General features: G+C 47.9%; 1 protein-coding gene across 1 annotated transcript; it reads left to right on the top strand.

Moving 5' to 3' along the window:
* Positions 1–61,508: 61,508 nt before the first annotated feature.
* Positions 61,509–119,001, top strand: TIMP4 (TIMP metallopeptidase inhibitor 4). Its single transcript, XM_068254998.1, has 5 exons — positions 61,509–61,900; positions 105,853–105,938; positions 109,920–110,034; positions 117,161–117,288; positions 117,904–119,001. Exons 1-5 carry the CDS (start codon positions 61,780–61,782, stop codon positions 118,084–118,086), a joined length of 633 nt encoding a protein of 210 aa, XP_068111099.1. The 5' UTR covers positions 61,509–61,779; the 3' UTR covers positions 118,087–119,001.
* Positions 119,002–144,179: the final 25,178 nt, after the last annotated feature.

The following is a 144,179-nucleotide window of genomic DNA, read 5'->3' as shown; positions in this document are numbered from 1 at the left end:
TGAGATTTGTTTTTTTCTACCTACATAATTTGGCACAACTGCCATCTTTGTGTTTGCTATTTCCTTGCATCAGTGTTTTACTTCAGCTTACATCTGGTAATATTCCTGAAGAAGGGGACTAGATCCCAGAAAGCTGGTGCTAACATCTGGTAATATGCCTGAAGAAGGGGACTAGATCCCAGAAAGCTGGTGCTAACATCTGGGAATATGCCTGAAGAAGGGGACTAGATCCCAGAAAGCTGGTGCTAACATCTGGTAATATGCCTGAAGAAGGGGACTAGATCCCAGAAAGCTGGTGCTAACATCTGGTAATATGCCTGAAGAAGGGGACTAGATCCCCGAAAGCTGGTGCTAACATCTGGAAATATGCCTGAAGAAGGGGACTAGATCCCAGAAAGCTGGTGCTAACATCTGGAAATATGCCTGAAGAAGGGGACTAGATCCCAGAAAGCTGGTGCTAACATCTGGGAATATGCCTGAAGAAGGGGACTAGATCCCAGAAAGCTTGTGCTAACATCTGGAAATATGCCTGAAGAAGGGGACTAGATCCCAGAAAGCTTGCATCATTTAACTTTATCAGTTAGACATTAAAAGGTATTACTTTTACAAGACTTTGTTTTTTTCTACCTACATAATTTGTTTGGCTAACACGGTACATAAGCATTTTTAATACTATTTTACTATAACTGTTTTTGGACTGTGGAACAAATCACCTGGGTTTCCATTAATTCTTATGGGGAAATTCGCTTTGATATAAGAGCTTTGGATGACAAGATTGTTTCTGGAACAAATTATGCTCGCAAACCAAGGTTCCATTGTATTCAAATCTAATGCAGTAACTCAGTAATACGAGATGGTGATTTCTGGTAATTGTTGTATAAAGACATTATTATCTTGGATAATTCATAGGTAATCATTAGTAGTGGACCGTTATGTATTTTATACCAGATATACGATATTATGCAAAACGTTTCGGCTGGTGTGAAAACTCTGTAAAGTAACAATACTTTCTTAAATAAACATATTCACAATGAAAAATGAATAAACAGTAACAAAATCATCTAAATCAAATAAGTATTTAGTGTTGAAAACAGCCCCAGCTCTTCTAGGTACGCCAGCAGCACACAGATTGTCAGGAAAGTTGGCAGGTAGGTTGTTCAAAACATCTTGGAAAACTAGCCACAGATCTACAGATCTAATCCTTCTGTCTCTTCATGTTCTCCCAGGCAAACATTAGGATTTTAAGATTATTACTAATTTTTAATTTAGATTATATGGCACAAACATCTTCTGTAGCGCTGTAAATAGTACAAAAATAAATAAATAAACAGTGGGGAGTATGGATACGTGAGCAGTTCTGCATTCTGTACAATCAGGACTCCCAGCAATACAAGTACAAATACATACTGTACATAGCTGATGTGTGATTTCAGACATCACCAATACTGGTACATGTTCATATGATGATAGCAGAATCAGAAGCACTAGATGGAGCTCAGGGCTCTGTGTGGACCATACCATCTCTTCCAGGAGTCCTTGATAACCTTTAGAGATCCTAGCACTGTATGGGCCATACCATCACTTCCAGGTGTCCTTGATAATTTTTAGAGATCCTAGCACTGTATGGGCCATATCATCACTTCCAGGTGTCCTTGTTCATCTTTAGAGATCCTAGCACTGTATGGGCCATACCATCACTTCCAGGACACCTTGGTAATCTTTAGAGATCCTAGCACTGTATGGGCCATACCATCACTTCCAGGAGTCCTTGATAACCTTTAGAGATCAGAGCTATGTATGGGCCATACCATCACTTCCAGGATTCTTTGTTCACCTTTAGAGATATTGGCTCTGCTTGGAACCAACCATCACTTCCTGGACTTCTTGTTCATCTTTAGAGATCAGAGCTCTGTAAGGCCATATCATCACTTCTAGTAGTCCGTGTTCATCTTTAAAGATCATTGCTCTGTATGGGCCATACCATCACTTCCAGGACACCTTGTTCATCTTTAGAGATCCTAGCACTGTATGGGCCATACCATCAGTTCCAGGACACCTTGTTCATCTTTAGAGATCCTAGCACTGTATGGGCCATACCATCACTTTCAGGACACCTTGGTAATCTTTAGAGATCAGAGCTCTGTATGGGCCATACCATCACTTCCAGGACACCTTGTTCATCTTTAGAGATCCTAGCACTCTATGGGCCATACCATCACTTCCAGGACTCCTTGGTAATCTTTAGAGATCAGAGCTCTATATGGGCCATACCATCACTTCCATGACACCTTGTTAATCTTTAGAGATCCTAGCACTGTATGGGCCATACCATCACTTCCAGGACACCTTGGTAATCTTTAGAGATCCTAGCACTGTATGGGCCATACCATCACTTCCAGGACTCCTTGGTAATCTTTAGAGATCCTAGCACTGTATGGGCCATACCATCACTTCCAGGACTCCTTGGTAATCTTTAGAGATCCTAGCACTGTATGGGCCATACCATCACTTCCAGGACACCTTGGTAATCTTTAGAGATCCTAGCACTGTATGGGCCATACCATCACTGCCAGGACTCCTTGGTAATCTTTAGAGATCCTAGCACTGTATGGGCCATACCATCACTTCCAGGACACCTTGTTTATGTTGAAGATAGTTCCTAATGATATTGGCTGTATGTCTGTAGTTGTGGACTCATCAAGAATAGCACAAGGAAATTAGGATGTGGCTATACTGTTGATGCAAATTTACTGGTTTTAGAGATTTAATGTTGTGGCCAGTTAAATTTGGGTGCAATACATCTGTATAGGAGATGTACCAACAAAACGGCGACTATGTGGCAGCGATACTTGGTTATAGCAGCTGCATTGTCTTAATTCCAGCTATTTTGCTCACTACTTCTTTATAGTGATTGGACCATCCACTACAGTGAATTCATTAATGGCATTTTGGCCGATATTTCTGTATAGTGGCTGTACATATAAATAGTGGCTAATGTGCCGCAAAAGTTCGATAATGTAAATTCACGGTGGGGACAATCGTTGTGGCGGTGTTAGTATTATGTGCGGACGGTGGTGGTGGGGTTTAGAATTAGGCATAGGTAGGGGGGGCTATTGTTAGGCAAAGGTAGAGGATAAGTTAGTGTTAGGTGTAGATGGTAAGGTTACTGTGGGAACTGCATATAGGAATAGTAGAATATCTGTAAAAGTATTTTTTTTTTCTATCCAGAATGGCCACTACCAGAATATTGATTAGATTACCAATATACTACTATCGACAATACTCATAAGCAAATTTCCTTGCAGCTTTATTATATGTACGCCTGTACACAACATTATTGATTAAGGTTAATCAGATGCCTCCCTGATGGATAAATATTTGCTTGTCAGCATTGAGGGGTCCACTAATCCCGGACAAACCCCCAACTCCGCAGATATGCTGCCTAAACTTGTAAGGATCTTCCGCCACGCTTGACTATTGCCTGCAGAGACTGGTTATTGCCCCGCTTCACAGCTCTTCAGTCATCAAATAGTTTTGACTCATCAGTCTGGAACACCTGCTGCCATCTTTCTGAACCCCAGATCTCATGTTTTGTGCATAGATGACAACTTTGGCTTTGTTTCTGTGTCAGAGGTAGGACGTCTTCTGGCCAAACTTCTCCAATAGATGGGTATACCCAGGTTCCACAGGTTTCTGCCAATGCTGAGCTGATGGCTCTGCTGGAGATCTTCTGATTTCAAAGGGAAGTAAGCATGATGTGTCTGTGGTCACTGTCAGTACACTACGCTTTCTTGGCAAGCGCTGTGTCTATGGTCCTCATTGTTTACCAATTCTTTGTGCTTTTCAAAAGAGCTTTAACAGCACATCCATGAACCCCGGTCTGCTTTGACACCTCTGCCTGGGAGAGATCTTGCTGGTGCAGTATAACTACCGTGTCTTGTTGCTGTGCTTAGTCTTGCCATATTACGTGACCTGAGATATGAAACTGTCCTCCATAACCTCACCTGGGTAGCAGAACTTGGCTGTTCCTCTCGCCCCCTTTGAAGCTTATTACACAACTGCTTTTTCTTCAGTTAACAACTGTGTTTGCACCTACATATAAATATGATTATCACTAGCACCTGTTTGGTATAATTTGTTAGTCACACACCTGACTATAAACCTAAACAAATCCCTGACTTTATGTAGCTGCATCTACATTCATGCTGTTTTGAAGTCAAAAGGTGGTCACTCTGAATACTTCATTTAATTTAGAATTTTCCTCCTTCGGTATAATTAGAATTTATATTTATTATCAAAACATTCTTTACAGCGTTTTTTACACCTTACTGCAGGCTATTGCAGTGCATACTGCCAGTATTGGTACATTGCAATGGAAGTGACATAAGTGTGGAGTGTCAGTGATGTCGGTGTGAACTCAGAAGAAACTGTATCGGTTAAGATTACTGGGACATATGCAATTTCCATAGCGAGTTACACAAATGGCAGCGCTGGCTGTAGACTGGCATCACTTGTGTCACTCAGTGGAAGTGCTGCGTGTATAACGTGCGTTGTGCAGTTTGGGTAACTTTCTATATAAATTGGATATATCGCTGTAATCTTACCATGCAATGTCTGTGCATGTGAGGATTACGGTTCCTTTGTGACTTCCTCCCCATTGAGTAATAAAAGATTGTTGCACCCACCCTATGTAGCTTTCATATAAGATTGCTCTTTATTCCGGGGCATATTGTTCCTGGACGTGAGTTCACACCCAGCCTTGTGATGCTGCAAACTGACCATCAGAGACATCTTTCTATGTAGCAGGGATTGGGTATAAATGTCTCACTGAGATTGTTTAGAGGGAACTTACACCTTTCTCCAGAGGCAGCAGAGGTGCTCACTGGATTCCAAAACAACTGTGGGGGACAGGAAGTGAGCAGAGACTGTGATAAAGTCCTGTGACAGCTGACAGGAAGTGAGCAGAGACAGTGATAAAGTCCTGTGATGGCTGACAGGAAGTGAGCATACACAGAAGCAAAGTCCTGTGACAGCTTACAGGAAGTGAGCATAGACAGACGTAAAGACCTGTGACAGCTGCCCACACCACTGCACTGACCAGGACTGGCACGTACTTCTTGGTAAGCACACTGACCAGGACTGGCACGTACGTGGGAGCAGCTAAACAGAGGCATTTAGGAAGTTAACTTTGTAGAGTGACAGATTTATCAAAAACAGCGCACAGAGCATTGCAGCACTACTGGCATAAAAGTAGAGATGCAAAAGTGGAGAAAATGCTCACAATGGCCAATCAAGATGCCCCCAGCAACCAATCAAGATGCTCACAGCGGCTGACCAATCAGAACCCTCCATGTTGGCATCTGCTCCAGATCTTGTTCTTTGCGCTGGGTGTGATGAACGTGTCGCCTGTTGAGTGTCAGTGCGTCTCCCGGTCTGGGATTTATTATAAGTGACTGGTTAAGGTGTGTTGTTTGAGTTATTTGGTGTCTTTCTCTTTGATCAGTACAGAAACCATACACTGCAAGCTGATAGTATTTCCTTTATTGCACATTAAGCTGTACAAGATATTTCACATGAATAACTGCAGTCACATCCATCCTGTGTCACACAACTGGCTTTGTACAAAAGAAACCTCACAAACAGGAACAAAAAATTGTTTTTACAAAAAAAGAAAAAAAAGGAAAGAAAAGTACATGATAAAACATATTTTAAGACAACAGTCCTGCTTCCCACAACACGGCACTGAAACATGCTCACATGCCAAAAATATCTTCTGGAAACGCTCCCAGCGGCGGTCCCGGAGTTTAAATAGCTTATAAAATAACACCTTTCCGAGGGGAAGAGTAAGAGTTCCCGATCTTGGCTTGACTTCATAGACCAGCCACATTGCGTACATAGAACGACAACAGAGCGCCCATACATCTCACACGTGACAGCATGCATACATCTACACCATGGTGGGATGGAGTTATGGCCACAGCAATGGTTCCTTAATAACAAGAGGGTGTAAACCCAAAACTGCCACAAGATGACCAATGGGATCAGTTGTCTCTTGTAAATCTCGAAAATCCCAGAAACCCACCAGTGTCTTTGTCACTGCTCGTCTCCCATGCCTGGAACATCAAGCACAGGGCAGAGCTCCCCCTACTGGTATCTCCAGATGAAAAAAGGAGAACTCTACGTAGAGCATGGACATTGGTGGATACCTTATGGCTGTTCCTCCAGAGTTACAAGATGACAGCAACTAGGCACACTGCATCTTCTGAAAGATATGCAATAGACTAACCCTGCAGTGATAAAATCTATTCCACTTAAATCTCAGGTGCCCTGACCACAGAGGATGTTTTGTTGTACAGTGAGCGCTGACAATTGTATTCCTCAACAGTAGCTCATCCTGCCCAACTGTTAGCATTCAGGTAGCGGTGGAAGGGAGTGCTCCTAGCAGACGTGTCATGAATTCTACCACTGGTCAGTGATATCAGCCCTTAGATGATGCTGTTTTAATGACACAAGCCAGTGCAGGGGACAGCAGCAGGGGACTGAATGATGGCAAGCAAAGGTGAAGGTGACCAGAATCATCATGGCACATGGACACAGATGAGCGCAGCTGAGACCCACAAATACCGATACATCACGAATGTCAAACATACAACCAAAAATAATAACTGCCTTAAGGTATCAATAGTCTGAATTAGCCACTTGGTTGCTGGAAAACCTTTTGGCAGAATTCAAAACAGTGGTCTGAGCTTCTGACACCTCCCAACATGGCCACAACAAAGGTGTTACCTTCTTGCCACTGGGCTCTCCAACAACAGAGAGATCTTGTTGTACATTGATGTAACTCAGACTGGTGGGAAAGGTTCCATACTGTGCAGCCTGGTCACCTCAGAGGTCCTCTCCAACACCACTAAGCTTCAACAAGTTCTTAAGGCTGAAGATACCAGATCTGACCTCTCAGCCCATCTGCCCTTCTGGTCTGACGTGGTCAGGAGATGGAATAGACCCGGGAGAGAAAGGATATGAGCATGGAAATTATAAAGAAGATGGGACATTTATGTTAGGAAGTTGAGGCCTGCTTAGGCTTAGGATAGACCTGTTAGTGAGGGCAGACTTGTGAGGTGGTAAAGATACACATTAGTATGCTTTCTGAATTACATCGATCTTCTACAGGAAGCTATACAGATACCTTCAGGAGAGCGTGATCACATGATCTGGCTTTCTAAGGGTTTCGGCAGTTGGGAAGCACTTGCAGAACTAGAGGGGGTGGTTCACCACCGAAGCCCAAAAGACAAAAAACTGCTGAAAGCCATCACTTTGGAAACAGCAAATACCAAGGTTCAAGTGAAGGTGGCTTATAAATATATAGCAATGTAATAATGATGTAAGTGGTTGGCTGCCTTTAGTAAAATGCTGTTAGCAGCCTAATTAGGTAGAGCAAGCCACGTTTTTCCACTAGGCAGGAAGGCCACTTTTTTTATAAATTCATTCCACTTGTAGCCATCTACTACAGAGAATGGCAAGGTGAGACATGATGTCCTTGCTATTAGCTATGTCCACCATCTCCATCTTCTCTGTATGTGGACAATGTGTGTGGACAATGGACTTCGCATACACAGGCAGGAAGAGGCACAGCTAATCACTCTACTTCCCTTGACACAACTTCCTGTATGGAGAATGGGGTCGTAGGAGGAAGTGGAAGGAGGTGGCACAATGTATCGTGTCTCATGCAACTCTGGAACCCTTATGGTCATGGAAACGTGCCTGAATGTGATGCCATCATGCATAGACCTACAGCTTGGCCAACATTAATGCACCAGACTTATTGCTGTCCTTAACAGATGACACTCGATAGACCCCAATCAACAGACATCTCAGCCAGTATGCCCATCTACCATGGCTTGGCCAGGAGACCACTTCCAGCATCTCAGACATCACATCCTGACATTCAAGCAGTTAACAATCTTTACAACATCAGCTGACAAACACTTTGCACAAACCTCACAGCAACAGTGAAAATGTAACATTCAAAATCTCACCAAATAAATCAATAAATACATGGAAAACATGCAGTGTGATGCCTCGAGCACAATCTATGTGTTCCTGGACAAACTCTATCTAATAGTGTGTTCTCCTGAATCTTAATCTGTACTTACATGTAGCTGACCTGATCTACCAGGCTATATGGTCTTTGGATCAACGTAAGACGGAAAGGCAATATCAGCTGCAGCCATAAAATTCCTTTGGAACCTTATGATTGGCTATTGCCTCTTTGGGTAGTGCTAAGCTAGAAACCTATGTGAGTTACATCACACTTTATGGCTATTGAGAGATACATGTACAGAGAAGTCGTATAACACAGACGACTCTGTCCTATTTACAGTTCAGTGTGACACCATGAAAAAGAAGGAAGCCAATACTCGGAGCAAGAACGTGGAATGGGCGACTCACAGTCTATAGGAATGTTTGGTCACTTGCTCAGTACTCAAGCCACACAAGCCGCAACAAAAATATGGACTACCAAGAAACATTGCACGCTTGTTCACAAATATTGCACCAGTGGCCTATCCGTGCAAACCACACACAAGATCACTAAAAAAGAGATACAGCGAATGCCCACCCAAACGTCCACCATGGCTTATGGAGTCACACATCGGACATGTTTACTATGTCTAATCATGCCTACAAGTACGATGACAGCAAGTTATAGAAAATTAAAAAATAATCCAATCAGGGGAGCCTCAACGTAAAGAGGACTCGTCTTTCTAACCTTGTCATGCAAATGAGACAGTCAGGTGTTCTCACACGCACCCACGCTCAAGGGACAGCCCCAAAGTGGAGTCAGGTATTATTCCTCACAAAACATTAAAAAAAATCATAGTAAACAGTCAGTTGGACTTAAAAGAGGCACAAATTCTGTGGATACCATCACTAACGTTAGCCTGGAATCACGAGGAACGGAGAGCCAGCGTCACAGGAGCAGACATGAGGAGAGGACAAACCAGACAGAAAGAGGGGACACTGCATAGAAAAACACAGTCCAGATCAGCACTGAACAGGGCAGGAACTGCACAAAAAATAGGGGTTTGGATTATTATGATTATTCTTTTGTTTGGCTACAATCCCTCTTCAACACCCCCTCACACAGCCTGGGCTTGCTTTGGTCCTACAGCAACGCCATTACAGTCGAGAATGTACTGCAAACAACCTTGTGGTGGAGGCCGCTGGCCGGCGATCTGGCTGATCTCCAGGTCTTTCGTCATTCCGCTCTGTGGGATAAAAAGGAAACACAGGTATTATATAGTGATAAGTTCTGAACCAACAAATGTCCAAAGATATAAGAGTTCTGACCCCACATATAGCCACCAATATGATTTCTAAATCCACATACTATATACCCACCAACATAAGAGTTCTAAACCCACATATAGCCACCAATATGATTTCTAAATCCACATACTGTATATACACCAACATAAGAGTTCTAAACCCACATATAGCCACCAACATATGAGTTCTAAACCCAAGTACATCTACCAACATAAGAGTTCTAAACCCAAGTATATCTACCAACATAAGAGTTCTAAACCCACGTATATCTATCAACATATGAGTTCTAAACCCACGTATATCTACCAACATAAGAGTTCTAAACCCAAGTATATCTACCAACATAAGAGTTCTAAACCCACGTATATCCACCAACATAAGAGTTCTAAACCCAAGTATATCTACCAACATAAGAGTTCTAAACCCAAGTATATCTACCAACATAAGAGTTCTAAACCCACGTATATCCACCAACATAAGAGTTCTAAACCCAAGTATATCTACCAACATAAGAGTTCTAAACCCACGTATATCTACCAACATAAGAGTTCTAAACCCACGTATATCCACCAACATAAGAGTTCTAAACCCAAGTATATCTACCAACATAAGAGTTCTAAACCCACGTATATCCACCAACATAAGAGTTCTAAACCCACGTATATCCACCAACATAAGAGTTCTAAACCCACGTATATCCACCAACATAAGAGTTCTAAACCCACGTATATCCACCAACATAAGAGTTCTAAACCCACGTATATCCACCAACATAAGAGTTCTAAACCCAAGTATATCTACCAACATAAGAGTTCTAAACCCACGTATATCCACCAACATAAGAGTTCTAAACCCACATATAGCAACCAACATAAGAGTTCTAAACCCACATATATCCACCAACATAAGAATTCTAAACCCACGTATAGCTACCAACATAAGAGTTCTAAACCCACGTATATCTACCAACATAAGAGTTCTAAACCCACATATATCCACCAACATAAGAGTTCTAAACCCACATATAGCAACCAACATAAGAGTTCTAAACCCACGTATAGCTACCAACATAAGAGTTCTAAACCCACATATAGCCACCAACATATGAGTTCTAAACCCAAGTATATCCACCAACATATGAGTTCTAAACCCACGTATATCTACCAACATAAGAGTTCTAAACCCAAGTATATCTACCAACATAAGAGTTCTAAACCCAAGTATATCCACCAACATAAGAGTTCTAAACCCAAGTATATCTACCAACATAAGAGTTCTAAACCCAAGTATATCCACCAACATAAGAGTTCTAAACCCAAGTATATCTACCAACATAAGAGTTCTAAACCCACGTATATCTACCAACATAAGAGTTCTAAACCCACGTATATCCACCAACATAAGAGTTCTAAACCCAAGTATATCTACCAACATAAGAGTTCTAAACCCACTTATATCCACCAACATAAGAGTTCTAAACCCAAGTATATCTACCAACATAAGAGTTCTAAACCCACGTATATCCACCAACATAAGAGTTCTAAACCCACGTATATCCACCAACATAAGAGTTCTAAACCCACGTATATCCACCAACATAAGAGTTCTAAACCCACGTATATCCACCAACATAAGAGTTCTAAACCCAAGTATATCTACCAACATAAGAGTTCTAAACCCACGTATATCCACCAACATAAGAGTTCTAAACCCACATATAGCAACCAACATAAGAGTTCTAAACCCACATATATCCACCAACATAAGAATTCTAAACCCACGTATAGCTACCAACATAAGAGTTCTAAACCCACGTATATCTACTGTCACGGACGATTGCGGGGACGCAGGCGCGTCCTGGAACCGCCCGTGAAGAAAAGAACGATCGCACTCGATTCCTGCGTCGATTGCGCTTCAAATCGGTACAATCTGGATTTATTGTGTAGGAGGTCTGCAGTCCTTTTCTTAGCAAAGAGAGCACCATTCCAAATGCTGGTTGGCCCTTTTGATATGCTAATGAGCCTGGGCCCAGAGAGTCCCTGGCTTCAAGCTGTGCTGATGGCCCATCCATCAGGTATAAGGTGACAAGCAGCTGGCAGGAAGACTGGCCCTGTGACTGCTGATCAAGCCAGAGGTGTAAACTCAGAGTTGTCTAAGCAGATTTCACATTCAGATGTTAATTGAAGGAGCCAACAGGGCCTTCATAGACAAGAAGCAGACACAGCTGGACTCCAGTCAGGCTGACTCCAGCCTTAGCAGGAAGAAATGAATGTGCAATATAATCTTTTGCCCATTTACAGAATACAATAAATAGGGTGGTTATGAGAGCGGTATCATTGGATCCGTAGGGTCATGCTGGATCTCTTGATACCAGTCGAGAGGGGCCCGGGGCCCCTACCACCCAGGTATGAATCTACTCAGGACCCTGATCTGATGCACTAGCCATGTCAGGTATCATATTAATCTGTATTTTCCTCCAAGTATGAAGCTGTTACCCCCCTAAATGTAACGTGTATGGTTCAGGAGTTACAGCAATTCATAAGTTTAGCTCTAAAATCTCTGAGAGGGAATGAACTGTCATTTGCTGGTAGTTCAGAGGGGGCCGGCATTGCCACACCCCCAAACCAGCTTCATCAAAAGCACAGAGCCAGCAGGCGGGCGTTTGTCCTCCACACTGAACCATCTTGCAGTCATCAGATGCCAGCTTGAGGATATGCTGGTATCCACCTGGTCTGAACTCTGGACTTTGAAACCAAGGACTTTATGATTCTTCCCACAATAAGGACATCTTTCCAGGAACTAAGTAATTTTCTCCCTTCTTTTATTTTTCATACTGGCTATTGCTGTTTTCATAATTGTTGATTTTCATAATTGTCTGTATATATTAATTATTTATATTGCGTGAATAAACGACTTTCTCCAAGTCATTCACTTTCCGCTACCCTGCTTATCAGCACACACAGAAATGATCCCGGGTCTCTGAAGATACGCTACTGTTTGTTTGTTGTTGGCTAGACAGAATATCGTGTGTTTAACCGTTTTATTCGCAGGATTAGTCAGTCAGTTAGTGGGCCCCACGGTCCCATAGTAACCGCGGTGGTGGCAGTTTACTCTGAACCAGTAGGTGACGTTGTAATCACCCGTGTCTCACAGGCTCCCTTCTGAGTTGTCTGCGGCTAATTCTTAACGGTTCCTGCGCATTGACTGCGACCAGAGTTCGCACGATCTGTGCGCTGGCACCGTTTAGAAGGCTAAGTGCGGTCAGCCACGAGGGCTCTTGTGACAGTGGTGGCAGTGGTGGGATCCTGGACCAACTGCCGGTCCCTGTTTTGCTGGGGACCGACTTGGGCACGCTGGTGTCGTACTATGAACCTGCACCAAGCCCTGTGGAATGCCAGGACAGAGACGGACTCTCTGCCCACACCCAGGTACTTTGCACCCAGGGGCAAGAACAGGGGGGAGGTGGGTTGAACGTGCCTAGTTCACGGGTACCTGTGTTTGATGTACCAACTGTCTGTGATGAAAATGTTCCTGTTACTGTTATTAATGCTTGTGACAATGATGTAGGTAATGCCAATATGTGCCATTCTGAAGGGATACCTGTGCTAGCGGTAACACGCAGCCATACTGCTCAGACCCTGAGCTCAGAACAGGTAGAGGAGGTCCCGGCCTCCTCCCCCTCCTCTGACCACAGGGATGGTACCCTTCAGCCACTAACCTCATACGCCACGGGCCAGCTGGCTGAGAGTGAGAGTGCTGCATTTGTGCAAGCGCTCCAGACTGACCCTAGCCTCGAGGCCCTCAGAAAACAGGCTTCTGAGCCCCTCACAGACGAGGCTACATTCAAGGTATACTGGGAAGGTGGGAAGTTGTACAGTGAGCCTGTACACCCCACCGAAGGTGAAATGGGGATGGGTACCAAGTTGCTTGTGGTACCTAGTGCCTTCCGGGGGCATGTGCTGAAGTCCGCACATGACATTCCCCTGGCCGGGCACTTGGGGATCCACAGGACACTTGATCGTATCCGGGGACATTTCTACTGGCCTCGAATGCGGATAGATGTGACGAACTACTGCCGCTCATGTACCATTTGCCAAAAGGTAAAAAGGGCTGGGAATCCCCGCAAAGCTCCCTTGTGTCCACTGCCAATCATAGGTGAGCCCTTTCACAGAGTGGCAGTCGACATAATTGGACCATTGCCCACTCCCAGCAGCAGTGGCAAGAGGTACATCCTGACGGTGGTGGATTACGCCACCCGCTATCCTGAGGCCATGGCACTTTCCTCCCTGAGAGCGGACAAGGTAGCCGACGCGCTACTTAACATTTTCTCCCGAGTCGGGTTCCCTGCGGAGATGCTCTCCGATCAGGGAACCCAGTTTATGTCCGGACTCATGGAGGCCCTGTGCAAAAAGATACAGATGACGCACATTGTCTCCAGTCCCTACCACCCGCAGACCAATGGACTGTGTGAAAGGTTCAACGGGTCGCTGAAGCAAATGCTGACCACGTTTGTTGAGTCGCAAGGTGGCGACTGGGAACGATACCTGCCTCATCTGTTGTTTGCATACCGGGAGGTGCCGCAGGAATCTACCGGGTTCTCCCCGTTCGAGCTCCTGTATGGTAGGAATGTCCGAGGACCACTACAATTGATGCGGGAGACGTGGGAGGGCAAGGGGGACCCCACAGATGTCGCTGTAGTTGATTATGTTCTCAGGTTCAGGGACAAGATGGAGTCCCTCACGGAAATGGTAACGGAAAACATGGCCCAGGCTCAGGCCAAACAAAAACTCTGGTATGACCGCACTGCTGGAGAGAGGTCATTTGAGGTAGGTGACAAAGTGTATGCCCTTCTTCCAGTGAGGCAGAACAAGCTGCAAGCGGCCTGGGAGGGACCCTACACTATAGTGCAACGGTTAAACCCTCTGACATACCTGGTGAACATGGGAGGCAGGAAACAGAAAAGCTTTCATGTCAACATGCTGAAGGCCCACCATGACAGGACCAAGTATGTGCTGCCAGTGTGCAGCCGGTTAGAGCAGGGAGAGGCAGACCCCCTATTAGACCTGCTGGCTGACATACGAGATGTGGACAGCGACCTAAGCGTCAACCCACAACTCTCCTCGTCCCAGCAAGAGCAGTTGCAGGAGGTGCTGGGTCCGTACCAGCACACCTTCTCCGGTGTCCCGGGGCGGACCAGTCTGGCAGTGCATAGGGTAGATACGGGCACCCATCCCCCCATCAGGCAATCCGCTTACCGCGTCTCCCCAGAGGTGCAAGCGGACATGCAGAAAGAGGTGAGGGAGATGCTGGAGCTAGGGGTGGTTCAAAAGTCCTGTAGTGCCTGGGCAGCCCCTGTTGTCCTGGTCCCCAAGAAGGACCAGACAACTCGGTTCTGCGTGGACTACAGGAAGTTGAACGCCATCACCACTACAGACGCCTACCCCATGCCTCGCATCGATGAGTTGTTGGATACGCTGGCGTCCGCCAGGTACCTATCAATCATGGATCTGAGCCGGGGGTACTGGCAAATACCACTTGCACCTGACGCGAGGCAGAAGTCGGCCTTCATCACCCCTTTTGGCCTCTTCGAGTTCACGATGATGCCCTTTGGGATGAAGAACGCTCCTGCCACGTTTCAGCGGGCCGTAAACGACCTGCTGGAGGGGCTGCAAGGGTTCGCTGTAGCGTACTTGGATGACATTGCGGTGTTCAGCCCCACCTGGGAGGAACACCTCAAACACCTGTCCCAGGTACTAGAGAGGCTGGCCGCAGCCAATCTGACAGTTAAGCCGAGTAAGTGTCAGATTGGTATGACCGAGGTGCAGTACTTAGGTCACCGGGTGGGGGGTAACACCCTGAAACCTGACACGGGAAAGGTTGACGCCATCCTGGCATGGCCTCGGCCTATCACGAAAAAGCAGGTCCAGGCATTCCTGGGGACCGCCGGCTACTATAGGAAATTTGTTCCAGCCTATAGTACCCTGGCGAAGCCCCTGACCGATGCCACTAGCAAGAAACACCCCAAGGTTGTTAGCTGGACCCCCGCTTGCGAGAACGCCTTCCAAGCGTTGAAGCAGGCACTCGCGAGTGCCCCTGTGCTTCAGGCCCCGGACTTTAGTCGTCGGTTTGTTGTGCAAACCGATGCCTCTGACTACGGTCTCGGCGCAGTCCTCAGCCAGGTGGATGGAAAAGGAGATGAACACCCTATCCTCTACCTGAGCCGGAAGCTCCTGCCCCGAGAGGTAGCCTACTCCACAACTGAAAAGGAGTGCCTAGCGATCGTGTGGGCCCTACAGAAACTACAATCGTATCTGTACGGCCGCTCCTTCACGATCATTACCGACCATAATCCCCTGAGTTGGCTGAACCGCACTGCTGGGACCAATGGCAAGCTCTTACGTTGGAGCCTGTCATTACAGCAGTATGACTTCACGATTCAACACAAGGCAGGCAGCCGACACCAGAACGCCGACGGGCTATCCCGTTGCAACGGGGAACTAGATCAGATATCGCAGGTTAGCGGCAACGACACACATCTTGCTGATGCATGTCTATCTGCCTTCTCCCCAGGGGGGGCTGTCACGGACGATTGCGGGGACGCAGGCGCGTCCTGGAACCGCCCGTGAAGAAAAGAACGATTGCACTCGATTCCTGCGTCGATTGCGCTTCAAATCGGTACAATCTGGATTTATTGTGTAGGAGGTCTGCAGTCCTTTTCTTAGCAAAGAGAGCACCATTCCAAATGCTGGTTGGCCCTTTTGATATGCTAATGAGCCTGGGCCCAGAGAGTCCCTGGCTTCAAGCTGTGCTGATGGCCCATCCATCAGGTATAAGGTGACAAGCAGCTGGCAGGAAGACTGGCCCTGTGACTGCTGATCAAGCCAGAGGTGTAAACTCAGAGTTGTCTAAGCAGATTTCACATTCAGATGTTAATTGAAGGAGCCAACAGGGCCTTCATAGACAAGAAGCAGACACAGCTGGACTCCAGTCAGGCTGACTCCAGCCTTAGCAGGAAGAAATGAATGTACAATATAATCTTTTGCCCATTTACAGAATACAATAAATAGGGTGGTTATGAGAGCGGTATCATTGGATCCGTAGGGTCATGCTGGATCTCTTGATACCAGTCGAGAGGGGCCCGGGGCCCCTACCACCCAGGTATGAATCTACTCAGGACCCTGATCTGATGCACTAGCCATGTCAGGTATCATATTAATCTGTATTTTCCTCCAAGTATGAAGCTGTTACCCCCCTAAATGTAACGTGTATGGTTCAGGAGTTACAGCAATTCATAAGTTTAGCTCTAAAATCTCTGAGAGGGAATGAACTGTCATTTGCTGGTAGTTCAGAGGGGGCCGGCATTGCCACACCCCCAAACCAGCTTCATCAAAAGCACAGAGCCAGCAGGCGGGCGTTTGTCCTCCACACTGAACCATCTTGCAGTCATCAGATGCCAGCTTGAGGATATGCTGGTATCCACCTGGTCTGAACTCTGGACTTTGAAACCAAGGACTTTATGATTCTTCCCACAATAAGGACATCTTTCCAGGAACTAAGTAATTTTCTCCCTTCTTTTATTTTTCATACTGGCTATTGCTGTTTTCATAATTGTTGATTTTCATAATTGTCTGTATATATTAATTATTTATATTGCGTGAATAAACGACTTTCTCCAAGTCATTCACTTTCCGCTACCCTGCTTATCAGCACACACAGAAATGATCCCGGGTCTCTGAAGATACGCTACTGTTTGTTTGTTGTTGGCTAGACAGAATATCGTGTGTTTAACCGTTTTATTCGCAGGATTAGTCAGTCAGTTAGTGGGCCCCACGGTCCCATAGTAACCGCGGTGGTGGCAGTTTACTCTGAACCAGTAGGTGACGTTGTAATCACCCGTGTCTCACAGGCTCCCTTCTGAGTTGTCTGCGGCTAATTCTTAACGGTTCCTGCGCATTGACTGCGACCAGAGTTCGCACGATCTGTGCGCTGGCACCGTTTAGAAGGCTAAGTGCGGTCAGCCACGAGGGCTCTTGTGACATCTACCAACATAAGAGTTCTAAACCCACATATATCTACCAACATAAGAGTTCTAAACCCACGTATATCTACCAACATAAGAGTTCTAAACCCACGTATATCTACCAACATAAGAGTTCTAAACCCACATATAGCCACCAACATATGAGTTCTAAACCCAAGTATATCCACCAACATATGAGTTCTAAACCCACATATATCTACCAACATAAGAGTTCTAAACCCACATACATCTACCAACATAAGAGTTCGAAACCCACGTATATCTACCAACATATGAGTTCTAAACCCAAGTATATCCACCAACATATGAGTTCTAAACCCACGTATATCTACCAACATAAAAGTTCTAAACCCACATATATCTACCAACATAAGAGTTCTAAACCCACGTATATCCACCAACATAAGAGTTCTAAACCCAAGTATATCTACCAACATAAGAGTTCTAAACCCACGTATATCCACCAACATAAGAGTTCTAAACCCAAGTATATCTACCAACATAAGAGTTCTAAACCCACGTATATCCACCAACATAAGAGTTCTAAACCCAAGTATATCTACCAACATAAGAGTTCTAAACCCACGTATATCCACCAACATAAGAGTTCTAAACCCAAGTATATCTACCAACATAAGAGTTCTAAACCCACGTATATCTACCAACATAAGAGTTCTAAACCCACGTATATCTACCAACATAAGAGTTCTAAACCCAAGTATATCTACCAACATAAGAGTTCTAAACCCACGTATATCCACCAACATAGGAGTTCTAAACCCACGTATATCTACCAACATAAGAGTTCTAAACCCACGTATATCACCAACATAAGAGTTCTAAACCCACGGATATCCACGAACATAAGAGTTCTAAACCCACATATATCCACCAACATAAGAGTTCTAAACCCAAGTATATCACCAACATAAGAGTTCTAAACCCACGTATATCCACCAACATAAGAGTTCTAAACCCACGTATATCCACCAACATAAGAGTTCTAAACCCACGTATATCCACCAACATAAGAGTTCTAAACCCAAGTATATCTACCAACATAAGAGTTCTAAACCCACGTATATCCACCAACATAAGAGTTCTAAACCCACGTATATCCACCAACATAAGAGTTCTAAACCCAAGTATATCCACCAACATAAGAGTTCTAAACCCACGTATATCCACCAACATAAGAATTCTAAACCCACGTATAGCTACCAACATAAGAGTTCTAAACCCACATATATCCACCAACATAAGAATTCTAAACCCACGTATAGCTACCAACATAAGAGTTCTAAACCCACGTATATCTACCAACATAAGAGTTCTAAACCCACGTATATCTACCAACATAAAAGTTCTAAACCCACATATATCTACCAACATAAGAGTTCTAAACCCACATATATCTACCAACATAAGAGTTCTAAACCCACATATATCTACCAACATAAGAGTTCTAAACCCAAGTATATCCACCAACATATGAGTTCTAAACCCACGTATATCTACCAACATAAGAGTTCTAAACCCACGTATATCCACCAACATATGAGTTCTAAACCCACGTATATCTACCAACATAAGAGTTCTAAACCCAAGTATATCTACCAACATAAGAGTTCTAAACCCACGTATATCCACCAACATAAGAGTTCTAAACCCAAGTATATCTACCAACATAAGAGTTCTAAACCCAAGTATATCTACCAACATAAGAGTTCTAAACCCACGTATATCCACCAACATAAGAGTTCTAAACCCAAGTATATCCACCAACATATGAGTTCTAAACCCACGTATATCCACCAACATAAGAGTTGTAACCTACGTATTTCCACAAATATAAGGGTGGCGGTGTATTGGAGAACAATGAACCCCACAAGTGCCCCCCAGCGAGTCTTCCCTCGATTAGGTGACAAAGATGTGTAACTCTTACCACCAAGTTTGAAACTTACTTTAATCTAAATTACTGAGGGATTCACTGTCTTTTTATTCTTCTTTTCCTGAGCTTGTGAAATAACTATTCTACCCAATGACAAAATCTCCCCAATTTCTCAATAGCAAGAAATCATAAAAAAAAAAAGTACATTTCTTATTCCACGTGAAGCAAATGACTGGAACGGAAAAAGACACGGTGATGTTTAAAACTTCTTTTGCACTCTTTGAATTTCAGGAGGATAAGAAAAACAACAGCTTGTTCATGTCTTTATTAAGGAAAATCATCCAGCGTTACATATATGTGCGTGGCAGCAGCGTGGTCACCTCCAGGATCACCAGCTCATAGTCAGGTTCTCATTCCAGGAGACAGTCACTTCCAGGATCACCAGCTCATAGTCAGGTTCTCATTCCAGGAGACAGTCACTTCCAGGATCACCAGCTCATAGTCAGGTTCTCATTCCAGGAGACAGTCACTTCCAGGATCACCAGCTCATAGTCAGGTTCTCATTCCAGGAGACAGTCACCTCCAGGATCACCAGCTCATAGTCAGGTTCTCATTCCAGGAGACAGTCACCTCCAGGATCACCAGCTCATAGTCAGGTTCTCATTCCAGGAGACAGTCACCTCCAGGTTCATCAGCTCATAGTCAGGTTCTCATTCCAGGAGACAGTCACCTCCAGGATCACCAGCTCATAGTCAGGTTCTCATTCCAGGAGACAGTCACCTCCAGGATCACCAGCTCATAGTCAGGTTCTCATTCCAGGAGACAGTCACCTCCAGGATCACCAGCTCATAGTCAGGTTCTCATTCCAGGAGACAGTCACCTCCAGGATCACCAGCTCATAGTCAGGTTCTCATTCCAGGAGAGAGTCACCTCCAGGATCACCAGCGCATAGTCAGGTTCTCATTCCAGGAGACAGTCACCTCCAGGATCACCAGCTCATACTCAGGTTCTCATTCCCGGAGACAGTCACCTCCAGGATCACCAGCTCATACTCAGGTTCTCATTCCAGGAGACAGTCACCTCCAGGATTACCAGCTCATAGTCAGGTTCTCATTCCAGGAGTCAGACACCTCCAGGATCACCAGCTCATAGTCAGGTTCTCATTCCAGGAGACAGTCACCTCCAGGATCACCAGCTCATAGTCAGGTTCTCATTCCAGGAGACAGTCACCTCCAGGATCACCAGCTCATAGTCAGGTTCTCATTCCAGGAGACAGTCACCTCCAGGTTCACCAGCTCATAGTCAGGTTCTCATTCCAGGAGACAGTCACCTCCAGGTTCACCAGCTCATAGTCAGGTTCTCATTCCAGGAGACAGTCACCTCCAGGATCACCAACTCATAGTCAGGTTCTCATTCCAGGAGACAGTCGCCTCCAGGATCACCAGCTCATAGTCAGGTTCTCATTCCAGGAGACAGTCGCCTCCAGGTTCACCAGCTCATAGTCAGGTTCTCATTCCAGGAGACAGTCACCTCCAGGTTCACCAGCTCATAGTCAGGTTCTCATTCCAGGAGACAGTCGCCTCCAGGATCACCAGCTCATAGTCAGGTTCTCATTCCAGGAGACAGTCGCCTCCAGGATCACCAGCTCATAGTCAGGTTCTCATTCCAGGAGACAGTCGCCTCCAGGATCACCAGCTCATAGTCAGGTTCTCATTCCAGGAGACAGTCGCCTCCAGGATCACCAGCTCATAGTCAGGTTCTCAATCCAGGAGACAGTCGCCTCCAGGATCACCAGCTCATAGTCAGGTTCTCATTCCAGAAGACAGTCGCCTCCAGGATCACCAGCTCATAGTCAGGTTCTCATTCCAGGAGACAGTCGCCTCCAGGATCACCAGCTCATAGTCAGGTTCTCATTCCAGGAGACAGTCGCCTCCAGGATCACCAGCTCAAAGTCAGGTTCTCATTCCAGGAGACAGTGATCTCCAGGATCACCAGCTCATAGTCAGGTTCTCATTCCAGGAGACAGTCATCTCCAGGATCATCAGCTCATAGTCAGGTTCTCATTCCAGGAGACAGTCACCTCCAGGATCACCAGCTCATAGTCAGGTTCTCAATCCAGGAGACAGTCACCTCCAGGATCACCAGCTCATAGTCAGGTTCTCATTCCAGGAGACAGTCACCTCCAGGATCACCAGCTCATAGTCAGGTTCTCATTCCAGGAGACAGTCCCCTCCAGGATCACCAGCTTATAGTCAGGTTCTCATTCCAGGAGACAGTCATCTCCAGGATCACCAGCTCATAGTCAGCTCTTCCAACGAGTGAGATCAAGTGTGAGGGTGGGAGGCCAAATTTAAAGAGCATACATTTGTGTCTGTACTATCCATGTCCGATCTTCACAATACATGCCTGCAGAGGCGTGTCGTGGGTCCAACAAAGGGCTGGCATGAAGAAATCCAAAAAATGGTTATCGATCCTCACTAGATGTGAAAAGGCTACAAAATAATTTCTTAAGTGTCAGGACTCCGGTCCATTGTCAGCGCATAGTGTACCGTGGTGTACAGATAGAGGCAATTCATCTCTCTACTCCCAGAAGTGGTCACCAACAGAAGGACAGTTTATTTGATAGTTATTCTTTAAGCAGCCATGCACAGCGCCTGAGAAGTCGCAATACACATTATAGATGCGTTTCCACTGAAAGTATGCCTCACTTCAAGGGTTACTGTGCCACCACAAATGCAACTGTTAGGCTGGGTACACACTATGAGATTTTATGGTCGATTTACTGTCAGATCGATTATTTCCAACATGTCCGATTTGCTTTCCGATCGATTTCTGAGCATTTCCGATCAATTTCCTATTGAAGTTAATGGAGATCGATCGGAAAATGCTCGGAAGTCGATCGGAAAGCAAATTGGACATGTTAGAAATAATCGATCTGACAGTAAATCGACCATAAAATCTCATAGTGTGTACCCAGCATTAGCTAACGCTAACTATGAATAGGGATGGCCCTGCTTAGGAGAAGTCATGGAGAAGCATGTGATCAGTGTGGTCAGGTGATAGATATGTAAGTCTCTGATTAGTGATGGTCATGTCTAGGAGAAGTCATGGAGAAGCATGTGATCAGTGTGGTCAGGTGATGGATATGTAAGTCTCTGATTAGTGATGGTCATGTCTAGGAGAAGTCACGGAGAAGCATGTGATCAGTGTGGTCAGGTGATAGATATGTAAGTCACTGATTAGTGATGGTCGTGTCTAGGAGGAGTCATGGAGAAGCATGTGATCAGTGTAGTCAGGTGATAGATATGTAAGTCTCTGATTAGTGATGGTCATGTCCAGGAGAAGTCATGGAGAAGCATGTGATCAGTGTGGTCAGGTGATAGATATGTAAGTCTCTGATTAGTGATGGCCATGTCTAGGAGAAGTCATGGAGAAGCATGTGATCAGTGTGGTCAGGTGATAAATATGTAAGTCTCTGATTAGTGATGATTGTGTCTAGGAGAAGTCATGGAGAAGCATGTGATCAGTGTGGTCAGGTGATAGATATGTAAGTCTCTGATTAGTGATGGTCATGTCTAGGAGAAGTCATGGAGAAGCATGTGATCAGTGTGGTCAGGTGATAGATATGTAAGTCTCTGATTAGTGATGGTCATGTCTAGGAGAAGTCATGAAGAAGCATGTGATCATTCTGGTCAGGTGATAGATATGTAAGTCTCTGATTAGTGATGGTCGTGTCTAGGAGGAGTCATGGAGAAGCATGTGATCAGTGTGGTCAGGTGATAGATATGTAAGTCTCTGATTAGTGATGGTCATGTCTAGGAGAAGTCATGGAGAAGCATGTGATCAGTGTGGTCAGGTGATAGATATGTAAGTCTCTGATTAGTGATGGCCATGTCTAGGAGAAGTCATGGAGAAGCATGTGATCAGTGTGGTCAGGTGATAGATATGTAAGTCTCTGATTAGTGATGGTCATGTCTAGGAGAAGTCATGGAGAAGCATGTGATCAGTCTGGTCAGGTGATAGATATGTAAGTCTCTGATTAGTGATGGTCATGTCTAGGAGCAGTCATGGAGAAGCATGTGATCAGTGTGGTCAGGTGATAGATAGGTAAGTCTCTGATTAGTGATGGGCGTGTCTAGGAGAAGTCATGGAGAAGCATGTGATCAGTGTGGTCAGGTGATAGATATGTAAGTCTCTGATTAGTGATGGTTGTGTCTAGGAGAAGTCATGGAGAAGCATGTGCTCAGTGTGGTCAGGTGATAGATATGTAAGTCTCTGATCAGTGATGGTCATGTCTAGGAGAAGTCATGGAGAAGCATGTGATCAGTCTGGTCAGGTGATAGAGATGTAAGTCTCTGATTAGTGATGATCATGTCTAGGAGAAGTCATGGAGAAGCATGTGATCAGTGTGGTCAGGTGACAGATATGTAAGTCTCTGATTAGTGATGGGCGTGTCTAGGAGAATTCATGGAGAAGCATGTGATCAGTCTGGTCAGGTGATAGATATGTAAGCCTCTGATTAGTGGTGGTCATGTCTAGGAGAAGTCATGGAGAAGCATGTGGTCAGTCTGGTCAGGTGATAGATATGTAAGTCTCTGATTAGTGATGGCCATGTCTAGGAGAAGTCATGGAGAAGCATGTGATCAGTCTGGTCAGGTGATAGATATGTAAGCCTCTGATTAGTGGTGGTCATGTCTAGGAGAAGTCATGGAGGAGCATGTGATCAGTCTGGTCAGGTGATAGTTATGTAAGTCTCTGATTAGTGATGGTCGTGTCTCGGAGAACTCATGGAGAAGCATGTGGTCAGTTTGGTCAGCTGATAGATTTGTAAGGTCCTGATTTGCTGTGATGACTTCCTGGTTTATCACATGATCATGGCCAGCAAATCAGAGCCTTACAAATCTATCAGCTGATCAAACTGATCACATGCTTCTCCATGAGTTCTCCTGAGCAGGGTCATCCCTAACTATGAACGCAGCAGTGTGAGGTGTTGTGGCATCGCAGCAGTGGCATTTGTGGTGGTGCGGTAACACCGGAAGTGAGGCACTCTTTCAACGGAAGTGCAGCAATTATGAGCGTTGCGACTTCTCGGGCGCGGCGCCATTGTCAATAATTGCACCACAACAACTCTAGAAGGTGCCTGAAGGAGCCTTAGATGCTTTCCTTGTACTGAAGGACATCCACGGCTATAATTACGAGTTAATTCCCAGCAAAGTTGATGCAGAGATTTTATCGCCATCTGGAGTCGGGAAGGAATTTTTCCCTTTTTATGATGAGTACACATGATTCAGTTTCCTGTCCAATCGATGGGTAATCTTACGGGAAGCTGTATCGTGTATACATGTCCAAACTGCTCCCGATCGATAAAGCGATTGAGTTTCTGAAGATAACTTCGTAAAATCAATCCCTTTAACGATCAGAAACACACCAGATATGTTGGAAATAATCGTCCCATTCCCGTCAATTGGACGGGAAACTGAATGGTGCGTAGCTGGCATAAAGGCATAATTGGACCGGGCTTGTAGGGGTTCTGCCTTCCTCTGGATCAGCTGAGATGAGGGAGCAGGCTGGTGTTGTGCCTTAGGGCCTGTTTCCACTGTACGCGGTGCACTGCAGCTGCACTGTAATGCATGACAATGGAACCGTTTCTATTGCGTGCGGAGCGCTCTGAGAATCAGCATACTGCAGATTCCCGCACAGCCGCATCCACGCCGCTCCCTCCATACACTTCTGTATAGAGAGATGCGGAAGTGACGTGATGGGAGCGGAAGTGATGCGTAGCCGCATGGCCTCCCATTCGCACATGGAAACGGCCCTCATGGACGTCTGTCTTTTTTCCCTCTAAATAACTCTATATCAGATCTGCTCTCAGGATTTAGTGACTCCAGGTTTGGGTTTAATTATTACTGGCTTTATCCCTGTTGTTTGGGGTCAGGTATTGTGGACTGTGCAGACTTTGGCTGTTACTCTTTGGTGTGAGGAGAGTGGCGGCGGCAACTCATTAGGTAACATTAGCCAATCATTGCAGAGGAGGATCGGGGAGGACAGACGTGACGCTATCAGAGCCAAACTCGCCCCAGATCACACAAATAACCAGACCGGGGATATGGAGGCGGCCATATTTATTTCCTGCTAAACAATACCAGTTCCCTGGCTGTCCTGCTGATCTCTTTGGCTGCAGTAGGGGCTGAATCACAATATTGCAACAAGCTTGCAGCCGATCAGGTGCTCTGAAGTGTGACTGAATTAGCTGCATGCTTGTTCAGGGGCTATGGCTGAACGTATTACAGGCAGAGAATCAGCAGGGCTGCCAGGAAACTGGCATTGTTTAATAGGAAATAAATATGGGAGCCTCCATATCCCTCTCACTGCAGGTTCTCTTTAATATAATTGTATTTTCCTGGTAGTGAGGATCCTGGCAGGTTCACCGTTCACTATTACCACCAGTACTAGTGTAGGCTGGGGCTATTGTGGGGGGTGCAATTACCAGGTGTGGAGCTGGACCCCAGGACTTGTATTTGGAGTGCTGGTCGCAGTGTCAGTTAGCAGTGATGACACCGTGCCTGTTATTTGGCTTCCTGTATTATTGGTCGCAGACTCAGTGTCAGTTGGCAGTGATCGCATATTATCGGTCTCAGGGAATGGAGCGTTGAGCGATCTCTGCGGGGGAACTGAGGTGTAGATGTATTAGTGGTCGCAGTGTCAGTGTGCAGTGCTGGTCGCAGTGTCAGTGTGCAGTGCTGGTCTCAGTGTCAGTGTGCAGTGCTGGTCTCAGTGTCAGTGTGCAGTGCTGGTCGCAGTGTCAGTGTGCAGTGCTGGTCGCAGTGTCAGTGTGCAGTGCTGGTCGCAGTGTCAGTGTGCAGTGCTGGTCGCAGTGTCAGTGTGCAGTGCTGGTCGCAGTGTCAGTTAGCAGTGACTGTATATTATCGGTCTCAGGGAATGGCATCCGGCTGGTATACAGCACATTGAGCGATCTCTGAGGTGTAGATGATTCCGGATGGACTTTAGCACGGCAGGAGTGGTCTGATCACCTGTTTACACGCCGCCGCTGTCACGAGACGCCCGTCATACACGTGTGACCGCATTCCGCCGCACATACGGACCAGCGAGAACAGTAGCTCCACACTAAGGCAAATATTCGGCTATTTATTAACCACATGACATGTATTGTGTGAAATATAAATCTTTTTACGACATTTGGTAAATGCATCACTCCTGCTCCGCGGATAATCCAGCAGCCCCGCCAGTCAATGAGTGGCCAGCATGTGCCTCTGCCGGTGATCATAGGGGGGGTATAGGCGGTCCCCCATCTCTGTTACTGCCTAGCAATGCTACATGTGCATAATCATACCAGGAACAAGCATGCAGCAAGCGGATTCACTGCCCTGGAACAAGCATGCAGCCAGTGCAGTCACAGCCCTGGAACAAGCATGCAGCCAGTGGACTCCCAGCCCTGGAACAAGCATGCAGCCAGTGGACTCCCAGCCCTGGAACAAGCATGCAGCCAGTGGAGTCACAGCCCTGCAACAAGCATGCAGCTAGTGGAGTCACAGCCCTGGAACAAGCATGCAGCCAGTGGAGTCACAGCCCTGGAACAAGCATGCAGCCAGTGGAGTCACAGCCCTGCAACAAGCATGCAGCCAGTGGACTCCCAGCCCTGGAACAAGCATGCAGCCAGTGGAGTCACATAGTTACATAGTTATTTTGGTTGAAAAAAGACATACGTCCATCAAGTTCAAGCAGTACAAAGTACAACTCCAGCCTGCTCCCTCACATATCCCTGTTGGATGTTGATCCAGAGGAAGGCGAAAAAACCCTTACAAGGCATGGTCCAATTAGCCCCAAGAGGGAAAAATTCCTTCCCGAATCCAGATGGCAATCAGATAAAATCCCTGGATCAACATCATTAGGCATTACCTAGTAATTGTAGCCATGGATGTCTTTCAACGCAAGGAAAGCATCTAAGCCCCCTTTAAATGCAGGTATAGAGTTTGCCATAACGACTTCCTGTGGCAATGCATTCCACATCTTAATCACTCTTACTGTAAAGAACCCTTTCCTAAATAAATGGCTAAAAAGTTTTTCCTCCATGCGCAGATCATGTCCTCTAGTCCTTTGAGAAGGCCTAGGGACAAAAAGCTCATCCGCCAAGGTATTATATTGCCCTCTGATGTATTTATACATGTTAATTAGATCTCCTCTAAGGCGTCTTTTCTCTAGACTAAATAAACCCAGTTTATCTAACCTTTCTCGATAAGTGAGACCTTCCATCCCACGCATCAATTTTGTTGCTCGTCTCTGCACCTGCTCTAACACTGCAATATCTTTCCTGTAATGTGGTGCCCAGAACTGAATTCCATATTCCAGATGTGGCCTTGGTACAAGCATGCAGCCAGCGGAGTCACAGCCCTGGAACAAGCATGCAGCCAGTGGAGTCACAGCCCTGGAACAAGCATGCAGCCAGTGGAGTCCCAGCCCTGGAAGAATCATGTAGCCAGTTGTCACACCTGGAACAAGCATGCAGCCAGTGGAGTCACAGCCCTGGAACAAGCATGTAGCCAGCGGAGTCACAGCCCTGGAAGAATCATGTAGCCAGTTGTCACACCTGGAACAAGCATGCAGCCGGTGGAGTCACAGCCCTGGAACAAGCATGGAGCCAGTGGAGTCACACCTGGAACAAGCATGCAGCCAGCGGAGTCACAGTTCTGGAACAAGCATGCAGCCAGTGGAGTCACACCTGGTACAAGCATGCAGCCAGCGGAGTCACAGCCCTGGAACAAGCATGCAGCCAGTGGAGTCACACCTGGAACAAGCATGCAGCCAGTGGAGTCACAGCTCTGGAACAAGCATGCAGCCAGTGGAGTCACACCTGGAACAAGCATGCAGCCAGTGGAGTCACAGTCCTGGAACAAGCATGCAGCCAGCGGAGTCACATCTGGAACAAGCATGCAGCCAGCAGAGTCACAGCCCTGGAAGAAGCATGTAGCGAGTTGTCACACCTGGAACAAGCATGCAGCCAGTGGAGTCACAGCCCTGGAACAAGCATGCAGCCAGTGGAGTCACAGCCCTGCAACAAGCATGCAGCCAGAGTAGTCACAGCCCTGTAACAAGCATGCAGCCAGTGGAGTCACAGCCCTGTAACAAGCATGCAGCCAGTGGAGTCACAGCCCTGTAACAAGCATGCAGCCAGTGGAGTCAAACCTGTAACAAGCATGCAGCCAGTGGAGTCACACCTGGAACAAGCATGCAGCCAGTGGAGTCACAGCCCTGGAACAAGCATGCAGCCCGCGGAGTCACAGCCCTGGAACAAGCATGCAGCCCGCGGAGTCACAGCCCTGGAGCAAGCATGCAGCTAGCAGATTCACATATAGAACAGGCATGCAGCTATCAGTGGAAATGATGCCAAAGAGATCCAAGGCTTCAGCCATCATCTGATGAGTGGGAAAAGGGTATTTGTGAGGCCTTTATGCCTATCTTTACCCAGCGCATAATATCAGGACATCGCTATATCTCATCAATGAAACACTGCTTTGACATGAGGAGTGCATTTAATCATAGGCTAAACCTCCTGGTCATTCCAGGGTGGCGCAGGCACAGGGCAACTGCAGGGGGAACGGAGGATCGTTCCAAGATGGCGCGGGCACAGGGCAACTGCAGGGGGATCGGAGGATCGTTCCAGGAGGGCGCAGGCACAGGGCGGCTGCAGGGGGACCGGAGGATCGTTCCAGGATGGCACAGGCACAGGGCGGGTGCAGGGGGACCGGAGGATCGTTCCAAGATGGCGCGGGCACAGGACGGGTGTAGGGGGACCGGAGGATCGTTCCAGGATGGCACAGGCACAGGGCGGGTGCAGGGGGACCGGAGGATCGTTCCAGGATGGCACAGGCACAGGGTGGCTGCAGGGGGACCGGAGGATCGTTCCAGGATGGCACAGGCACAGGGAGGCTGCAGGGGGACCGGAGGATCGTTCCAGGATGGCACAGGCACAGGGCAACTGCAGGGGGACCGGAGGATCGTTCCAGGATGGCACAGGCGCAGGGCGGCTGCAGGGGGACCGGAGGATCGTTCCAGGATGGCACAGGCACAGGGCAACTGCAGGGGGATCGGAGGATCGTTCCAGGATGGCACAGGCGCAGGGCGGCTGCAGGGGGACCGGAGGATCGTTCCAGGATGGCACAGGCACAGGGCGGCTGCAGGGGGACCGGAGGATCGTTCCAGGATGGCACAGGCGCAGGGCGCTAGCAGGGGGACCGGAGGACTGTTCCAGGACGGCGCAGGCACAGGGCGGCTGCAGGGAGACCGGAGGATCGTTCCAGGACGGCGCAGGCACAGGGTGGCTGCAGGGGGACTGCAGGATTGTTCCAGGAAAGCACAGGGCGGCTGCAGGGGGACCGGAGGATCGTTCCAGGACTGCGCAGGCACAGGGCAGCTGCAGGGGGACTGGAGGATCGTTCCAGGACAGCACAGGGCGGCTGCAGGGGGGCTGGAGGATCGTTCCAGGACAGCACAGGGCGGCTGCAGGGGGGCCGGAGGATCGTTCCAGGAAGGCGCAGGCACAGGGCGGCTGCAGGGGGACTGGAGGATCGTTCCAGGACAGCACAGGGCGGCTGCAGGGGGGCTGGAGGATCGTTCCAGGACAGCACAGGGCGGCGTGGGCACAGGGCGGCTGCAGGGGGCTGGCAGAAGCCCCAAGTAAGTGAAACTCTATTTTAAAAAAAATAATTTCACTCTATTTAAAAAAAAAATAATTTCAGGTTTTCTTTAAATCCAGTAGAACTTCAATAGCAGATAAGAACAATGCTATATTTTCAGTAAAACAGGAATATCTATCACTTGACTTAGTTCGCCACCTGCTGGAATATACACAAATATTTATTACTTGTCTTAGGGCGCCACCTGCTGGAACATCTGCAAATATTTGTACTCAAGATTGCTGTCATCTTACTAGTGATGAGTGCATTGCTTTAACTAAGCCAGAATTGGCTCGCAGCTACTTTGACTTACAGAAAATGCACTGACCACCATTCCTGTAATCAGCTGATAAACTTAGTGAACTTGTAAGGGGTACAAGAGGGCTGGGACACAGGAGCGGCTGCAGGGGGGCCGCAGGATCGTTCCAGGGTGGTGCGGGCTGTATGAGTGTATGGATGCATACGTGTATATGGTAATGGGCGTACCTGTGGTTGTGTGGTTGCCGTTGGTCTCTGTGGGAGAGGGGAGTTCTGGACAACACTCTATATATGCTGGATGTATGAGTGTATATGGTAATGGAGGTACCGGTGGTTGTGTGGTTGCCGTTGGTCTCTGCGGGGGAGGGAGTTCTGGACAAAGCTCTCTATATATGCTGGATGTATGGGTGTATATGGTAATGGAGGTACCTGTGGTTGTGTGGTTGCCGTTGGTCTCTGCGGGGGAGGGAGTTCTGGACAAGGCTCTCTATATATGCTGGATGTATGGGTGTATACGGTAATGGGCGTACCTGTGGTTGTGTGGTTGCCGTTGGTCTCTGTGGGAGAGGGGAGTTCTGGACAACACTCTATATATGCTGGATGTATGGGTGTATCAGTAATGGAGGTACCTGTGGTTGTGTGGTTGCCATTGGTCTCTGCGGGGAAGGGAGTTCTGGACAAGGCTCTCTATGCATGCTGGATGTATGGGTGTATATGGTAATGGAGGTACCTGTGGTTGTGAGGTTGCCATTGGTCTCTGTGGGAGAGGGGAGTTCTGGACAAGACTCTCTATATATGCTGGATGTATGGGTGTATACGGTAATGGAGGTACCTGTGGTTGTGTGGTTGCCGTTGGTCTCTGTGGGAGAGGGGAGTTCTGGACAAGATTCTCTATGCATGCTGCATGTATGGGTGTATATGGCAATGGTGCCACCTGTGGTTGTGTGGTTGCCGTTGGTCTCTGCGGGGGAGGGATGGGAGTTCTGGACTATATTTCTCTATATATGCTGGATGTATGGGTGTATATGGTATTGGACGTACCTGTGGTTGTGTGGTTGCCATTGGTCTCTGCGGGGAAGGGAGTTCTGGACAAGACTCTCTATGCATGCTGGATGTATGGGTGTATATGGTAATGGGCGTACCTGTGGTTGTGTGGTTGCCGTTGCTCTCTGCGGGGGAGGGGAGTTCTGGACAAGGCTCTCTATGCATGCTGCATGTATGGGTGTATATGGCAATGGTGCCACCTGTGGTTGTGTGGTTGCCGTTGGTCCCTGCGGGGGAGGGAGTTCTGGACAAGGCTCTCTATGCATGCTGCATGTATGGGTGTATATGGCAATGGTGCCACCTGTGGTTGTGTGGTTGCCGTTGGTCTCTGCGGGGGAGGGATGGGAGTTCTGGACTATATTTCTCTATATATGCTGGATGTATGGGTGTATATGGTATTGGACGTACCTGTGGTTGTGTGGTTGCCGTTGGTCTCTGCGGGGAAGGGAGTTCTGGACAAGACTCTCTATGCATGCTGCATGTATGGGTGTATATGGCAATGGTGCCACCTGTGGTTGTGTGGTTGCCATTGGTCTCTGCGGGGGAGGGATGGGAGTTCTGGACTATATTTCTCTATATATGCTGGATGTATGGGTGTATATGGTATTGGACGTACCTGTGGTTGTGTGGTTGCCGTTGGTCTCTGTGGGAGAGGGGAGTTCTGGACAAGATTCTCTATGCATGCTGGATGTATGGGTGTATACGGTAATGGACGTACCTGTGGTTGTGTGGTTGCCGTTGGTCTCTGCGGGGGAGGGGAGTTCTGGACAAGGCTCTCTATGCATGCTGCATGTATGGGTGTATATGGCAATGGTGCCACCTGTGGTTGTGTAGTTGCCGTCGGTCTCTGCGGGGGAGGGGGAGGGAGTTCTGGACAAGATTCTCTATATATGCTGGATGTATGGGTGTATACGGTAATGGAGGTACCTGTGGTTGTGTGGTTGCCGTTGGTCTCTGCGGGGGAGGGGAGTTCTGGACAAGATTCTCTATGCATGCTGGATGTATGGGTGTATATGGCAATGGTGCCACCTGTGGTTGTGTGGTTGCCGTTGGTCTCTGCGGTGGAGGGAGGGGAGTTCTGGACTATATTTCTCTATATATGCTGGATGTATGGGTGTATATGGTAATGGACGTACCTGTGGTTGTGTGGTTGCCGTTGGTCTCTGCGGGGGAGGGGAGTTCTGGACAAGGCTCTCTATGCATGCTGGATGTATGGGTGTATATGGCAATGGACGTACCTGTGGTTGTGTGGTTGCCGTTGGTCTCTGCGGGGGAGGGGGAGGGAGTTCTGGACAAGGCTCTCTATATATGCTGGATGTATGGGTGTACAGTATATGGTAATGGAGGTACCTGTGGTTGTGTGGTTGCCGTTGGTCTCTGTGGGAGAGGGGAGTTCTGGACAAGACTCTCTATATATGCTGGATGTATGGGTGTATACGGTAATGGAGGTACCTGTGGTTGTGTGGTTGCCGTTGGTCTCTGTGGGAGACGGGAGTTCTGGACAAGATTCTCTATGCATGCTGCATGTATGGGTGTATATGGCAATGGTGCCACCTGTGGTTGTGTGGTTGCCGTTGGTCTCTGCGGGGGAGGGATGGGAGTTCTGGACTATATTTCTCTATATATGCTGGATGTATGGGTGTATATGGTATTGGACGTACCTGTGGTTGTGTGGTTGCCATTGGTCTCTGCGGGGAAGGGAGTTCTGGACAAGACTCTCTATGCATGCTGGATGTATGGGTGTATACGGTAATGGAGGTACCTGTGGTTGTGTGGTTGCCGTTGCTCTCTGCGGGGGAGGGGAGTTCTGGACAAGGCTCTCTATGCATGCTGCATGTATGGGTGTATATGGCAATGGTGCCACCTGTGGTTGTGTGGTTGCCGTTGGTCTCTGCGGGGGAGGGATGGGAGTTCTGGACTATATTTCTCTATATATGCTGGATGTATGGGTGTATATGGTATTGGACGTACCTGTGGTTGTGTGGTTGCCGTTGGTCTCTGTGGGAGAGGGGAGTTCTGGACAAGATTCTCTATGCATGCTGGATGTATAGGTGTATATGGCAATGGTGCCACCTGTGGTTGTGTGGTTGCCGTTGGTCTCTGCGGGGGAGGGAGTTCTGAACAAGACTCTCTATATATGCTGGATGTATGGGTGTATCCAGTAATGGAGGTACCTGTGGTTGTGTGGTTGCCGTTGGTCTCTGCGGGGGAGGGAGTTCTGGACAAGACTCTCTATGCATGCTGGATGTATGGGTGTATACGGTAATGGACGTACCTGTGGTTGTGTGGTTGCCATTGGTCTCTGCGGGGGAGGGGAGTTCTGGACAAGGCTCTCTATGCATGCTGCATGTATGGGTGTATATGGCAATGGTGCCACCTGTGGTTGTGTAGTTGCCGTCGGTCTCTGCGGGGGAGGGGGAGGGAGTTCTGGACAAGATTATCTATATATGCTGGATGTATGGGTGTATACGGTAATGGAGGTACCTGTGGTTGTGTGGTTGCCGTTGGTCTCTGCGGGGGAGGGGAGTTCTGGACAAGATTCTCTATGCATGCTGGATGTATGGGTGTATATGGCAATGGTGCCACCTGTGGTTGTGTGGTTGCCGTTGGTCTCTGCGGTGGAGGGATGGGAGTTCTGGACTATATTTCTCTATATATGCTGGATGTATGGGTGTATATGGTATTGGACGTACCTGTGGTTGTGTGGTTGCCGTTGGTCTCTGTGGGAGAGGGGAGTTCTGGACAAGATTCTCTATATATGCTGCATGTATGGGTGCCACCTGTGGTTGTGTGGTTGCCGTTGGTCTCTGCGGGGGAGGGGAGTTCTGGACAAGGCTCTCTATGCATGCTGGATGTATGGGTGTATATGGCAATGGATGTACCTGTGGTTGTGTGGTTGCCGTTGGTCTCTGCGGGGGAGGGAGGGGAGTTCTGGACAAGGCTCTATATATGCTGGATGTATGAGTGTATATGGCAATGGAGGTACCTGTGGTTGTGTGGTTGCCGTTGGTCTCTGCGGGGAAGGGATGGGAGTTCTGGACAAGGCCTGGTTCATCTTATTCACAACTAACTCAGCGATGAGCTGCCGATCTTCTGCTTGATGTTCCCCGATCACTGGCATGGTACAGTCCATCACCTGCAGTGGAAGAAGAGGAGGAGTCAATGCCTTCACTCTACAGGAAGCCACACCTCTCGGACTGACAAACTTCCTCCAGGGAACACAAATATTGCAAGAAAAAACACAGGAAACTATAAAGGTATTTGGTTAATTTTACCTCTTTGGAAAATGTAACTGGTTCCTGCTCACTGTGACACCTTTCCTCTCCCTGATCTACATCTTAAATTAATCACAGGAGGCAACATGTTTACTGCTGGCAGGAGAATCACCGTGGAATGCATGGAGTTTTTTTAGCGTTCCGAAGGCAGCAGAAACAACAACTGGGCTCCCAGAGTGCACTGGGAGGAGAAGGTTGCATAACTAAATAGCCTAGGTTGAACATCACTGGGAGGGCGAGAGTTATGTAAAAATATATATATATATATAGGAAAAGTTTATGATGCTGAGATCCAGAAAATTAACCTAAGTGACCTGCAGAAGCCCAGTTGAAGGTGTTAATGACATGCTCAGTGGGAGGAGCTTGTGCTGCTTGTCCCAGTGTCATAAGGATGTCCAGCCTTCGTGAGGGCGGAGCACAGAGACTGTACATATTTCACAAAGCATTCTGGGATATCCAATACGGAAGGTAAATGTCTAGCTCGTGTCTCCTGGCCGGTCTGAACATGGTTCTATGGGAGCGCCAGAGGCAGTTATATCACTTTAGTGTCTGAATGTGTAAAAAGCCACTCAGGGATATCAGCATTCCAAGTAATGTCATTTGAAGGCTTTACAGAAAGCAAGATGGCCGCCCCATGATGTGGACACAGCACATTCTGCCGCTCTGGCCAGCCAAGGTGGGGATAGCAGGCCCTGATAATTTTTATTGAAATTACTACCGTCTGTCCCCAACCACATTGATCTATGGTCAATTTTGGAGTGAGTGTATTGCCCTTTAAATTGGATCCGAGATAAACTTTTACTCATTGCACAATTGTGTTCCTTTCCTATTGTTTATAGGGCATTCCTCAAGCCAAATACTTTTTTGTTTTAATACTCTAATTCCCTATAACCTAAACAGGCCTTGCCCACAGCTCCTTTTGTGCCTTGGCACTGTAGCAAGGGCTTATGGGAGCTCAGTCTGGGCAGGAGGAGGAGGTTACTAGCCACTGATTTCAGAGGCAGAGGGGAGGGGGGAGTGAATTTACACACAGGCAAGCTGATAGCATCTCCAGCCCCCAGCCTGTGACAATGTGACAAACAGAACATGGCTGCCCTCATTGTATCACAGGAATAAATAATCATATACTGTTGAAGCTGTGTGCAGCTAGATATTCTGTGTAAACTTTCTAAACTATAGATAAGATATATAGACAAGTTACTTGTTATACTTAGTTTTTTATCTCGGATCTGCTGTAAGAACAAGTGGGAAATGAGCACCCTCTGTAAATATGAGACCGAAGTAGCAATAATCTGTGTGGAACGCAGGCACTGAGGTTATACCCTTTAGATTATAGAAAATGGACGGATGCTAATGCTGTTGATGCAATAATCTAAGGACGTTTGTAAGAATGAATGTATCCATACTATTATATCATATATCTCCCAAGAATGACAAATAGTATTGCAGCCTTGATAAAAATGTAAAGAAGGGCATTGTGCCAGCAACCAACATGGTGCCTACACTTTGAGTCAGCTGATTGCTTCACAACAGAGGTGGATCAGTAACTCCCTTTCCTGAAATAAGCTTATGGGCAGTGTTTCCAGAAACAAAGATGGCACTCACAAGTAAGTCAGGTGATCGCCATTTGGACTATATAAGTGGACCATGGCCTCCCCACCACGCACCATACAAAATAAATGGGATACAGCTGGGGACATCAAACTTGGAGAAGGACTTAGGAGTACTCATCGACAACAAGTTAAATAATCGTACTCAATGCCAAGCAGCTAAAGCTAAAGCTAACAAAATTTTGAGATGCATTAAAAGGGAAATAAAAACTCGAGATGCTAGCATAATATTGCCCCTGTTTAACTCTCTAGTAAGGCCACATCTGGAATATGGAATTCAGTTCTGGGCACCACATTACAGGAAAGATATTGCAGTGTTAGAGCAGGTGCAGAGACGAGCAACAAAATTGATACGTGGGATGGAAGGTCTCGCTTACCAAGAAAGGTTAGATAAACTGGGTTTATTTAGTCTAGAGAAAAGACGCCTTACAGGGGATCTAATTAACATGTATAAATACATCAGAGGGCAATATAATAGCTTGGCGGATGAGCTTTTTGTCCCTAGGCCTTTCTTAAAGGACTAGAGGACATGATCTGCGCATGGAAGAAAAACGTTTTAGCCATTTATTTAGGAAAGGGTTCTTTACAGTAAGAGTGATTAAGATGTGGAATGCATTGCCACAGGAAGTTGTTATGGCAAATTCTATACCTGCATTTAAAGGGGACTTAGATGCTTTCCTTGCGTTGAAAGACATCCATGGCTACAATTACTAGGTAATGCCTAATGATGTTGATCCAGGGATTTTATCTGATTGCCATCTGGAGTCGGGAAGGAATTTTTTCCCTTTTGGGGCTAATTGGACCATGCCTTGTAAGGATTTTTCGCCTTCCTCTGGATCAGCAGAGATATGTGAGGGAGCAGGCTGGTGATGTACCTTCCTCTGGATCAGCAGGGATATGTGAGGGAGCAGGCTGGTGTTGTGCCTTCCTCTGGATCAGCAGGGATATGTGAGGGAGCAGGCTGGTGGTGTGCCTTCCTCTGGATCAGCAGGGATATGTAAGTGTGCAGGCTGGTGTTGTGCCTTCCTCTGGATCAGCAGGGATATGTGAAGTTGCAGGCTGGTGTTGTGCCTTCCTTTGGATCAGCAGGGATATGTGAAGTTGCAGGCTGGTGTTGTGCCTTCCTTTGGATCAGCAGGGATATGTGAGGGAGCAGGCTGGTGTTGTGCCTTCCTCTGGATCTGCAGGGATATGTGAGGGAGCAGGCTGGTGTTGTGCCCTCCTCTGGATCAGCAGGGATATGTGAGGGAGCAGGCTGGTGTTGTGCCTTCCTCTGGATCAGCAGGGATATGTGAGGGGGCAGGCTGGTGTTGTGCCTTCCTCTGGATCAGCAGGAATATGTGAGGGTGCAGGCTGGTGTTGTGCCTTCCTCTGGATCAGCAGGGATATGTGAGGGTGCAGGCCGGTGTTGTGCCTTCCTCTGGATCAGCAGGGATATGTGAGGGGGCAGGCTGGTGTACCATTCTCTGGATCAGCAGGGATATGTGAGGGGGCAGGCTGGTGTTGTGCCTTCCTCTGGATCAGCAGGAATATGTGAAGTTGCAGGCTGGTGTTGTGCCTTCCTTTGGATCAGCAGGGATATGTGAGGGAGCAGGCTGGTGTTGTGCCTTCCTCTGGATCAGCAGGGATATGTGAGGGAGCAGGCTGGTGTTGTGCCTTCCTCTGGATCAGCAGGGATATGTGAGGGTGCAGGCTGGTGTTGTACCTTCCTCTGGATCAGCAGGGATATGTGAGGGGGCAGGCTGGTGTACCATCCTCTGGATCAGCAGGGATATGTGAGGGGGCAGGCTGGTGTTGTGCCTTCCTCTGGATCAGCAGGGATATGTGAGGGTGCAGGCTGGTGTTGTACCTTCCTCTGGATCAGCAGGGATATGTGAGGGGGCAGGCTGGTGTACCATCCTCTGGATCAGCAGGGATATGTGAGGGTGCAGGCTGGTGTTGTGCCTTCCTCTGGATCAGCAGGGATATGTGAGGGTGCAGGCTGGTGTTGTACCTTCCTCTGGATCAGCAGGGATATGTGAGGGAGCAGGCTGGTGTTGTGCCTTCCTCTTTATCAGCAGGGATACATATGTGCGGGAGCAGGCTGGTGTTGTGCCTTCCTCTGGATCAGCAGGAATATGTGAAGTTGCAGGCTGGTGTTGTGCCTTCCTTTGGATCAGCAGGGATATGTGAGGGAGCAGGCTGGTGTGGTGCCTTCCTCTGGATGAGCAGGGATATGTGATGGTGCAGGCTGGTGTTGTGCCTTCCTCTGGATCAGCAGGGATATGTGAGGGAGAAGGCTGGTGTTGTGCCTTCCTCTGGATGAGCAGGGATATGTGAGGGTGCAGGCTGGTGTTGTGCCTTCCTCTGGATCAGCAGGGATATGTGAGGGAGCAGACTGGTGTTGTGCCTTCCTCTGGATCAGCAGGGATATGTGAGGATGCAGGCTGGTGTTGTGCCTTCCTCTGGATCAGCAGGGATATGTGAGGGTGCAGGCTGGTGTTGTGCCTTCCTCTGGATCAGCAGGGATATGTGAGGGGGCAGGCTGGTGTTATGCCTTCCTCTGGATCAGCAGGGATATGTGAGGGAGCAGGCTGGTGTTGTGCTTTCCTCTGGATCAGCAGGGATATGTGAGGGGGCAGGCTGGTGTTGTGCCTTCCTCTGGATCAGCAGGGATATGTGAGGGAGCAGGCTGGTGTTGTGCTTTCCTCTGGATCAGCAGGGATATGTGAGGAGGCAGGCTGGTGTTGTGCCTTCCTCTGGATCAGCAGGGATATGTGAGGGAGTAGGCTGGTGTTGTACCTTCCTCTGGATCAGCAGGGATATGTGAGGGTGCAGGCTGGTGGTGTACCTTCCTCTGGATCAGCAGGGATATGTGAGGGAGCACGCTGGTGTTGTGCCTTCCTCTGGATCAGCAGGGATATGTGAGGGAGCAGGCTGGTGTTGTGCCTTCCTCTGGATCAGCAGGGATATGTGAGGGAGCAGGCTGGTGGTGTGCCTTCCTCTGGATCAGCAGGGATATGTGAGGGTGCAGGCTGGTGTTGTACCTTCCTCTGGATCAGCAGGGATATGTGAGGGAGCAGGCTGGTGTTGTGCCTTCCTCTCGGTCAGCAGGGATATGTGAGGGAGCAGGCTGGTGTTGTGCCTTCCTCTGGATCAGCAGGGATATGTGAGGGAGCAGGCTGGTGTTGTGCCTTCCTCTGGATCAGCAGGGATATGTGAGGGAGCAGGCTGGTGGTGTGCCTTCCTCTGGATCAGCAGGGATATGTAAGGGGGCAGGCTGGTGTTGTACCTTCCTTTGGATCAGCAGGGATATGTGAGGGTGCAGGCTGGTGTTGTGCCTTCCTCTGGATCAGCAGGGATATGTGAGGGAGCAGGCTGGTGTTGTGCCTTCCTCTGGATCAGCAGGGATATGTGAGGGAGCAGGCTGGTGTTGTGCCTTCCTCTGGATCAGCAGGGATATGTGAGGGTGCAGGCTGGTGTTGTGCCTTCCTCTGGATCAGCAGGGATATGTGAGGGTGCTGGCTGGTGTTGTGCCTTCCTCTGGATCAGCAGGGATATGTGAGGGAGCAGGCTGGTGTTGTGCCTTCCTCTGGATCAGCAGGGATATGTGAGGGAGCAGGCTGGTGTTGTGCCTTCCTCTGGATCAACAGGGATATGTGAGGGTGCAGGCTGGTGTTGTGCCTTCCTCTGGATCAGCAGGGATATGTGAGGGTGCTGGCTGGTGTTGTGCCTTCCTCTGGATCAGCAGGGATATGTGAGGGAGCAGGCTGGTGTTGTGCCCTCCTCTGGATCAGCAGGGATATGTGAGGGAGCAGGCTGATGTTGTACCTTCCTCTGGATCAGCAGGGATATGTGAAGGTGCAGGCTGGTGTTGTGCCTTCCTCTGGATCAGCAGGGATATGTGAGGGAGCAGGCTGGTGCTGTCCCTTCCTCTGGATCAGCAGGGATATGTGAGGGAGCAGGCTGGTGTTGTACCTTCCTCTGGATCAGCAGGGATATGTGCGGGAGCAGGCTGGTGTTGTGCCTTCCTCTGGATCAGCAGGGATATGTGAGGGTGCAGGCTGGTGTTGTGACTTCCTCTGGATCAGCAGGGATATGTGAGGGAGCAGGCTGGTGTTGTGCCTTCCTCTGGATCAGCAGGGATATGTGAGGGAGCAGGCTGGCGTTGTACCTTCCTCTGGACCAGCAGGGATATGTGAGGGTGCAGGCTGGTGTTGTACCTTCCTCTGGACCAGCAGGGATATGTGAGGGAGCAGGCTGGTGTTGTGCCTTCCTCTGGATCAGCAGGGACATATGTGAGAGAGCAGGTTGGTGTTGTGCCTTCCTCTGGATCAGCAGGGATATGTGAGGGAGCAGGCTGGTGTTGTGCCCTCCTCTGGATCAGCAGGGATATGTGAGGGTGCAGGCTGGTGTTGTGCCTTCCTCTGGATCAGCAGGGATATGTGGTGCTGTACCTTCCTCTGGATCAGCAGGGATATGTGAGGGAGCAGGCTGGTGTTGTACCTTCCTCTGGATCAGCAGGGATATGTGAGGGTGCAGGCTGGTGTTGTGCCTTCCTCTGGATCAGCAGGGATATGTGAGGGAGCAGGCTGGTGTTGTGCCTTCCTCTGGATCAGCAGGGATATGTGAGGGAGCAGGCTGGTGGTGTGCCTTCCTCTGGATCAGCAGGGATATGTGAGGGTGCAGGCTGGTGTTGTACCTTCCTCTGGATCAGCAGGGATATGTGAGGGAGCAGGCTGGTGTTGTGCCTTCCTCTCGGTCAGCAGGGATATGTGAGGGAGCAGGCTGGTGTTGTGCCTTCCTCTGGATCAGCAGGGATATGTGAGGGAGCAGGCTGGTGTTGTGCCTTCCTCTGGATCAGCAGGGATATGTGAGGGAGCAGGCTGGTGGTGTGCCTTCCTCTGGATCAGCAGGGATATGTAAGGGGGCAGGCTGGTGTTGTACCTTCCTTTGGATCAGCAGGGATATGTGAGGGTGCAGGCTGGTGTTGTGCCTTCCTCTGGATCAGCAGGGATATGTGAGGGAGCAGGCTGGTGTTGTGCCTTCCTCTGGATCAGCAGGGATATGTGAGGGAGCAGGCTGGTGTTGTGCCTTCCTCTGGATCAACAGGGATATGTGAGGGTGCAGGCTGGTGTTGTGCCTTCCTCTGGATCAGCAGGGATATGTGAGGGTGCTGGCTGGTGTTGTGCCTTCCTCTGGATCAGCAGGGATATGTGAGGGAGCAGGCTGGTGTTGTGCCTTCCTCTGGATCAGCAGGGATATGTGAGGGAGCAGGCTGATGTTGTACCTTCCTCTGGATCAGCAGGGATATGTGAAGGTGCAGGCTGGTGTTGTGCCTTCCTCTGGATCAGCAGGGATATGTGAGGGAGCAGGCTGGTGCTGTCCCTTCCTCTGGATCAGCAGGGATATGTGAGGGAGCAGGCTGGTGTTGTACCTTCCTCTGGATCAGCAGGGATATGTGCGGGAGCAGGCTGGTGTTGTGCCTTCCTCTGGATCAGCAGGGATATGTGAGGGTGCAGGCTGGTGTTGTGACTTCCTCTGGATCAGCAGGGATATGTGAGGGAGCAGGCTGGTGTTGTGCCTTCCTCTGGATCAGCAGGGATATGTGAGGGAGCAGGCTGGCGTTGTACCTTCCTCTGGACCAGCAGGGATATGTGAGGGTGCAGGCTGGTGTTGTACCTTCCTCTGGACCAGCAGGGATATGTGAGGGAGCAGGCTGGTGTTGTGCCTTCCTCTGGATCAGCAGGGACATATGTGAGAGAGCAGGTTGGTGTTGTGCCTTCCTCTGGATCAGCAGGGATATGTGAGGGAGCAGGCTGGTGTTGTGCCCTCCTCTGGATCAGCAGGGATATGTGAGGGTGCAGGCTGGTGTTGTGCCTTCCTCTGGATCAGCAGGGATATGTGGTGCTGTACCTTCCTCTGGATCAGCAGGGATATGTGAGGGAGCAGGCTGGTGTTGTACCTTCCTCTGGATCAGCAGGGATATGTGAGGGTGCAGGCTGGTGTTGTGCCTTCCTCTGGATCAGCAGGGATATGTGAGGGAGCAGGCTGGTGTTGTGCCTTCCTCTGGATCAGCAGGGATATGTGAGGGAGCAGGCTGGTGGTGTGCCTTCCTCTGGATCAGCAGGGATATGTGAGGGTGCAGGCTGGTGTTGTACCTTCCTCTGGATCAGCAGGGATATGTGAGGGAGCAGGCTGGTGTTGTGCCTTCCTCTCGGTCAGCAGGGATATGTGAGGGAGCAGGCTGGTGTTGTGCCTTCCTCTGGATCAGCAGGGATATGTGAGGGAGCAGGCTGGTGTTGTGCCTTCCTCTGGATCAGCAGGGATATGTGAGGGAGCAGGCTGGTGGTGTGCCTTCCTCTGGATCAGCAGGGATATGTAAGGGGGCAGGCTGGTGTTGTACCTTCCTTTGGATCAGCAGGGATATGTGAGGGTGCAGGCTGGTGTTGTGCCTTCCTCTGGATCAGCAGGGATATGTGAGGGAGCAGGCTGGTGTTGTGCCTTCCTCTGGATCAGCAGGGATATGTGAGGGAGCAGGCTGGTGTTGTGCCTTCCTCTGGATCAGCAGGGATATGTGAGGGTGCAGGCTGGTGTTGTGCCTTCCTCTGGATCAGCAGGGATATGTGAGGGTGCTGGCTGGTGTTGTGCCTTCCTCTGGATCAGCAGGGATATGTGAGGGAGCAGGCTGGTGTTGTGCCTTCCTCTGGATCAGCAGGGATATGTGAGGGAGCAGGCTGGTGTTGTGCCTTCCTCTGGATCAACAGGGATATGTGAGGGTGCAGGCTGGTGTTGTGCCTTCCTCTGGATCAGCAGGGATATGTGAGGGTGCTGGCTGGTGTTGTGCCTTCCTCTGGATCAGCAGGGATATGTGAGGGAGCAGGCTGGTGTTGTGCCCTCCTCTGGATCAGCAGGGATATGTGAGGGAGCAGGCTGATGTTGTACCTTCCTCTGGATCAGCAGGGATATGTGAAGGTGCAGGCTGGTGTTGTGCCTTCCTCTGGATCAGCAGGGATATGTGAGGGTGCTGGCTGGTGTTGTGCCTTCCTCTGGATCAGCAGGGATATGTGAGGGAGCAGGCTGGTGTTGTGCCTTCCTCTGGATCAGCAGGGATATGTGAGGGAGCAGGCTGGTGTTGTGCCTTCCTCTGGATCAACAGGGATATGTGAGGGTGCAGGCTGGTGTTGTGCCTTCCTCTGGATCAGCAGGGATATGTGAGGGTGCTGGCTGGTGTTGTGCCTTCCTCTGGATCAGCAGGGATATGTGAGGGAGCAGGCTGGTGTTGTGCCCTCCTCTGGATCAGCAGGGATATGTGAGGGAGCAGGCTGATGTTGTACCTTCCTCTGGATCAGCAGGGATATGTGAAGGTGCAGGCTGGTGTTGTGCCTTCCTCTGGATCAGCAGGGATATGTGAGGGAGCAGGCTGGTGCTGTCCCTTCCTCTGGATCAGCAGGGATATGTGAGGGAGCAGGCTGGTGTTGTACCTTCCTCTGGATCAGCAGGGATATGTGAGGGAGCAGGCTGGTGTTGTGCCTTCCTCTGGATCAGCAGGGATATGTGAGGGAGCAGGCTGGTGTTGTACCTTCCTCTGGATCAGCAGGGATATGTGAGGGAGCAGGCTGGTGATGTGCCTTCCTCTGGATCAGCAGGGATATGTGAGGGAGCAGGCTGGTGTTGTACCTTCCTCTGGATCATCAGGGATATGTGAGGGTGCAGGCTGGTGTTGTACCTTCCTCTGGATCAGCTGGGATATGTGAGGGAGCAGGCTGGTGCTGTGCCTTCCTCTGGATCAGCTGGGATATGAGAGGGAGCAGGCTGGTGTTGTACCTTCCTCTGGATCAGCAGGGATATGTGAGGGTGCAGGCTGGTGTTGTACCTTCCTCTGGATCAGCAGGGATATGTGAGGGAGCAGGCTGATGTTGTACCTTCCTCTGGATCAGCAGGGATATGTGAGGGAGCAGGCTGGTGTTGTGCCTTCCTCTGGATCAGCGGGGATATGTGAGGGTGCAGGCTGGTGTTGTGCCTTCCTCTGGATCAGCAGGGATATGTGAGGGAGCAGGATGGTGTTGTGCCTTCCTCTGGATCAGCAGGGATATGTGAGGGAGCAGGCTGGTGCTGTGCCTTCCTCTGGGCCAGCAGGGATATGTGAGGGAGCAGGATGGTGTTGTGCCTTCCTCTGGATCAGCAGGGATATGTGAGGGAGCAGGCTGGTGTTGTGCCTTCCTCTGGGTCAGCAGGGATATGTGAGGGAGCAGGCTGGTGTTGTGCCTTCCTCTGGATCAGCGGGGATATGTGAGGGTGCAGGCTGGTGCTGTCCCTTCCTCTGGATCAGCAGGGATATGTGAGGGTACAGGCTGGTGCTGTACCTTCCTCTGGATCAGCAGGGATATGTGAGGATGCAGGCTGGTGTTGTGCCTTCCTCTGGATCAGCAGGGATATGTGAGGGAGCAGGATGGTGTTGTGCCTTCCTCTGGATCAGCAGGGATATGTGAGGGAGCAGGCTGGTGTTGTGCCTTCCTCTGGGTCAGCAGGGATATGTGAGGGAGCAGGCTGGTGTTGTGCCTTCCTCTGGATCAGCAGGGATATGTGAGGGAGCAGGCTGGTGTTGTGCCTTCCTCTGGATCAGCAGGGATATGTGAGGGTGCAGGCTGGTGTTGTGCCTTCCTCTGGATCAGCAGGGATATGTGAGGGTGCAGGCTGGTGTTGTACCTTCCTCTGGATCAGCAGGGATAAGTGAGGGAGCAGGCTGATGTTGTACCTTCCTCTGGATCAGCAGGGATATGTGAGGGAGCAGGCTGGTGTTGTGCCTTCCTCTGGATCAGCGGGGATATGTGAGGGTGCAGGCTGGTGTTGTGCCTTCCTCTGGATCAGCAGGGATATGTGAGGGAGCAGGATGGTGTTGTGCCTTCCTCTGGATCAGCAGGGATATGTGAGGGAGCAGGCTGGTGCTGTGCCTTCCTCTGGGCCAGCAGGGATATGTGAGGGAGCAGGATGGTGTTGTGCCTTCCTCTGGATCAGCAGGGATATGTGAGGGAGCAGGCTGGTGTTGTGCCTTCCTCTGGGCCAGCAGGGATATGTGAGGGAGCAGGATGGTGTTGTGCCTTCCTCTGGATCAGCAGGGATATGTGAGGGAGCAGGATGGTGTTGTGCCTTCCTCTGGATCAGCAGGGATATGTGAGGGAGCAGGCTGGTGTTGTGCCTTCCTCTGGATCAGCAGGGATATGTGAGGGAGCAGGCTGGTGTTGTGCCTTCCTCTGGATCAGCAGGGATATGTGAGGGTGCAGGCTGGTGTTGTGCCTTCCTCTGGATCAGCAGGGATATGTGAGGGTGCTGGCTGGTGTTGTGCCTTCCTCTGGATCAGCGGGGATATGTGAGGGAGCAGGCTGCTGGTGTACCATCCTCTGGATCAGCAGGGATATGTGAGGGTGCAGGCTGGTGTTGTGCCTTCCTCTGGATCAGCAGGGATATGTGAGGGAGCAGGCTAGAGTTGTGCCTTTCTCTGGATCAGCAGGGATATGTGAGGGAGCAGGCTGGTGTTGTACCTTCCTCTGGATCAGCAGGGATATGTGAGGGAGCAGGCTGGTGTTGTGCCTTCCTCTGGGCCAGCAGGGATATGTGAGGGAGCAGGATGGTGTTGTGCCTTCCTCTGGATCAGCAGGGATATGTGAGGGAGCAGGATGGTGTTGTGCCTTCCTCTGGATCAGCAGGGATATGTGAGGGAGCAGGCTGGTGTTGTGCCTTCCTCTGGATCAGCAGGGATATGTGAGGGAGCAGGCTGGTGTTGTGCCTTCCTCTGGATCAGCAGGGATATGTGAGGGTGCAGGCTGGTGTTGTGCCTTCCTCTGGATCAGCAGGGATATGTGAGGGTGCTGGCTGGTGTTGTGCCTTCCTCTGGATCAGCGGGGATATGTGAGGGAGCAGGCTGCTGGTGTACCATCCTCTGGATCAGCAGGGATATGTGAGGGTGCAGGCTGGTGTTGTGCCTTCCTCTGGATCAGCAGGGATATGTGAGGGAGCAGGCTAGAGTTGTGCCTTTCTCTGGATCAGCAGGGATATGTGAGGGAGCAGGCTGGTGTTGTACCTTCCTCTGGATCAGCAGGGATATGTGAGGGAGCAGGCTGGTGTTGTGCCTTCCTCTGGATCAGCAGGGATATGTGAGGGTGCAGGCTGGTGTTGTGCCTTCCTCTGGATCAGCAGGGATATGTGAGGGAGCAGGCTGGTGTTGTACCTTCCTCTGGATCAGCAGGGATATGTGAGGGAGCAGGCTGGTGTTGTACCTTCCTCTGGATCAGCAGGGATATGTGAGGGAGCAGGCTGGTGTTGTGCCTTTCTCTGTATCAGCAGGGATATGTGAGGGAGCAGGCTGCTGGTGTACCATCCTCTGGATCAGCAGGGATATGTGAGGGTGCAGGCTGGTGTTGTGCCTTCCTCTGGATCAGCAGGGATATGTGAGGGAGCAGGCTGGTGTGCCTTCCTCTGGATCAGCAGGGATATGTGAGGGTGCAGGCTGGTGTTGTGCCTTCCTCTGGATCAGCAGGGATATGTGAGGGAGCAGGCTGCTGGTGTACCATCCTCTGGATCAGCAGGGATATGTGAGGGTGCAGGCTGGTGTTGTGCCTTCCTCTGGATCAGCAGGGATATGTGAGGGTGCAGGCTGGTGTTGTGCCTTCCTCTGGATCAGCAGGGATATGTGAGGGAGCAGGCTGGTGTTGTGCCTTCCTCTGGATCAGCAGGGATATGTGAGGGTGCAGGCTGGTGTTGTGCCTTCCTCTGGATCAGCAGGGATATGTGAGGGTGCAGGCTGGTGTTGTACCTTCCTCTGGATCAGCAGAGATATGTGAGGGTGCCGGCTGGTGTTGTGCCTTCCTCTGGATCAGCAGGGATATGTGAGGGTGCAGGCTGGTGTTGTGCCTTCCTCTGGATCAGCAGGGATATGTGAGGGAGCAGGCTGGTGTTGCTCCTTCCTCTGGATCAGCAGGGATATGTGAGGGAGCAGGATGGTGTTGTGCCTTCCTCTGGATCAGCAGGGATATGTGAGGGTGCAGGCTGGTGTGCCTTCTTCTGGTTCAGCAGGGATATGTGAGGGTGCAGGCTGGTGTACCCTCCTCTGGATCAGCAGGGATATGTGAGGGTGCAGGCTGGTGTTGTGCCTTCCTCTGGATCAGCAGGGATATGTGAGGGAGCAGGCTGGTGTTGTGCCTTCCTCTGGATCAGCAGGGATATGTGAGGGAGCAGGCTGGTGTTGTACCTTCCTCTGGATCGGCAGGGATATGTGAGGGTGCTGGCTGGTGTTGTGCCTTCCTCTGGATCAGCAGGGATATGTGAGGATGCAGGCTGGTGTTGTACCTTCCTCTGGATCAGCAGGGATATGTGAGGGAGCAGGCTGGTGTTGTGCCTTCCTCTGGATCAGCAGGGATATGTGAGGGAGCAGGCTGGTGTTGTGCCTTCCTCTGGATCGGCAGGGATATGTGAGGGTGCTGGCTGGTGTTGTGCCTTCCTCTGGATCAGCAGGGATATGTGAGGGAGCAGGCTGGTGTTGTGCCTTCCTCTGGATCAGCAGGGATATGTGAGGGAGCAGGCTGGCGTTGTGCCTTCCTCTGGATCAGCAGGAATATGTGAGGGTGCAGGCTGGTGTTGTGCCTTCCTCTGGATCAGCAGGGATATGTGAGGGAGCAGGCTAGAGTTGTGCCTTTCTCTGGATCAGCAGGGGTATGTGAGGGTGCAGGCTGGTGTTGTACTTTGTTCTCTGGTTGAGCTCGATGGACGTATGTCTTTTTTCAACCCAAATAACTGTAACTAAGTAACTATACCCTGAGGAAGGCCGTGATTGGCCGAAACATGTAGGTGGGTGGAGCTACAGGACGCTGGCCTCACTTATAGTTTGTGTCCCATGTCGATCTCCACTGAGCAACCACACGGGCGCGGGTAGATCGAGGGATGAAGGCAACCATCCTAAGGGGATCCCCTCTGCACCACACGCCAGTCTGGCCAATCAACCAAGTGTGAGTACTCACAGGCCTGTCATAAAGTGGCTGTTTGGAGTTGCGGTGGGCGGGAGAGGGCAGGGCATCTGTGCCCAATCGCGCAGCTGCAGTCTGTCGGGACATCTATATGCTGCAATCAGCAGTAACACTGTCTTGCTATCATGCTGAGCTGAGCGCTGAGTCTGACCCCACTAGCTGCTAGTCTAACCCATCTTATAGAACTGTTCTGCCCGGTTTGCATGCAATGGCTTATGCATTGTTTGATGCAGGAATGTTTATTAAAGGCGCACTATGGCGAAAAATTGTAAAAGGTAAAATATGTGCAAACATAAATAAATAAGTACGTTTTTTTCCAGAGTAAAATGAGCCATAAATTACTTTCCTCCTATGTTGCTGTCACTTACAGTAGGTAGTAGAAATCTGACAGAAGCGACAGGTTTTGGATTAGTCCATCTCCTTATAGGGGATTCTCGGCAAGGCTTTTATTCTTTATATGATTATGATATTCCTAAAAAAGGATTTACACAATGATGCTGGCCAGCTTCCCTGCTCACTACATCGTTTTTTGGCAGTTGGACAAAGTAACTGCCATTCGCTAAGTGCTTTTGAAAATAAATAAATCCCTGAGAATCCCCTGTGAAGAGATGGACTAGTCCAAAACCTGTCAGTTCTGTCAGATTTCTACTTTATACTGTAAGTGACAGCAACATAGGAGAAAAGTCATTTATGGCTCATTTTACTCTGGAAAAAAAACATACTTCTTATTTGTCTATGTTATGCGTGTTGTGTGCAGGTATGTGTGGGAGGTCCTATATAGATGGTGTGGAGGGATCTGGAGAGCCTGTTTTCCATGATTTTAATTGTTCTTAATCAGTGTGACTGGGTGTCCCTTTTGAAGGTGTTCTAATAAAGTTTTGTACTTTTTGAATCTGAGGTCAAGGTCACCTTCTTTTTTCTACCATTTATAGAGCAAGTAAGGTTGTGTATGGCTTTGCCTTCATCTACCCTTAAAGTGGATCCGAGATAAACTTTTACTGATTGCAGAATTGTGTTCCTTTCATATAGTTTATAGGCGTACGTTAAAAAGGGGCGCTGGGAAAAAAGGGCGCGGGGTTTTAAACGATAAACATGGATAACGTTTAAAAATATAATGTACTATATTTCGTTTAAAAATAATGTTTTATAAAGTTATAAATCATTAAATAATGTTCATGAAATCGTCAATTGTGAAAACGTTAATCTTCCGTTTAAAAAGTGAAACGTATAATAACGTTTAAAAAAAAATTAGTAAGTAACCCTCTCTGTACCTACCCCTAACCCCTAGACCCCCCTGGTGGTGCCTAAACCTAAGACCCCCCTGGTGGTGCCTAAACCTAAGACCCCCCTGGTGGTGCCTAAACCTAAGACCCCCCTGGTGGTGCCTAAACCTAAGACCCCCCTGGTGGTGCCTAAACCTAAGACCCCCCTGTTGGTGCCTAAACCTAAGACCCCCCTGATGGTGCCTAAACCTAAGACCCCCCTGTTGGTGCCTAAACCTAAGACCCCCCTGGTGGTGCCTAAACCTAAGACCCCCCTGGTGGTGCCTAAACCTAAGACCCCCCTGGTGGTGCCTAAACCTAAGACCCCCCTGTGATAAGCATTAATAACGTTTCAAAAAAATATTGTGCGGTTTTTCATTTAAAAATAATGTTTGAAAAAAATATTGTACTGTTTTTCGTATAAAAATAATATTAAAAATTATAAATCATTAAATAATGTGTAATCATGAGAAGCAGTTATAAAACATTAAGTCTCCGGGCGCCGCTTTTAAAACGTTATTTTTCTCCGGCGCCCTTTTTTCCTGTCGGGCGCCCATTAAACGATATTTATTATGGGAGTGAATGGCGGCGCCCGATTTGTCCACTAGCCTCCTGCGCCCTTTTTTACTGTTACCAGTTTATAGGGCATTCCTCAAGCCAAATACTTTTTTGTTTTAATACTCTAATTCCCTATAAACTAAACAAGCCTCCTCCACAGCTTTTCAGAGAGCCTTGGCACTCAGTCCCAGGTAGCAAGGGCTTATGGGAGCTCAGTATGGACAGGAGAGGCAGAGGGGAGGAGGGAGGAGGAGAGGGGACTGAATTTACACACAGGCAAAGCTGATAGCATCTCCAGCCCTCAGTGTGAGGAAACGCGGAAAAGCAGCCGCCTCTTCTCAGCGTGAGGCGGCTGTTTCCATGAAGGTTATGGCGGAACGCGGAGAAACCGCCGCGTCTGACGCGGCGGTTAGCGCGCATGGCCCTGTTGCGGACACTTTGACCCAGCGCGGGGAGGCCGCCGCCTGTGCTGATGGCGGTGCGACCAACCCCGCGCATGGGTCAGCGGAGACATTGCAAGACAGTACTGGTGTGGCTGGGACTGATAGTCCACCAAGGTTCAGAATGACGCGCGTGCGCGCGGAGAGGCAGAACTTATGGCAGCCAGAAAAGGGTCAGCTGACAACTCTGTGGCCTCTCATTGGTCCAGCACTTAGGGAGGTGCTGGAGAGTGGCTGTGTATATATACTGCTGGCTGTTCAGTTGCTGGTTGTCTGGCTTTGCGATCACTATGTGGTAGCACTCAGACCCTGTCCATTCTGTGACATTAGCTGTAATTATTTAGACAGTTTCCTAGGTGTTGACGGCTAAGGATCTCACACCTTAGACTAGGAATTGTGATTATCTGTTATGACCTTCTGCTTGCCTGACTATTCTTCTGAACTCTGATCCTGTACCTTGCTATTCTGATACTCTGTTGCCGAACCCCGGCTAGCCCTTAGACTCTGCATCTGCCTCCTGATTCTGTACCTCGATATATCTGATACCCTGTTGCTGGACCCTGCTTGTCTGTTTACTCTGCATCTGTCTCCTGATTTTGTACCTGATCTGTCTGTGTGTTACGACCTGGCTTGCCCGACCTCGAGAACTGACCTTACTGTTAGAGGCAGTTCCCAGATCTGTTAGTGACACTACCTCATTGGTGTCACTCACGCTCTGTCCTTCCTACGCTCAGCCTGACTCCTCCCTCGGGAGAGTCTAGGCCTTCGGAAGGAATCTGTACTTGCGCAGTACTCTATACTGCTCTGTACCTGCTCTTGAGGTGCAGCCCTCAAAACATTACTGTTGCACCAAACACTCGTACTCTACTCAGGTGTCCAGAGGTTAGAAAGTATATCTGATTATCGGTGATACTGCAGATCATCAATAATCGGGTATATGTCTGTATTCCCAGTGATTCTGCAGATCACCGGTAATCAGATCCTCTCTGTGTTACACCGATCGTTACACTCAGCCTGTGACAATGTGACAAGATGAACATGGCCGCTCTCATTGTATCACAGGAATAAATAATCATATTCTATGTATGCAGCTAGATTTGCTGTGTAAACTATCTAAACTTTAGATATATAGACAAGTTATTTGTTATAATTACTTTTACATCTTGGATCCGCTTTAAACTCTATCAAAAGCACAGATATCATACACAGCTCCTATACTCACCTCTATGATATAATCCTTTCCATCCTTCCCATGAACCATCTTCACAGCACAAATATCCAGACCACCAAAGATTTCCGAACATGTGTCCACCCACATCTTGTACCTAGGAGAACACAGATCACATCAGGAGCAGCGTCTGTATACAACCTCAATGTAACGTGGCAGAGATTGCGGTTATTACATCACTCACAATACATCATCTAATCAAATGATTTTGTGAATTTGGAGAAATCTCAGCACACAAGGGACAGGGCCAAAAGCCAAAATTGGATGGCTGTGATCCTTTGACTGCCCTTTAGTTACACCAGACAACATCCTGTAGTAGGACTCCCGGCATTGGCTCAGGAACTCTTAAAAACCATTGGCTGTGAGCAGACATCATCATTGCACCCATAAATAAATAAATAGAGTTACACTCTGCCACGCAAATAAAGAAACCATATACACAAGATTCAAAAACACTGCCACCTTCTCTGGGCTCAGGATCATTTAACATGAACTGAGGTAAAATGGAAAACTGCCCTATGGTCTGTTAAAGTTTTTGAAATAATTTTTGGAAATGACAGAAGCCATATCTTCCAGGCTAAAGAGGACACAACCTTCTGGTCTGCTATCAGGACACCTGTTCCCACTGTTCTTTTCTAGCACATACGGGGGCTTGGCTATAAACCGCTAGTTCTCCGGCGGCCGGGGAAACATTTCCCACACACTGCACTAGTTTTCTCAAAAACTATAAGGTCTTTTTCAAAAACAAAAAAAAAATTCCACTTGTTCCCAGTGTTCTTCTTAACATACCCTGCAAATGTGGTGTTTCTAGCCCCTAAGGGGGCTTTGCTATTAACTTCTAAAGTTGGTGGCCAGGGAAACATTTCCGACATTCTGCACTAGAACTTTAAAATCGCTTTTCTCAAAAACTATAAGGTCTTTTTGAAAAAACACGTACGGGGTCTTTGCTTGGACCCGCGAAACGCGTTGCAAAGATTGTTGGAGTAAGAATAAATTGTTTATGATTATTACAACTGTGTCCTTATTGGGGAGGTAAGTCATCCTTTACCCCCCATTTTAGAAGTTTTAAAGTATTTGATTCTTTTTGGCGCCTCTGTTACCTTTCTGACAGACATGGTAATAACCCATCTTCCCTGCTCTGTCCAAACATATCACAAGCCTTGGCTGGAGCTCTGCTATAGAATAAGCAGATTGTGTTAATACATCCTGTACAACTCACCGGTCTGTCATGGCCACCTGTTCCAACATGGCGGATCCCGTGTTTGTCTTCCAGTTACCCGATATCGAGGTCCTCCTATTAAACAGAGAAGACGAAAAAGTTGACGCCACTGCAACTTCTATCCATACATGTATCCATATACCTCCTATCAATCAATCAATCCATATTTATCGATCTATCTATCTATACATTATCCATCCATCTGTCTATCTATCCATCCCTCCATCTATCTCATAATATCTTACCCGACCTAATAAATGCCCGGGGTATCTGCACCCATCTGTCATGTCCGTGTTAGATGCAGAGCTGCGGCCGTTGCCACGTGTGCGGGCAGACTTAAAGGGGAAATTCAGCCTAAACAAACATACTGTCATTAAGTGACATTAGTTATGTTAATTAGAATAGATAGGTAATATATTTTTTTACCCACCCTGTTTTAAAAGAACAGGCAAATGTTTGTAATTCATGGGGGCTGCCATCTTTGTCATGGGGGCTGCTATCTTTGTCATGGGGGCAGCCATCTTTTTGGTTGATAGGAGGTGACAGGGAGCAGGAGACACAGTTCCAACTATCCTGTGTCCTGATTACCCCTCCCAGCTGCACACGCTAGGCTTAAAATGTCAAATTCAAAATGTTAAAAAAAAAAAAATTGCACCAAAACAGCAGAACGACAACATCAGAAATCCCATCATGCTTTGCACAGCATCAGGGGAAAAAAGCCCGGGCAGTTTTCTTCTGTGCAGCTAAAAATGAGGCTTGTATAAGAGAAACAAAGTTCTGATGCTGTGAAACTGTTAAAGAAACACCATGGGCTCGATTCAGTAAACGGTGCTAACCTACTTAGCACGCCTAAAGGCTTTAGGCGTGTTAACCAGGGTGCTAATTAAGTTAGCACCATTTCTAAAATCAGATCACGCACAAAGTTTTACGCGCGTAAACTTGTACGCGCGCAAAGTCCGGTGCACACAAAACATTGCATACGGTTTAATGGCATTGCGCGCGTAAACTTTACGCGCGCAAAACTTTACGCGCAAAACTTTGCACGCGAGTTTATTTTATCACGTCTAAACTGAGTTTAGGCGTGATAGGGGGCTTTTCAGAAGCGTGCTAACAGTTAGCACTGCTTACTGAATCGAGCCCCAGGCCTTTTCAGTGCTGCTGAGTCGATTTTTAGTCCGGAGGTTCACTTTAAGGTGGCCACACACACACAACACAATAAAATGATCCAGTTTTGCTGCAATTCGATAAATATGATCGGATCTCCTGAATATGCTATGTGCACATGCGCGGATGCCACACGTGGGGTTCCATGTTACTGACGGCATGCTATGTGCACATGCGCAGAGGCCACACGTGGGGTTCCATGTTACTGACAGCATGCTATGTGCACATGCGCGGATGCCACACGTGGGGTTCCATGTTACTGACAACATGCTATGTGCACATGCGCGGATGCCAAACGTGGGGTTCCATGTTACTGACGGCATGCTATGTACACATGCGCAGAGGCCACACGTGGGGTTCCATGTTACTGACAGCATGCTATGTGCACATGCGCGGATGCCACACGTGGGGTTCCATGTTACTGACAACATGCTATGTGCACATGCGCGGATGCCACACGTGGGGTTCCATGTTACTGACGGCATGCTATGTGCACATGCGCGGATGCCACACGTGGGGTTCCATGTTACTGACAGCATGCTATGTGCACATGCGCGGATGCCACACATGGGGTTCCATGCTACTGACGGCATGCTATGTGCATATGCGCAGAGGCCACATGTGGGGTTCCATGTTACTGACGGCATGCTATGTGCACATGCGCGGATGCCACACGTGGGGTTCCATGTTACTGACAACATGCTATGTGCACATGCGCGGATGCCACACGTGGGGTTCCATGCTACTGACAGCATGCTATGTGCACAAGAGCAGACGCCACACATGGGGTTCCATGTTACTGACGGCATGCTATGTGCACATGCGCAGACGCCACACGTGGGGTTCCATGTTACTGACGGCATGCTATGTGCACATGCGCAGACGCCACACATGGGGTTCCATGTTACTGACGGCATGCTATGTGCACATGTGCAGACGCCACACGTGGGGTTCCATGTTACTGACGGCATGCTATGTGCACATGCGCAGACGCCACACGTGGGGTTCCATGTTACTGACAGCATGCTATGTGCACATGTGCAGACGCCACACGTGGGGTTCCATGTTACTGACAGCATGCTATGTGCACATGTGCAGACGCCACACATGGGGTTCCATGTTACTGACGGCATGCTATGTGCACATGCGCAGACGCCACACGTGGGGTTCCATGTTACTGACGGCATGCTATGTGCACATGCGTGGATGCCACACGTGGGGTTCCATGTTACTGACGACATGCTATGTGCACATGCGCAGACGCCACACATGGGGTTCCATGTTACTGACGGCATGCTATGTGCACATGCGCAGACGCCACACGTGGGGTTCCATGTTACTGACGGCATGCTATGTGCACATGCGCAGACGCCACACGTGGGGTTCCTCATTACTGACAGCATGCTATGTGCACATGCGCAGAGGCCACACGTGGGGTTCCTCATTACTGACGGCATGCTATGTGCACATGTGCAGACGCCACACGTGGGGTTCCATGCTACTGACAGCATGCTATTCGCACATGCGCAAACGCCACACCTGGGACTTGTTGCTGCACGAAGGTCATTTGTCACATTAACAAGTATTTCTGGCTACTGATCAGTTTTTGTTTTCTTAATGAGCCCAGCTGGTGAATGGCTGTGCGTTTATTTGGCCTCTCCCTGCCCAGCAATAGAGGGTGACCCCTGCTGCCCGCTGACGGCTGTCCTGGCACACGTGGCAATCTCTGGTGCAGTGCGTAGGATGTAATACAATATAATAAGTAAATACTCCGAGCCGGCTGGCACAGGTACGCCAAGGCCTGATCACACCAGTATCTGTATGAGCTGCCAGATGGCGGTACACACCCTGCCTGGCACTGGCTGCACCTGGGAGCCGGTTATTCTGTGTTTATGGCCCATCGTAGCAGTGAGGAATCAGCGTGCACAATGTGGCCTCTCATATGATTTCTGGGAAACCGGGCATGCCAGGAATTGCAACACTAATTACTGCCTCTGCTGATTCTCTCATATAGATACTAAAACCTGAAATATGACTATCACTTAAAGAGAAACTCCAACCAAGAATTGAACTTTATCCCAATCAGTAGCTGATACCCCCTTTTACATGAGAAATAGAATGCTTTTCACAAACAGACCATCAGGGGGCGCTGTGTGACTAATTTTGTGCTGAAACCCCTCCTACAAGAGGCTCTGAATACCGTGGTACTCCTGGCAAACTGCCACAATGTAACAATGTTCACAGACAGGAAATGGCTGTTTACAGCTGTCTAACAGCTAGAAACAGCTAAATAACCTGCCCACAGTAACAACCACCATGTAATAAATGTCAGAATGTGAATCTGGGAGAGGAAAGATTTTACAATGAGAAAACACTGACTAAATCATTTATACATAATTATGGTAAAAAATAAAGCACTTTTTTTTATTAAATTATTTTCCTTGGAGTTCCTCTTTAACATACTTATTTCACTTCCCCAGGAGGAGTGAGACAACACTGAGAATGTCGGTAAAGTAAGCCATACACTGTGCAATTAGTGGCAGAGCTGATAATGATTATTAACACTATTTACCACGTTGTGGAAAAGGAACAGCCATTTCCTCTCGTCCCTCCCCCCCCCATTCACAAGCTGATATAGTAACGCCCATTTCCTGCCACCCCCCCCCCCATTCATAAGCTGATATAGTAACACCCATTTCCTGTCCCCAATTCACAAGCTGATATAGTAACGCCCATTTCCTGCCCCCCCCTTTCACAAGCTGATATAGTAACGCCCATTTCCTGTCCCCCCCATTCACAAGCTGATATAGTAACGCCCACTTCCTGTCCCCCCATTCACAAGCTGATATAGTAACGCCCATTTCCTGTCCTCCCTTTCACAAGCTGATATAGTAACGCCCATATCCTGTCCCCCCATTCACAAGCAGATATAGTAACGCCCACTTCCTGTCCCCCCTTTCACAAGCTGATATAGTATCTCCCGTTCCCTGCAGTCTTACATGTAGGCCTTGTAGTTATTGCCGATCTTCTGGATCCGGATGTCGTATTTGGAGTCTATGAAGGGTTCGGTGGTGGCGTAGGTCTGTGTCAGGGCCACAACGCTGGCGATGTCCTGGAAGTCGTAGTGGCTTTCTATCTTTACCTGTAATTCACATCAAGCAATGGATATACATTCAATTATAATTCTCTGAGGATCAGCACAACAATACATACATCATGCCTACAGTATATTTATAATAATAGGAATTTCTAAGCTGGCCACTGTGTGTCTCCCTGCCCTGCACATGTCCCCTCCTGCCCCGCTCTGATTGGCTGCAGTGCTGTGTCCCTCCACCCTGCACATGCCCCCTTCTGCCACGCTCTGATTGGCTGCAGTGCTGTGTCCCTCCACCATGCACACGCCCCCTTCTGCCCTGCCCTGATTGGCTACAGCGCTGTGTCCCTTCACCCCGCCCCCTTCTGCCCCTCTCTGAGGACTGTGGCAGCCCCTTATAGCAGGACAGCCCCACAAGTCCCAGTGCAGCTGCATGTAGGTAATCTGCAGGGTTGGAGACAGCCAATGAGTTGTGAATAACTGTGACCTGAATGCAAATGATATGCTAATCCCATGCAGATCGGAATTTGGCCAAGAAGTGCATCTGATTGATAATAATTAATTCTGGGCTGCATAAATCTGCATAGAGGCCAGACTGATTAGCATATCATTAATCTCCGGCCACATATAAGAAGATGAAGGTTTGTATTTACCTTCCCCATGCCGGAGTGAGCGTGGCCGATCTTCACCACCACCGGGAACGACGGCATTGCCAGCTGAAACGATAAAACACCGATTATAACGTGTCATCCGATATACCGCACAGATAATACTACAGGAATCGGGAAATCTTATACAATGAATATAATTCTGCCCCTCCCCTCCTGTCACATGACTCCGCCTCTGCAGGAATCGGGAAATCTTATACAATGAATATGATCCTGCTGCTGGCCCCTCCCCTCCTGTCACATGACTCCACCTCTGCAGGAATCGGGAAATCTTATACAATGAATATGATCCTGCTGCTGGCCCCTCCCCTCCTGTCACATGACTCCACCTCTGCAGGAATCGTGAAATCTTATGCAATGAATATGATCCTGCTGCTGGCCCCTCCCCTCCTGTCACATGTTTCCACCTCTGCAGGAATCGTGAAATCTTATGCAATGAATATGATCCTGCTGCTGGCCCTTCCCCTCCTGTCACGTGACTACGCCTCTACAGGAATCGGGAAATCTTATACAATGAATATAATCCTGCCCCTCCCCTCCTGTCATGTGACTCCGCCTCTGCAGGAATCGGGAAATCTTATACAATGAATATAATCTTGCTGCATGCCCCTCCTCTCCTGTCACGTGACTCCATTTCTACAGGAATCGAGAAATCGCATACAATGAATATAATCCTGCCCCTCCCCTCCTGTCACGTGACTACGCCTCTGCAGGAATCGGGAAATCGCATACAATGAATATAATCCTGCCCCTCCCCTCCTGTCATGTGACTCCGCCTCTGCAGGAATCGGGAAATCTTATACAATGAATATAATCTTGCTGCATGCCCCTCCTCTCCTGTCACGTGACTCCATCTCTACAGGAATCGAGAAATCGCATACAATGAATATAATCCTGCCCCTCCCCTCCTGTCACGTGACTACGCCTCTGCAGGAATCGGGAAATCGCATACAATGAATATAATCCTGCCCCCTCCCCTCCTGTCACGTGACTACGCCTCTGCAGGAATCGGGAAATCGCATACAATGAATATGATTCTGTTGCATGCCCCACCCCTCCTGTCACATGACCATACTCTGCCTCTTGCATCAAGTGCAAGCTTTTTTGTCAAAGTTTGCAGTCACAATTTTTACATGAAAGTCAATGGCCACCAACTAGCAGTTAATAGCAAAGCCCCCCTATGAGCTAGAAACACCATATTTGCAGGGTATGCTAAGTAAGGGGGACAGCGGGAACAAGAGGGGGAACATTTTCAAAAAGACCCTGTAGTTTTGAAGAAAATTGATTTTAAAGTTACGATAGGAAAAAAGTATATATTTAACCACTTCAGCCCACAGTGTTGTTCACTTCATGCATCTGAGCAACTTTCACCTCCCATTCATTCACCAATAACTTTATCACTACTTATCACACTGAAATGATCTATATCTTGTTTTTTCCATCCCATCTTTGGGTGGTACATTATGCAAACAGTTTTTTTATTCTATATCCATTTTAACAGGTAGATTAAGAAAGAAATGGAAACAATTCATTATTTCTCAGTTTTTGGCCATTATAGTTTTAAATTAATACATGCTACCGTAATTAAAACCCATGTATTGTATTTGCCTATTTGTCCTGGTTATTACCCTGTGTAAATGATGTCCCTATCACAATGTATGGCGCCGATATTTTATTTGGAATAAAGGTGCATTTTTTCAATTTGCGTCCATCACTATTTACAAGCTTATAATTTAAAAATGTATATTAACATACTCTCTTGACATGCATATTTAAAACGTTCAGGCCCTTATGAGGTAACTATTTATGTTTTTTTTTGTTTTTGTTTTAAATTGTAATTTTCTTTATTTAATTTTTTTTTATTAAAAATTTTATTTGGGTAATTTTTGGTGTGGAAGGTAAACAGCTAATTTTAAATGTAATATAATGTACTTATTTATTAAAAATGGTATGTGGGTGTAATTTTACTCTTTGTCCACAAGATGGCCACAGTCAAATAGTCCTAAAAGTGAAAGATCTCGCTTCCAGGAACTAGAATGAGAACGGGAAACATCTTGTTACTCAGAAAGACCGCGGCCTCTGATAAGAGGCCGACGGTTTTTCTGCAGGGGACTTAGATTGAAGAATGAGAACTATATTCCAATTCATTGATTGGGGGGCTAACAGCAGGCGGCGGGAGCGCACGCGGGATTCAGCTCTCAGGAAGCAGCAACTGCACAGTCTACTGGACGAACATATTCGTCCAGATAGGCTCAAGTGGTTAACCACGAGGCTGGGATAGCCAGAATGTGGAGCCCCGGCCTGAGCTATACCAGCCCGCATGTTCCATGGTATGGGGGGGCTCCGGGGGAGAGAGGTGGCCAAGCCTTCCTTACCCCCCCCCCCTCCGGAGCACTTACCCAATCCATGGACAAGGGGCTCATCCCCACCTCCAGTGCCCCAGGAGGAGGTGGCAGTTGGTGAAGCCCTGAGGGAGGGGCTCATGGTGGCATCTGGGAGTCCCCTTTAAGGTGCCAGCCCCCTCCTCAGGAGAAATGAGTACCCCTCGCCCATTTCCACAAAGGGTTAAAAGAAATTTAAAAAAACACAACGGCGAACAAAGTATTTTAATATTCTAAATTAACCATGCATACTTACCTTTAAAAAATGCACGCCAATATCCTCAGAAATGCCCCACCCCAATATACTCTGTTAACTTGATTGAAGATCTCTGTGCACCCGCCGCCATACACGCTACAGCTCTAGCTATACATATATGTATATAGTACATAGTATACAGTAATTCCTGCTCTCCTCCCCACCCACTGCACCCTGGAACACCCACAGCACTCTGGAACACCCACAGCGCCCTGAAACACCCACAGCACCCTGGAACACCCACAATACCCTGAAACACCTACTGCACTCTGGAACACCCACTGCACCCTGGAAAACCCACAGCAACCTAAAACACCCACAGCCCCCTGGAACACCCACAGCACCCTGAAACACCCACTGCACTCTGGAACACCCACTGCACCCTGGAACACCCACTGCACCCTGGAACACCCACTGCACCCTGACACACCCATTGAACCCTGGAGCACCCACTGCACCCTGGAACACCCACAGCACCCTGCAACACCCACTGCACCCTGGAACACCTATTGCACCCTGGAGCAGCCACTGCACCCTGGAGCACCCACTGCACCCTGGAACACCCACTGCACCCTGGAGCACCCACTGCACCCTGGAGCACCCACTGCACCCTGGAACACACACTGCACCCTGGAACACACACTGCACCCTGGAACACACACTGCACCCTGGAGCATCCACTGCACCCTGGAGCAACCACAGCATCTGGAGTCCCAGGTTGGAATCTTGACCCAACCCTGCATGAATTTCTCCCGGTGATTTTGTGGGATTTCTCCGGACTCATTTGCAGGAGAGTCAGGGGAAGCAGATTATGATTGGGTAGTGCAGTATAAGCACTTGCTGCTCCCATCATCTCTGTATGTGTATTCCATGCCCCAGGAGGGAGGAGGTTCACTAATGTCCCCATATTCCGGGCATGTTCCCCGTGTCTTGGTCAGTCATGAAGAAGCGCTGGTTTTGCTGGTTGCACTGGTGGTGAAGTCCTGGGACTGTCTTCATCACACACATGTAATCTCTTGCGTTCTGCATCTCATTTCGGGAGATATATTTTTAGTCCAGCCCTGATGCAATAAGTGCACAAGAGGTGTGACTATCCTGTGTGACGAGAAGTTTGCTGGATTCAGTGATTACTGCAGCAAAGTCTTGTCCCAGATCCGAGGACATGTGTAGCGAGCAGAGCGGTGGCCACATCTGAGGGACAGCCTGGGAGAAAGGAGGGGCCTCTTCTGGGTGGCCGTAGAAAAGGGGGGTTCATAGTTCAGGAATAAGGAGTCAGTCCTCTGACTGAACACTGAGGGAATTCTGCGCTTGTCACGGGAAGAGGGGACGACGTATAAAGTTATTGCTCGGCTGGAGGTGCCTTATAGCCCAGCATGAATACCTTATCATACTCTCTGCTGCTGGGCACCATCCTCCTCGGGACCATGAAGATGAGCGACGCCTGTAGCTGCGCCCTGAGCCACCCCCAGCAGCTCTTCTGTATCGCCGAAGTAGGTGAGTCCTGAAATCCTCATACTCTGGATACTTGTTCCTCCTGTAATGCAGATGTAGGGGAGTCCTATAATCATCATACTCTGGATACTTGTTCCTCCTGTAATGCAGATGTAGGGGAGTCCTATAATCCTCATACTCTGGATACTTGTTCCTCCTGTAATGCAGATGTAGGGGAGTCCTATAATCATCATACTCTATATACTTGTTCCTCCTGTAATGCAGATGTAAGGGAGTCCTATAATCATCATACTCTGGATACTTGTTCCTCCTGTGATGCAGATGTAGGGGGGTCCTATAATCATCATACTCTGGATACTTGTTCCTCCTGTAATGCAGATGTAGGGGAGCCCTATAATCATCATACTCTGGATACTTGTTCCTCCTGTAATGCAGATGTAGGGGGGTCCTATAATCATCATACTCTGGATACTTGTTCCTCCTGTAATGCAGATGTAGGGGGGTCCTATAATCATCATACTCTGGATACTTGTTCCTCCTGTAATGCAGATGTAGGGGAGTCCTATAATCATCATACTCTGGATACTTGTTCCTCCTGTAATGCAGATGTAGGGGGGTCCTATAATCATCATACTCTGGATACTTGTTCCTCCTGTAATGCAGATGTAGGGGGGTCCTATAATCATCATACTCTAAATACTTGTTCCTCCTGTAAGATGTAGGTGAGTCCTATAATCATCATACTCTGGATACTTGTTCCTCCTGTAATGCAGATGTAGGGGAGTCCTATAATCATCATACTCTGGATACTTGTTCCTCCTGTAATGCAGATGTAGGGGAGTCCTATAATCATCATACTCTGGATACTTGTTCCTCCTGTAATGCAGATGTAGGGGGGTCCTATAATCATCATACTCTGGATACTTGTTCCTCCTGTAATGCAGATGTAGGGGGTCCTATAATCATCATACTCTGGATACTTGTTCCTCCTGTAATGCAGATGTAGGGGGGTCCTATAATCATCATACTCTGGATACTTGTTCCTCCTGTAATGCAGATGTAGGGGGGTCCTATAATCATCATACTCTGGATACTTGTTCCTCCTGTAATGCAGATGTAGGGGAGTCCTATAATCATCATACTCTGGATACTTGTTCCTCCTGTAATGCAGATGTAGGGGAGTCCTATAATCATCATTCTCTGGATACTTGTTCCTCCTGTAATGCAGATGTAGGGAGTCCTATAATCATCATACTCTGGATACTTGTTCCTCCTGTGATGCAGATGTAGGGGGGTCCTATAATGATTATACTCTGGATACTTGTTCCTCCTGTAATGCAGATGTAGGGGAGCCCTATAATCATCATACTCTATATACTTGTTCCTCCTGTAATGCAGATGTAGGGGGGTCCTATAATCATCATACTCTGGATACTTGTTCCTCCTGTAATGCAGATGTAGGGTAGTCCTATAATCATCATACTCTGGATACTTGTTCCTCCTGTAATGCAGATGTAGGGGGGTCCTATAATCATCATACTCTGGATACTTGTTCCTCCTGTAATGCAGATGTAGGGGGTCCTATAATCCTCATACTCTGGATACTTGTTCCTCCTGTAATGCAGATGTAGGGGGTCCTATAATCCTCATACTCTGGATACTTGTTCCTCCTTTAATGCAGATGTAGGGGGGTCCTATAATCACTCTGGATACTTGTTCCTTCTGTAATGCAGATGTAGGGGAGTCCTATAATCATCATTCTCTGGATACTTGTTCCTCCTGTAATGCAGATGTAGGGGGTCCTATAATCCTCATACTCTGGATACTTGTTCCTCCTTTAATGCAGATGTAGGGGGGTCCTATAATCACTCTGGATACTTGTTCCTTCTGTAATGCAGATGTAGGGGAGTCCTATAATCATCATTCTCTGGATACTTGTTCCTCCTGTAATGCAGATGTAGGGGAGTCCTATAATCATCATACTCTGGATACTTGTTCCTCCTGTAATGCAGATGTAGGGGAGTCCTATAATCCTCATACTCTGGATACTTGTTCCTCCTGTTATACAGATGTAGGGAGTCCTATAATCATCATACTCTGGATACTTGTTCCTCCTGTAATGCAGATGTAGGGGGGGGAGTCCTATAATCATCATACTCTGGATACTTGTTCCTCCTGTTATACAGATGTAGGGAGTCCTATAATCATCATACTCTGGATACTTGTTCCTCCTGTAATGCAGATGTAGGGGAGTCCTATAATCATCATACTCTGGATACTTGTTCCTCCTGTAATGCAGAAGTAGGAGAGTCCTATAATCATCATACTCTGGATACTTGTTCCTCCTGTAATGCAGATGTAGGGGGGTCCTATAATCATCATACTCTGGATACTTGTTCCTCCTGTAATGCAGATGTAGGGGAGTCCTATAATCATCATACTCTGGATACTTGTTCCTCCTGTAATGCAGATGTAGGGGAGTCCTATAATCATCATTCTCTGGATACTTGTTCCTCCTGTAATGCAGATGTAGGGGAGCCCTATAATCATCATACTCTGGATACTTGTTCCTCCTGTAACGCAGAAGTAGGTGAGTCCTATAATCATCATTCTCTGGATACTTGTTCCTCCTGTAATGCAGATGTAGGGGAGTCCTATAATCATCATTCTCTGGATACTTGTTCCTCCTGTAATGCAGATGTAGGGGAGTCCTATAATCATCATACTCTGGATACTTGTTCCTCCTGTAATGCAGATGTAGGGGAGTCCTATAATCATCATTCTCTAGATACTTGTTCCTCCTGTAACGCAGATGTAGGGGAGTCCTATAATCCTCATACTCTGGATACTTGTTCCTCCTGTAATGCAGATGTAGGGGAGTCCTATAATCATCATACTCTGGATACTTGTTCCTCCTGTAATGCAGATGTAGGGGAGTCCTATAATCATCATACTCTGGATACTTGTTCCTCCTGTAATGCAGATGTAGGGGAGTAATATAATCATCATACTCTGGATACTTGTTCCTCCTGTAATGCAGATGTAGGGGAGTCCTATAATCATCATACTCTGGATACTTGTTCCTCCTGTAATGCAGATGTAGGGGAGTCCTATAATCATCATACTCTGGATACTTGTTCCTCCTGTAATGCAGATGTAGGGGAGTCCTATAATCATCATTCTCTGGATACTTGTTCCTCCTGTAATGCAGATGTAGGGGAGTCCTATAATCATCATACTCTGGATACTTGTTCCTCCTGTAATGCAGATGTAGGGGAGTCCTATAATCATCATACTCTGGATACTTGTTCCTCCTGTAATGCAGATGTAGGGGAGTCCTATAATCATCATTCTCTGGATACTTGTTCCTCCTGTAATGCAGATGTAGGGGAGTCCTATAATCATCATACTCTGGATACTTGTTCCTCCTGTAATGCAGAAGTAGGGGGTCCTATAATCCTCATACTCTGGATACTTGTTCCTCCTGTAATGCAGATGTAGGGGAGTCCTATAATCATCATACTCTGGATACTTGTTCCTCCTGTAATGCAGATGTAGGGGAGTCCTATAATCATCATACTCTGGATACTTGTTCCTCCTGTAATGCAGATGTAGGGGAGTCCTATAATCATCATACTCTGGATACTTGTTCCTCCTGTAATGCAGATGTAGGGGAGTCCTATAATCATCATACTCTGGATACTTGTTCCTCCTGTAATGCAGACGTAGGAGAGTCCTATAATCACCATACTCTGGATACTTGTTCCTCCTGTAATGCAGATGTAGGGGGGTCCTATAATCACCATACTCTGGATACTTGTTCCTCCTGTAATGCAGATGTAGGGGAGTCCTATAATCATCATACTCTGGATACTTGTTCCTCCTGTAATGCAGATGTAGGGGAGTAATATAATCATCATACTCTGGATACTTGTTCCTCCTGTAATGCAGATGTAGGGGAGTCCTATAATCATCATACTCTGGATACTTGTTCCTCCTGTAATGCAGATGTAGGGGAGTCCTATAATCATCATACTCTGGATACTTGTTCCTCCTGTAATGCAGATGTAGGGGAGTCCTATAATCATCATTCTCGGGGTTCTCTGGATACTTGTTCCTCCTGTAATGCAGATGTAGGGGAGTAATATAATCATCATACTCTGGATACTTGTTCCTCCTGTAATGCAGATGTAGGGGAGTCCTATAATCATCATACTCTGGATACTTGTTCCTCCTGTAATGCAGATGTAGGGGAGTCCTATAATCATCATTCTCTGGATACTTGTTCCTCCTGTAATGCAGATGTAGGGGAGTCCTATAATCCTCATACTCTGGATACTTGTTCCTCCTGTAATGCAGATGTAGGGGAGTCCTATAATCATCATACTCTGGATACTTGTTCCTCCTGTAATGCAGATGTAGGGGAGTCCTATAATCATCATACTCTGGATACTTGTTCCTCCTGTAATGCAGACGTAGGAGAGTCCTATAATCACCATACTCTGGATACTTGTTCCTCCTGTAATGCAGATGTAGGGGGGTCCTATAATCACCATACTCTGGATACTTGTTCCTCCTGTAATGCAGATCTAGGGGAGTCCTATAATCATCATACTCTGCATACTTGTTCCTCCTGTAATGCAGATGTAGGGGGGTCCTATAATCATCATACTCTGGATACTTGTTCCTCCTGTAATGCAGATGTAGGGGGGTCCTATAATCATCATACTCTGGATACTTGTTCCTCCTGTAATGCAGATGTAGGGGAGTAATATAATCATCATACTCTGGATACTTGTTCCTCCTGTAATGCAGATGTAGGGGAGTCCTATAATCATCATACTCTGGATACTTGTTCCTCCTGTAATGCAGATGTAGGGGAGTCCTATAATCATCATTCTCGGGGTTCTCTGGATACTTGTTCCTCCTGTGATGCAGATGTAGGGGAGTCCTATAATCATCATACTCTGGATACTTGTTCCTCCTGTAATGCAGATGTAGGGGAGTAATATAATCATCATACTCTGGATACTTGTTCCTCCTGTAATGCAGATGTAGGTGAGCCCTATAATCATCATACTCTGGATACTTGTTCCTCCTGTAATGCAGATGTAGGTGAGCCCTATAATCCTCATACTCTGGATACTTGTTCCTCCTGTAATGCAGATGTAGGGGAGCCCTATAATCATCATACTCTGGATACTTGTTCCTCCTGTAATGCAGATGTAGGGGAGTCCTATAGTCATCATACTCTGGATACTTGTTCCTCCTGTAATACAGATGTAGGGGAGCCCTATAATCATCATACTCTGGATACTTGTTCCTCCTGTAATACAGATGTAGGGGAGTCCTATAGTCATCATACTCTGGATACTTGTTCCTCCTGTAATGCAGATGTAGGTGATCCCTATAATCATCATACTCTGGATACTTGTTCCTCCTGTAATGCAGATGTAGGGGAGTAATATAATCATCATACTCTGGATACTTGTTCCTCCTGTAATGCAGATGTAGGGGAGTCCTATAATCATCATTCTCTGGATACTTGTTCCTCCTGTAATGCAGATGTAGGTGAGCCCTATAATCATCATACTCTGGATACTTGTTCCTCCTGTAATGCAGATGTAGGGGAGTCCTATAATCATCATACTCTGGATACTTGTTCCTCCTGTAATGCAGATGTAGGGGAGTAATATAATCATCATACTCTGGATACTTGTTCCTCCTGTAATGCAGATGTAGGGGAGTAATATAATCATCATACTCTGGATACTTGTTCCTCCTGTAATGCAGATGTAGGGGAGTCCTATAATCATCATACTCTGGATACTTGTTCCTCCTGTAATGCAGATGTAGGGGAGTAATATAATCATCATACTCTGGATACTTGTTCCTCCTGTAATGCAGATGTAGGTGAGCCCTATAATCATCATACTCTGGATACTTGTTCCTCCTGTAATGCAGATGTAGGTGAGCCCTATAATCCTCATACTCTGGATACTTGTTCCTCCTGTAATGCAGATGTAGGGGAGCCCTATAATCATCATACTCTGGATACTTGTTCCTCCTGTAATGCAGATGTAGGGGAGTCCTATAGTCATCATACTCTGGATACTTGTTCCTCCTGTAATACAGATGTAGGGGAGCCCTATAATCATCATACTCTGGATACTTGTTCCTCCTGTAATACAGATGTAGGGGAGTCCTATAGTCATCATACTCTGGATACTTGTTCCTCCTGTAATGCAGATGTAGGGGAGTCCTATAATCATCATACTCTGGATACTTGTTCCTCCTGTAATGCAGATGTAGGGGAGTAATATAATCATCATACTCTGGATACTTGTTCCTCCTGTAATGCAGATGTAGGGGAGTCCTATAATCATCATACTCTGGATACTTGTTCCTCCTGTAATGCAGATGTAGGGAGGTCCTATAATCATCATTCTCTGGATACTTGTTCCTCCTGTAATGCAGATGTAGGGGAGTCCTATAATCATCATACTCTGGATACTTGTTCCTCCTGTAATGCAGATGTAGGGGAGTAATATAATCATCATACTCTGGATACTTGTTCCTCCTGTAATGCAGATGTAGGGGAGTAATATAATCATCATACTCTGGATACTTGTTCCTCCTGTAATGCAGATGTGGGGGAGCCCTATAATCATCATACTCTGGATACTTGTTCCTCCTGTACTGCAGATGTGGGGGAGTCCTATAATCCTCATACTCTGGATACTTGTTCCTCCTGTAATGCAGATGTGGGGGAGTCCTATAATCCTCATACTCTGGATACTTGTTCCTCCTGTAATGCAGATGTAGGAGAGTCCTATAATCATCATACTCTGGATACTTGTTCCTCCTGTAATGCAGATGTAAGGGAGTCCTATAATCATCATACTCTGGATACTTGTTCCTCCTGTAATGCAGATGTAGGGGAGTCCTATAATCCTCATACTCTGGATACTTGTTCCTCCTGTAATGCAGATGTAGGGGAGTCCTATAATCATCATACTCTGGATACTTGTTCCTCCTGTAATGCAGATGTAGGGGGGTCCTATAATCATCATACTCTGGATACTTGTTCCTCCTGTAATGCAGATGTAGGGGAGCCCTATAATCATCATACTCTGGATACTTGTTCCTCCTGTAATGCAGATGTAGGGGAGTCCTATAATCATCATACTCTGGATACTTGTTCCTCCTGTAATGCAGATGTAGGGGAGTAATATAATCATCATACTCTGGATACTTGTTCCTCCTGTAATGCAGATGTAGGGGAGTCCTATAATCATCATACTCTGGATACTTGTTCCTCCTGTAATGCAGATGTAGGGGAGTCCTATAATCATCATTCTCTGGATACTTGTTCCTCCTGTAATGCAGATGTAGGGGAGCCCTATAATCATCATACTCTGGATACTTGTTCCTCCTGTAATGCAGATGTAGGGGAGTCCTATAATCATCATACTCTGGATACTTGTTCCTCCTGTAATGCAGATGTAGGGGAGTCCTATAATCCTCATACTCTGGATACTTGTTCCTCCTGTAATGCAGATGTAGGGGAGTAATATAATCATCATACTCTGGATACTTGTTCCTCCTGTAATGCAGATGTAGGGGGGTCCTATAATCCTCATACTCTGGATACTTGTTCCTCCTGTAATGCAGATGTAGGTGAGCCCTATAATCATCATACTCTGGATACTTGTTCCTCCTGTAATGCAGATGTAGGGGAGTCCTATAATCATCATACTCTGGATACTTGTTCCTCCTGTAATGCAGATGTAGGGGAGTCCTATAATCATCATACTCTGGATACTTGTTCCTCCTGTAATGCAGATGTAGGGGAGCCCTATAATCACCATTCTCTGGATACTTGTTCCTCCTGTAATGCAGATGTAGGGGAGTCCTATAATCATCATACTCTGGATACTTGTTCCTCCTGTGATGCAGATGTAGGGGAGTCCTATAATCATCATACTCTGGATACTTGTTCCTCCTGTAATACAGATGTAGGGGAGCCCTATAATCATCATACTCTGGATACTTGTTCCTCCTGTAATGCAGATGTAGGGGAGTCCTATAGTCATCATACTCTGGATACTTGTTCCTCCGGTAATGCAGAAGTAGGGGAGTCCTATAATCCTCATACTCTGGATACTTGTTCCTCCTGTAATGCATATGTAGGGGAGTCCTATAATCATCATACTCTGGATACTTGTTCCTCCTGTAATGCAGATGTAGGTGAGCCCTATAATCATCATACTCTGGATACTTGTTCCTCCTGTAATGCAGATGTAGGGGAGTCCTATAATCATCATACTCTGGATACTTGTTCCTCCTGTAACGCAGATGTAGGGGAGTCCTATAATCATCATACTCTGGATACTTGTTCCTCCTGTGATGCAGATGTAGGGGGTCCTATAATCATCATACTCTGGATACTTGTTCCTCCTGTAATGCAGATGTAGGAGAGTCCTATAATCATCATACTCTGGATACTTGTTCCTCCTGTAATGCAGATGTAGGGGGGTCCTATAATCATCATACTCTGGATACTTGTTCCCCCTGTAATGCAGATGTAGGGGAGCCCTATAATCATCATACTCTGGATACTTGTTCCTCCTGTAATGCAGATGTAGGGGGTCCTATAATCATCATACTCTGGATACTTGTTCCTCCTGTAATGCAGATGTAGGGGGGTCCTATAATCATCATACTCTGGATACTTGTTCCTCCTGTGATGCAGATGTAGGGAGTCCTATAATCATCATACTCTGGATACTTGTTCCTCCTGTAATGCAGATGTAGGGGGGTCCTATAATCATCATACTCTGGATACTTGTTCCTCCTGTAATGCAGATGTAGGGGAGTCCTATAATCACCATACTCTGGATACTTGTTCCTCCTGTAATGCAGATGTAGGGGGGTCCTATAATCATCATACTCTGGATATTTGTTCCTCCTGTAATGCAGATGTAGGGGGGGGGGGGGGTCCTATAATCATCATACTCTGGATACTTGTTCCTCCTGTAACGCAGATGTAGGGGAGTCCTATAATCATCATACTCTGGATACTTGTTCCTCCTGTAACGCAGATGTAGGGGAGTCCTATAATCATCATACTCTGGATACTTGTTCCTCCTGTGATGCAGATGTAGGGGGTCCTATAATCATCATACTCTGGATACTTGTTCCTCCTGTAATGCAGATGTAGGAGAGTCCTATAATCATCATACTCTGGATACTTGTTCCTCCTGTGATGCAGATGTAGGGGGGTCCTATAATCATCATACTCTGGATACTTGTTCCTCCTGTAATGCAGATGTAGGGGAGCCCTATAATCATCATACTCTGGATACTTGTTCCTCCTGTAATGCAGATGTAGGGAGCCCTATAATCATCATTCTCGGGGTTCTCTGGATACTTGTTCCTCCTGTAATGCAGATGTAGGGGAGTCCTATAATCATCATACTCTGGATACTTGTTCCTCCTGTAATGCAGAAGTAGGAGAGTCCTCTAATCATCATTCTCGGGTTCTCTGGATACTTGTTCCTCCTGGGTGGTGCCTAACCCTAACCCCTCCCACTGGTGGTGCCTAACCCTAACCCCTCCCCCTGATGGTGCCTAACCCTAACCACTCCCTCTGCAGAAACACCCTTTTACACATAGAAACGATAATATATTTGATAACGTAAAATCTGTACATACAAATGAATCAATATGATAAAAACTATAACGTTGGAAGCTTCTAAAACTATGTTGTTAACTAATGTTGTTAACAGTGGTGCTCAGCAGAGCTCGAATATTCGAGTAGCTCGAATATTCGAGCTCTTTTCCAGCTATTCGAGCTCGGTATTTTAGCTGGAGCTATTCGAATGGGCTATCCGAGTACACTCGAATAGCCCATTCACTATTCGAGCTATTCGAGCAAACGGCGCTATTCGAGCTCGAATACAGAGCTCGAATAGCGTCATAGCCCAGATTGATGTCCTTAGAGCCAATCAGAGGGCTCCCAGGCCCTCTGACGGCAGCCAATCACAGAGGGGGACCCTGGCCAGCCCCTACCCTATAAATAGCGGCCGCCATGTTCCGTTTCTCCGTCCTTGCCTGAGACTTGCATAGAGAGAGAGTTGCTCCTTTGTGCTTTGGCTTAGCAAGAGCTCTATTGTGGTCATTCACCTAGCGTTTTTGCTCACATACACCTCCTATACACACCTATATTGTTGTTAGTTAGTTAGACATTGTATTTTAGTTAGTAGCTTTTGTGTTACATAGAGACAGGCCAGCTGCTGCAGGCTTACAGCTTTAGGCCTCAGGGCCTTGCCTGTGTGGGCAGCTGTCCTCCTGTCCTCTGTTTATTTCTCTCTATTCTATACCAGTATTTCTGCTGTCCTTTACTACTGATTGTATTAGTATTGTAGTTATATACTGTAACTGTACTAGGACACTCACTGTCACTGTTCATAGGCTACTAGCTGCTCCTGCGTGTGTGCACTCACTGTCTGTGTACACACTACACACACTCTATTTCCAAGTTCTGATAACTGATTGATTATTGTAATTGAATATTGTAATTAGTTAGTTGTACTCACTGTTACTACTTACTGTACTAGGAGTCTAGGACACTCAGTCACTGTTCATAGGCTACTAGCTCCTGCGTGTGTGCACTCACTGTCTGTGTACACACTACACACACTCTATTTCCTTCTGATAACTGATTGATTATTGTAATTAGTTAGTTGTACTTACTGTTACTACTTACTGTACTAGGAGTCTAGGACACTCAGTCACTGTTCATAGGCTACTAGCTCCTGCGTGTGTGCACTCACTGTCTGTGTACACACTACACACACTCTATTTCCTTCTGATAACTGATTGATTATTGTAATTAGTTAGTTGTACTTACTGTTACTACTTACTGTACTAGGAGTCTAGGACACTCAGTCACTGTTCATAGGCTACTAGCTCCTGCGTGTGTGCACTCACTGTCTGTGTACAAACACTACACACACTCTATTTCCTTCTGATAACTGATTGATTATTGTAATTAGTTAGTTGTTTGTACTTACTGTTACTACTTACTCTTACTGTACTAGGAGTCTAGGACACTCAGTCACTGTTCATAGGCTACTAGCTCCTGCGTGTGTGCACTCACTGTCTGTGTACACACACTACACACAGTCACACACTCTATTTCCTTCTGATAACTAATTGATTATTGTAATTAGTTAGTTGTACTTACTGTTACTACTTACTCTTACTGTACTAGGAGTCTAGGACACTCAGTCACTGTTCATAGGCTACTAGCTCCTGCGTGTGTGCACTCACTGTCTGTGTACACACACTACACACACTCTATTTCCTTCTGATAACTGATTGATTATTGTAATTAGTTAGTTGTACTTACTGACTGTACTAGGGACACTCACTCAGTCACTGTTCATAGGCTAGCTCCTGCGCGTGTTTGCGCGTGCGTGCACTCACTGTCTGTAGTGTACACACACTAAATTTACTTGTGATTACTACTGATTATTGTAACTGCTAGTTGTACTTCCTGACTGTTACTACTTACTTACTGTACTAGGGACACTCACTCAGTCACCTCACCCACCAACCCACTCCATTAAAGTACCCCACTTTTCACCCGCCCTTTTAAAAAACTTTTGTCTATACGCCCAAAACATCGAAGATGTCTGGAAGTGGCAGCCAGCGCGGTTTGGGCAAGGGGAAGGGCAGCAAGGGAATCAGGAGGAGAGGGAGCAGCATTGTGGCAGGCCGCGGCCGCGCCACCATGCACAGTTCCGCAGCACCAGCAGCAGCGTCAGTGGCTAACATTCCTCCCATAGCCACTGGCCGTGGACGCCTTGGGCGCCGCCCAGCAGGAGCATCTGCAACTCACGCTGCAGAGACACAGCAGCAGCAGCGTGTAGCACCTGCTCCCATTTTCCTCCAGCCGGGTCGGAAACGTCCCATTGAGGAAAAGCATGCAGACACTGTGGTGCAACTCATGACGGAGGATGAGCAGCCCGCCATCAGCTCTGCATCCGAGGCCCCCACCCTCACCACCACCACCACCACCCCTGTTCGCAGCAGCCGCCCAGCAGGGTCTGGGGAGGAGGCCAGTTCACCGTCACAAGTTGGCGACCTGTCACTCAGCAGTATTTTTACCCCAGGCACCATCAGGGTATTGTCTGCTGTTGTTGGCGATTTGGAGGAGGAGATGCTGATGGGCACTTTGGGGGATGAGGGATTGGACAGCAAGACTGTGGCGACAGTCAAGCAGCCCATCCATGCATCAGGAGAGGAGTTTGGGGTGGTCATCATCCCAGCAGGACATGTTTCAGGAGGGGGAGGATGATGATGACCCGGTGACAGACAGAGACTGGGCGCCACCACCTCCAGGGGATGTCGTCCTCAGCAGCTCTGAGGAGGAGGAGGAGGATGCGCTTGTGGGCCTTGCAAGGAGGCGCATCATTGCAAGCATTGGCAGCAGTAGGCAGGTCCCACAGCCTGCTGGTGTCTCAGGCTCAGCAGCAGCAGCAGCATCTGCCAGTACCACCACCAGCCGCACCCAAGCCCCCCCCCCCCAACCACCACAGGGAGACAGGCAGCAGCGCTTCCATGCCGTAGGGGGATGTTTCTGTCACCAATCTGGCGATATTTCACCATGCCCACTGTGTACAGCAAGTACGCCACTTGCAACCACTGTCTAACCCTAACCCTTAAAGTTCAGCACCAGCTCGCTCATCAACCACCTTGCTGCGAAACATTTCCACCAGCATGAGGAGTTCCAGAGGCTGAAGGCATCTGGTGCTGGCAGTGGCACCACACCCATCACTGCACAGCCTTCAGCAGCAGCAGCAGCAGCAACAGCAGCCACCCGCCCTCCTGCTCCTCCAGCAGCACCAGCAGGAGTGCGGAAACGCACTGCTCCTCCCCCCTCTGCAACTCCTGCCGCCGACACTGAGGCCTGTTCTGGCAGCCAGTCCTCAGTGGCCTCCTCCGCTGTGTCTGCTGATTCCCGTGCCAGCAAAAGGCCACGCCAGAGCCTTTTGAGCGAGTCCTTCCAGGGGGTGGTTAGGGCTCTGCCTCCCAGCAGCCGTCGCGTGCGTCAGCTGAACGGCTTGCTGGCACGGGCCATGTGCTCCCAACTCCTGCCGTACACGCTCGTGCAGGAGGGGAGCGACATTCGTGCGCTGCTTGCTTGCGCAGCCCCAGACTGGCAGCTCCCCAGCAGACACTTTTTCTCCCGCAAGGCCATTCCTGCACTGCACCGCTTTGTGATGGCCAATGTGGAGCGAGGGCTGGAGCACGCGGTTGGTGAAAGGGTCCACGTCACCATGGACTCCTGGAGCAGCCGCTTCGGGACAGGCCGCTACCTGTCCTTCACTGTCCACTGGGTCAGCTTGGTGGAAGGGGGTGAGGATGGGAGAGCAGCAGCGGGCACAGCAGCAGCAGCAACACAGTGGGTGGTGCCACCCCGCAGGGTCAGGGGAACTGCAGCAGGTTCCTCCGATCCTCTGCCATCCTCCGGCACACCTGGCCAAACCCCCCGCCTCAGCAGCAGCGTGAAGGCCCGCCACTGCCAAGCGCTGCTGCACTTGGTCAGCCTTGGGAAGACCAAGCTGACGGCAACCCATGTGTTGGCCAAACTCCAGGAGCAGGAGAGGATTTGGCTGACCCCCAGAGGCCTCAGAGTCGGAGAGGTGGTGGCCGACAATGGGGCCAATCTGGTTGCCGCAATAGACAGGGGAAACCTGACCCACATCCCCTGTCTTGCCCACGTGCTGAACCTGGTGGTGCAGAAGTTCTTGCGCACCTACCAGGGGATGGGCGAACTGCTGGAAACGGCAAGGAACGTTGTGCGTCACTTCCGGCGCTCGGCTGCAGCCTGTGCGAGCCTGGAAGACGTGCAAAAGGAGCTGGATCTGCCACGCCATCGGCTGATCCTTGACGTTCCGACTCGCTGGAACTCCACCCTGGCGATGTTGGAGCGTCTGGTTGAACAGAAGCACGCTGTCAACCAGTACCTTGCCCTGGCCACTGTTTCCGCCGCTCAGAGAAGGGACAAGACCAGCAACATCCCGTCCATCGTCCCCGATGATGACTGGAGGCACATGCAGCAGGTGTGCTTAGTGCTGGCTCCCTTTCTGCAGGCCACTAACATGGTGAGCAGGGACCATGCTATGGTCTGCGAGTGGGTGCCCCTGGTTTGTCTGCTGAACAGGGCCCTCGATGCTTTGCTGGAACAGGGAGCGGCAGCCTTGGACCAGCAGGAGCGGCAAGCAGCTGCACAGTCCACCTCTGAGGGGGAGGAGGAGGAGGACTTGGTGGAGGTCCCTGACCTTGCTGCTGATGAGGGGGAGCAGCACAGTGCAGCTGAGTTGGTGCGGGGGTGGAGAGAGGATGAGGCTGACGAGGCAGAGGAGGAGGATGAGGACAGCAGCACTGCCGTCGATGTGCCAGCAGACGTGGCCCGCCTCTTCCCAATGGCAGCACACATGCTGACGTGCCTGCGCAGAGACCACAGGGTGATCCAGATGAAGCAGAGGGAGGACATCTGGATCAGCATGATGTTGGACCCACGCCTCAAGGGGAAGTTGAGCCAGTTCCTGCCGCCTGCAGGAGGAGACCCAGCGCAACAAATAAGGAGCTTGCAGCAGGCCCTTGTTGAGCGCTTGGAGGAAGCCTTCCCCCAGCCTTCCACCCCCACTGTCCAGCAGCCAGCACAGAGGCAGCAGCAGGTGCCTGCATCCAGCAGCAAGCGCCCCACAGACCTGCTGTCTCTCAGCCACAAGCTCTACAGGACTGTAGAGGCTCCGGCAGCAGTGACTAGAGAGGAGGTGCATGCAGCAGCATCCTCCACCGGTCACAGCCAGCGCCTGACCCGCATGGTGGCTGACTACATGGGGTCCTACAGCGGGCTTGACAGCGATGCCCCTGTTGATCCCATGGAGTATTGGGTCAAGCGCCTGGAGATCTGGAGCGAGCTGGCGCAGTACGCCCTGGAAGTGCTGTCCTGCCCCCCTTCCAGCGTGCTGTCCGAGCGCTGCTTCAGTGCAGCTGGTGGTGTGGTCACCGAGAAACGCTCACGTCTGTCTCACAAGTCTGTGGACAGACTGACGTGTCTCAAGATGAACCAGGCGTGGGTGGAAGGCGAGTTCCTGGCCCCTGTTGTCGGCGAGAGGGGGACATGAACTGGCTAAGAACCATCGTTAATGTGCCTTACCACCCTTTACCACCTCCTGGCTCCTGCTCACTAAGCCAGCCTGGTTCACTTTGACTATTACGTCGCCTGCAGCCACACATTTTACACCTACAGTGGGCTGCTGTGTACTGCCCTTCTGCTGTCTGTCTGTGTTTCCCACTGCCAGGGTACACAGATTTACCTTCTGCTGCCGCTCTGCCACCAGCTATTACGTCAAACAATAGCTATATATCTGTGTAATTTGTTTTACAAACAAAACCAAAAAACCATTAAAAAAAAAAAAAAGGTTTAATTTTTCTGAGGTGCCCGGGTTGAAAACTGTGTTGTCCCCGTTGTGTATTGGACACGATGTGGGCTGCACGACCGCTGTCTGGGACCTCCTGTTGTGTTCATTTACGGCCTGGTATCACCGCTAGGTACCAGGGCTATTATGTCACGCTGCCTACCTGCTGCCACACTCACACTGCTCCTCCTCCATTCCTCCTCCTGCTGCTGCTGTCTGTCTGTGTTTCCCACTGCCAGGGTACACAGAATTACCTTCTGCTGCCAGTCTGCCACCAGCTATTACGTCAAACAATAGCTGCACACATAATTACTCCTCCATTCCTCCTGCTGCTGCTGCTGTCTGTCTGTGTTTCCCAACGCCAGGGTACACAGATTTACCTTCTGCTGCCACTCTGCCACCAGCTATTACGTCAAAAAATAGCTATATCTGTGTAATTGGTTGTAAAACCAAAACTACAAAACCATTACAAAAAAAAAGGTTTAATTTTTCTGAGGTGCCCGGGTTGAAAACTGTGTTGTCCCAGTTGTGTATTGGACACGATGTGGGCTGCACGACCGCTGTCTGGGACCTCCTGTTGTGTTCATTTACGGCCTGGTATCACCGCTAAGTACCAGGGCTATTATGTCACGCTGCCTACCTGCTGCCACACTCACACTACTCCTCCATTCCTCCTGCTGCTGCTGTCTGTCTGTGTTTCCCACTGCCAGGGTACACAGAATTACCTTCTGCTGCCAGTCTGCCACCAGTCAAACAATAGCTGCACACATAATTACTCCTCCATTCCTCCTGCTGCTGCTGTCTGTCTGTCTGTCTGTGTTTCCCAACGCCAGGGTACACAGATTTACCTTCTGCTGCCACTCTGCCACCAGCTATTACGTCAAAAAATAGCTATATCTGTGTAATTGGTTGTAAAACCAAAACTACAAAACCATTACAAAAAAAAAGGTTTAATTTTTCTGAGGTGCCCGGGTTGAAAACTGTGTTGTCCCAGTTGTGTATTGGACACGATGTGGGCTGCACGACCGCTGTCTGGGACCTCCTGTTGTGTTCATTTACGGCCTGGTATCACCGCTAGGTACCAGGGCTATTATGTCACGCTGCCTACCTGCTGCCACACTCACACTACTCTTCCATTCCTCCTGCTGATGCTGCTGTCTGTCTGTGTTTCCCACTGCCAGGGTACACAGAATTAGCTTCTGCTGCCACTCTGCCACCAGCTATTACGTCAAACAATAGCTGCTCACATTACTCCTCCATTCCTCCTGCTGCTGCTGCTGTCTGTCTGTGTTTCCCACTGCCAGGGTACACAGATTTCCCTTCTGCTGCCACTCTGCCACCAGCTATTACGTCAAACAATAGCTGCACACATAATTACTCCTCCATTCCTCCTGCTGCTGCTGCTGTCTGTCTGTGTTTCCCACTGCCAGGGTACACAGATTTACCTTCTGCTGCCACTCTGCCACCAGCTATTACGTCAAAAAATAGCTATATCTGTGTAATTTGTTGTAAAAACAAAACAAAAAAAACCAAAAAAAAAAAAAGGTTTAATTTTTCTGAGGTGCCCGGGTTGAAAACTGTGTTGTCCCAGTTGTGTATTGGACACAATGTGGGCTGCACGACCGCTGTCTGGGACCTCCTGCCTGCTGTGTTTATTTACAGCCCTGGTATCACCGCTAGGTACCAGGGCTATTATGTCACGCTGCCTGCCTCATTGACTGTCTGCTGCCACACACTCATCCTCCTCCTCCTGCTGCTGAATTTACCTCCTGCTGTCTGTGTGTTTCCACTGCCAGGGAGCACATACAATGGCGCTTCCAACATGCGTGCGCCACCAGCTATTTGTTAGTCTCAAAAATAGCTGCATTTCTTTAAAAAAAAAAAATTTGAAAAGAGAAATAAGTGAAGAAGAAGACGATATAGAAGAAGATGAAGAAGAAGAAGAAGGAGAAGAAGATGAAGAAGGAGAAGAAGATGAAGATGAAGAAGAAGAAGATGAAGAAGATGAAGAAGATGAAGAAGATGAAGAAGAAGAAGATGAAGAAGAAGAAGAAGAAGAAGATGAAGAAGATGAAGAAGATGAAGAAGAAGAAGATGATGAAGAAGAAGAAGATGAAGAAGAAGATGAAGATGAAGAAGAAGATGAAGAAGATGAAGAAGAAGATGAAGAAGATGAAGAAGATGAAGAAGAAGATGAAGAAGATGAAGAAGAAGAAGATGAAGAAGAAGAAGAAGATGAAGAAGATGAAGAAGAAGATGAAGAAGAAGATGAAGAAGATGAAGAAGATGAAGAAGAAGAAGATGAAGAAGATGATGAAGAAGAAGATGAAGAAGATGAAGAAGATGAAGAAAAAGAAGATGAAGAAGAAGAAGATGATGATGATGAAGAAGATGAAGAAGATGCAGAAGAAGAAGAAGACAATATAAAAGAAGAAGAAGATATAGAAGAAGAAGATATAGAAGAAGAAGATATAGAAGAAGAACAAGAAGAAGATATAGAAGATAAAGAAGAAGAAGAAGAAGTATATACAGTACTGAACAAATTTCTGGACACAACTTCTCTTTTCAACTTTTTTTTTTTAAAGGAACATCCCCACATAATCACTTGCTGTTGTTACTTGGAAAAAAAGAGGTTTCTTGCATCATTCACCCTCAAAACAAGTGTTGGAAGCTATTTAAGGCCATTTCGAATAGTCAGCTCGAATAATGAGCTTGAATACCGACTCGAATAGTGAGCTCGAATTCCGAGGTCGAATCGAATAGTAAAAATTATTCGACTCGAATATTCGACTGACCTCGAATAATTTACTATTCGAATTCGACCAAACTCGAATTTTGAAAAGGGGTATTTGAGCACCACTGGTTGTTAACAATATTTGTTGCGGCGCCCTTTTTTTGCTGTATTAATGATAATTGCATTTGAGTCTATGACGGCGCCCTTTTCGTCCACCCTCAGCCGGCGCCCTTTTTCTGCTACCGTTCTGATTGAGGCTCAGTTCACATTGGAGCGCATCCGCACCTGCGCTGCCGATCCGTTCCGTTAGTGGAGTGACAACGCAAGGTCCCCAGTCCGCAACGATGAGTGGAACACAGGGAACGGAGCGGAATGCAGCAATGTGAACGTTCCCATAAGGAAAGCATTGCTGCGGCTGCTGCGTTCCGCTCATCGGAGCAGAACGTAGGCTGAAAACAGCCTAATGTGAAGCAACACTAAGTGAAGATCTATACAGCAGAAGTTAGGCACATCCAGCCCTCCCCTGTTCCGGAGTAATGTCATCCATGAGCCTCCAGGCTTTTACTATGGAAGATGAATGTTTGGAGGGATCCGTTTATCAGGCCAATCCATCACTTGGGGATTGACACTGGCAGACATTGTATGAGAAATTATATTTTAGGTCAGACTTTTATTTGAACTCTTCCTCGCGTGTTTACATTATGCGTGCGAGCCGCGATCGGCGGCTCGCACACTGTTTACGGAGACACCCTCTGTGAACTGGCATGGAAAGGACGCTCGAACGAGCCGTCGTTTCCATGCTATACCACTAACGACCTGCAGACGCCTATCGGCGTTAGGCGGTCATGAAGTGGTGTACCCAAATACTCAATGTATTTATTTTGTTTCCCATTTAAAGTTGGTTGTATCAGGTATTGCCTCCTGTGTTTCTTTTTGGCAGCCCAAGTCTTATACAATAGATTTATTATAATGTATTATTTATAAAATTATAATTCATTTGAAAACTAGATACTGCTCCAAAATGTGTTAATATGGTTACAATTTTTGTAATGGAGGATGTAGGTTTTGCTATGGGTAGTAATGCCATTGGTGTGTGCCAGTGTTTTTAGCTGATTGCACCAGATGTGTAATCCCATTACTGTATGCCTTTCTACTGTACCACCACCAACCCTGCTTGTGCCAAAATCAGTTCCGGGTACAACTCTTGTTGTACTTGGCGAAATAAATAGATTCTGATTTTGATTTCCTTATCATTCTGTATGATAAGCGATTCAGTTGTCAGGATAAATAACACTGTGGGCAGAGGGAATCCTTGTTGTTGGACGAGGCTATTTATACAGATAAATGTTCGGTAATATAGCACAACACAGTCCTGCTATTCATAGGAGGGATTCCCTCTCACCACCAGTAATACCACTTTTATCAGAAACTATCTGACTGCTGCCGACACATTTTCGAATAATTGTTTTATTCTAAAGGTAGCGATTCTGATTCCATCAACAAAGTGATCGACTTTATTGGGCGATCTAATGCCAACCAACTATTGGCCCACACACTACAAGCAATATCTTATGCAATTCACTAATCGATCTGAACGATGTTGTGTCTCCAGGCTCAGAATGCAAAAAATCGATTCATTGTCGATCGAGTGACATGTGAGCAGCAGCAGCCGATTCCTGTGCAATTGACCGATATCTTGCATCCTGCTCAATCCACTAAGCTGGTCAATTCGACATGATATCGTCCACTTTCCATCGATTGGGCATACTAGAACACACTCTATTCTCTCTCAATTCTATTTAGTGATCAAATTGAATGGTCGATCGTACAACCAAATTGCTAGATGTCTGGCGGGTATGCTAGGTACACACCATACAATCTTCTGTTAGATTTTCTCTTAGATTTCCCTGCCAGATAGCTTTTTTCCATGTTGTAGGTAAATCTAACAGAAGAATCTAACAGAAATTTGTATGGTGTGTACCTAGCATAAGGCCCCGTTGACACTTAATCAGTTGGTACACGTTTTTTTTTCTTCTCCATAGCAGTGCATTGTGAAAAAGATTTCAGTTAAAACGCGTTAAGTGTGAAAGGTGCCATAGGAAAACATGGACTTACTTTGAAAATCAGTTGACCTTTCAGTTATAACTGAGAGCAACTGATTATGATTAAGGGCCTGTTTCCACTACACGCAGATTGGATGCAGATTGGGTGCGGAGAAACGGACTCCAATGAATGCCTATGGGCCTGTTTCCACTAAACGCGATTTTTCTGATGCAGATTGTTCTGCAGCAATTCACTATCGCTTCATTCCTCTAGTCTTGCAGCTGACATGTTTGCACAGAGCTTTACGTCAGTGTTTATAAGGGATATTGGGCGATAGTTTGCGCACTCTTCTAGGGGGGTTATTTTCTTTTGCAATAAGTGTTATAATAGCTGTATTAGATTTGCGCAAAAGTTCCGGTCTTCTCATCAGCATTTACCATTCTATAATAGTGAGTTACGGTCTCTGTAGTAGAGAATGCTATAGAACTCGGAGGAACAGCCATCAGGGCCTGGGCTCATAGTAGGTGGAGCTCGTACTGCTGCATGTGTGTGTGTGCGGAAAAGTGGGTAGAGCATAAAACAGCCAATCAAATTTCAGCCATTCATTGTTAATGGGAAAATGTAAACTGCAGCCATTCTTAGACTGTTAATCGCAGGGTTCTCACACTTGACACATTTGGTCACTGGGTGAATGTGATTCAGATTCAAGAAAGTGGGTGGAGCCTACAACAGCCAATCAAAATTCATGTATTGCTTTTTAAGAGGAATATTTAAACTGCTGCCATTCTTACACTGTTAATGGCAGAGGCTTCAAACTTGCTACAGTCGGTCATTCGGTGACTGGGGTCCAAATTCACTAAAGGGGTGGGGCCACATACAGCCAATCAGATTTCCTTGGTGGATAAACTGCTTCCATTCACACATTTTTGATGCCAGGAACCTGAAAGCTCACAAACTTGGCCATTGAGTGACTGTGTGTCAATGTTACAAAAAGTGGGCGGAGCTAAAACGAATTTCACTAGAAAATATAAACTGCAGCCATTCTTACACCGTTAATGGCAGGGTTCTCAAACTTTGCACAGTTGGTCATTGGGTAACTGAGATTAAGAATTTGGAAGGTGGGTGGAGCCTACAACAGCCAATAAAAATTCACCTTTCGATTTTCAAAGGGAATATTTAAGCTGCTACCATTCTTATACTGTTAATAGCAGATGCCTCAAACCTGGTACAGTTGGTCACTGGGTGATTAGGGTTCAAATTCAGAAAGGGGGCGGAGCCACAAACAGCCAATCAGATTTGTTTATTTTTCAATGGGAATATACAAAGTATTGATACCAAGGACCCCAAAGCTGAGAAACTTGATAATTGAGTGACTGTATGTCAAGGTTACAAAAAGTGGGCGGTGCCAACAAGTTAATTTTTTACATGGCAAGGTTCCCAAACTTGACACAATTGGCCACTGGGTGACTGGGATTAATATTCAGAAATGTGCAACAGCCAATCAAAATTCACATAATTATTTTCAAGGGGAATATTCACATTGCTGCCATTCTTACACTGTTAGTGGCAGAGGCCTCAAACTTGCTACAGTCAGTCATTGGGTGACTGGGGTCCAAAATCACTAAAGGGGGGAGCCACATACAGCCAATAAGATTTGGTAGATTGCTTTCAGCCATTCTGTTATCAGCAGGGTTCTCAAACTTGACACAGTTGGCCTCTGGGTGACTGGGACGAATATTCAGAAAAGTGGGTGGAGCCTACAGCAGCCAATCAAAAATCACCTTTTGATTTTCAAGGGGGATATTTACATTGCTGCCATTCATACACTTTTAATGGCAGATGCCTCAAATCTGGTACTGGGAGACTGGGGTTTAAATTCTGAAGGGAGCGGGCCAAAAACAGCCAATCAGATTTGTTTAATTTCAATGGTAAAATGCAACTTATTGATGCCAAGGACCCCAAAGCTCATAAATATTGATGCCAAGGACCCCAAAGCTCATAAAATTGGTCATTGAGTGACTGTATGTCAAGGTTAGAAATAGTGGGCGGAGCCAAAAACAACTAACTTTTTATATGGGAAAATATAAACTGCAGCTTTTCTTACACTGTTATTGGCAGGGTTCTCATACTTCACACACTGGGTCACTGGGTGACTAGGATTAATATTCAGAAAAGTAGGTGGAGCTTACATAAGCCAATCAAAATTTGCCAATTGATTTTCCATGGAAATATTGAAACTGCTGCTATTCTTACACTGTTAATGGCAGAGGCTTCAAACTTACTACAGTTGGCCGTTAAGTGACTGGGGTTCAAATTCACTAAAGGGGTGGAGCCACAAACAGCCATATTTCTTTGCTGGATAAACTGCTTCCATTAGCACAATTTTGATGCCAGGAACCTGAAAGCTCACAAACTTGGTCATTGAGTGACTGTGTGTCCAGGTTACAAAAAGTGGGTGGAGATAAATACAAATTTCACTGAGAAAATGTAAACTGCAGCCATTCTTACACTGGTAATGGTAGGGTTCTCAAACTTTGCACAGCTGGTCGCTGGGTGACTGGGATTAATATTCAGAAAAGTGGGTGGAGCCTAAAAATGCCAATCAAAATTCACCTGTTGATTTTCAAGGGGAATATTAAAATTGCTGCCATTCTTGCACTGTTAATGGCAGAGGCCTCAAACCTGCTACAGTCATTGGGTCACTGGGGATCAAAGTCAGAAAAAGGGGTGGGGCCACAAACAGTCAATCAGATTTATTTCATTTCCCTGGAAAATACAAATTATTAATGCCAGGACCCCAAAGCTCACAAACTTGGTCATAGAGTGTTTGTGTGTTAGGGTTACAAAAAGTGGGCGGAGCTAACACCAGCCAAATACATATCCGGGCAACGCCGGGCAATCAGCTAGTTGTTTATAATATTCTACAAAGCTCAGTGAAATGTGTAATGTGTGCTGCAGGGAATGTTTCCAGATCAATCTTTAAGCTTTCCAATTATTTGTATTGCTTTCTCTTTCTTAAAGTGGAGCTGAACTCTGCACAGGACAGAAGGAAAACAGAGAGAAACGCATCCTGTGTGTATTTAGAGAGTTTAGTCTGTCTAATTCCCCTTCATCTGTGACTAATCAAAAAGTTGTAATTTGATCTCCCAGCTGTGTCAGCTGGCTGCCACGGCATAGAGTTAATTGGTAAACACAGGATATTAACCCTATGTCTGCTCCCATGAAAGCAGGAAGTAGACACACTGCAGAGTTATTGCAGGATTTGTATCAGCTGTAACAAATACATGTTTTTCTGTAAAGGTTATAATGCTGTTGCTTATGTTTTACAGCAGAGAGGAGGTTCTGAGTTCAGGTCCTCTTTTTTGACTTTGCATATATTTATATTGGTGATAACATTGTGCGGTTAGAGTTCTGTGCAGACTCTCCCTGATGTTCTCCATCTGCTGATTCATGTCTGCTGAGGCACTTTGTTATGAAGTTCTTCTAGTTGTGTCAACTTTGTAATCATATTGTTGGTTTTTGGCTTTCTTTTTGTATTCTTGCTTTGTGACTGGTTATATATTATGCCTCTGATTATGCACTTAAAGCCGTCCCAAGGGGTCTTTTCCACAATGCTTGAATTCCTATTACATATCACAAAAATCATGTATCTTTTCTTTATGTCCTGTTGAGTTAGTTTGTCTGAGTAAATTTGCGTCTAATCTCCATTTGCAGTTCTGAGTATCTATTGCTCCTAATTTAACTGTGATTATAACAGAGGTGTTGTCCGAATAAGTGAAGTTGTTGACTTTAGCATCTCGGACTTCCTGTAGGGATGACATACTTGTCTTTGTACTCCTCACCCCTCGTTAATACGAAAATAAAAAATATCAACATTCTGCCCAATCAGACATTTTCCCTCCCCGGGGTCATGTGACTGGTTAGTGTTACAAGGTCTCAGGTGTGACTGGGGAGCAGGAGGTGTGTTACATTTGGTGTTATGGCTCTCACACTCTCTCATACTGGTCACTGGAAGCTCAGCATGGCTCCTCATGGCAGAGAACTCTCTGAGGAGCTTATAGAGGAATTCTGCCCAATCAGACATTTTCCCTCCCGGGGTCATGTGACTGGTTAGTGTTACAAGGTCTCAGGGGTGACTGGGGAGCAGGAGGTGTGTTACATTTGGTGTTATGGCTCTCACACTCTCTCATACTGGTCACTGGAAGCTCAGCATGGCTCCTCATGGCAGAGAACTCTCTGAGGAGCTTATAGAGGAATTCTGCCCAATCAGACATTTTCCCTCCCGGGGTCATGTGACTGGTTAGTGTTACAAGGTCTCAGGTGTGACTGGGGAGCAGGAGGTGTGTTACACTTGGTGTTATCGCTCTCACACTCTCTCATACTGGTCACTGGAAGCTCAGCATGGCTCCTCATGGCAGAGAACTCTCTGAGGAGCTTATAGAGGAATTCTGCCCAATCAGACATTTTCCCTCCCCGGGGTCATGTGACTGGTTAGTGTTACAAGGTCTCAGGTGTGACTGGGGAGCAGGAGGTGTGTTACACTTGGTGTTATCGCTCTCACACTCTCTCATACTGGTCACTGGAAGCTCAGCATGGCTCCTCATGGCAGAGATCTCTCTGAGGCGCTTATAGAGGAATTCTGCCCAATCAGACATTTTTCCTCCCTGGGGTCATGTGACTGGTTAGTGTTACAAGGTCTCAGGTGTGACTGGGGAGCAGGAGGTGTGTTACATTTGGTGTTATGGCTCTCACACTCTCTCATACTGCGCAAAAGGTGGATCAGCGCAACACCAGGCCGCCTCCGAATGGCCTCCATCAGAGATGCGCTGAGCCCCCCCAGGAACTACAAACGCACCTTGAACCCAAACAGAAGCTCTGCATATACACCAAAAGCATGGCTGTTAAGTGGGAGCAGCTGACCAAAAACGAATTACATTAGTACATAGCAAGGAAATGAGCAGCGCTACTTAAAAACAGACTAGTGCCTACCTGCAAAAGAGTGCAAGCCCCACTTGTGGGGTCGAATACACACCGAGCATACACATGACCTGTCTACCACTGGAGGAGGATGTTGGTTTCCTGTAACAGCTTGCATGCAACCTATTAAGTACTCGTCCCTCCCACTGCGAAGAAGTCAATCCTCCATGGGAGGGGCCTAACACTAACTAAATCCTAACCTATGTATATACATAGCCTGGGTGCGGCTAATCAAATAAAATCGAAAATTGCGCAAAAGGTGGATCAGCGCAACACCAGGCCGCCTCCGAATGGCCTCCAATCAGAGATTCGCTGAGCCCCCCCAGGAACTCCATGGAGGATTGACTTCTTCACAGTGGGAGGGACGAGTACTTAATAGGTTGCATGCAAGCTGTTACAGGAAACCAACATCCTCCTCTAGTGGTAGACAGGTCATGTGTATGCTCGGTGTGTATTCGACCCCACAAGTGGGGCTTGCACTCTTTTGCAGGTAGGCACTAGTCTGTTTTTAAGTAGCGCTGCTCATTTCCTTGCTATGTACTCTCTCATACTGGTCACTGGAAGCTCAGCATGGCTCCTCATGGCAGAGAACTCTCTGCATCACAGCGTCACATCTGCAGTGCTGTCCCATGAGAAGATATCATACAATATTTACACTGTTATACAAGCTGTACACTGACTGCTTTACATTGTATCACAGCGTCACATCTGCAGTGCTGTCCCATGAGAAGATATACAATATTTACACTGTTATACAAGCTGTACACTGACTGCTTTACATTGTATCACAGTGTCACATCTGCAGTGCTGTCCCATGAGAAGATATCATACAATATGTACACTGTTTTACAAGCTGTACACTGACTGCTTTACATTGTATCACAGCGTCACATCTGCAGTGTTGTCCCATGAGGAGATATCATACAATATTTACACTGTTATACAAGCTGTACACTGACTGCTTTACATTGTATCACAGCGTCACATCTGCAGTGTTGTCCCATGAGAAGATATCATACAATATTACACTGTTATACAAGCTGTACACTGACTGCTTTACATTGTATCACAGCGTCACATCTGCAGTGCTGTCCCATGAGAAGATATCATACAATATTACACTGTTATACAAGCTGTACACTGACTGCTTTACATTGTATCACAGTGTCACATCTGCAGTGCTGTCCCATGAGAAGATATCATACAATATTTACACTGTTATACAAGCTGTACACTGACTGCTTTACATTGTATCACAGTGTCACATCTGCAGTGCTGTCCCATGAGACGATATCATACAATATTACACTGTTATACAAGCTGTACACTGACTGCTTTACATTGTATCACAGTGTCACATCTGCAGTGCTGTCCCATGAGAAGATATCATACAATATTACACTGTTATACAAGCTGTACACTGACTGCTTTACATTGTATCACAGCGTCACATCTGCAGTGCTGTCCCATGAGACGATATCATACAATATTACACTGTTATACAAGCTGTACACTGACTGCTTTACATTGTATCACAGTGTCACATCTGCAGTGCTGTCCCATGAGAAGATATCATACAATATTACACTGTTATACAAGCTGTACACTCACTGCTTTACATTGTGTCACAGTGTCACATCTGCAGTGCTGTCCCATGAGAAGATATCATACAATATTTACATTGTTATACAAGCAGTACACTGACTACTTTACATTGTATCACAGCGTCACATCTGCAGTGCTGTCCCATGAGAAGATATCATACAATATTTACACTGTTATACAAGCTATACACTGACTGCTTTACATTGTGTCACAGCATCACATCTGCAGTGTTGTCCCATGAGAAGATATCATACAATATTTACACTGTTATACAAGCTGTACACTGACTGCTTTACATTGTATCACAGCGTCACATCTGCAGTGCTGTCCCATGAGAAGATATCATACAATATTTACACTGTTATACAAGCTGTACACCGACTGCTTTACATTGTATCACAGCGTCACATCTGCAGTGTTGTCCCATGAGGAGATATCATACAATATTTACACTGTTATACAAGCTGTACACTGACTGCTTTACATTGTATCACAGCGTCACATCTGCAGTGCTGTCCCATGAGAAGATATCATACAATATTACACTGTTATACAAGCTGTACACTGACTACTTTACATTGTATCGCAGTGTCACATCTGCAGTGCTGTCCCATGAGAAGATATCATACAATATTACACTGTTATACAAGCTGTACACTGACTACTTTACATTGTATCGCAGTGTCACATCTGCAGTGCTGTCCCATGAGAAGATATCATACAATATTTACACTGTTATACAAGCTGTACACTGACTGCTTTACATTGTATCACAGTGTCACATCTGCAGTGCTGTCCCATGAAGAGATACAGTGGCTTGCAAAAATATTTGGCCCCCCCTTGAAGCTTTCCACATTTTGTCACATTACTGCCACAAACATGAATCAATTTTATTGGAATTCCACGTGAAAGACCAATACAAAGTGGTGTACTCGTGAGAAGTGGAACGACAATCATACATGATTCCAAACATTTTTTACAAATAAATAACTGCAAAGTGGTGTGTGCATAATTATTCGTCCCCCTGAGTCAATGCTTTGTAGAACCACCTTTTGCTGCAATTACAGCTGCCAGTCTTTTAGGGTATGTCTCTACCAGCTTTGCACATCTAGAGACTGAAATCCTTGCCCATTCTTCTTTGCAAAACAGCTCCAGCTCAGTCAGATTAGATGGACAGCATTTGTGAACAGCAGTTTTCAGATCTTGCCACAGATTCTCCATTGGATTTAGATCTAGACTTTGACTGGGCCATTCTAACACATGGATATGTTTTGTTTTAAACCATTCCATTGTTGCCCTGGCTGGCTTTATGTTTAGGGTCGTTGTCCTGCTGGAAGGTGAACCTCCGCCCCAGTCTCAAGTCTTTTGCAGTCTCCAAGAGGTTTTCTTCCAAGTTTGCCCTGTATTTGGCTCCATCCATCTTCCCATCAACTCTGACCAGCTTCCTTGTCCCTGCTGAAGAGATGCACCCCCCGAGCATGATGCTGCCACCACCATATTTGACAGTGGGGATGAGCAGTGTTAGTTTTCCGCCACACAAAGCGTTGTGCATTTTATGCAGTGCACGACTAATAGTTGTCCTATGGACAGAGTCTCCCACCTGAGCTGTAGATCTCTGCAGCTCGTCCAGAGTCACCATGGGCCTCTTGACTGCATTTCTGATCAGCGCTCTCCTTGTTCGGCCTGTGAGTTTAGGTGGACGGCCTTGTCTTGGTAGGTTTACAGTTGTGCCATACTCCTTCCATTTCTGAATGATCGCTTGAACAGTGCTCCGTGGGATGTTCAAGGCTTTGGAAATCTTTTTGTAGCCTAAGCCTGCTTTAAATTTCTCAATAACTTGATCCCTGACCTGTCTTGTGTGTTCTTTGGACTTCACAGTGTTGTTGCTCCCAAGATTCTCTTAGACAACCTCTGAGGCCATCACAGAGCAGCTGTATTTGTACTGACATTAGATTACACACAGGTGCACTCTATTTAGTCATTAGCACTCATCAGGCAATGTCTATGAGCAACTGACTGCACTCAGACCAAAGGGGGTGAATAATTACGCACACACCACTTTGCAGTTATTTATTTGTAAAAAATGTTTGGAATCATGTATGATTTTCATTCCACTTCTCACATGTACACCACTTTGTGTTGGTCTTTCACATGGAATTCCAATAAAATTGATTTATGTTTGTGGCAGTAATATGACAAAATGTGGAAAACTTCAAGGGGGCCGAATACTTTTGCAACCCACTGTACAATAAAATAATTACATGAATGTGCACTGACTCTTGTGGGATGCTGTGTTAATAACACAGAGATGTGCAGCACACATTAGTAAATGTCTGGTGTGTGGGTTCAGCAGAGCTGCGTTCCTGGTCACATGACTGATATGCCGATTCCCGGAAACACGGCTGATATGCCGGTTCCTGGTCACACGACTGATATGCCGGTTCCCGGACACGCGGCTGATATGGCAGTTCCCGGAAACACAGCTGATATGCCGGTTCCTGTACACACAGCTGATATGCCGGTTCCCGGACACACAGCTGATATGCCGGGTCCCAGACACACGGCTGATATGCCGGTTCCTGGCCTTGGCTGCTCTCTGCCCGTGTGCTCAGCCGGCTGTGTAGAGAGGCCCTGGCATTAGCATCTGTATGGAGCGGATTGCACACCCTGCATACTAACCAGCCTGTCTGTAACCCCCGGATACAATGCCTCTGCGGGGGGAGCGGACTGCTGACACATCACGCTTCATACTGCTGGCTCTTTTTCTGTTCATTAATTAACATGTTCTGCACTGCTGGCATCTTCGCAGCGTCCGCCGGTGGCGGGTACACTTTTCAAGAGCTTTTTTTAAAATACATATTTTTTATGTAGTTGATGAAGAGGTAGAAATAAACGCCAACGCAGTCAGTGGCCTCCTAAGTACAGCAAACACAATACTGTGAAGGGTAATATTACCCAGAGTACACAATGCCATCGCTGTAATAATCAGAGAGGAACAGTCCGGCTTCCGCAAACATCGCAGCCGTGTCAATCTTATTAACGCCTTAAGAATAAATATAGAACAGTGCAGAACAGAGAACCATACTGTACGTGACATTTATAGCCTTCGGAAGAGACTTTTATTCCCTTAACCACCCTGGCGTTCTATTAAGATCGCCAGGGCGGCTGCGGGAGGGTTTTTTTTAAATAAAAAAAAAACTATTTCATGCAGCCAACTGAAAGTTGGCTGCATGAAAGCCCACTAGAGGGCGCTCCGGAGGCGTTCTTCCGATCGCCTCCGGCGCCCAGAATAAACAAGGAAGGCCGCAATGAGCGGCCTTCCTTGTTTTGCTTACATCGTCGCCATAGCGACGAGCGGAGTGACGTCATGGACGTCAGCCGACGTCCTGACGTCAGCCGCCTCCGATCCAGCCCATAGCGCTGGCCGGAACTTTATGTTCCAGCTACGCTGGGCTCAGGCGGCTGGGGGGACCCTCTTTTGCCGCTGCTCGCGGCGGATCGCCGCAGAGCGGCGGCGATCAGGCAGCACACGCGGCTGGCAAAGTGCCGGCTGCGTGTGCTGCTCTTTATTTGAAGAAAATCGGCCCAGCAGGGCCTGAGCGGCAGCCTCCGGCGGTGATGGACGAGCTGAGCTCGTCCATACCGCCCGGCTGGTTAAAGAGGAGCTGTCAGCCATACTATCTCAGAAAAAAACACAGTAGATAAACATTTGCTCTACTTACATAACACATGTATTGCACTGTCTACGTTTTGATTTTAGTGATTTCTCTATAGTAAAAAAAAAAAAGAGAAAATCCTTAGGATTTTCCATCTTAACTGTGTCCGTTTTGAAGAAGCCAATCCTGATGTCATTTCCTCCCTTACTTTCCTCTTCCTGATTGTGTATGCGTTGCCTGCCCCCCTCCCACTCTTCAGACACTCCCACCCAGCTCTGCAATAGACAGTGCATTGTCTCAGCATGAGAAATATTGGCCAGTCAGAGCGGAACAGAGGTGTGGGAGGAGAAAACAGGGAGGGAAAGAGGCTTCAGCCAATCAGGCTGCATTAGTTGAGTCTGAGGGGAAAGTAAGGAAGGAAAAAAGAATACCCAGCATGCCCTGCAACTTCCTTTGAGCGGCAATGTACCAAATAAGAGCCAGGGAAACTGGGGAATGTTTTAACTTTTGATTTTGACGTTTGGATTGCCTGGTTAGCATCCTTATTACTTGTTTACCAGATAAAAATAAAGAATTGATTATGGATTTTATGCCTGACCGCTACACAGGAGAAGGGTCAGTCATACTATCCCAGGAAAAAACACACATGTAAGCAGAACAAGTATTTATCTACTTATATAACACATGTATTGTACTGTCCACATTCTGATTTCAGTGAATTTTATATAGTAAATAAAGAGAAAACTGTTTAAGGAATTTTCCATTTTCACTTCTTCTGACTGAAGCCAATCCTGATGTCATTTCCTCCCTTACTCTTTTTTTTTCCTCTTAGAAACTACACTGTCATATCTGGCTTGCTTTGTAAACATGTGAGCACAGCATAGAACAGATTTCAGTCTTGTGTCACACTGAACTGCCCTCAGCCAATCAGAGAAGAGCAAGGATGTGGGCGGGGAGATGACAACCTTCCCTATCCCCAAGGGAAGTCTGACAGAGATAAGATTTATTAAGCAGAAACATTTATGATTATATTGGAATGCTTGCACTGCAGGGTCAGGTTGTAGACTACATAACAGACGCAGAGCAGTGGATAATTGGATTTTGATTTGTTTTGCTGACAATCCCGCTTTACTAGAAGATTCATGCAGAGTAGAATAGAAAAATATGGACTCCCTGGGAAAATGTAATTACTGAAGGGCATATACAATAGCTTTACATGCAGAATATTACACAACGTGATCGGTCAGACTACACTGAGGTAACACAAGGGGTGAGACAAGGGGGCGTCTGTCTCCTGCTAGATTTCTGGTGGTATCGGACAGCAGAAGGAGAAGAGTTCTGGGGGAACAGAGAAGAGGAATACAGTGCAGCCTGAGAGAAGCTCTGGAAGATCTACACTGAGGTAACACAAGGGGTGAGACAAGGGGGCGTCTCCTGCTAGATTCCTGGTGGTATCAGACAGCAGAATGGGGAGAGCTCTGGGGGAACAGAGAAGAGGAATACAGTGCAGCGTGAGAGAAGCTCTGGAAGATCTACACTGAGGTAACACAAGGGGTGAGACAAGGGGGCGTCTCCTGCAAGATTCCTGGTGGTATCAGACAGCAGAATGGGGAGAGCTCTGGGGGAACAGAGAAGAGGAATACAGTGCAGCATGAGAGAAGCTCTGGAAGATCTACACTTTGCTGATGACTTCTGTTTATTGTCTCAGAGGTATAAAGGGATGAAGGAAAAACTGGGAAAGTTACCAAATGGAGCAGAAACTGCAGGACTACCAACAATGCCAACAACACAGATGAGGATAAACAAATACTGCTACAGAGAGATCGGAGAGACAAATATATGGATATAAAATGTCCGGAGATCTGTGGAGAAACACTAACTACTAAAAGAAATTCAGTTAAAGGACACCTGAACTGAAATGTGACATAATGAGATAGACATGGGTATGTACAGTGCCAAGCACACAAATAACTAGGCTGTGTTCCTTTTTTTTCTTTCTCTGCCTGAAAGAGTTAAATATCAGGTATGTAAGTGGCTGACTCAGTCCTGACTCAGACAGGAAGTGACTACAGTGTGACCCTCACTGATAAGAAATTCCAACTATAAAACACTTTAGTAGCAGAAAATTGCTTCTGAGAGCAAGAAAGAGACAAAAAGGGGAATTTCTTATCAGTGAGGGTCACACTGTAGTCACTTCCTGTCTGAGTCAGGACTGAGTCAGCCACTTACATACCTGATATTTAACTCTTTCAGACAGAGAAAGAAAAAAAGGAACACAGCCTAGTTATTTGTGTGCCAGGCACTGTACATACCCATGTCTATCTCATTATGTCACATTTCAGTTTGGGTATCCTTTAAGGAAAGTGGGGTTGGATAGACTCATTGCTTCCTCTCAGGTCTCTCCTCTGCCGAGATTCCGGAAAACCATTCATACTATCATCCATACTATCCTGGGGTTTTGTGATCCAGCACCCATGTGGCCTCATCGCCAGGAAAGAGAACGTTCATCGGTGGTCACTGCCATTCCTCTCATGACAGGTCTACTTCACATTCTGTCCAATAACAGTTTGCTTAATAAAGTTGCAGCAGAGAAATGAGAGGTGCTCTTTGCCAAAACACGACGTTGCCTTGGCTGCGGCGACACAAAGGCGATCTGTTTGGCGTCTCATTCTGTGGGGTCACCGTATGACAATGCCTCCTGGACCCAGTCACCATCTCGCTAGGTAGGATTTCTGAAAAGGCTGAGAATTCATGTCAGATCCTTTACAAGAGGCCTGCGGAGAAATTCATTAAGTCTGGGCCAGGCCCTTTTCTCAGCACTATTGTGCGAGTGATTAGTGATGTGACATTTAGTCTTTTCTTGTCAGCTCTCTTTTGTCTCGTCTGGCTGATTCTTCTCCAACATACATAGCTACAAGACAGATACAGGACAGAGCACAATCCTCCAGGATCCAGGCAGAGGCAGGGGGACTCCTGATCCACCAGCTGTGTCACATGGAGAAGTGACAGCAGTACAATGCTCGGTCTCAGGCCTGGCACTGTCCAGTCACCTATTAACTGCCTGAAATCCAGCAGAGGAACGTATGAACCTTCCCTACGGCTAAACTCTGGCCAGATTGCGGCACGGTTGGAACATCACATCCGAAATATAGACCCTATTCCATTCTGTCCAGCTAATCCTTCATTATACACACAGCACATTCATCTATGGACTTGGAGACGCCAATCTATAACATGATAATGGTAAGCCTACCCCCCCTTAAACCGCCAACCACCACCACTCCCCATTCTCCATCCCCTCTTAACCTATTAAAATAATGGACACGGACTACTTGGCATTGGATTAATTTAAGGCCATAGCAGCCCCTTTCTTTATTCAGCCAATTAACAATGTTCCAAAACAAACAAATAACCATCATAACCAAAACAGCATTCACAAAGAGCTGGGGTAAGGGGTCCGGAGGCACCGAAAATCTGTCTGTCATAACACCCGTGTGACATGCAGCCTTGTACCGGCCCCCCGCCGCGGAACTCGGCTCGGGGACAGCTGCATGCCCCAAAGTCGTCTCTCTTAACTCCGTTAAAACCGCCGGATTTGTCCCGCGACAAATCTCTTTCCCAAGAAACCGACCTCCGGAGCCCCTTTTTACCCCTCCGGCTGCAATGACAAACAAAGACATACCACACAAAACAGAAAATAAGGGAGGGAGGGTGGGAGCTTCTTCCATCACGCTGCTCCAAGCCGGAAGTGCCCGCCCCCCTGCATCCGCCGCCTGACCCGGGAAAATCCGCCTACGCCTCCCAGCGCTGCACTGCCCGCCCCCTGCTCCAGTTAACCCCTGCCCTGCCCCACCAGACCTGGGCAACTACCCACTAACCCAGCTACCTAGCGCTACCCGGGGGAGGACGGCTACCTCATCATGGCCGGGCCCTCCGCACTACGCTAGCTCCCGCTTCTGGCCCTATCTTGATAATGGTAAGCCTACCCCCCCTTAAACCGCCAACCACCACCACTCCCCATTCTCCATCCCCTCTTAACCTATTAAAATAATGGACACGGACTACTTGGCATTGGACTAATTTAAGGCCATAGCAGCCCCTTTCTTTATTCAGCCAATTAACAATGTTCCAAAACAAACAAATAACCATCATAACCAAAACAGCATTCACAAAGAGCTGGGGTAAGGGGTCCGGAGGCACCGAAAATCTGTCTGTCATAACACCCGTGTGACATGCAGCCTTGTACCGGCCCCCCGCCGCGGAACTCGGCTCGGGGACAGCTGCATGCCCCAAAGTCGTCTCTCTTAACTCCGTTAAAACCGCCGGATTTGTCCCGCGACAAATCTCTTTCCCAAGAAACCGACCTCCGGAGCCCCTTTTTACCCCTCCACCACGAAAGGGCATGACCCCTTATGACCTTGAGGCCCCCAACCTCAAAGCTCTTTGTATCCCCTCTTCGATACCTAGGGCCCACAAGTCCATCCCAATGTCATTAAGATGCACCCCGTCCCTTCTAAGGAACAAACCAATGTCCTCCTCCAGTTCGAAATGACGAATAGCCAACCCCCCATTCCTGATAAAGAACCTGGCCACCTCTTTGTTCAATTTTATCCTAGCTTTATTAACCTTTTGGACCGAGTTAGCCAACCTCCAATGTTCCCGAGCCACAATGTCTGACCAAACTACAATGGTCTCGGGAAACAGGGACCGAACCCTCAAAAAATCAAATTTGATCTCCTTTATAACGATTCTGGTGGATCTAGCCGCCAGATCGTTCCCCCCAACGTGCAACACGAGGATGTCGGGGGCTCTATCCATGCGTGCCAACTTGTGAAGTTCCGGCAAAAGGCCGGGCCAAACCATCCCAGGGAAACCTATCCACCGGATACGTACCTGCTCCCTAGGGAAGCCAAGCTGGCGGCCCTCGGGCCTCACATCGGCCCTTCTCGCCCCCCTACTAACGTAGGAGTGTCCCACAATCCAAACGATGACCTGCGGACCTGCAACAAGAGAGAACAAACTAACAGCAATTGCCCTAAACCCCAGCTACCCCAACCCCCCCCCTACACTAAATGGGGCCTAATGTATGACTTGAAGCGGGCCGACTCCCAGCGCCCGATCTGCTTTATGACCCCCTCGCTCAACCCCCAACGTGACGCCTCCGTAGCCGCACCAATCCGGAAAGAGTGGGAGGCAAACTCCAGAAAAGGGAGGCCGAGTTGGCCTAAACCTTTTCGGAACAACGCTACAAATTGAAAGCGAGACAAAGCCGAGCCGTCCCGGTGCACCAAAAACACCTGAGCCTGAGAGGGGCGGGCCGCCCCAAAACTCTGGACGTTATAATGGGGGCATAACGGGCCGCCAATCTGAAACAGGGTGATAGCCCGACCCCTGCCCGCCTGGTCGGTTTTTGAGCGTGGCAAATAAATGACGACCGTATCAGCCTGGATGGAGATGTGTTCTGCAAGGATGCCTCCCACTCCCGCTTTGTTGCGGCTAACTAGCTCCCCTATTCTAAAGGCCCCGAAAAAAGCCAGAACGAAAGCGGTCTGAAATAGACCGCACTCATAACTGGAGGAGCATAAGCCCGGCAGTACCCCCACCAGCCTACCCAGCAACTCAAACGTAACCGGGCGCCTGGCCTCCCTGCGAACCGCCCCAGACCGGTAACCCCTAAGAGCCTGCCTCACCCGGAAATCTTTAGTTACATCTAGGAGCCCCCTGACCTTGAACCAAAAAGCCAGAGCCGATAACTTCTTAGCCACTGCCGATGCCGAAATACCCTCTACAAAATTATTCCCCAAGAAATACAGCAACAAACATAGCCGTTCTTCATCCGAAGCACAACCTCCTGCTTGCAACATCAAAGCGTCCCACGCATTCCACACTAACGTGTACGCTGCCGCTGACGACTCCGATATGGATCTCCCAATCATACAGGATACCGCTCGAAAGGAATCCTCCACGCCGCGGACGGGCAAGGAACCCCACGTTCTTCCGCCGTGGGAACCGCAGCCCGGAATCTGTCCCACTGGAATCGAGAAAGTGCATCAGCAATGACATTGTCGACCCCAGGTAAATGCACAGCAAACAAGTAAATATTAAACCGCAAACAATCCAACACCAGTTGCCGCATCAGACTTATCACCGGGGGGAAGACGCCGAACAGCTGTTCACTGCCAATACCACACCCATGTTGTCGCAGTTGAACCTCACCCGCTTGTTGGCCAGCTGCCTTCCCCAAATCTGTACCGCCACTACTATGGGGAATAACTCCAACAGCACCAGGTTGGACGTAAAACCCGCCTCCACCCAGGATGTGTCCCAGGGAACTGCGCACCATTGGCCTGCGAAAAAGGCACCGAAACCATGGGAGCCCGCCGCATCAGTAAACAGCTCTAACTCCGCATTGCTCACCGTGTCTTGCATCCACAGCGACTTGCAATTGAAATTAGTCAAGAAAATCAACCACACCTGTAGGTCTGCCTTGATGTCCGCAGTTAACCGAATCCGGTGGTGTGGCGCTGGCACTCCTGCGGTCGCCATTGCCAGGCGCCTGCAGAAAATACGCCCCATGGGCATGATTCTGCAGGCGAAATTCAACTTGCCCAGCATAGACTGCACCTCCCTCAAAGTCATCTTCCTGCAACGGATTGCCAATGAAATAGAATTCTTGAGGTTCACCACCTTATCAGCTGGCAAGCTGCATTCCATAGCAACGGTGTCTATAGTAATGCCCAAGAATTTTAACGCCGTGCCGGGGCCCTCCGTCTTTTCTTCAGCGAGTGGGACCCCGAAGCGCTCACATATGTGCCGCATAGTCGCCAATGCGTACGCACAATCAGGAGAGTCTGCTGCACCCATGAACAAAAAATCGTCGAGGTAGTGTATAATTGACTGCACGCTCGACCTATCCTTCACTACCCATTCCAAAAAAGTGCTAAACCGCTCAAAATAAGCACAGGAAATGGAGCACCCCATGGGCAGACACCTATCCACAAAGTACTCTCCTTTCCAAAAACAACCCAACAAACGGAAACTTGAAGGATGAACCGGCAGTAACCTAAAAGCTGACTCGATATCAGTTTTTGCCAGTAACGCCCCTTGACCCAACCGCCTGACCCAACTTAAAGCTGCATCGAATGAGGTGTACACCACCGATGCATCGTCACCCGACAATCCATCATTGACAGATGAACCGCGAGGAAAAGACAAGTGGTGGATTAGGCGGAACGATCCCGGTTCTTTTTTAGGAACCACGCCCAGCGGTGACACGATCAGATCAACCAGAGGGCGAGAAGGGAACGGGCCCGCCAATCGACCCACTGCCACCTCCTTAGCCAACTTCTTGTCCACGACACCCGGCAACTCATAGGCGGACTTCAAGTTCCTAAAAGGGGGGACCGACTGCAACGAACAACTACTGGGAATCCAGAACCCCTCCTCAAAACCTGCCTTCAGGAACTCTGCCGCCTCGTGGTCGGGATACCTACTTAGAAACTGTGCCATCTCCGCCCCCTTCACTGGCGTCGTCCCTTTTTCGCGCAGAATCCCCCGACTTCGCCCTTCGCTGCTTATAACATCTGGAAGCCGCATGTGAGCCTCCGCAATGGGAGCACTCATGCTTGAACCGGCAGGACTGGCCAAAACGACAGGCTCCATCATTATATTGCCAACAGGTACCCTTTCCACGGGTCGCCGGCTGGCCGGCTGGGGCCGACCCTCCGGCAGTCGCGGGAAAGGACTGAGAGGCCCTTGCCGGGATCATCAAACGCATCCACAAGGTGATATCCTTATGGTCCCACCGAATCTCCGGCCGTACCGCCTTCGTCTGTCTAAACTGCTCGTCGTACCGCAGCCAGGCATTCCCCCCGTACGACCGGTAGGCCTCCCCGATCGAGTCCATGTAACCAAACAGCGCTGTGCAATGCTCAGGCTGCTTTTCCCCTGTCACGCTTGCCAGGATCGAAAAAGCCTGGAACCAGTTCTGGAAGGTCCGGGGTATCAATCTATAGCGCCGTTCCTCCTCCCTCTTCTTCTCGTCCGGCTTACCCTTATCCAGATTGAACTTCTCCAGCTGGAGGAGCGAAAATATCTCAATATATTCGCCCCTCCAGATTCGCTCCTTCACTTCCTGCTTCAAATGAGAACCGAGAAGGCCATTGAAACAAACATACAGTTCCGCATGCGACGCATCAGCCAGTCGCACCTGGCCTGCCCCCCCATCAACAGAAGAGCCGCTGGCTGCCCCTTCCGTCTGCACCGCCACCTCCGCCTGGACACTGCTCAAACCCAACGCCGCGGGTGGGGCCACCTGAACCACCCCTTGTACGGCCAAACCTACCCCTTGCGCCCCTCCCTGTACCATCCCCACATGAGGGGCCGCTCCCGGGGGTGCCAAAGACCAAGCCCCCACCGGTGAGAGGGGGGGTTCCCATTGGTAACAACCCCGACGCCACCGCCGGCATGGGAGGTGAAGGCTGCACCTGCGCTAACTGCGACTCCGCTGACGTTGCTAGGCTACCAGCCCCACCCTGTCTTCCCCCACAAATTCCCAACAATAAAGTGGCTAAGGCATTAACCGCAGCTAGATTGGCCTCACCTGGCTGCTCCGGACGCATGTCCCTGCCAGCCGTCACTCCGGATCCACCCGCTGCGACATCATCACCATCCTCTGCGGAATCCACCTCGGAGTCAGAGCCGTTTTCCGCTGTGGGGCCCCTGCCGTGCTGTACATGCTGAGTCTGTGGCCGCTGATCACCTCTGCCCGACTTGCCCTTCTGCCTGCTGGATCCTCCCGACTTGCCCTTGCTGGTGGAGCTCCTGCTTCCACCGTGCGCTTGATGGGTCGCCGCCGCGGGGGGAAGGGCGGCACCCGTGGGATTGGAGTCCTTCCGTTGGGCTCGCTTAGTCTGCCGCGCAGCGCGGGGACTAAGGGCCGCACCACCTCTCGCCTGCTGGGAATGTGAGGAGCTGGCCGCGCTGGATTGCCCCTCTCCTGCTGCCTCTTGCCGTTGATTGGGATTCCTCCCGCCAGCCCCCTTGCCCTTAGACAAACGTTTTGCAGGGGGAGGCGGAGGGTCCCTGGGGGGGCTCCCTGAGCGGCGCCGGGGTCCGGCATGGAGCTCTGGGCTGAGTCTTTCCGGAGGCCTGGACTGCCTCCTCTCCTCGCTTCTCCCCTCACCTGCTTGCACGGGTGGAGCGCTGGGTGCCGCAGCCGCGGGTGGCTCGCTGGCCGCCGCAGCCTCCGCCGCTGTGCCCGCTCCCATCGCCGCCAGCTGGACCTGGACCCACGAGGGGCCCCTTGATGCCGCTTCTGCCCGGATCCTGGCCACCAGCAAGTCTAATTCCGCCATAGTTACAGGGACACAGGCGGGCGTCCGGCAAGCAGCTTCTTCCATCACGCTGCTCCAAGCCGGAAGTGCCCGCCCCCCTGCATCCGCCGCCTGACCCGGGAAAATCCGCCTACGCCTCCCAGCGCTGCACTGCCCGCCCCCTGCTCCAGTTAACCCCTGCCCTGCCCCACCAGACCTGGGCAACTACCCACTAACCCAGCTACCTAGCGCTACCCGGGGGAGGACGGCTACCTCATCATGGCCGGGCCCTCCGCACTACGCTAGCTCCCGCTTCTGGCCCTATCTCAGCTGAGAACAGTTTTCAGGAAGCATAAGTGGAGGACTTCCCTCTGAAGAAGGGCAACAGTCAGGTTACTAGTTTATTGGACATCTCGTGGTTGTCCTTCTCTGGAGGTCACTCCACTACTAATCTTTTTATTAAACTGTTTTTGTAATATTGGCCTCTCTGAGTTCATTGATTAGCCCAATTCTCCCATCCTTGGTGGGAGTTCCAATAATTCACCAATCCCGTCATTTGGAGTATGACAACCTTCAGGAACATCTCACACAACCGAGTGAGGGCAGGCTGGTGATCTTCTCCTGCCTTGTGTTTACCTCAATAGTATCTGTGAATAATCACTTTGTGTCTTCCATCATGCATGGGAGAACCTGACTGACTCACAATGTAACCCTCAGGAGGGAGGAGGAGCCCCTGTCTCGAACAAACCATGAAAAACGCAATCTTCTGCACTGATTGAACACAGGGAGGTAGGGCGGATGGTAGTATTTTCAATAGTGATGTGATGTGATAGTATATATGTGATTGTATATCTGGGAGGGGTGCAGCTGTGCGAGCGGGAATATCAGAAGCTCAGTCTTGTCTAAATTAAGCTTCAGGAAGCTGGCGGTCATCCAGGAGGAAATGGATGTGAGGCAGGTGGAGACTTTGCCCATGGTGGAGGAGGAGAGATCTGGGGTGTGGAGATATATCTGGGTGTCGTCGGCATACAGGTGGTAATTGAAACTCATGGAGGAGATGATTTTGCCAATTGAGGCAGTATAGAGTGAGAACAGTAGTGGTCCTAGGACGGAACCTTGAGGAACACCAACTGAGAGGGGTGTAGGAGTGGATGAGGAGCCATTGAAGGATGTTGGGAAGGAGCGGTTGGAGAGGTAGGAGGAGATCCAGGCTAAGGCTAGGTCCTGAATGCCCATTAGCTGCAGGGAGTGGAGGAGGAGGGAGTGGTCGACAGTGTCAAATGCAGAGAAGAGATCCAGGAGGAGCAGGATGGAGTATTTACCTTCGGCTTTGGCAAGGGCATTGACCACTTTGGTGAGGGCTCTTTCTGTAGAATGGGCTGGATGAAAACCAGATTGCAGGGGATCGAGAAGGGAGTTCAAACTGAGGAAGTGGTTCAAGCATTGCGTAATATGTTGGCGCTTTATAAACACAATAAATAAATAAGCGTTGGTGGGCCAGGCATTCAAAGATTTTCATGGCAAAGGGGAAGAGGGAGATTGGGTGGTAGTTGGATGGCAGTGATTAGTGAAGGTGCAGGGGAAGCACAGTGGCCTGTTTGAATACGGAGGGGAAGGTGCTGGTGGAGAAGGAGAGGTTGAACAGGTGTGAGGACAGGGACTAGATCAGGAAAGTGTGGGTGGAGGGAGTTGGATGGGACCAGGTCTAGGGGGCAGGAAGTAGCAGGTGAAGTTGCCAACATCTGGTTGACTTCCTCCACTGCGACAGGCGTGAAGGAGGTGTGGGTGCGAAGAAACAGGAGAAGGGTGTCGGGAGGAGACGGGAGCGATGGAGTGGAGGAGAGAAATATCCCTCCGGATGGTGGTAATTTTGTTGATAAAGTAGTTTGATAGAGTTTGATAGGTCAGTGGCAGAGAGGGTGGAGGTTGGGGGTGGGGCTGAGTAGGACATTGAAGGTGGCAAAAAGACAACGTGGGTTGGAGGCTTGGGTAGTGGTGATCAGACCAGTGAAGTATTTGCTATCAGCAAGGGCAGTATGGTACGTCTGCAACTTGGTCTTGTACCCCAGGAAGTCATGGTTGTGGCAGGATTTCCTCAATTTTGCACGGACACAAGGACAGGAGGACACAGCGTCACAGGGGAATTACAGGATTAATAATTATATTATTAATTACACTAACCCGAATCTTGAGTCCAACAAACCCAGCAGCTACTGATCAGTGAGCTGATTATTAACCAGCAGACACCGGTTTGGATTGGCTCAGTTTCAGGACAGTGGAGATTTGCATGGTTACCTGTATTTCATACTTATTTCTAATCCTGCCTGGAGTAACACGGAAGTAATAAACACACCTGCGATGCCAGCAAACGCCCGGCGAGGAGCTGAGTTGAACTGTAATGACTAGCTGCGAGTACGCAGGGTCATTGCTTTCTAAACATTCTTCATGTTATTTACTAGTAATGATCAGGAAATATCTCCATATCTGACGCCTCTTTGCCAGACGAGGAGGGGAATAAAAAGGCAGCAGCAGATATATTGGTAAATATCAGAGTTTAGCGGGCCTGTTTCCAGAGGCGTAGCTAGGGTTTTCAGTGCCCGGAGACAAAGACAGTTTTTGCGCCCCCCTCCCGGAACAAAATGGGTGTGGCCACTCATCAGAATGTGGTCATAGTCATGGGTGGAGCCAAATGTTATTAAATTAGCCATATGTGCCGCCTTACCCTTTCAGAAAGCCAGATGTGCCCTCTGTTTCCCCCATTTAGATAGCCAGATATGCCCCCTTTAAATAACCTTTTTTCTGCTGCTAACACTTCTGCGCTCCTCTGCGGAGGGAGGAGGAGAAGCAGAGGCACTTCGGGCAGCCAGCGAGCCACCTTTCATTTATGTGGGGGAGCAACGGGTGTGCTGAGTGCCCTCAAAGTGCTGCGCCCGGGGACACATGTCCCCCCTGGCCCACCCATAGCTACGCCTCTGCCTGTTTCACAGTAATAAGTCTGTATACGGACGAGGAGGGGTATAAAGAGGCAGCAGCAGATATATTGGTAAATATCGAAGTATAAAACTAGCAGGCCCATTTTTCAGTAAATAAGTCTTTGGAAGAAAAATCTTGTCAGACATTCCAATCTCCTCTTAATTCCCGGCAGGTAAAGTGACGCAAGTCTTGGCAATAAGGCTGGAAAACAGATTAGACATGTTCAGCATTCCTCGGAGGTCATGCATGCTCAGCCGATAGCGCCGGTCATGTTATCGGCATTTCAGGATGAGGGTCGGACGAGGGTCTGATTTGGGGGAAAAACCAAGAAGCAATTGTTGGGAAGGGGAGGAGCTTGTAATCCCCCATAAGCAATCAATCCCACCTCCGGCCATAAGAGGGCGCCAGGATGAATGCGGGCACATTGGGGGAGTGGCCCAGCACCGGTGGTGTCTTGTGGGAACCACCTCTGTGGAATGGTGGAGGGTTATATCTTGAACACGGAATACACTATAGGCTTGTGCTTTCTGTCCATCGCACATAATGCTGGTCAGGTGACACAGGAAGACAGAGACCCGCGAGGGGACAGGTTCAGGCGTTCAGGAACTCTGGCCTACTTGGGTTGTCTGGTTGTGAACTGGTTTGACCTTTCTGCACGATGTAGAAACAGTCAATACTAAGCGATTGGAATTTAATAGCTGGTCTCTTTGGCTGCAGTAGTGTCTGAATCTCACCAGAAACAAGCATGCAGCTAATCCAGTCACACCTCAGTCGGAGCACCTGATCTGCTGCATGCTTGTTCAGGGGCTAAAGGTATTAGAGACAGAGGATCAGCAGGACAGCCAGGCAACCGGTGTAGAATATGGCAGTCTCCATGTCCCTTTCACAAGTTATCACACAGCACAAATGATCGGTCTTTCTATAGGACAGGGTGAAATTGGGGCTCATTCACTAATTGGCGGTATAATTTTACCATGACTTATGCCAGCTGTGTAGCGGCGTTGCCCTGTGCGGCTGGGGGACATCGGTCTGATAACGACACGCCCAGCCGGCCAGTGACATGGCGGAATAGCTAAAGATGGACGTGGAAACGTACAGACGTGTTCTTGTGATGTCATTGTGATGTCATTATACCCGTGGCATGATATATATGTATTATTAACATGTTTTATTATTATTCCCTTCTCTTTAGTGATCCGCGCAAAAGCCATCAACAGAACGGTTCACAATTCAGACAGCATCGATGGAGAAATCCAATACGGGATCGAAATGATGGAGGTAACACTGCGATACTAACTGCGATATGTGTCCCAACAACGTAATCCTTCTATGCAGACCCCCAGATATCATCAGATGCAATAGGGCCCTGGGCAAGGGAGTAGATTTGGGGCCCTTCTGGTAAGCTGAAGTAAGAGAGGTCAGAGGAAGTGGCAGGGAGCCCTTGACACCCGCTAGGCCCCAAGCACCTGCCTAGGTTGCCTGGTGGATGATCCTGCTCTGCTCAGCATTGTCCTCACACACAGCTCTGCGGTCCCATCACCCAGGGCAGCTGCTCAATGCCAGACACAACCGATCTGTATTACCTAATCACCAAGATACCGATACTCACTGAGTCTGCTCGGGTTCCCAATTAGGCATACAAATATATTCCGTTCTCAGGCTTTGATTTATTTAAAGAATATTGCTAATACATGGACTGGTTAACAATAAATAGTGAATTAATGGAAAATCGGAAACATATCAAATGAATGCATATACCTGTACACATAGCTCCCAACTGTCCCTTTTTCGGAGGGACAGTCCCTTTTTGGGAGCCTTGGCCCTCTGTCCCTTTTTCACCCTCATTTGTCCCTCTTTCAGGACTTGGTCCCTCTTTCTATGTAAATATATATATTTCTCTACTAAAATATGTGTTTGATTGACTCTAAACTTTATTCCCATCCTTTAAATTGATATATTACTAATTTTAAAATGTTACTATGAAGGAAAATGAACCAGGATAGAAAGGACCAGTGTAGTATGAATTATAAAACAACATATTTTTCTTATGAAATCTTTATGGTATGCGTGACTAGAGGCGTGGTGAGGGCGTGGTCAGGGGTGTGGCAGGGGAGTGGCTTAAGTGTCCCTTTTTCTAATCTCAATAAGTTGGGAGGTATGCATATACACATAGCTCACAACTGTCCCTCTTTGGGAGCCCTGTCCGTCTCGTCTGTCCCTCTTTCCTCCTCATTTGTCCCTCTTTCAGGGCTGATGTACATATATATCTATGTAAATATATCTACTGAAAAATGTGTTTAACTGACTCTAAACTTTATTCCCATCCTTTAAATTGATATATTACTAATTTTATAATGTTACTATGAAGGAAAAATGACCCAGGATAGAAAGGACCAGTGTGGTTTGAATTATAAAACATCATAATTTTCTCATAAAATATTTATAGTGTGCATGATTAGGGGTGTGTCAGGGGCGTGGTTAGAGGTGTAGCAGGGGTGCGGCTTAAGTGTCCCTCTTTCTGATCTCGAAAAGTTGGGAGGTATGTATACATTTAGCAGATATTGCATCGTCTGTGCCCCATGGACTGGAGAGCCCCTGGTTTTCAGTCTGGAGCTTATACAGAGATATCCGGATCCCAGGACCAGGCGGCTCGGTTACCCATGGCTGAAGCTCTACTGAATGCCTGTGGTCTCTAGCAGGGCCGGATTTGTACTTCTTACCGCCCAAGGCCAACTATACTGTCTGTATGGTTGTTGTCTCTGTGTGCCCCAATGAGGATTCTCCTTACTTTCCATCATTGGTGTCGCAGACAATAACTATCTTAGTAATACGTGTATAGATTATTAGTTGTGTTTTCCTTAAAGGATCCCCGAGGTGACATGTGACATAATGAGATAGACATGGGTATGTACAGTGCCTAGCACACAAATAACTAGGCTGTGTTCCTTTTTTTTTCTCTGTCTGAAAGAGTTAAATATCAGGTATGTAAGTGGCTGACTCAGTCCTGACTCAGACAGGAAGTGACTGCAGTGTGACCCTCACTGATGAGAATTTCCAACTATAAAACACTTTCCTAGCGGAAAATGGTTTCTGAGAGCAAGAAAGAGATAAAAATGGGAATTTCTTATTAGCGAGGGTCACACTGTAGTAACTTCCTGTCTGAGTCAGGACTGAGTCATCCACTTACATACCTGATATTTAACTCTTTCAGGCAGAGAAAGAAAAAAAGGAACACAGCATAGTTATTTGTGTGCTAGGCACTGTACATACACATGTCTATCTCATTATGTCACATTTCAGTTCGGGTATCCTTTAAGAACTTTTATGTTATGTTTGCCATGTCATTGATGATGGACCCATTGTGTCACCATGAGAGTTAGGCTGATGTGTACCTGCAGGATAGAGCTTACAGGTCTTGCAGGGATGACACAAGTACAGGACAGAGAGTTCAAAGGATAAAGCTGTCTTTGTAGATAGGGATGGCTGCATAAAACAGCTTTACTGCCCCTCACTGAGCCGCCCCTAAATTTCTGGTGCCCTAGGCCATGGCCTATGTGGCCTTGCCAGAAATCCGGCCCTGGTCTCCAGTCTTATATACCATTTAGCACTACCCTTGAGCAGTTCATAGTGCTGAGGCAAACAGTGCAGTTCTTCAGCATGTAGTCCAAATATACGTTGACCATTACGTAATTTACCAAGTCATGGAAACATAACAATGCTTCCCTCTACTACTGTGTGGCTCTCGGTGGTTCCAAATATACCTGAACCTGCCCTGCCTCACACTGAGAGAGACAGAAGCCTTCTGTTACTGAACTGTCCAGTTCAATATTCTATCACTTCTTAATGGAAAAGTACCAGACTATAATATACAGATTGACTATAATAGACATACGATTATATATATATATGATACATATTCATTCATACAACATCACAACAACATTTGTATCACACGATCTTACAACTGATCTTACAATAACAACATGTGATCTGAATAAATAGTGGAAACTATCAACATTTTCCTTCCTGGGCCCGGGCCATTGTGCCGCCTTCCTGGGCCCGGGCCATTGTGCCGCCTTCCTGATCAGTGTGGAGGTGTTGGGGTGATTTGCTGCTCCGGTAACGTCGTCACACCGCCGCCAACATTTTTAAATCCCCGCGTCGCCATAGAGTAACGTGACTTCCGGTCCGAACGCCGGGCGACACAGATACGCGGTAATATGGACCCGCGTCAGATCGAGCGCTTCCGCGCAGGTAACGTGAACTTTCCTATAGACTTTCATTGCCCAGCATTAGCAGTGCAGTAAATCGCCGCAATGCACCACACCGGTGTGAAAGGCCCCTCAGCTCCACAAGCCCCTGTGTGAGAAGCCCCTCAGCTCCACAAGTCCCTGTGTGAAAAGCCCCTCAGGTCCACAAGTCCCTGTGTGAGAAGCCCCTCAGCTCCACAAGCCCCTGTGTGAGAAGCCCCTCAGCTCCGCAAGCCCCTGTGTGAGAAGCCCCTCAGCTCCACAAGTCCCTGTGTGAAAAGCCCCTCAGGTCCACAAGTCCCTGTGTGAGAAGCCCCTCAGCTCCACAAGCCCCTGTGTGAGAAGCCCCTCAGCTCCACAAGCCCCTGTGTGAAAAGCCCCTCAGCTCCACAAGCCCCCGTGTGAAAAGCCCCTCAGCTCCGCAAGCCCCTGTGTGAGAAGCCCCTCAGCTCCGCAAGCCCCTGTGTGAGAAGCCCCTCAGCTCCGCAAGCTCCTGTGTGAGAAGCCCCTCAGCTCCGCAAGCCCCTGTGTGAGAAGCCCCTCAGCTCCACAAGCCCCCGTGTGAAAAGCCCCTCAGCTCCACAAGCCCCCGTGTGAAAAGCCCCTCAGCTCCGCAAGCCCCTGTGTGAGAAGCCCCTCAGCTCAGCAAGCCCCTGTGTGAGAAGCCCCTCAGCCCCGCAAGCCCCTGTGTGAGAAGCCCCTCAGCTCCGCAAGCTCCTGTGTGAGAAGCCCATCAGCTCAGCAAGCTCCTGTGTGAAAAGCCCCTCAGCTCAGCAAGCCCCTGTGTGAGAAGCCCCTCAGCTCAGCAAGCCCATGTATGAGAAGCCCCTCAGCTCCACAAGCCCCTGTGTGAGAAGCCCCTCAGCTTTGCAAGCCCCTGTGTGAGAAGCCCCTCAGCTCCACAAGCCCAATGTGGTGAAATCGCCTCACTTTACTTCTACAAGAAAACGAACATTACGTTTTTCATTTCCCAGTGATAATGTTTATTGTCTCTGCTTGTTGATTGCAGATGTTCAAAGGTTGGGACAAGATAACTGCGGTACATGACGTATTCACCCCTGAGGAATCTTCCATGTGTGGCGTGGATTTAGATTATGAGAGGAAGGTGGAATACTTACTGACAGGTAAGAGGCCTTCCTTCCATTGCTGTATATGATTCAGGTAAATGTTGCAGCATTGTAGCTGGTGTGTGGCTGTCTATTCTATCCTCTCCACCTGCCTGGAGTCTTGCCATGCTTGCATGCTCCTGCAGGTCTTCTCCTGTGGCCAAGATTATTATATAGGGTTAAGGGGGGGGGGGGGGATTCCATTTGTCCTGCTCTTATCCAAAATAGGAAGCTCTCTGTTGTCTGCATGCTCAGATAAGCTTTTTACTGCAGCTTAAAAAAACCCTCAGACCTGGTGTAATATGAATAGGTCGTAGTGGGCATGGCAGATAAACAGTCCTTGCCACCTATTGTGGACCTTGCAGTGGTGCACAGTAGCCCCCCGGTGGAGCTCTTGCTGGCAGCACGTGTGTGGGCCTTGTCTGAGGCCTCTTATGCAGGGAATGGATTGGGGTGAGGGAGGAGACTAGCGGTGCAAGTGGAGCGGCTGTGACGGGATGGCCAGCTTGGCCATGTGGAATCCTGAGGCAGACAATGTGGGAGTCACGGGGGAGCGAAAGAAGAGGAGGGGAGGGGAAGAAAACCGAGCAGAGAAAAGAAAGAAATAATGAAAAAATGAGCGGAATGAGAGAAGCTCTGTGTGTGGTGGCTGCCATCATGGCCCCATCTTTTCACTGGCAGCAACAAGATGGCTGCGGATAAAGACAGGTCATCCTCAGAGACAAGATGGCTGCTGAGAAGGACAGGTCATCCTCAGAGACAAGATGGCTACTGAGAAGGACAGGTCATCCTCAGAGACAAGATGGCTGCTGATTAGAGTTGGGCCGAACCTCCGATTTTCGGTTCGCGAACCGGGTTCGCGAACTTCCGCGGAATGTTCGGTTCGCGGAAAAGTTCGCGAACCGCAATAGACTTCAATGGGGATGCGAACTTTGAAAAAAAAAATAATTATGCTGGCCACAAAAGTGATGGAAAAGATGTTTCAAGGGGTCTAACACCTGGAGGGGGGGATGGCGGAGTGGGATACATGCCAAAAGTCCCCGGGAAAAATCTGGATTTGACGCAAAGCAGCGTTTTAAGGGCAGAAATCACATTGAATGCTAAATGACAGGCCTAAAGTGCTTTAAAACATCTTGCATGTGTATACATCAATCAGGTAGTGTAATTAAGGTACTGCTTCACACTGACACACCAAACTCATCGTGTAACGCACCGCAAACAGCTGTTTGTGTAGTGACGGCCGTGCTGGACTGGTGCGCACCATGGCGAGAGTGCAGGTTTTGGTGGCTTTACAGCCCATATGGTCACCTGGCTGATGTAGCTGAATGACAGAACAGTGACTGTCCAGCTGATCAAATTTCATCTGACAACAATGAGGCAACGACCTTATTATCGTGGGTGTGCCCCCCGAGACACTCATCTAGGCGCCGGTCATTGCTTCATTGTGATACGCAAGCCCCTTCACCACGGCAAGGTAATGATCACGAAGGGGAATGGGCGCATGTACATGCCTTTTCTTTTGTTGTTGCAGCTGCCCGCAGTGCAGCCAGAAAAATTAGGCAGTCATGTACACGCACCAGAAAAATTATTACAGCGGCCGCTGCTAGCAGCGGCCTAAAAAATTCAGCAATCCGCCTGGAGTCCCGGACCCTGTTGGTGGTGGCGGAGAAGGTAGTCAAGCGGCCTGCAGGCAGACATGCTGTGTGGAGGGACTGGGAGCGACTTAGTCTTCTTGGGGCAGGCTAGGCAGCCAGTCACACGGCGTGCAGGCAGAGATGCTGTGTGTGCGGGGACTGACTTAGTCTTGGGGCGGGCAGCAGCCCTCCGGGATCCATGCCTCATTCATTTTGATAAAGGTGAGGTACTTAACACTTTTGTGACTTAGGCGACTTCTCTTCTCTGTGACAATGCCTCCAGCTGCGCTGAAGGTCCTTTCTGACAGGACGCTTGCGGCAGGGCAGGAGAGAAGTTGGATGGCAAATTGGGACAGCTCTGGCCACAGGTCAAGCCTGCGCACCCAGTAGTTCAAGGGTTCGTCATCGCTGTTCACAGCAGTGTCTACATCCACACTTAAGGCCAGGTAGTCAGAACAGATATACAGTGGCGGGTTCACAGAACAGGTATGCAGTGGCGGGTCCACTGAACAGAACAGGTATGCAGTGGCAGGTTCACTGAACACAACAGGTATGCAGTGGCGGGTTCACTGAACAGGTATACAGTGGCGGGTCCACTGAACAGAACAGGTATGCAGTGGCGAGTTCACTAAACAGAACAGGTATACAGTGGCGGGTTCACAGAACAGGTATGCAGTGGCGGGTCCACTGAACACAACAGGTATGCAGTGGCGGGTTCACTGAACAGGTATACAGTGGCGGGTCCACTGAACAGAACAGGTATGCAGTGGCGGGTTCACTAAACAGAACAGGTATGCAGTGGTGGGTTCACAGAACAGGTATGCAGTGGTGGGTTCACAGCACAGGTATGCAGTGGTGGGTTCAATGAACAGGTATACAGTGGCGGGTCCACTGAATAGAACAGGTATACAGTGGCGGGTTCACAGAACAGGTATGCAGTGGCGGGTCCACTGAACACAACAGGTATGCAGTGGCGGGTTCACTGAACAGGTATACAGTGGCGGGTCCACTGAACAGAACAGGTATGCAGTGGCGGGTCCACTGAACAGAACAGGTATGCAGTGGCGGGTTCACTGAACAGAACAGGTATGCAGTGGCGGGTTCACTGAACAGGTATGCAGTGGTGGGTTCACAGAACAGGTATGCAGTGGTGGGTTCACAGCACAGGTATGCAGTGGTGGGTTCACAGCACAGGTATGCAGCCAGACAGGAACAAGTTAAGCCTAACTAATCTTTCCCTGAGAGACAGTCTGCAGCAGCTCGCCCTACTCTCACTAACGCAGGCAGCACACGAGTGACCGTAATGGCCGCCGCTGCCTGCCTTATATAAGGGGGGGTGGGGCTCCAGGGGCTAGTGTAGCCTAATTGGCTACACTGGGCCTGCTGACTGTGATGTAGAGGGTCAAAGTTGACCCTCCATGTGCATTATGGGGCGAACCGAACTTCCGCAAAGGTTCGCCTGCGGGACGCGAACGCGAACCACGGAAGTTCGCATGGAACCGTTCGCAGGCGAACCGTTCGGCCCAACTCTACTGCTGATAAGGACAGGACATCCTCAGAGACAAGATGGCTGCTGATAAGGATGGGACATCCTCAGAGACAAGATGGCTGCTGATAAGGACAGGTCATCCTCAGAGACAAGATGGCTGCTGATAAGGACAGGACATCCTCAGAGACAAGATGGCTGCTGATAAGGACAGGACATCCTCAGAGACAAGATGGCTGCTGATAAGGACAGGACATCCCCAGAGACAAGATGGCTGCTGATAAGGGTGGGACATCCTCAGAGACAAGATGGCTGCTGATAAGGACAGGTCATCCTCAGAGACAAGATGGCTGCTGATAAGGACAGGACATCCTCAGAGACAAGATGGCTGCTGATAAGGACAGGACATCCTCAGAGACAAGATGGTTGCTGATAAGGACAGGACATCCTCAGAGACAAGATGGCTGCTGATAAGGACAGGACATCCTCAGAGACAAGATGGCTGCTGATAAGGACAGGACATCCTCAGAGACAAGATGGTTGCTGATAAGGACAGGACATCCTCAGAGACAAGATGGCTGCTGATAAGGACAGGTCATCCTCAGAGACAAGATGGCTGCTGATAAGGACAGGTCATCCTCAGAGACAAGATGGCTGCTGATAAGGATGGGACAGAGACAAGATGGCTTCCAAGAGGTCCTATCTTATAGTATATTGAGAAGCACTGATTTTGTCAGAGGGTCAGACTGATATAACAGATTGGGCAGATTGTCAGCAGAATGAGTCTTAAAAGATTTTCTCATCTCTATCTCCCATATAAACTCATCTGGGATTTTACATTTTCTATTGTTTTCTTTTCTGTGACATGAAATTCATATTTAGAACACCAGGTGGCGCCAAGCACCTATAGCAAAAAAACAATAAAAGCTGACAAAATGCAAATGTATAGAATTCTATCTGACAAGCTGAGAGAATGTATAAATGGGCTCCGGCCAAATTCCACATACACAGTTTAACAAACCTGACAAGCAGGTTAGCTACTAGGCTTAAATCTAAACAGCTACTCCATCTAGTTCATAAAATAAGGTTACATAATGGGAAGGAGATGTAACGTATATATTGTGAAGACTTACAGGTGAAACTCAAAAAAATAGAATATCGTGAAAAAGTCCATTAATTTCAGTAATTCAACGTAACTAGTTACCGCCGCCGCGGGGAGGTATATCTACGTCCTGCATCTGAAGCCCCAGGGACATAGATATTAGTCAACCGATGCTGTGTGCGCTCCTGTGCGCGCTCCCGTTGGCTCCTGCATGCTGTTCTCATCGCAATCCATTAGTATACAGATCAGTGGACGGGAACACACTTCCCATTCACTGAACTATGTGCCAGATATCAATGACTACAGGCATCAATGAGATACTGGCGTGCACTGACAAAAATCAATGTATTGTATTGCATGTGTTACTTCCTGTAACGTGTGTATGCCATCTAAAGTAGAATCAAAATAAAGTGTGGGGGGGCATCTAGTGGCCAAAAAGTAAAATTACACCTTAAAACCTCAATGCTATTTTAAATACATTTAAAATAGCATTGATTAACATCTTACCTTCCCTCTCATAGTTACCCAAATAAAACGTTTAATCACTCTGCGACCCCCTAATGCAGGATGGTGGCCGCAGAGTGGCTTCCTAATTCCTCCAGGGCGCGCTGGTGCGCCCTCTTGCTCATCGCTAGATTTGCAGGGAACGAGCGCTGCGCGAGTGCCCATTCACTGCAGAGGGATGCAGAGGGGCATAGAAGACAGCCTGCCAGCCCCGATCGGAGCTGGCAGGCTGTTAGGGAGACACAAACCAGTGATTTTCTTTTGTACAGCGCTGCGATCTAGCACTGCACTGTACGGGGGTCAGCTCTGTCACTGAGCTGTCCCAGGGAAAGGCCTGAGGCCTATGAGAGGGATCACGCTGATTGGATCTGGGGGGGGGTGGGGGGTGGAGATAAAAATAAAAAAAATAGCATATTTTAATTTAAAGAAATATATATTTAAATTAATTAAAAAAAAAAAACTCGCAGCAGCGATCAGATGCCACCAACAGGAAGCTCTGTTGGTGGAAAGAAAAGGAGGCAAAATTCATTGGGGTGGTAAGTTGTACGGCCGTGCAATTAACAGTTAAAGCTGCGAAGTGTGGAATTGTAAAAAATCACCTGGTCATTAGGGGGGTTTAAGCCTGTGGTCTTCAACTGGTTAATTAAAAATAGTGACATTTAAAAAAATGGTGCAAATAGTTCACTTAGGGACTAAACTTTTTTAATACTTCTGTCAAGAGTGTATATTACTGTTTTTTTTTTTTGTTTATTTGCAAAAAAGTGCTTGTAATTATTGACACAAAATTGAAAAAAATACACCTTTATTTCCAAATAAAATACTGTGGCCATACATTGTGATAGGGACATCATTTAATCAGTGTAATAACCGGGACAAATGGGCAAATAACATACATGGGTTTTAATTACGGTAGCCAGGGGCGTAGCAATAGGGGGTGCAGAGGTAGCGACCGCACCGGGGCCCTTGGGCCAGAGGGGCCCCGAAGGGTCCACCCTCTATCACAGTATTAGCTCTCTATTGGTCCTGTGCTGGTAATAATCACTTCTATAGATGCTTTGAATAGTAGTAATCCTTAACACACTGTTCCCAATCCCCTTCTTGCACCTCTGATACTGTGGTTGTCCTTGGCAAGTTTTGGTGCGCTGTATCAATTGCTATGTATAAAGTTCTTGGGGGGCCCATGTAAAACCCGCACCAGGGCCCACAGCTCCTTAGCTACGCCACTGACGGTAGCACGTATTATTTTAAAACGATAATGGCTGAAAACTGAGGGAAAAAATGATTTTTTCCTTCTATTTTTTCTGTATATTTCCTATTAAAATGCATTTGGTATAAAATAATTCTTAGAATAATGCATCGCCCAAAGAAAGCCTAATTGGTGGTGAAAATAACAAGGTATAGCCCATTGTGTTGTGATTAGTAGTGATAATGTTATTGGCGAAAGAAAAAGAAAGGGAGGAGCGCTGAAATGTGAAAAATGTAAAGCAACAAAAAAAAAAAAAACAAAAAAAAACCTTATGATGTAATGAATTGTATGTGTAATACAGACAGATTAATAGAACATTAGTAGCAAAGAAAAGGGTCTTCATTTTTTACTTTCAGTTATATAGCGCTTCATATTGTCATATTTGCAATTTACACTCTGCATTTTAAACTATGAAACAGAGCAGCGCTAATGACCCTTTTCACTTCCCTGCAGTAAAACCTTCTCTGAAGCTGCCTGTCACTGTTTCTTTGGTGTGCAAGTGCTTCAAAAAATAGCACTGCTCTGTAACTAAATTAGTCGGAGAGCTCAGAGAAGCTCTTTTGCACAGATAACAAGTGACGTTTCTTAACTCTTCCTGTACTGGAAACAATATGAGACTCATATCTTTGCTACTAATGGTCCATTTCTTACCTGCACTACACATACAATTCATTATATCATGATTTTATTTTCACTTTAGATTCCCTTTAAAAGGTGAAAGTAATATATGAAATAGACTCATTACCGGCAAAGCGAGATATTCCAAGCCTCTATTAGTTATTATTCTGATGATTCATGGCTTACAGCTTATGAAAACCCCAAAATGTGGTGGTGGGCTCTGCCTCTGATACAGGAGACCTGGGATCAAATCTCAGCTTTTCCTGTTCAGTAAGCCAGCACCTATTCAGTGAAGAGACCTTGGTCAAGACTCCTACTGCTACTGCCTATAGAGTGCCCCCTAATGGCTGCAGCTCTAGCCTAACACTGCTACTGCCTATAGAGCGCCCCCTACTGGCTGCAGCTCTGGCCTAACACTGCTACTGCCTATAGAGCGCCCCCTAGTGGCTGCAGCTCTGGCGCTTTGTGTCTGCCAGGAGAAAAGCATGATATAAATGTTCTGTGTCTTGCTTAATAAAGACTCTTGAAACTAAATTCCTATTTCTTTCTATCAGGATATCTCTATAATAACAAAGTCACGATCGGTCTGTGTGGCCTCCATAAACCATGGTATGAGGTGACCAGCTTCCAGAAGAAGAGTCTGACTGACGGAACGTACAAGAAGGGGTGCGAGTACTGCAAAGTAAGTGTTTCCACACTACTGGGATGATCAAGTGACCTCAAACAAACAGCAGAGAGCTTCTCTGTGCAGCATTCACTGACTGTAAAGCTGGCCATACACACGTACATTTTTCAGATTGAATTCTGGTAGATTCAATCATTTTGAAATTGGCTTTTGATGCATTTTGTGCAGTTTATAGATCAAAGTCTGGTTGAATTTGGTGGAAAATCTCTATGTGAGGGGGGCAGGGCAGAATCGAAGGAGGATCTCAGCTCGGGGGACTTGTGATGTTTACACAGATGACATTACCATGGGACAAAAGCAAGTAATATAACTACATGGGCAATAATGAGAGAGGGACAAGCATTTATTGTCTGCAATACGTTCATTGTAACAATGAGTGCCACCAGCTGGGGCAAGTCTGAGCTGCTCAGATAAAAAGGCCACCAGCCTCCTATAAGACCAGGATAGTGATTCTGTCAGATAATTCCCAGTGACACAGCAAGATCCTGATCTTATTCCAAGCAAGATTCTAAAAATCATTATTAATCAATAAAGATAAACGAAGTGCATTTTAATTTGAAGGTTGGGAGATAAAATAAGCTGGTTTGATGATTGCCTATGTTTTCTTCCTAGATTAGGATGTGTTCTGGGGAACAATGTGATAACCACTACAGCGATACATGCTTCTGGGGTGACTGGGACAATGGGGACCAATGGCTTGAAGACAACAGCGCGTGTGTCCCGGGAAAAGACGGATCTTGTTCTTGGCAATCTTCTCCAGATGCCAAGCAACCAATTCACGAGGGACATCCCTAGAGGCTCACTGCGGAAACCGATGAATTGGGTGGATCGCTTACTATGATTCAAGGGATCAAGCTACACAATGAACTGTGCAAAACGTATACATATTTGTCATTGCTGACTCGATAGAGCTTTAGGGATCTTCTTACAGGGAAAGTCCAACCAAAACTGATGTGACTTTTTATGGTTAGCAGTGAATAGAATCCTTCATTGGTTCCTCACATCTCTGGGGTCACCTGGAAGCGAGAAATCCTGAATAGTAACATCAAAAAACATGGCTGAAACATGACCAGAACTGGTGATAAAGGCCTTCCTGTGCAACCAGATAAACAACTTCCCGGTAAAGAAACTCCGAAAGTTGAGTAATTTCTATTTCTTTTGTAATGCCCAAAGTTTAGTTCCTAGCTACGTCCTTCACCACCAGCACGATGGTTACACGGCCAAGGGTTGGAAGCTCACTCTCCATAGAGTATAATATAACGGTGAGTGGCCAATGCCAGACTTCTCATGAGGTGAGTGGGGCAGACACCGCTCTATACCAGAGAGATGTAGCCATCCAGTGAAGGGTCCCGTCTAATGGTGTCTTCCTGAGATGGAGGCATCAGTTGCGGGTGCTTGGTTTTGGCCACTGCCAGACTTCTCTTGGTGCGTGTGGGGCTGAGGACTTGGGCAGATAACGCTGCTCTATACCCGAGTGAAGTAGTCATCCAGTGAATGGTGTCTTCCTGGGATGGAGGCATCAGTTACGGGGTGCTAGGCTTTCAGTATTTCTGCTCTTTTCAGGAAATGTTAAGTTTTCTATACATTCAGGTCATAAAAGTCATCTGATTTGCATTATATGATTACAATCGTTATAATAAAATATCTTGATAAATATGGAATTTAATTACATTTTGTAATGGTGTAATAATTAAAATCAACTGTAACTGAGTTATAATGGTTTCAAGACTTATTTTTTTAATGCGTACAAGTTCCTCTGCTGAAGTCTAAGACTGGACAACTGTATCTGAGTTGTGGATTGCATGGAACGGGAAGTACAGCCTGTTTGGTGTGTCGGTACCATCTGCATCCCCATCGGGCAGAAGTGTGGGTTTCTCCCGCTCGTTTCCTGTCCACGGGACCACTAGAACTTATATTATAAATGTTATGATACTGCAGCTCCATGGGGCAGAAAGTGATGCCAAACCTTCTCAATGTGGACAGAGACAACAGTAAAAAAAAAAACCCAAGAGTATTCTAATGCCGAAAACAAAGGTAAAAAAATAGTATGTTGTTCAAAAATGACATCAAAACATTTAAGTGCACCAATATGAACAGATCAAAAATGTGAAATTTGATTCTGTGGGTGAACTTTTTTTTTTCAAACATTTTTTGAGGAAATAATTTTTTTTTAAATATTTACATCTGCTAAAATGACATTTTGCTGTGGTACACTGAGGGCACAAAGGTGAGATAGTGGGGGGAGAGATGGCCACAGGGGAACAGAGGTGATACGGTGGGGGGGGGGGGGTCAGAGGTGGCACAGAGGGTGACACTGAAGGTTCAAGAGGACAGAGGTGACATGGTGGGGGACACTGAAGGCATGAGGGAACAAAAGTGGCACAGAGGGGGACACTGGAGGCACAGAGGAGGTACAGGGGACAGAGGTGACACAGAGGTTGACACTGGAGGCACAGAGGAGGTACAGGGGACAGAGGTGACACAGTGGGGAAACAAAGGTGACACAGAGGGGGACACTGGAGGCACAGAGGAGGTACAGGGGACAGAGGTGACACAGAGGTTGACTCTGGAGGCACAGAGGAGGTACAGGGGACAGAGGTGACACAGTGGGAAAACAAAGGTGACACAGAGGGGGACACTGGAGGTACCGGGGGACAGAGGTGACATGGTGGGGGACACTGAAAGCACGAGGGAACAAAGGTGACACAGAGGGGGACACTGGAGGCACAGAGGAGGCACAGGGGACAGAGGTGACATGGTGGGGGACACTGAAGGCACGAGGGAACAAAGGTGACACAGAGGGTGACACTGGAGGCACAGAGGAGGTACAGGGGACAGAGGTGACACAGAGGGTGACACTGGAGGCAGAGAGGAGTCACGGGGGACAGAGGTGACACAGTGGGGAAACAAAGGTGGCACAGAAAGGGACACTGGAGGCATAGAGGAGGTACAGGGAACAGAGGTGACACAGTGGGGAAACAAAGGTGACACAGAGGGGGACACTAGAGGTACAGGGGGACAGAGGTGACATGGTGAGGGACACTGAAAGCACGAGTGAACAAACATGACACAGAGGGGGACACTGAAGGCACAGAGGAGGTACAGGGGACAGAGGTGACACAGAGGGTGACACTGGCGGCACAGGGAGGCACAGGGGACAGAGGTGACACAGAGGGTGACACTGGAGGTACAGGAGACAGATGTGACGCAGAGGGGGACACTGGAGGCACAGGGGGGCACAGAGGAGGTACAGGGAACAGAGGTGACACAGAGGGCGACACTGGAGGCATAGAGGATGTACAGGAGACAGAGGTGACACAGAGGGGGACACTGGAGGCACAGGGGGGCACAGAGGAGGTACAGGGAACAGAGGTGACACAGAGGGTGACACTGGAAGCATAGAGGATGTACAGGAGACAGGTGACACAGAGGGGGACACTGGAGGCACAGAGGAGGTACAGGGAACAGAGGTGACACAGAGGGCGACACTGGAGGCATAGAGGATGTACAGGAGACAGAGGTGACACAGAGGGGGGCACTGGAGGCACAGGGGGCACAGAGGAGGTACAGGGAACAGAGGTGACACAGAGGGCGACACTGGAGGCATAGAGGATGTACAGGAGACAGAGGTGACACAGAGGGGGACACTGGAGGCACAGGGGGACACAGAGGAGGTACAGGGGACAGAGGTGACACAGAGGGCGACACTGGAGGCATAGAGGATGTACAGGAGACAGAGGTGACACAGAGGGGGACACTGGAGGCACAGGGGGGCACAGAGGAGGTACAGGGGACAGAGGTGACACAGATGGCGACACTGGAGGCATTGAGGATGTACAGTAGACAGAGGTGACACAGAGGGGGACACTGGGGGCACAGAGGAGGTACAGGGGACAGAGATGGCATAGTGTTCCGACTTAAGAATAGATTCAGGTTAAGTACAAACCTACAGTCTCTATCTCATTAACCAGAGACTACCTGTATATTTTAATTCTTGTGCATAATCAGGTACTAAATTTGCACAAAACTTTTCTTGAAGGTATTTACTGTTCTTGCTTAATTATTTATTTATTATTATTGATTTATAAAGCGCCAACATATTCCGTGGCACTTTACAAAGTAAGAAACAAACATGGGGTGCATGATACAGACAATGGTGTTTCCAATATACGAAATACAGGATTGGTAATGACAGTAATAAAAGTAACATGATAAATAAAATATATAATGATTTCCAGGACACAAAAGGGGGAGAGAGCCCTGCCCCCGTGAGCTTACAATCTAAAGGAATGGGGGAGGGGGACAAGACTAGTATACAATAATCATATCTAGAGGCTGTGTGCTTTATGATATCTAGTAGAAGTGCAAACTGTCTTAGGTCAAAGGGGGATGGCCTAAGGTAGAACGTATGCTTGTTGGAAAAAGTAAGTTTTGAGGGAGCATTTAAAGGTAACAAAAGGTTGGTGAGTGACTGATGTGTTGTGGAAGGGCATTCCAGAGGAGGGGTGAAGCACTTGAGAAATCTTGTAAGCGTGAAAGTGAGGAGGAGATTCTAGAGGAGGATAATAGAAGGTCTTGCAGATCTGAGATGGCAATTGGGTTTGTATCTGGAAATTAGTGAGGAGATGTACCGGGGAGAGAGATTGTGGAGAGCTTTGTAGGTTAGGGTTAGGAGTTTGAACTGGATCCTCTGGGTAATTAGCAGCCAGTGAAGAGCTTGACAGAGAGGGTCAGCTGAGGAAGAGCGAGAAGAGAGATGAATGAGACGAGCAGCTGAGTTCAGTACCGACTGGAGCGGGGACCCTTCTGTTAGTTGATAGTCCACAAAGCAGTACGTTACAATAGTCCAGACGCGATATAAGAGCATGTATTAACATTTTAGTTGTGTCCTGAGTGAGAAAAGGACGGATGTGAGATATGATTTTGAGTTGCAGATGACAGGAGCTGGTTAGGGAGTGAATGTGAGGAATAAGGCCCCGTTCACATCACAGAACGCAGGCGCGTTCCGTCCAGAACACAACGCACAGGAACGCACGTCATGTGCGTCTCTGTGCGTTGCGTGGCTGATCCCATTCACTGAAAGTGAATGGGACAGCCGTGCGTTTTGCTAGGAAACGCGTGCAGCATGCGTTCCCAGACCGCACAGGTCCGGAACGCATGCAGTGTGAACATCAGACAGTGCACTCTATGCACTGTCTGATGTCGTGCGTGTCGGCCTCCCGCATGCGTTCCCGAAACGCGGACGGGAACGCGTGCAATGTGAACGGGGCCTAAGAGAGAGAGAGGAGTTGAGTATTACCCCACAAGCACCGTGCTTTGGGAACTGAAGTTATGGGAGTGTTATTAACATTTATTGTTACTTCAGGCAGGGAGGTGGACAGGGTCGGTGGAAAAATGGTTAGTTCTGTTTTCAGATAAAGTTGTTGGCAAAAATCCTGAGAAAAATATATAAAAGTGTTTATTGAAAGCATGGAAGACCTTTAGTGCCTCTTCTGGGCCTTACCGCTGCCTCTCTGTACTCGTATTATTCTCGTTCTTCAGCACTGTTACCTATAACACTTTTATCCACCCACCAGGTTTATGTTGTGATTTTTATTTTTTGGATTACTTTAAAGCGAACCGGTGGTGGATCTTCGGGGGTAGATGGGATACAGAGCCATGTTCTCTGCCTAATGACATGACTCTGTGTCCCCCAACCGCCGCTCTCTGCCCCCCACCGCTGCGCTATAGCCCCCCGAGTTTAGCAATAAGATGTGTCGCTATCACGGAGGTAAACAGAGGGCAGAATAATTTACTGTTTAAAACACCCACCATGACCGTTCCTGCAGGGTTTCCTGAGCTGCCATTGGGCAGCTCTCCCTGGCCACGCCTCCTGCCACTCCCCCGCCTCCCTGCACGCTATGAGACACACAGTGTCTCAGTGCAGAGGTCACGCAAGTGAAAGTGAGCCATTGCGGCCCACAGGAGCGGCGAGGAGAAGCGTTTTTTGCGGCTACCTGATCCGCTCAGCCCTGTGGATCAGGTAGCCTACTTTTTTTTTTTTTGAGCCCACCTTGTGCTCTCTTTAAAGATGAACTGGAGGTTAAACGATTTTATTTTTATGATCTTAAGTAATATTTTCTTTCTTGAAAGTCTCAGAGGTTGTTGGAGGCATAGCTGAGCATCATGAAGACCAGCTGATAGGACAGTGGTGGGGACAGCCTGACCCAGGTGACAGTACATGGACTTGCTTCACAATGGAAGTTGTTAGGCAATAGTGTCAGCAGGACAACTGTAGTGAGAGGTATATGGAGGCTGCCATATTTATTTCCTTTTAAGCAATACCAACTGCCTGGCAGTCCTGCTGATCCTCTACCTCTAATACTTTTAGCCATAGCCCCTGAACAAGCATGCAGCATATCACATTTCTGACATTATTGTCAGATCTGACAAGATTAGCTGCATGCTTGTTTCTGGTGTTATTCAGACACTACTGCAGCCACGTAGACCAGCAGGGCTGTCAGGCAACTGGTATTGCTTAAAAGGAAATAAATATGGCAGCCTTCATATCCCTCTCACTACAGTTTCCCTTTAAGCTAAGTACACACTTGTGATAAAAGTCTTTGGAAAATAAAAGATCAAAGACCAATTGTACCCCCTTCCATGTGGTATGAGAGCCATACCTACACAGTCTATTCTATGGAGCTGCACTCCCCATCAGACAGAAATCTTACCCCCTTCCATGTAGTATGAGAGCCATACCTACACAGTCTATTCTATGGAGCTGCACTCCCCATCAGACAGAAATCTTACCCCCTTCCATGTAGTATGAGAGCCATACCTAAACAGTCTATTCTATGGAGCTGCACTCCCCATCAGACAGAGATCTTACCCCCTTCCATGTAGTATGAGAGCCATACCTACACAGTCTATTCTATGGAGCTGCACTCCCCATCAGACAGAAATCTTACCCCCTTCCATGTAGTATGAGAGCCATACCTACACAGTCTATTCTATGGAGCTGCACTTCCCATCAGACAGAAATCTTACCCCCTTCCATGTAGTATGAGAGCCACACCTACACAGTCTATTCTATGGAGCTGCACTCCCCATCAGACAGAAATCTTACCCCCTTCCATGTAGTATGAGAGCCACACCTAAACAGTCTATTCTATGGAGCTGCACTCCCCATCAGACAGAAATCTTACCCCCTTCCATGTAGTATGAGAGCCACACCTACACAGTCTATTCTATGGAGCTGCACTCCCCATCAGACAGAGATCTTACCCCCTTCCATGTAGTATGAGAGCCACACCTACACAGTCTATTCTATGGAGCTGCACTCCCCATCAGACAGAAATCTTACCCCCTTCCATGTAGTATGAGAGCCACACCCACACAGTCTATTCTATGGAGCTGCACTCCCCATCAGACAGAGATCTTACCCCCTTCCATGTAGTATGAGAGCCACACCTACACAGTCTATTCTATGGAGCTACACTCCCCATCAGACAGAAATCTTACCCCCTTCCATGTAGTATGAGAGCCATACCTACACAGTCTATTCTATGGAGCTGCACTCCCCATCAGACAGAAATCTTACCCCCTTCCATGTAGTATGAGAGCCATACCTACACAGTCTATTCTATGGAGCTGCACTCCCCATCAGACAGAAATCTTACCCCCTTCCATGTAGTATGAGAGCCACACCTACACAGTCTATTCTATGGAGCTGCACTCCCCATCAGACAGAGATCTTACCCCCTTCCATGTAGTATGAGAGCCACACCTACACAGTCTATTCTATTAAGCAGAGTACACACAACAGATAAAAAATCTCTGCAAGCTGAGGAATGTATCTGTGGCAGAGGTTTGTCAGCGAGGTTTGAAAGTCTGATCTTTCTAAAGATGCTGCACACATGCATGCCAACTATCAAAAGATCGGTTCCTGCATAATGCTTCCATAGTCTATGATATCTGCAGATCTCATACACCTTGTTTTATGCTGGGAATACACCATGAGATTTTTTTGGCAGATAGATGGTTCGATAATTTCCGAAAGGTCCGATCTGATTTTCGAAATTTTTTCGGATCGGTTTCTCATACAAGGGAATGAAAAACTACTGGAAAAACGATCGGACAGAAAATCTGCTGAAAAATCCCATTGTGTATTCCCAGCATAACAGACAATCATCTGCAGATCAGATCCACCAGGAAGGATCTGATCTGCAGATGAGTATCTGCTAAACAAGGTGTGTATGATGATCTGCAGATATCAGACTATGAATGCATTTTGCAGGAACAGATATTTTGATAGTTGGCATGCATGTGTGCAGCATCTTTAGAAAGATCCGTCTTTCAAACCTCCCTGACAAACCTCTGCCATAGATAAATTCCTCAGTTTGCAAAGATTTGTATCTGACCTGTGTGCTCTGCTTAACAGAATAGACTGGCTCTCATACTACATGGAAGGGGTCAAAATTGGTCTGCATCTTTCATTTTCCAAAGACTTTTAAAATCTCAGATGTGTACTTAGCTTTAGTCTATGTCTCACTGAGATACACAGGCTTAAGCTTCATCTACACGGTACAATTTTCCTTCAGATAGAGGGATCTATTAGATCTATAGAAGGATCTATTAGATAGATTTCATGTTTGTTTGCACCTGACATCTAACTGCTAAACAGTAACCAGCACAACTGCCATCTTTGTGTTTACCATTTATCTGCATCAGTGTTTTACTTCAGCTTACATCTGGAGATATGCCTGAAGAAGGGGACAAGATCCCAGAAAGCTTGCATCATTTAACTTTATCAGTTAGCCATTAAAGGTATTACTTTTACAAGACTTTGTTTTTTTCTACCTACATATATAGATCTAATAAGAAATTGCATCATTGTTTCAGATCAATTTTGCAATAGATATTGCTTTGATAAGTACCCAACATCTTTTGCAAATCTAATAGATCCAATCTAATGGAAAATTGTACCGTGTACAGTGGCGTTCCTACCATAGGGCGGCATGGGGCGCCCCGCACCGGGTGTCGGGCGCCCCAGGGGGTGTCATCAAGGCCCCCACAGAGGCCTGTGCCGGCCGGACAGGAGGGGGAAAGCAACCCGGAAAGGAGGGGTGGCGGGGAAAGCGGCGGGGAGGGGGGCCGGACCCCCCACCTCCCTCACCTGGGTCCCCTCCTTCTGGCGCTTCACCCTCCTAATTAGCAGCAGCTTGATGAGCGGGCAGGAGCGGGCGGAGAAGACTTACTCACCTACTTCCTGCGTTCCAGGCGATGGCAAATAGCGTCATCGTCACCTGACGCTGGTCTCCACCTTCTCCACCGCCCACTGTGCTTCCTGATTTGCGGAAGCACAGTGAGCGACAGAGAGACCAGCGTCACGTGAGGATGACGTTATGCGCCATCGCCTGGAGCAGGTGAGTAAGTCCTCCCCGCCCGCTTCGCTAAGCTGCTGGCTGCTGCTAATTAGGAGGGGGAAGCGCCGGAAGGAGGGGACCCCGCCACCCCACCTTCCAAGCTTCCCTCATACCGGGGGCCACTATGCTACACTGGGGGCACCTATGCTACACTGGGGGCCACTATGCTACACTGGGGGCCACTATGCTACACTGGGGGCCACTATGCTACACTGGGGGCACCTATGCTACACTGGCGGCCACTATGCTACACTGGGGGCCACTATGCTACACTGGGGGCCACCATGCTACACTGGGGGCCACCATGCTACACTGGGGGCCACTATGCTACACTGGGGGCCACTATGCTACACTGGGGGCCACTATGCTACACTGGGGGCACCTATGCTACACTGGGGGCCACTATGCTACACTGGGGGCACCTATGCTACACTGGCGGCCACTATGCTACACTGGGGGCCACTATGCTACACTGGGGGCCACCATGCTACACTGGGGGCCACCATGCTACACTGGGGGCCACTATGCTACACTGGGGGCCACTATGCTACACTGGGGGCACCTATGCTACACTGGGGGCCACTATGCTACACTGGGGGCCACTATGCTACACTGGGGGCCACTATGCTACACTGGCGGCCACTATGCTACACTGGCGGCCACTATGCTACACTGGCGGCCACTATGCTACACTGGGGGCCACTATGCTACACTGGGGGCCACTATGCTACACTGGGGGCACCTATGCTACACTGGGACCACTATGCTACACTGGGGCCACTATGCTACACTAAACTATACTGGGGCCACTATGCTATACTGGGGCAACTATACTAGCTATACTGGGGCAGTGGCGGTGCCAGGGGGGTGGTTTGGGTGCTGAAGCACCCCCTAATATTGTCCAAGCACCCCCAGCGTGAACTGATTTTCGGCGTCTAATAGACGCTGTGTCAGTTCACTGACAGCAGCAGCCCGCAGCTCCAACAGCGGCAGAGCAGGGCTACAGTAAAATGGCGTCCGAAGCCCTGCTCTGGAGACTGAGTCTGCAATGCAGGGCTTCGGGCGCCATTTTCCCGTAGCCCTGCTCTCACCGCGGGAGTTTCAGTTGCTGGCTGCAGAGGATCGTGAGAGCTGCGCGCCGGACGGAGGCCGGGACAGGAGGTCTGCTGCTGCTTCAGGTGAGTAAATTTTTATTTAATTTATATTAGCAGGTGTATCGACTGTTCTGGCCAGGTCTGCTACATGATTGAAGTGTTTTCTGGCCAGGTTGCCACATGATTGCATATATTTTCTGGGCAAATCTGCCGACATGATTGCATGTATTTTCTGGGCAAATCTGCCGACATGATTGCATGTATTTTCTGGGCAAATCTGCCGACATGATTGCATGTATTTTCTGGGCAAATCTGCCGACATGATTGCATGTATTTTCTGGGCAAATCTGCCGACATGATTGCATGTATTTTCTGGGCAAATCTGCCGACATGATTGCATGTATTTTCTGGGCAAATCTGCCGACATGATTACATGTATTTTCTGGGCAAATCTGCCGACATGATTGAACGTGTTTTTTGGGCAAATCTGCCGACATGATTGAACGTGTTTTTTGGGCAAATCTGCCGACATGATTGCATATATTTTCTGGGCAAATCTGCCGACATGATTGCATGTATTTTCTGGGCAAATCTGCCGACATGATTGCATGTATTTTCTGGGCAAATCTGCCGACATGATTGCATGTATTTTCTGGGCAAATCTGCCGACATGATTGCATGTATTTTCTGGGCAAATCTGCCGACATGATTGCATGTATTTTCTGGGCAAATCTGCCGACATGATTGCATGTATTTTCTGGGCAAATCTGCCGACATGATTGAACGTGTTTTTTGGGCAAATCTGCCGACATGATTGAACGTGTTTTTTGGGCAAATCTGCCGACATGATTGAACTATTTTCTGGTCAAATCTGTTCACATTACGTGTATTTTCTTGAGAAAACCTGAACAATTATGTGAATTTTCTGGGGAAAGGCCCACTGTCTTTGTGTTGCACTTTTAAGGGGAACCCGAGGTGAGAATAATATTGGGCTGCAATATTTATCTCCTTTTAAGCAATACCAGCTGCCTGGCTGCTGTGCTGGTCCTCTGCATCTAATTCTTTAAACCATAGACCCTGAATAAGCAAGCAGCAGGTCAGGGGCTTCTGACAATATTGTCAGAACTGACAAGATTAGCTGCATGCTTGTTTCTGGTGTAATTCAGTTCACTACTGCAGCCAAATAGATCAGCAGGGCTGCCTATTGTTTAAAAGAAAATGAATATGGCAGCCTCCATATCACTCTTAAGGTGCCCATACACTCGTCAGATTGGCAGCAGACAGATAAGAAATGCATCTGATGATCTATCTGATGCGTTTTTAGAACATTTTTTACCAGGATAGAATTCCAATAGATTTCAGTTTGAAATCTGTTGAAATTCGATCTGATGGCATTTTTTTGCCATCAGATTTCCATTAAGGCCAATGCAAACTGATAAGCAATCTCATCAGATCGACCTAAATTTTCCACCCTGCTAGTTCGATGGAAATCCATTGAAATCGATCGAAATCGGCCGTCGATCGGTCGATTGGCCAACCGATTTGCGATCGATCGATCGATCGATCGATCGCGATCGATCGGTCGGCCAGAAAATCGGCTGAGTGTATGGGCTGCTTTATCCCGGGTTCACTTTAAATTAGTTAGCTCTGCCCTCATCCGGTCATGGCCACGCCCATTTTTCGCCGCGGCGCGCAATGCGCGCCCCATGTTATAACCGCACCCATTTTTTGTTAGCTATACTGGTGCCACTATACTATACTAAGGACAACTTTAGGGGGGGGAGCGAGCCTACACCTGGCATTACCCGCCGTGTCACGTTTAGCATGCCACATTTGCTGTTTTTTTTTTTTTTTTAATGGGGGGGGGGGGGGTGTCTTTTTAATACCCAGCACCGGGTGTCAAATGCCCTAGGTACGCCACTGACCGTGTAGATGAGGCTTTAGGGTGTATACAATCATCTAATTGGCCAATCTTACCTCTTCCATGTAGTATGAAGGCCAAGAGATACTCAATACTAAGAACAGGTTGTGCAGGTGAGATCTCATACTGCATGCAAGTGGGAAAGTTGGTCAGTGATTGGCCAAACAAAAGTTTGCCTCGGGCAGCAAAAAGTCCGGAACGGGCGCAGCCAAAGATCATACAAAGTGCTGTTACACCTACCATCTCCTTGTGGTTGGGATAAAACGTCTGCTCAATTAATGGAAATTTTTCAGCTCCCATCGCTTTATATGCGGCTACAAGTTGAGCGAACTGCAAAACAAGATTTAAGCAGCGAGTTACACAGATGTCAGAGGAGAGGACAACAGAGAAAACATTCCAGAACCACAGAAACGTACCCCCATCCCCCCATATATCTTGCATGAATAATCCATGCTTAGTGTGGTCTGTCTTCTGAAAACAGAAGGCATTTGGGATATTTCAACTTTAAGTGAACATCTGTGGTTACCCACAATGCACCACTTTTGAATATACAAATGATCTCTTTATGCCCCTGTAAGCCAGGCTAGCATCCAGAACTGCTGGGGTATAGCAAGCCTATACGTTATACATGTTACAGAGCCATACCAACATCACATGGAGACAGCCTTTTTCAGACTTTTGGTCCTCATCAGTGCATGGCAGGGATTGACAGTGGCGTAGCTAAGGAGCTGTGGGCCCCGATACAAGTTTTACAATGGGGCCCCCCAAGCACTCTATACATAACAATTCATACGACGTACCAAAACCTGCCAATGGCAACTACAGTGTCAGAGGTGCAAGAAGGGATGGGGAACAGCTTGTTAATGATTACCACTATTCAATGTATCTATAGAAGTGTTTATTATGAGCACAGTACCAATAAAGAGCTAATACTGTGGTTGAGGGAGGGCCCTACGGGGCCCCTATGGCCCAAGGGCCCCGATGCGGTCGCTACCGCTGCACCCCCTATTGCTACGCCCCTGGGGATTGATATGGCTGTAGTATGGGATAGGGCTTGGACCAGTACAACAGAGTAATCAAGCAGCTCTGAGTGTCCCAAACCTCAAAATTGCATATTCAGTAGTGGTACATTGTGGGTAACCACAGATTTTCACTTAAAGCTGAATTATTGCAAGTACCTTCTGTTTTAAGGGAGGCAAACTACACTGAGCGTTGCTTATTAGTAGGAGGTCTTTTTGGTCCCTTTTATCCCCCTATACATTCCGAGTGGTTTGGGTCACCCTGAGCTGCTTGGTTACTGTGTTGTACTGGTCCAAGCCCTATCTCATACATGATTCTGAATTTCCAGCAGTAATCACGAGTCGGTTACCCATTAAAAACCCCCCGAATACAGTGGTTAATAGCAAAGTTCCCTTACATGCTAGAAACACCACATTTGCAGGATACTTTAAAGAGGAACTGTAACGACAAAACGGCCCCTGGGGGTACTCACCTCGGGTGGGGGAAGCCTCCGGATCCTAATGAGGCTTCCCACGCCGTCCTCCATCCGTCAGGGGTCTCGCTGCAGCCCTCCGTGCAGCGGTGACGTAATATTTACCTTCCTGGCTCCTGTGCAGGCGCTCTGATGGCTGTCGGCGCCGAAGTAGGCGGAAATACCCGATCGCCGTCGGGTCTGCTCTACTGCGCAGGCGCAAGTTTCCGGCGCCTGCGCAGTAGAGCGGACCCGACGGAGATCGGGTATTTCCGTCTATTTCCGTGCCGAAAGTCGCCACAGCGCCCCCGCTGGAGCCAGCAAAGGTAAATATTGAACTGACAGTCGGCACAGTCGCCGGCTGTTCGGAGGGCTGCGGCGAGACCCCCGTGGGACAGAGGACGGCGTGGGAAGCCTCATTAGGATCCGGAGGCTTCCCCCACCCGAGGTGAGTACCCCCCAGGGGATCTTTTTGATGTTACAGTGTCTCTTTAAGAAGAGCGAAGGAAGCAAGTGAAATTTTTCATTGCTTGAAATGTAAAAAAAAAAAATATGACGTGGTTCCCCCCCCCCCCCCCAGCATATTTAACCCCTTGTCCCCCATGTAGGCTGGGATAGTCAGAATATGGAGCCCCGGCTTATTGGGGCATTGTACCCTGAGCTATACCAGCCAGCATGGTCGAAAGTATGGGAGGGCTCCGGGGGAGAGGCCCTTCCCTCTCCTCAGGAGCCCTTGTCCAATCCATGGACAAGGGGCTCTTCCCTACCTCCGGTGCCCCAGGAGGAGGTGGGGGCGACGATTCCCGGGGGTGGGGGTGTTTCATGGTGGCATCTGGGAGTCCCCTTTAAGAAGGGGTCCCCCAGATGACCCCCCAGGAGTACCCCTTACCCATTTCCACAAAGGGTTAAATGAAATAAAAACACAACGACAAAAAAGTCCTTTATTAATCTTAATTAACCAGAAATACTTACCTGTACCTTTAAAAAAATGTTCCCACGCCAATATCCTCTAATCTTGCGACCTTCTGTTACGCTGATTGAAGATCTCCGCACACCGCCGCCACACACCGCCTCTCCCCGCTGCCAGCTCTAGCTATATTCTGTACAGCTAGAGCAAAAGCATCTTTGAATATTGGCTCCAAGTCTCCCCATTGGTCTATTGGTCGGGTTTCTAGCATATAAGGGGTCTTTCCTATTAACCGCTAAAGTCGTCGGGAAATCACAAATTTCGACTTGTAATCACGGGTTCAATGCTGAATTCCGACTCGAAACCGCATTTGAATCAGAATTCCAATTCTATCTGTGATCCCAATCACGGCCAATCCGGAAGTGGGCGGAGCCGTGATCACTCGAATCCGTGATCGGGGGTATCCGAGCAACACTGACCAAAAGTCGGAAACAGGCTGCCGGCATGTGGGGGTTGATGTGGCTCTGAAAATGTTATAAGCTATAGGCTTGCTATACACTTCAGGGCCATAAAGAGATAATTTACATATTTGGGGGGGGGGGGGGAGTGGTTCCTGGATCAGGCCTTCAGGAATGAGTGGTCTGACATCCACACAAGCTAGGTGAGATGGTGAGAGGATGGGCCCATAAGGTCTACTCTACTAAGAATCCACCCTCAGTGGTCCCTGGATCAGGCCTTCAGGAATCAGTGGTCTGATATCTACACAAGCTAGGTGAGATGGTGAGAGGATGGACCCATAAGGTCTACTCTACTAAGAGGCCACCCTCACCAGTGGTCCCTGGATCAGGCCTTCAGGAATCAGCGGTCTGACCACACAAACTAGGAGAGATGGTGAGAGGATGGACCCATAAGGTCTACTCTACTAAGAGGCCACCCTCACCAGTGGTCCCTGGATCAGGCCTTCAGAAATCAGCGGTCTGACCACACAAACTAGGAGAGATGGTGAGAGGATGGACCCATAAGGTCTACTCTACTAAGAGGCCACCCTCACCAGTGGTCCCTGGATCAGGCCTTCAGGAATCAGCGGTCTGACCACACAAACTAGGAGAGATGGTGAGAGGATGGACCCATAAGGTCTACTCTACTAAGAGGCCACCCTCACCAGTGGTCCCTGGATCAGGCCTTCAGGAATCAGCGGTCTGACCACACAAACTAGGAGAGATGGTGAGAGGGTGGACCCATAAGGTCTACTCTACTAAGAGGCCACCAGCAGTGATCCCTGGATCAGGCCTTCAGGAATCAGTGGTCTGACATCCACACAAGCTTGGTGAGATGGTGAGAAAATGGACTCATAAGGTCTACTCTACTAAGAGGCCACCCCCAGTGGTCTCTAGATCAGGCCTTCAGGAATCAGTGGTCTGACCACACAAACTAGGAGAGATGGTGAGAGGGTGGGCCCATGAGGTCTACTCTACTAAGAGGCCACCTCCACCAGTGGTCCCTGGATCAGTCCTTCGGGAATCAGTTGTCTGACACCCACACAAGCTAGGGAATAGTAAAGGCTGAACTGGTAGACTAAGCACACCATGATCTGAACACTTACCACCCATGGCTTATCACAGAAGTTGTATATAGACTCCAGAGAGTTGACGCTGGGGATCCCAGCATATTGCATGCCAATGATGAGGTTGCGGAAGTCTTCGTTTTCTGCCATACTGAAGGAATGTTGTCGTACAAGGACAAAATCTGGCCGAAATGACCTAAAATGACAAGAAAATAGTGTTTCTAATTGTTTCTCACAATATAAAGCCTGAAGGGAGGGGAGTTCACACCTAAGATCTGAAAATGTCGTACTAGCTGTTATTATTTGATTATTGTTAATCTCTATCTGTGATTTCTCCAACATATGAATAAAGTTATGGAAGCGGAGGTGCTAAATGTTGAGACCCCTTTCACACTGTGGTGGTGCGGAAGTGACCGCAAGCACACTTCCTGCTTGGACGGATGCCAGACAGGGAACACCATGTACTAACGCGGAGTTCCCCGAAGGCCTGTTTATGGTGGTGCAGTGGTCACGCCACATTGCAACACTAACGCCAATTTGTAGTGTGAAACCAGCCTGAAACAATGGGTAACATGAAGTTGAAGCAGAATGTTACTAAAAACATTGTAAAACCTGGAACACACATCTAATTTTGATTGGCCAATTAAAATTGGATGTGCTGAATAAGTGTACCAGGCTTAAATCCAATCATACACAACTCATGGAGGAAGCCCCAGGTATGTATATTTATCATCTCAGGTTCTCTTTAACCACTTTCACCTCCTGGACGTAGAAGCTACGGCCAGGAGGCCATGTGCACTCCCGCAGCCGATCACACGCGTGCATGCGCGCTCCCGGCCGTGGATCATTAGCCCAGGAATCAATGAATCGGGCTGTGGTGCCCGATCACTGATTCTTCTCCCTTGCAGAAAAAGCGACAGCTTCTCTCGGAAGCCTTGTTTTTCTGCCTCCTACTTCCCCCTACGTCCCTCTAAGTGTACATGTTACGCTTAGAGTGACGTCATGTAAACAAACCTAAGGTTGCCATCTTGTGGCCAAAAAGTAAAACTACATCTACATTAAAAAATAATAATATAACATCCCACCCTCCCAAAAATACCCAAATAAAATGTTTAATAATAAAAAAAAAAACATTACAATAAAAAAAACAAAAACACATAAATATTTACCTAAGGGTCTAAACTTTTTAAATATCTATGTAAAGATGAAATATTTCTATTTTTTTTATTATAAGCTTGTAAATAGTGATGGATGCAAAACGGAAAAAATGCACTTTTATTTCCAAATAAAATATTGTCGCCATACATTGTGATAGGGACATAATTTAAATTGTATCCACACAGAGATGAGCGCTACACCTTTAAATCTTCATATATTGGAGCTGCCCCTTCAATATTTATAATCAACAATGTCTAAAAGAAGGTAGCGCCTACACAATATCAAAGTGTAAAATATGAGTCCCCAGTCTGTAAAGTTATATTCCTGGGGCTTGATTGTGAAACAGGGGTGAAATATTACTCCAACAGTTTCCTCCAGATGATACTCTATCCACCACCACACCATCAGGAAACAGACTCACCAGATCCTAAGACCCCAAGAGGTCTATCCACGCGTTGGGACACTTAGGGCCGTCCCTCACCTCCTCTGGCTCTCGTCTGCCTTTACCTCCGACCCGATATCTCATATAAACACGTACATCAGCACATTAAAGTGAACCAGAGACGAAGCACCCTCATGTATTTTACCATAGAAATCAGTGGGAACATTAGAGAAAACACCTACCATGCTCTCTGTTCCATCCTCACTGCTAAAAGTGTCTGTTATCTAGCTGAGATAAGAATCCCGGACTGAGCATTGAGTCTGGCTTTGCTATAATGACTCAGCTATAATGATTTCTGAGCAAAGCCAGCAGGGGGCAGGCTTGGACTTGAAAAGACACAAAAGAACACAGTCTCAGCTATAATCTTTCTGTAGCAAAGCCAGCCGACTGCTTAGTCGGGATTCTTATCTTAGAGGTGATAACAGGCAAATTAAACAGAGAACAATGTAACAAAGAGCAGATTAGGTGTTTACTGTCATGTTCCCACTGATTTATAAGGTAAAATACATGAGGGTGCTTCATCTCTGGTTCTCTTTAACCTCCTTAACGATAATCCCGAGCTGAGCTCGGGGTATATCGCGAAGGAGGATTTCTCAGGCCCTGGTGGGCCGATTTGCATAATTTTTTTTTGTTACACGCAGCTAGCACTTTGCTAGCTGCGTGTAACTTCCGATCGCCGCCGATCCGCCGCCGCTCACCGTGCCGCGCAGCCCCCCCCCCCTCCCCGACCCCTTGCGCAGCCTGGCCAATCAGGCCAGGCAGCGCTGAGGGGTGGATCGGGACTCCCTCGGTGACGTCATCCCGCCCCGTCGCCATGGCGACCGGGGAAGCCCAGCAGGTGGGGGGATGCCGCTGCGCTGCGGCTATCATGTAGCGAGCCCTGGGCTCGCTACATGATTTAAAAAACAAAAAATTAAAAAAAATAGTGCTGCGCCACCTCAAGAGGAAGAAAAAGCTGACCACCTTCTTTTAGACATAATTTAAATTGTGTAATAACCGGGACATATGGGCAAATACAATACGTGGGTTTTAATTATGGAGGCATGTATTATTTTAAAACTATAATGGCCAAGAAGTAATCAATTTTTTCCGTTTTTTTCTTATGCTTCCTGCTAAAATGCATTTACAGTAAGGTAGCTCTTAGCAAATGTACCACCCAATGTAGATCAGTTCATTGTGATAAGTAGTGATAAAGTTATAGGCTAATGAATGGGAAGTGATAATTGCTCGGGTGCATAAAGTGAAAACGACTGAGGGCTGAAGTGGTTAAGTATCGTCATGTCCATTAATCGCAGCTAGTAACAGTGTAACACATATAACCGTACACAGTGACTGGGGGAGTTCTGCCAATACGGCTTCATTTGGGCTCACCTGACCACTTTTGCCCCGTTGCGGAAGGCCTGGAGGTCCACAGCATACGTCCCATCAGAGTGCGCCACCAGGTTTATCTCGGAGAATTCAGCCTGAGTTCAGAGAGAAGAAATGAGAGATAGTGAGCAGCCAATCCGAGAACTGCATCCTCCATCCCCATCCTCATCCTCCGCCCCCCATCCTCCATCCTCCGCCCTCATCCTCCGCCCTCATCCTCCATCCCCATCCTCCGGCTTCTATACCATCCCTGATACCCAACACAAGTCTCATCTAATCACGCGAGGGCCTCCGGTCGCAGAGAGAAGAAAGGCAAAATGGAGAGAGCGGTTAGACAGCGCCGAGGTGGTGAGCTGGGCAGCTGAGCTGGTCGGCTATCATTAGGAGGAGTTAGTGTGAGATATTAGTAGGGAGGTTAGTGTGAGAATAGGAGACCAGGTAAGGCAATAGCAAATATCGGTAATAGTATATTAGCGATTGGCATGAGAGTGGTGCCCCGTCCACCAGGTGGCGCTATTACTCCCGACATACCTACATACATAGCATGGCAAGCATTATATAACATCAGCGGCTCTCCCTACCTGCTCCACCCGGATGTCGTAGTCTCCCTGCACCTTCTTTCCTCGGAAGCATTTCACCCTGAAATAAAGAGAGAAGAGATTTCAGGGAAATATAACAACATCCTGCAGAATGACAGGAGACTTTCAGCTCAAGTATCTAGGTAGAAAAAAAACAACGTTTTGTAAGAAATAATACCTTTTAATGGCTAACTAATAGAGTTAAATGATGCAAGCTTTCTGGGATCTAGTCCCCTTCTTCAGGCATATTTCCAGATGTAAGCTGAAGTAAAACACTGATGCAGATAAATGGTAAACACGAAGATGGCAGTTGTGCTGGTTACTGTTTATCCGTTAGGTGTCAGGTGATCAGCAGGCTGGAGCCAGTGAGTTAGTGCAACCATACATGAAATCTAGCAGGTTTCTGAAGATCATGAAGCCAAATCAATCATGTTACATAAGGTGTCATGAATCCTGTTCCACAATTTAAACCTTCTGTTAATGTCTTGAACATTTTCATAAATTTGTACTCAGAAACTTTTCTTGATTGATCATTTTTGAAGTTACCCTTAAGAACAAGTACTTTTAGATCTTGCATGCTGTGTCCTGGTTCACAGAAGTGTTGGCCCACTGGTGTGTCCATTTTACCCTCATTAATTTTAAAGCGGTGATGGTTCATTCTTGTGCGCAGTTTTTGTCCTGTTTCTCCTATATAGATTCCTCTTGAGGGGCATTTCATGCAGCGTATCAGGTATACAACATTGGATGACTCGCAGGAAAATTGGTCTGGTATTTCCTGATTTACCACTGCTTGCTTTCAGACAACCTCCCAATTTGAGACAAATGATTATCAGAAGTACATCATCTACACCAGATACTCCAGGCACATTACCCTGCAATAACGCAAGATGTGAGACCTGCCCTTATATCTTGAGCACAAGCCAAATACAAATACCAAACTCACAGAAATATCATCAAATACCAGACCAATTTTCCTGCGAGTCATCCAATGTTGTATACCTGATACGCTGCATGAAATGCCCCTCAAGAGGAATCTATATAGGAGAAACAGGACAAAAACTGCGCACAAGAATGAACCATCACCGCTTTAAAATTAATGAGGGTAAAATGGACACACCAGTGGGCCAACACTTCTGTGAACCAGGACACAGCATGCAAGATCTAAAAGTACTTGTTCTTAAGGGTAACTTCAAAAATGATCAATCAAGAAAAGTTTCTGAGTACAAATTTATGAAAATGTTCAAGACATTAACAGAAGGTTTAAATTGTGGAACAGGATTCATGACACCTTATGTAACATGATTGATTTGGCTTCATGATCTTCAGAAACCTGCTGGATTTCATGTATGGTTGCACTAACTCACTGGCTCCAGCCTGCTGATCACCTGACACCTAACGGATAAACAGTAACCAGCAGAACTGTCATCTTCGTGTTTACCATTTATCTGCATCAGTGTTTTACTTCAGCTTACATCCGGAAATATGCCTGAGGAAGGGGACTAGATCCCAGAAAGCTTGCATCATTTAACTCTATTAGTTAGCCATTAAAAGGTATTATTTCTTACAAAACGTTGTTTTTTTTCTACCTATATAATTTGTTTGGCTAACACGGTACAGAAACTTTTTTGCTACTAGCTCAAGTATCTCCAATAGATCTAGTGATGGCTAACCTTAGCACTCCAGCTGTGACAAAACTACAGATCCCATCATGCCTCTGCCTCCCCGAGTTATGCTTAGAGCTGTCAGAGTATTGCAATGCCTCATGGGATTTGTAGTTCCACCACAGCTGGAGTGCCTAGGTTAGCCATCACTGGATTATACTATAAGTAACGGTGCTATCACAATCCCTGGGCCGAGGATCGGTGAGGTCCCGGCTATTCATCCTGTCATCTATGTATAATCTGTCAGGTAAATTTACTCTGCAACTTATAAAACTAGAACGACAGATTGCTTCTGAGTAACCTTGCCTATGCAAATTGGGCTCAGTCAGAGCTATGCAAATTATGCCATTACTATGCAAATGAGCAGCACCCCATCTACCTTCTGTGGTCCAAACTGAGGCTCTCCGCCAATAAATATATAACAATGTGGACGAGTCTGTCGCAGAGCATCTGTGCAACGTCAGTTCCAGTACCTCATGTTCTATTACGCAGAACATGCAAGAGGTCATCTGTTTATTCCAAACACACCATGTCCACCAAGAGCTGCAGTCTGCCACCATCAGGACATCCTCAGGCTACAAGAGGTCATCTGCTTATTCCAAACACACCATGTCCACCAGGAGCTGCAGTCTGCCACCATCAGGACATCCTCAGGCTACAAGAGGTCATCTGCTTATTCCAAACACACCATGTCCACCAGGAGCTGCAGTCTGCCACCATCAGGACATCCTCAGGCTACAAGAGGTCATCTGCTTATTCCAAACACACCATGTCCACCAGGAGCTGCAGTCTGCCACCATCAGGACATCCTCAGGCTACAAGAGGTCATCTGCTTATTCCAAACACACCATGTCCACCAGGAGCTGCAGTCTGTCACCATCAGGACATCCTCAGGCTACAAGAGGTCATCTGCTTATTCCAAACACACCATGTCCACCAGGAGCTGCAGTCTGCCACCATCAGGACATCCTCAGGCTATTCAGAGTTCCTCAGCCTAGGGCCCGGTTCACACTGGACAAAAAAACGGTCCGCTTAGTGGACTATATCGGAACAGACCACAATGAAGCATGCGCGAACAGCAAGTTTGGGTTTTTCCAGACTGAGTAATGCGGCGTATTGACCACACACTAATGGAACAGAGGTTTTTAAAGGCATCAGTTTTCCATCCATGCCAGTGTGAACCAGGCTTAAAGGAGACATCAAGCAATATTACCTACCCCCTGATATACTTACCTGGGGCTTCCTCCAGCCCCTTGCAGCTGACATGTCCCTTGGCCCAGGGTCCCCGCATAGCGTCTCGCAAGATATCCTCTACTGCGCCTGCGTGAGCACCGCTGTCAATCAAGTCCACGTTGTCCTTGTTTACTGCGCAAGCACAGAACTACTGCACCTGCGCAGTACACCACGGACAAGGTGGACTTGATTGACAGCAGCGCTCGCGCAGACGGAGTAGTGTACAACCTTGAAGTCGGCCTCTGCATGTGCGGGGACCCCGTGCCAGTGGCTGCGGGGACCCCGTGCCGGTGGCTGAGAGCGGAGCTTCAGGCGTGGGACAGATTAGCTGCAAGGGGCTGGAGAAAGCCCCAGCTAAGTAGATCGGGGGGTAGGTAATATTGCTTGATGACTCCTTTAAGAACAGACATCCCGTCAGTCACATCCAGAGAAGGGTCCCCAGATTGGCTCGAGTCAAACACAAACAAGATGGGGTCATAGTGAGCAACTTTTCTTCCATAATAGCACCATCATATGGACAATCTGCTCTGCTAAAAAGCCTGTTTGTGATGTTTACATTTGCTTCCCATCAGTGCTGAACTAGTTATCCTTAATTCTATCACCTGAGTTGGGCAAAAAATATCTACAGCTCACCATACAAACACTGATCACCCAAATGGGCCCCACCAGCCATCATGCCCCTTTTGTGCCAGCTGGAGCCGCCACTGGCCAAAGGTAGCTTGTCCACGAATGAGAGAAGCTGAGACTATGAGGAAGACCCAACAAACCTGAAGGCTGCAGCTAAACCCAGACAAAAGGAAAGGAGTCCCAATTCTCCTCTGCTCCACTGAGATCAACAGGAAACGAGTCAAGTACATCACAATCCGAGTCAGTCAAACACGAGGCCCGCGGGCCGAACACGACCATCTTTGTGATTTTATGTGGCCTTCAAGAACTTCTAATGTCTATCATTGTAAGAAGCAAAAGTGACAGCGTTGCTCTCTGAAACATTGTTAGTATGAGCCGGGGTCCAGCAATAACACCCCCCCGCACCCCGCTCCCCCCCCCCCAAGATTGGCATTGGGCTCACTCCTTCGATCCAAACCCTGCCCCCCCACCCCCAAGGGTTACAAACACCTACACACTTACCCCCACCACCATCTCCCCACATAGCAGAGTAGCACGGCAGAGTAGCGTAATATTTACCTGTTCCAGAGATGCGCCTCTTCTGTTCTTCCTGGAAGTCACATGCCCTGTGCTTCCATACTGCCTTCTCCTGATCACGTGACATACATTCAGAGGTGTGCAGCATGGAGCGTGCGGCTGTCAGGAGGATCAGAGGAGACCGGGAGCAGCACTGGAGCACGTAAATATTAAACTGCTCCACTGAACTACTCTGCAGAAGGGGGAGGAGCAGGGAAATATCACACCTCTCCACTGCACTGCTCTGCAGAAGGGGGAGGAGCAGAGAAATATCACACCTCTCCACTGCGCTACTCTGCTGAAGGGGGAGGAGCAGGGAAATATCACACCTCTCCACTGCGCTACTCTGCTGAAGGGGGAGGAGCAGGGAAATATCACACCTCTCCACTGCACTGCTCTGCAGAAGGGGGAGGAGCAGAGAAATATCACACCTCTCCACTGCGCTACTCTGCTGAAGGGGGAGGAGCAGGGAAATATCACACCTCTCCACTGTGCTACTCTGCAGAAGGGGGAGGAGCAGGGAAATATCACACCTCTCCACTGCACTGCTCTGCAGAAGGGGGAGGAGCAGAGAAATATCACACCTCTCCACTGTGCTACTCTGCTGAAGGGGGAGGAGCAGGGAAATATCACACCTCTCCACTGTGCTACTCTGCAGAAGGGGGAGGAGCAGGGAAATATCACACCTCTCCACTGCACTGCTCTGCAGAAGGGGGAGGAGCAGAGAAATATCACACCTCTCCACTGCGCTACTCTGCTGAAGGGGGAGGAGCAGGGAAATATCACACCTCTCCACTGTGCTACTCTGCAGAAGGGGGAGGAGCAGGGATGCACTGCGCTGCTCTGCAGAAGGGGGAGGAGCAGAGATCCAGGCCCACCATGGTCACTATAGTTGGAGACTGTTCAATAAATGTTATATCGTAATAAACAATTTGGCCTGCGACTTAGTCAATGTTTTAGATTTGGCCCATTATGAGATTGAGTTTGACACACTTGATCTTCTACAGCAAATGACTGGCAGCTAGAGGAAGGGGCGGAGCATAACCATGGAGGAAGCTTCACATAAATGTGGGGTGTGGTGGTGGAAAATGATCATCTATCTCATCACACAAAGAGAGAACTCCCAGCAGAACTTCTGACTCCAGGTGGGGGAGATGACAGAGAACCCATAACCCGCTCACTACGTATCAAAGAAACCAGCATCAGGAGGAGCCCACCTCTGTCTGCTGCCATTCACACATCACTGAGCCCTTCCATTCTGTTACATGAAGGTATAGCTTGTACAGTGATGACTTTCACTGGAGTGGACAGGGCTTTTCCTACAAAATAAAGGTCTGCACACTGCCCTCTTCTGGTCACTTATGTCATTACAGCGGAACCTTGCATTGCAAGTAAATTGGTTTGCGAGCACTTTACAAAACAAGAAAAATGTTTTACGAAATTGTGGCTTGATAAGCAAACAACATCTTGATATAAAAGCACAGAACGTATATGTGTGTCACATCATCACACCTGAGCCTAATTTTACATACTTACCTTGCTGTCAGTTCCTCTCAGAAGCTCACTATTTTCTTCTAACAGTTACTTCCAGTTCTGACAAGATTTTGGGTGCTCATTATAATGTATACAGTGTACACAGAATATACGCAACATGTTTTGACCAAAACAGTCTTCGTCAGGCGTATACGTAAACTGTGCAACAAGTGTAATATATATAATAGCCCCCCACCAAAACAACAGTATCCCCCAGCAGTTAGCCCAAGTCAGAGCTGACTGCCTGGTCTGGGTTCCATGTTAAAGGATACCCGAGGTGACATGTGACATGATGAGATAGACATGTGTATGTATGTGCCAAACGCACAAATAACTGGGCTGTGTTCCTTTTTTTCTTTCTCTGCCTGAAAGAGTTAAATATCAGGTATGTAAGTGGCTGACTCAGTCCTGACTCAGACAGGAAGTGATATGATGAGATAGACATGGGTATGTACAGTGCCAAGCACACAAATAACTATGCTGTGTTCCTTTTTTTCTTTCTCTGAAAGAGTTACTGTATTTTTTGGACTATAACACTCACTTTTTCTCACCCAAAAGTGGGAAAAGTCACTGCGTCTTGTAGTGCAAATGTAGGGAGTTCCTGACTTGTGATTGCCTGCCAATACCAACCTCCAACACGCCGCAATGTCTGGGACTCCCTGTACTGTGTCCATGCAGAGGAGGACACAGGGGGCCACAAAGGGGTATAGAGGAGGACACAAGGGGGACAGAAGTGAGACAGAGGGGGACACGGGAGACACAAGTGGTACAAAGGGGGGCATGAGGTACAGAGGGGGCATAATCCACAAGATGCCCCTTCACTATGGATGCACTAGATTTCGTATATATTTTCCCCTGGTTTTTGTTCTCTAAGCCTAGATGTGTCTTATGGTCAGGAGCGTCTTATAGTCCTAAAAATACGGTAAATATCAGTTATGTAAGTGGCTGACTCAGTCCTGACTCAGACAGGAAGTGACTACAGTGCGACCCTCACTGATAAGAAATTACAACTTTAAAACACTTTCCTAGCAGAAAATGGCTTCTGAGAGTAGGAAAGAGATAAAAAGGATCAATAGTTCATAGATTTTAGCTCTGGCATACTTCAATGAATCAAAAAGGAGGGGAAACCAAGAGCCCAACATAGTGTAGTATGTGCTGGTATAGATGGGTGAATGTAGAGTAATTAAATAATACTCACAAACCAGGGTTACCTCTAAGGCAACCACTGTATAGGCAGGTGAGGAGATTAGACCTGTCCTCACTCAGGATTAAGAAGTCGCTCTCTGTAGATCAGAAGAAGGAAGGGAGTATATCACCCCTCCACCCGGGGTGGACACTGATGTAGTATACAGCGAACAGAGGCGCCGAA

Source organism: Hyperolius riggenbachi, chromosome 9 (genome assembly GCF_040937935.1).
Source record: "Hyperolius riggenbachi isolate aHypRig1 chromosome 9, aHypRig1.pri, whole genome shotgun sequence".
Classification (NCBI taxonomy): domain Eukaryota; kingdom Metazoa; phylum Chordata; class Amphibia; order Anura; family Hyperoliidae; genus Hyperolius; species Hyperolius riggenbachi.
This window is presented reverse-complemented; position numbering and strand designations above follow the sequence as displayed.

Bases quoted from the DNA above. Each gene is read 5' to 3' on its own strand.
- TIMP4 (XM_068254998.1), top strand. From the start codon at position 61,780: ATGAATACCTTATCATACTCTCTGCTGCTGGGCACCATCCTCCTCGGG. The intron at 61,901-105,852 runs GTGAGTCCTGAA...CCTTCTCTTTAG, and splicing joins CTTCTGTATCGCCGAAGTAG to TGATCCGCGCAAAAGCCATC. The intron at 117,289-117,903 runs GTAAGTGTTTCC...TTTTCTTCCTAG, and splicing joins AGGGGTGCGAGTACTGCAAA to ATTAGGATGTGTTCTGGGGA.